This window comes from Podarcis bocagei (genome assembly GCF_964188305.1).
Source record: "Podarcis bocagei genome assembly, chromosome: 8".
Classification (NCBI taxonomy): domain Eukaryota; kingdom Metazoa; phylum Chordata; class Lepidosauria; order Squamata; family Lacertidae; genus Podarcis; species Podarcis bocagei.
The window spans coordinates 54,759,680-54,896,681 of record NC_138133.1 but is presented as its reverse complement, the minus strand read 5'-3'; the positions used below and the strand labels follow the sequence as shown (position 1 = coordinate 54,896,681).

At 42.0% G+C, this 137,002-nt stretch overlaps 1 protein-coding gene and 1 long non-coding RNA gene across 5 annotated transcripts in view; both read right to left on the bottom strand.

Moving 5' to 3' along the window:
• LOC308592637 overlaps positions 1 to 940 on the bottom strand; it is a 2,465-nt gene extending 1,525 nt beyond the window's left edge. The window contains exon 1 of the long non-coding RNA XR_014010591.1: positions 875 to 940. This is a non-coding gene — a long non-coding RNA (uncharacterized lncRNA). The remainder of the gene's footprint in view (positions 1 to 874) is intronic.
• A 15,810-nt stretch (positions 941 to 16,750) lies between these two features.
• On the bottom strand, positions 16,751 to 97,260 carry FAM110B (family with sequence similarity 110 member B). Of its 4 annotated transcripts, none has more exons than XM_081204929.1 (2): positions 96,581 to 97,260; positions 16,751 to 19,927 (listed from the first exon to the last, which is right to left on the bottom strand). In XM_081204929.1, exon 2 carries the CDS (start codon positions 19,588 to 19,590, stop codon positions 18,478 to 18,480), a length of 1,113 nt encoding a protein of 370 aa, XP_081061055.1. In that variant the 5' UTR covers positions 19,591 to 19,927; positions 96,581 to 97,260; the 3' UTR covers positions 16,751 to 18,477. The 4 variants fall into 4 exon arrangements, with proteins under 4 accessions (XP_081061055.1, XP_081061058.1, XP_081061056.1 ...); XM_081204932.1 differs by lacking the exon at positions 96,581 to 97,260 and adding an exon at positions 63,894 to 63,999; XM_081204930.1 differs by lacking the exon at positions 96,581 to 97,260 and adding an exon at positions 47,190 to 47,345.
• Between the last annotated feature and the right edge of the window lie 39,742 nt (positions 97,261 to 137,002).

Genomic DNA, 137,002 nt, shown 5'->3' with positions numbered 1-137,002 from the left:
TGCCACTGGGGCTGGGGGCGAGCGAAGGAGCCAAGGACCCCCCCAAAGGCTCAGCAGGAATTTATTAAATTTATTATTTGCGGAGCCCCCACGGGCTGAGGCAGCCGAAGCCCCCTCCCCTCGGGCGCCTCCCTGCCCCCTCCTCTCCTTGGGCTGTAGGTGGAGCTCCAGATCCGGGCTTGGCGAGCGCCTCTCCTCCTCCCGGCCGGGTCCGGGGGCTTCCAGCTGTGCTCCGTCCTCGCCCCCCCCTGCGGCTGAGACTTGCGCTGAGAGCCGGAGCCAGCGGCGCCCCCTTCTGCCGGGAGACCTTCGCCCACCCGCGGGCTTCCTCTCGGGGGGTTTTGGGGAGCGTAGGGCGCGGCGAGGCCCCTCGGAGCTCTCCTCCCTCCCAGTCGGCAGAAGCAGCCGCCGCCTGTGGCTGGGCTGAGGGGATGGCGTCAGCATCGGGGTGCGGAGGCTGCCCGTGCCCGGCCAGGCGTCAGTGGCGGCGTTGGTGCTGCTGCAGCGGCTCCTCCTCCTGCGAGCAGTGAGTGGAGCGCAGCCGCAGCGGCGGCGGGGGGCGCGCGCCCTAGGGCGCAATGCTGGCGGTGGCGGCGGGGAGCCCGGCGGAGGAAGGAACTTGTCCCTTCCCTCTGGACTCGCGCCCCCCAGATGTTGCGCCCAGTGCGGCCGGCACCCCTGGCACCCCCCACGCTACGCCACTGGTTGCCATAGCATCATGCTACACTTCTCCCTATATTTTGTGCCCCACTCTTCTTCTAGCACATTCAATGCAAGTCGTCCTATTTAGTCTTACAGCAACGATTCTGTGGCAAAATTAGGTTGACCAATAGGGCCAGCAATAGTTAAGTCATGCCAGTTTTCTTTTTCTTACCTTTTCCTTGGTCAGTCTCTTCTCAGGGAGCCAAACCTCTCTGTTCCCTGTTTGTCAGCTACTGAATACATAGCGACATTCCAGCTACATTCAAACCATGAACCAGAGATACTCAGAAACTATGTATGTGCTGCAGTTCCTTTCCTACAATGAGAAACAAAGTGTCTATACATTTTGTTTTGAAATAAGAAGCATTTGTCAGGCCTCTTATTTTGAAAGGAAAAGAAGGTCATTTGTAATGCCTCCGATGCCAGATTTAAGAAACTGAGTTGCTGTTATACCTAACAATCAACTTTTTTTTTTGTTTACTAACCAACACGTCTATATAAAAAGCTAAAAATAAAAACCTAGGAATGAAAACATCTTGTCCAGACTATATATTTTGTAACACCCTGGGACGTGGATTCCTTACTGTGCTGTGGCCCTCATAATGAGAAGATAAGTTTTATTATTTATAGCACAGCCAAAATTTTATTCTGCATCTGCTCTGATAAGATTTTTGGAAGCAAAACAAAGAGCTCGGAGTGTCCTATTTTATTTCCGATTTTTAAAAAAGTTTTTTCCCCTCCCAGCGAGAGTTCCCCATTTTCTCCTTGAGCAACCAATTCCTTTCTTTCTCACTGGTGAAAGATAACTGCAAGTCCCATGATTAATGGCTCATGCCCAACCTTTATCTTTTGAAAAACGTTCTTGGTCTGTGTAAGGGAGTGCTAACTGTTATATGGGGATTGTCATACTAAGCAGCTGGAGTAATCCCCTGGCATTTAAAGGAGGCCTGGACTCCTTTGAATCTTCCTTTTCATTCCTGTTGGCAGCGCCAGAAAAAGATGCAGGAAAAAGATCTGTGCATAAGGAAGATGCTGTTGCACCTTGCATTGCAAATCCTGCACTGAGCGGGAGGGTGGGGTGGATTAGATGTTTTCCAATACACTTTCCAACTCAGCAACTCTATGATTTTAAGCTATAAACAGTTGAAAGAGACAGAGCAATATGAGTTATCTGAGGTAAAGAGTCTGAGACCTGGTTCACACACAGTGTTAAGCCACGCTTTGTTTAGGCCATGGTGCATTTAACCAATTTCGGGTTAACCCCAAGTTGTTCCCCGCAGCTGATCAAACAAACTATGGTTCATTTCTCCAAAGCTTGTTTCATTTTCCAGCTGCTCTTGCCTCAGGCCTTTGTAGCTTGGTGAGAACCTAGGGTGTTGGGTTCATATGTAACACCAAGCAGTAGTTAAAACAAACTGAAGTTCTTAAGCCAACAACAAACCATGGCTTCAGATAATGGTTTATTGGCATAAAGCAAACAATAGTTAAGCTGCAGGGCTGCGTTCACATATTGTCAGTTTGCATTTCTTAGTGCATAAAGTATTTATATAATGTGTAGAGATCTTTCCTATTCTAATTAATTCAAGAGGGTTCTGGAAGCTTCTGGAAGCTTCTCTGTGTGAAAGAAACAAGCAGAAGGTTCATGATGTTTGGGTTATTCCTTCAGAGAAGCTGAGTACACTCGGCTTAAACTGGTTCTGTTATCTTTTCTGTCAAGGTCATGCTGACTACAAAAGTAAGGCTGGAAGGTTTCACTTTCTCTTTCTATCTCTCTTCCTTCTGGTGTGGTGTTCTGTACATAGCATGCTTAGTGTTAAGATTTAGACTTATAAGTTATTGTAAGTTTAAGTCTGCCGCAACTCGATTTCTTATGGTCAGTGCCAATCCTGAATGTATTGGATTTGTAACCATTATGCTCATTTGCCTTCAGTAGCAGTAAAGCTCTGCTGGATGAAATACAATTGCCTCTGGTCTATTTTTTTGGGAATTCTGCAACGTGTTTAATTTTTTACTCCGCTAACTATACATTGGAATCTACTCTGGATCAATATTGAGTAGCATTCCATGACACATATAACACTTGACCATGGTTTCATAAACCATAGTCTGATGACTCATGGTTTGGCATTATGTGTGAGCCAAATCTGAATGTGTGGGCCACAGCCAAAAAGGCTGTGTCCCATGTATCCACCATCTACATTACATCATAAGCTACTGTTGAAATCTCTTGGTGGTATAGCACGTGGGAAGGTTATTCAAGAAATGCCCCTGAAGATACAAAATCTATAACATGCCAAGCGTTGGTAGTTAAACCTACCACTGAAGAAGTACAGTGGTACCTCGGATTAAGAACTTCGTTCTTGAGGTCCGTTCTTAACCTGAAACTGTTCTTAACCTGAGGTACCACTTTAGCTAATGGGGCTTCCCACCACTGCCGTGCCGCCACCGTGCAATTTCTGTTCTCATCCTGAAGCGAAGTTTTTAACCCAAGGTGCTATTTCTGGGTTAGCGGAGTCTGTAACCTGAAGCATCTGTAACCCAAGGTACCACTGTACACTCCAAGTCCAGTCTTACGAGACCAAAGCAGAGCTGCTATTACTAGACAGGGAATATATTATAACATTGATTACTGCCTGGCTGTTTGCTTCCTGTTCACACTGGCTGCAAACTCTGAATAATGAGGAAACTCATTAAATGTGATTTATATCAACCCATGTAATGTTAGGTGCACCATGGCTTGAAACAACTTAATTTGTTTGTAATAAGGATTGTCTGAAAGACTAGCAATTACTGTGCTGGAACACTTATTGGGAAGAGAGCATCATAAATACAGAAGCAAAAGACTGTGCTAAAGTTTACATGGTACATTAAAAGAAGCCCCAGTGCGGTGTTGCAAACTGGCAACAATTTATCCCATGTCTAATGATGTACAGTACTGCTAGTAACACACAATAAACTTTTAGAGTGATCCTTGTAGTCTCACACAAAGCAAACTCTGGCCTCTATTGTTCACTGGTTTGCACCCCTCAGATACCAAAAACAGTTATGAAAACTAGACAGTGCATCCATTAAAGTCAGTCCTGCATGAAGACTTTCTCAAGCAACTGTATACAGTAGCAAATTTGCGCAAAGCACATATTTGGAAATCTCCCATGCAACCATTTAAAAACTGCATTGAATTGATAAAATATGGGAGACTTTGTTTACATTTGCTTACATTTACATTTGCTTACTAAGGTGCATTGTATTTTGATCTCAGCACATTACTTAGTCAAATATATGCCAATACAAGTATTATTTGAAGGTTAATACTGTGGAGTTTTATTTCTGCTATGGGCTTTTGTAGGAGTTGCATTTACCCTCTTAAGAATATTGCTGCTAGAGATTTTGGCTCCTCTCATTTTTTAATTTTCCCAGTCTTTAAGGTCATTTCATCATATTTCCACATTCATTTGTGATTCTGTTAAAAAATGTTAGAAGTCCACATAAAATTGCACCTGCATGTTAGTACAAATTTCTCCCTATATACACATATTTGCAAAGGACTTTACCCTAATATACTGCAGTTGTATGTTATTTGCATTAATATATGCTCTTTTACGCATACTTAAAAATGGAAGCAATCTTCCCTTGCTGTTAGGCATCAACTTCTACAGAGGCAAAGGATACAACAGAATGGGGGGGAAGGAGATGGGCTGAGAAGCTGGATGTATGAAAAACAAGCCCAGGAACCCTTCACAATAGCAAGAATTGATGGTGATACAAAATTCATATACTAAAGTGTCTAGAGAACAGCATTACAAAATTTGGGAAAGTGTGATTTTTGAAAGATGGTTAAGTTTCAGTTCATGTATTGCTTCACAAAGCATGAATTAGGTGGGTTTACCTTTCAATGTGAACTGAATTGAATATAGTGGAACTATATTGGAATATAATGCAAGTTTAATTGTCATTTTCATATTATTTGCATATGTTTTCCCCCCCAGAAGCAAATAAAATGGGAATGAGCGCTAAACTTGCACTATATTCCACTATGTTTCCAGAAGTAGCTTTTAAGTCACATGAAAACACAAATATAATTCAGAATTTAAGTTAAGGGAAAGTCGTGAAAACAGAATTGCCATGTGAATACAGCCCAAGTGAGGAAGAGCAAAGTTAAAGGAACAGAGAAGAAATGATTTCAAAAAAAGAAACGAGGATTGTACAGGAGAGGATAACCTGATCAGCAAGCAAATTAAAATAGCGGAGCACTCAAATGCTTTCTTGAAAGAGTATTGTTGATCAACATGGCAGAAAGGAGTGGATTTATCATCAGCACCATTCGCTTGCTGGATCCCAAATGTCTTCCCATTCAAATACTAGCTAGGCATGACTTCTTAATCTAAGTGGTATGACAAGCTCACAGCCCAGCAGAATAAGTAACCTGACAGCTCTGTCAATCAGTTCCATTTTAATTTGGTTGCTTACGTTACTATCACTAGCAGTAACAGGGTGCCACAAAACCAGCCCAAAGCAAACACTAACTTTTTTAAAAAAACAAACCTATTTCACTTTGAGAGTTGGGACGTGGAAGATATTTACACAAATTTAATTCCTTTTCATGTTTGCTCATATTTATTGACCAAAAAGGTATCAACAAAGAACTGTATCAACTTCCAAACATATGTTTTAAGTAAAAGAATGGACCCCACAAGCGTAAGAAACATAGGAAGTTGCCTTATACTGAGTCAGTTGAAACAGAAGGCACCAGCTGAGTATTCCACAATACCGGACCAAAGACACTAAAGACTGCATTTGTTGTTGTTGTCAAATGAGCTTCTGCAACTCAATGAATGAAGCTCTTGCAGAAGATCTGAGCGATTGAGCTAGGATATAAGGATTCAGGCAATCCCAAAGGTACCTAAGTTGTTCTAAGCTTTGCAAATTAATACAAGGACCTTAAACCTGGCTCAGTAGTACATGGGCAGCCAGTGCAGCTGTTTTAACAATGGTGCCATGTGTTCCTGGCCAGATGCCCCCATCAGCAGTCTGGCTGTTGCATTCTGCCCCAGCTGGAGCTTCTGAACCAGACCCAAGAGCAGACCCACATAGGGTGCATTGTACAATTCCCTCTTCATGAAAGGATTATGTGCACATTCTCTAAGAGGCCTGGTGAATGTGCACAATGGCCAGTTATTATGCACATTAACCACTCAAACTACACCCCCCTAAACATATGTTCAAGCTCCCCTTGGTTCTCAAGGGGGAGGAAATAGCCCTGTTATCTGCCCTCAGCCTTAAATTATGCTCTTACCTGCTTAAAGGGGCAATCTACCCTGGGCAATGGAGAATAGTAAATCACCTTTGTGAGCAGAGAATTTTTCTGACTTACTGGGAACACTTAACATTAGAATATCTAAAGGCCCTAATGTTCTCATTTTATGAAGTTATAGTCTACCCGTTTCTGCATATAATAAGCTTGTCATAAATAGTCTCTTTTATAGAAGATGAAAAAGAGAGCCTACAAGAATCTGGAATATGTTCCTGTAAAAGTCTTAGGCATACAGTTTTCTCAATGTTTGGCCTCCCAAATTGAAGCCTGCAGAGTTTAATGCAGCTGATCCCATTTCATCTGGCCATGATGGGAACAGGATGCTGGACTAGATGGGCTATTGGCCTGATCCTCTTATGGCTGAGATGATCACTGTGAAATACTCTGTACTTTTTCTATGAAACAAAAACCCCCAAACCTCTAGAGCAATATACAAATGTTAAAACTTTTGAGATGAGGTGGGGAACCAAATACATTAAAGAATAAGTCTCACTCATTAATGGATGTTTTCATGACTAAGTACTGATATATTATATTAGTTCTTCTGGAAACCACTGTAGGCAGAGATCAGTAAGGTGGTTGTATTGCAGAAATTCAGTTAATTTAGTCAATTAAGGGCTTAGCTGCAAGTCAGACAAACACAACCGTTTTATGATTAAGGTGTTCTGTGCAAACCACCTCAAATACCTTCCCGAATTGTAGGCCATCACCCTTTCTATCTTGTCATGCAGACTTATGTTCCACCGAGGATGTGTTGTTCATTAAGCAGGTTTGGTCAGTACTGAACATCATAACGTTCTATTTGCAGAAACACAACAAAAAATAGGGAGACACAGCTCTGTCAGTTTCTACATGTTTATTCTAGATATGGAACATAGGAGATAAATAGAAATGTGTTTTAGGAAAATCCATGACTCTACTTATCAGAGTTGATTGGAGCTTTCTTCTTTGCCTTGCACAGCCATTGCTATTTCCTCTTCAGATTAATTTTTTTTTTGGGGGGGTATAAACCTTAGCTTCCCATTAGAAGCTGTTATTTGGAAATGATGTTCTTTTAGTCTAGGTTAATATACCTTTAGTGCTTTTGACAAACCTCTGTCAAGGTTTGGTGCTTTGATCACAGACATGCTTCTAAGCTATTCCACTAGATCTGATGGAGGAATGGATTTAACCCCCTCTCCCCCAGCAAACTGGGTTCCTTTAAAAAAGAAAAAGAAATGCAAGTAGGAGTTGTGGCTTGCAGTTTCTATGTATTATTTTTATGGATTATCTGGTATTTTCAAAACAGAAAATCAATCACAGACCAGTCCAATAGCAGGATGACTTTATGCCATGAGTTTTTATTAGCAATGCAAAAATTGTATGGCCTTCATTCACCTCACTTGTTTTTGCATCCCAGGATCTGAGATGTGCCTCCCAGACTCTCTCACAATGTGACAGAGGATGCAATATGGCACCTTTCAATAATAATAATAATAATAAATTTTATTTATATCCCGCCCTCCCCAGCCGAAGCCGGGCTCAGGGCGGCTAACAACAATCAAATAATCAGTCAAATAATCACACAATCTAAAAATATTTCATTATAAAAATTAATTAAATCAAATTGATGGCAACCAATTAAGCAAAATTCTGAGCAGGTTGCCAGAGGAGGGAGTCAGGCTGCACCCTGACCAAAAGCCTGGCGGAACAACTCTGTCTTGCAGGCCCTGCGGAAAGATGTCAGGTCCCGCAGGGCCCTAGTCTCTTGTGACAGAGCATTCCACCAGTTTGGAGCCGCAGCCGAGAAGACCCTGGCTCTAGTTGAGGCCAGCCTAACCTCTCTGAGGCCTGGGACCTTGAGGATGTTATTATTTGCAGACCGTAGGTTTCTCTGTGGGGCATACCAGGAGAGGCGGTCCCGTAGGTACGAGGGTCCTAGGCCGTATAGGGCTTTAAAGGTTAAAACCAGCACCTTAAACCTGATCCTGTACTCCACCGGGAGCCAGTGCAGCTGGTATAATACCGGATGAATGTGCTCTCGCAGCGAAGACCCCATAAGGAGTCTCGCCGCGGCATTATGCACCCGCTGGAGTTTCTGGGTCAGTCTCAAGGGCAGCCCCACGTAGAGCGAGTTACAATAATCCAGTCTGGAGGTGACCGTCGCATGGATCACAGTGGCTAGGTCAGGACGAGAGAGATAAGGGGCCAACTGCTTAGCTTGGCGGAGATGAAAAAATGCCGCCTTTGTTATAGCTGTAATCTGCGCCTCCATAGAGAGGGAGGTATCGAAGATTACACCCAAACTCTTAACGGCCGGTGCTGGCACTAATTGCACCCCCGCAAGAGATGGGAGTTGCCCCCTCGATCCCATATCGTCCCTCCCCAGCCAGAGGACCTCTGTCTTCGAAGGATTTAACTTCAACCGGCTCCCACGTAACCATCCAGCCACAGCTTCCAGACATCTGGTCAGTGTGTCTGGAGCCGGCTCCCCATTTAACTTCAACCGGCTCCCACGTAACCATCCAGCCACAGCTTCCAGACATCTGGTCAGTGTGTCTGGGGCCGAGTCAGGATGGCCATCCATCAACAGATAGAGTTGGGTGTCATCAGCATACTGATGGCAACCCAGCCCAAAACTCCGGACAAGCTGGGTGAGGGGGGCGCATAAAGATGTTAAAAAGCATCGGGGAGAGAATTGCACCCTGAGGCACTCCACACACCAAGGAGTGGCGTGATGACAATTCCCCCCCAAGCGCCACCCTCTGTCCCCGACAAGTTCATACACTGTTCACTAGTGTGCCTAACAATACTGCATACTAAGCCACAGCTGTTTCTTGCACCAGCCTGGGAGCTGGCATGGCAAATATACAAAGCATTTCTCTTCCTCCTTTCCCAGTTCTTCCTCCCTGGCTCTATAATGCAATGCAATGGTGACTCAGCTGCTTTATGTCCTGCTGCTGCCTAGGCAAGTTTATGATTGCAGCTGTAATGTTTCTGTTTTACTTTATCACAGTTTCAACTTTGGAAGGTTCTCTTGGAAAATTTGTTTTAAAAAGTCAAATTTGTTTTTAAAAGTACCAACTACTTACTATACAATGTGAGAACCTCATCAGTCCTCTATAACTCACAGGTGATATCTGTTAAGCTAGAATGATCTGGTGAAACAAGTATTTGTGCCTTGTGTGTGGCAAAGCCTTCTGTGTTTCATCTTTCCTCATATAACATATAACAACCCATCTGGGAAAAAGACCCTTCCAAGTGCCAGGAAATCGGAAAGAGGTTCGGTCAGAATCATAGAGTTGGAAGGGACACCTGAGGGTCACCGAGTCTAACCCCTGGCAGTGCAGGAATCTCAACTAAAAGGTCCATGACCGATGGCCATCCAACCTCTGCTTAAAAACCTTCAACCACTATTCCAGTGCCGAAGCCCATTCTCAGCATACAGCAGAGGATCTACCTGAGCAAGAATGCTCTAAGGCTATTCTTAGCTGACATCAAAAACAAAGCACCAAATTTTGCCAAAAGTACATTTTATAATGAAAATTAGAGAGAGTTATTCCAATCTCTTCCCAACACATGAAGGTTATAAACTCATCAGGCTTGCCTGTATAACTCCACTCTGCTTGTATAGGAATCTTACAATTTAGATAACAGTGCTTTTTTGTTTTTTTATTTGATTGCTTGCCATATTCTTCAGAATATGCACATGTTAACATACAGGACACAGACAATTCATCTGAATTGCCATTTAGCGTTTAACAGCTGGAGAAAGTGCAAAAATTGAGAACCTTGGGAAAACGGGAAGTGTTATGACTGCTTTCTTTCTTCACAAATGCTTTATACAACAGACACATCAGCAGATGGAAGTCCAAATCCATAAGCTCACAGGAAGGGTTTTCAGGAGAAGTTCATTTTGTGCCAGATAATGGTAAGCTGATCTGCTTGCCGATATGCATAACATGGATAGAGCAAATTAAGCATTTATTGAGATTTAATACTATAATTTTCATGCAGCGAGGCACATTAGCAAAGCACACATTCCCAAGTCATTTGCAGGTCAGAGTTAATGGAGAAGATATGTGGAAATTGGTCTACACTGAAACACTGCAGATAAAGCAGTGTTATATCCCATAATTTAAAATGGGGGGGTGGGGGTGGAGGACGAAAACTCTCTTTTGTACTCTGGAATATTATCTGCAGATGCGAGAGAGAGAGAGAGAGAGAGAGAGAGAGAGAGAGAGAGAGAGAGAGAGAGAGAAACCCTAGCACTATTCAATCGCCTCACAAAAGCAAGATTAACTCTATAAAATAATATGCTTGAAAAGCAGGTCACACATTTTAGCACACTTTTAAAAGCTATTCTCTTCTAACCTATATTTATATAAGCAATTCCTTCCCCCATCCCGATTTTCCTCCTGTCATGATTCGGAATTACCCAAAATGCCCTCATACAATCTTTTCTGCTCTCATGCCAAAATTTTGTTCATTTTAAGATGCAAGTTATCCTGTTAGCATAAAGCCACAGGGAAGTATCAGGAACTGTCGTTTTTTTCTGCTTCTGAATATTTTGGAAGCTGTTAACACTTTCTTAATGACTTTACCTGCTCACCGCTGACAGAGTAGATGTGTCAACAGTCAAATTTGGTCTTTCACACACTAGAGGCAATTGGCCATTACTATCTCAATAACAGACCAGAACATGTACCCACAAGAAGAGTGCCAGCTTCTAATCAGGCTAAATCATTTTTTAAAGGCAGCTGAATCCATTTTGTTTTGGTTCACTAGCAGTGCTATCCTAGATATGTATTCTCAGATGTTAGTTTAATGGGGCTTACTCCCAGGTGTGGATCAGGGGTGTGGGACCTGTGCCCCCCATGTTATTGACTACAACTCCCATAATCCCTAATCATTGGCTTTTCTGTTTTGAGCTGATGAGAACTGTAGTCTAACAGCATCCAGAGAACTACACATTCTCCACCTTTGGTGTAGTGTAATAACAGCCCTATAACTCTTCTTATACACCATGGGTAGGCAAACTAAGGCCCAGGGGCTGGATGCGGCCCAATCACCTTCTAAATCCGGCCCGCGGACAGTCCAGGAATCAGCATGTTTTTCATGAGTAGAATGTGTGCTTTTGTTTAAAATGTATCTCTGGGTTATTTGTGGGGCATAGGAATTCGTTCACCCCCCAAAAAATATACAGTCCGGCCCCCCACAAGGTCTGAGGGACAGTGGACTGGCCCCCTGCTGAAAAAGTTTGCTGAACCCTGTTATACACTCTGAAAATGGAAGTGCTCAGTTTCAATTCTGTACCTCCTACCTGAGAGGAGGGATTAAGAAGCCTTGTTTTCCATTGTGTTCTGTATTTCTTGCATGCAGCAGTGTTAGTGTTCTGCTGCAGTTCGTCGTCTTCCAAAAATCACATTATTCGTCTCACTATCTGTTGAGATGAAATTGCGTAACTTACACTATTAATTGCATAAATTACATTGCCATTATGTTGTTCCACCACAACCCCACTAATGCAAAGCAAACACAATGCAAGGGTGTGTGTGTGTAATAAACTATGTATCATTTGAAATCAACAGCAAATACCAAACATATTTACTGGATTGTTTTCTCTCTGAACATTGGATGAATAAGTGAACACTGGTAATTTCCACTGCTGTTTCTGTTTTCATTGGAATTCTCCAACATCTCTAACTGAAACTAAGTCCCACTAATATTGATTGGAATCACTCATGTGTAGGTTAAACCACCTTCTCCCCCATGGTCCTGGTATATCTTTTATTATTTTTTAAGTAGCATTGGTGTTGTTTCATGTGTTTGTGTGTAATGTGTGCTTGGCCTCTTATTTTCCCTCCCTGCTTCATTCTATTTTTGGCCCATTTGTGAGATGACCTTCCCTCCCATTGACCTTTCATATTAAATCAGCTCAACTGATTATAGAAGATGCCATGGTCAGGTATGAACTGCTCCTGAAAGGGCTTAAGAGAACTGTTGAGACACCTCTTTACTCACATTCTCTGAGGCGACTTAAGATCTGCAGGCCATGAGGGAAGGCAGAAGAGGGAGAAGCCCAACCAGTGACTGAGACTCTAGTTCACCATTTCATTCCTGAGAAGTTGGAATGTTCATGCAAACTCCAAGATGCCTCACTCTCAGTGGATTAATTGCCCCTAAGAAAACTCTCTAATAAACTGCAGTATAGGCTCCTGAGCTGTAATCGTCAAAGCCTCTGTCACCGATCAATTCCATTTATTGAGGCATTGTCCCCTTTTAATCTCTTTCATGTTGACGTTTATGCTACCTGTGAACTTGAAAAAAATAGAAAGAAAATAAATAAGTTATTTTGTCTGAAGCCAAGAATTATAGCATTACATGCAGGCAAGGGAAAAGTCTGCTCCAGCTGCTGATATTTGGCACTTTCCGGGTGATAGACTTCTGCGGGGAGTTTATTCAACTCCCTTTCCCAGAGCTCCATTAAGCACTTTGTTTCTCACTGAATGAGCAGAGAGACTTTGAATCAAATATGTGCAGCCTCCATGGATGGATGAAGCTGCAGCAGAAAAAAAGAAAGAGAAAGTCAGCAGTGCTGATTGGCTGCATTTTCTAAACGTCTTTTGACTGTTGAATTCCTGCCAAACACATTATTCCTTCTGTGTTTGCCCTTCAAAAGCCCTTGATCATCAGATGTTAGATTTCTTTTGCAAACAAACACAACATTCTATAGCACAAGACTGAAATACATAATTTCTATCTAAAACTTTTCATCATCATTTGTCCCTATTTTCCTACCAGAATATAATTGCAAAACATTAAGTAGTAGCAGAACAGCTGCATTTTAACTTTCTCGTGACTCTCCCTTTTGGGCATATGCAGGAAGTTATTAATTCATTCTTCTACATTTTTGAAACAGAGTTGAGAATGACACATACATACCCTTGAAAGTACAACGCTTTATGACAAATCTGAATTCCTGCTAATGGGAGTACACCGGCATGCAACTCCTATTTGTATTAACAATGAAGAAGTAGCAAATGCTTGTACTATAGTTGCTAACACAAGTGTGCAGAGAAAAAGAATTCATTTCGGAACCTGCTTCAGTGCTTCCAATAGGGGACAGCTTTGCTTCAGATAATATTTGCTTTGCTTTGGAGGTGGGCCAAATATATCCAACAAAGTCCACAGGAGTTCAGCCTTGGCTCTCTCCAAAACAGATACACAATCCAAGTACTGTAGCTAACTCCTTTGGAGAGTTACAATGCCTGCGGTGGGGTAGAGACCAATACAGGAGCTACATGTTTTATTGTAGCTAGGGTACATAAAAGACAGACCACTGCAGGAGCATTTGGCTTTCCAACTCTAAAAATATATTATGACCCATTTAAATTCAAACAACTGATCCATGTTATCGAGAATGAGTCTTCCCTGGGAACTTGTGCTTCATTCGCTATCGTTAAGGGCAGTCCTCTCTTAACCATGATAGAAATACACAGTATCTTTTTAAGGGCAATGTGGAAATCCTGGGCTAAATGCTAACATTACATATATTTGTCTTATTCTTGGATCACCTGTTTCACAGACATGGGAATATATACCGTATTTTTCGCTCCATAAGACACACTTTTTTCCTCTTAAAAACTAAGGGGAAATGTCTGCGTGTCTTATGGAGCGAATGTGTGGTCCCTGGGGCTGGGGGGGGGGAATCCGGGCTTCCCCCGCCAGCCCTGGGAGCAGCGGGCAGGCTGCACGCAGATGCCCTACGCTCCTGAGCAGCTCTGGGGTAGCCCGCGAAGCCTCTGCAGTGCTCCTTCTAGCAGTTCTAGCTTCTGCCTTAGCGAAGCCTCATCCCACTGCCCTGCGGAGGCTTTACACGGCTATCCCTGGCTTTTGCGGGAGGTGGGGAAAGGGACAGAGTGAGGCTCTCTCACTTCCCCCACCTCCCACAAACGCCCCCAAGAACCGCGCTCCCTTTAAAGAGCCGTGTGGAGTGTGTGTGTGTGTGGCACTTGGGGGCTTTTCCACGAGGAGGGAGAAGGGCGGCCCATCAGTGGCGGGCTGCCCTTCTCCCTCCTCGGGGAAAAGCCTGCAAGCGCCGCACACACACTCCGCGCAGCTTGTGAAAGGGAGCGCTGAGCAGAGCCTGGGATACACACAGGCTCTGCTCAGAGCTCCCTTTAAATAATATTTTTTTTCTTGCATTTCCCCCTCTAAAAACTAGGTGCACCTTATGGCCAGGTGCATCTTATGGAGCAAAAAATACGGTAAGAAATGCACTGGTTGTGGAAAATGCAGACTGAACAGAATACCAGACTTCTTTTTTAAGGGTAGATGGCAAAGCAAAGCACAACTTGCTGAAAAGCTTCAAGGTATCAATTTAACTGGCTGCTACACCATCAAATAAGCTCATTTGCATCTAAGCTTCTAAATATTCAGCAGGCAGCGCTCTTACAGTTTGAAAAGGCACGTGTTACCTCAGTTCCTGAACATGTAGTATCCACCATTTGCAATGAATTCATTTTCAGTCTTCTGATAGTTTTAAGAACTATGAGGAATGTATGCAGGAACCTTTATTCTAGAGCTTCGCTTGTCATTCATGCAGACCAAAGTGCTCCACAAAGTCCATCTCAGCTTCAGTATGTGTGGTTTCCTTGAAACTCATGCATAGGTGCTATCTTACCCCCAACCATTTTTGCAACATCGATGGAACAATGTCTCTCATGTGTGTTGATGCAAGGAAAGGGGGGGTGAATGATCTGCATGGGGTGGGCCTGGTCAAGTGGTTAAGACATTCTGGGAACAGGGTTTAAGGAATATATCAGACATTGTATGTCTAAACATACTGCATTGCCTCAAGTTACCATTTTGCATGTATGTGTGTGTATATGAGGAGTATCAATAACAGCTTCTCCAGAAGGACCTCATCGTATTCTTCCTTATAACAGCCAGAATGGAGGCAGATATAACTGGAAATGCTTCTCTAGATATTCAGTTCAGAATTGGTCCAGAATTATGTTTTTTGGGCATTGCCTGAAAGATAATATGTCAAAGTAGACTGGCAAGTGATGCAGCTAAATAAGACTTCTATGAAATGTGATTTCCCTTCATCACATCAACAAAGGGGTGTCAAGTACTCATCCCCCGCCTATTTCATCCTTTTTGAAAGATTCACTTATTTGACATTATGGTTATCATGTTGTAATCTAATTTATTAGTCCTTTGGGCTATGACTTCATTCATATTCGTTATATGCCCTTATTCACATTTGTGTTTTTCTGTGTGGCAATATATGCACTTGTACTCCAGTAAAATAAAATACAAATAATAATTCTAGCTTTAATAATTCTACCAATTTACCTAGGACAAAGAGTAACTAGCTAATTGTTGTGACTCTCCCTTAGATCCCTTTTTAAAAACTGGTATTGCATTGGCTGTTTTTCAGGATGGATTTTGGTGACAAGTTGCATATTTTTTTGTCAAAGGTATAACAAATTTATATCTGCATTATTTAAAAACTATTGAGCACATGCTACTGAGCCCCAGTGATCTGTTAAAATTCTGGTACTAATTGATAAAAGTTACCTTCTTCACCTCCTTTCATCTCTGCTCTTGTGGACACATACTTATACCTGAACCACTTTTTTTCCAGGAATGGCCTCTAAAGAAGAGACAGTGTGTGAGGAGTTTTAATCCTTCCGCCCAGATGTGGCGCTCGTGAAAATCACCCCCTCTTCTTTTAGCCTTGGAAGGCAAGTTTGCATCTCCAAGTGGGGCTGGGAGAGCCACTGCCAGTCAAAATAGACAATGGTGTAATAGCTGAACCAACAGTCTGACTCTGGTATAACACAGCTCCCTACATTTGTAACACCTAGCCTTAAGGATATCGAATGGCTGCCTGTTTACTACTGGGCCCAATTTATGATACTGACTTTGGCCTATGGCATCTATATAGCCTAAACCAAAGTATTTAAAACAATGCCTTCCCTATTACCTGGTATCCCATGCCTTAAGATTTCCAAGAGAGGCCTTGTTCTTAGTTCTATTGATATCTCGTGATGTAATGATGTGGATTAGGATCTTTGTTGTAGCATTCTGGTTGTGGAATTCTCTCCCCATCGAGATCCACCTGTTGCCTACATTGTTTTTAGGTGTCAGATTCAGATGCATTAATTTCTACATGCCTATTATTATTATTATTATTATTATTATTATTATTATTATTATTATTTTATTCAAATTTGTATACTGCCCTTCATCTGAAGATCTCAGGATAGTTCGCAACAGAAAAATACCAAATAAGAGTACAAAATACATAATTCTACAAAAACAAAAGAATATGGTCTGGGCTGATGTAACAGATAGATTGCTGCTGGGTTGTTTGAATTTCTGATTTCTTGATATATTGATATATTGGTTTGATATTTGCTTTATGACTTTTGTGTTGATTTGTGCATGTTAACATATTGTTATGAACCGTTATGGCCTTTGGTTAGCACAATAAACTTAATGAACAAACATATTGTTATGCACTGCCCTGGGAACCTTGGGGTTGAAGGCTAAGACTACAAATTTTAACAAAAACAGCAACCCTGATTATGCCTAGTCTAGCAGTAAAATGGTTGAGGCAGGGGATGGGGACTGTTTCCATTATACATTTAACCAGGAGTTGCTTTCACACCCCTTACATTCAATCTTTTTCCTGTGCCCACTTTAGCATAATGAGTACAAACAGAGAAACTCATGACCAGTAGCTGCACCAAGAGCTATTTATTAGCATAACACTTTTTTTTAAAGATCTCGTAAGAACTGAAATATGTACAAAGTCTTACAGCATTTACACAAGAAAAAGTTTCCTATTAGCTGATGAAGTATCAGAGTGCTGCAAAGTACTTCAAAGCATGAATAATAATAATAATAATAATGATAATAATAATAATAATGAAGCAGACCACTGCACTTTCAACTCTCCGCTATGCACCACAACTGCCACTTTGACATGACAGTTAAACCATTGGGAAGACACAAGATTGTCAAAAGAAAAATGTGTAACAGATTGACGTGCAGCACTAAACATCGTACGGTGCAAGGAGGAAGAGAAGGGTACAAAAAAGAAGCTACATACTGTCATGTTTCTACAGTTTCCTAGAGCTGTAACAAACTTCCACAGCCTTAAGATATAACATATTTAAGACAACATAATCACAATTTCTCAGATATAGTTCAGCTATATTGAGTGTGTTTAAACTTCTGGGTAAGAGGCTCTTATTATACTGATATGGCTGTGTACTTCCATTTTCTGTTCATGAACTGCTCAAACAGGTCTACAAAAAAGTAGTCAGCAGCAGGAGCTTGTAATCATGATGTGCTTTGTCTAGTGTAAAGGCATTCAAAGATCAGCAAACAGGATCTAACCATTCCTGTCAAAAGTTTAAGACAAGGAAGTTTCCTTTAAAATGTCACCCATCCTTTTCATTTTCCCAGCCTCTTTTCAAAATACCCCTTGATTGGTGAAACCAAACCATTACCGTTCTTGCTACATCAAAAAAATAGTTTATAGCTTTCCAGACCACTGCTTGTAAAAAGGCTGTATATGGGGGCACCAGGCATCTGGGTGGGTGTGGAGGGGGGATTCAGTTAGAAGATTACGACAGAAAACCTGTGTATCCTTTCTTTGAAAGGTAAACAACCTTTTTTTAAAAAAAGAAAGAAAAATAATTGCATTATACAATGTAGTTCATGGACAGGCCAGCCCCCACCCTCCCCGCAAGCTCAGCCCTATACTACTGCCTTTTACTGCTGTTCACAGATGAAGACATCTGAAGGCAGCCCTGTATAGGGAAGTTTGTAATGTTTGACTTTTTTATATTTTTATATGTGCTGGAAGCTGCTCAGAGTAGCTGGGGAAATCCAGCCAGATGGGCGGGGTATAAATAATAAAAATTATTATTATTATTATTATTATTATTATTATTATTATTATTATTATTATTATTATTACAGGTAATCTGACCCATTCATTCCACAGACTACTATGCCGTTCAAATGCACGGTGCTATAACAATCTTAGGTTGGCAATTTCTGTCCTGTGTCTCAACTATACCTGTGCTCAAGACACACACAAAAATGTACAAAACAAAACCAAACCCCAAAACAACCACAAGGGACCTACAGATCTAGAAAAAAGAAGCCATATAACCATTTAATGTAAACAATTTGTTCATAAACAAAGCCCTATTTAGATTCTGGTCTTAAACTTTTGGCAGATAATGTGTGTATGCTTAGCCAGGCTCTGTAGCTAGTTATTGTTCAAGTGGAAGCCAGGTCAGTTCACATGTTGACAGGCATGCAACTTGAAAACATTGCACAACAAGCAACACAAAAAGAGATCTGAGAAGTGTATTAAGACTTCAAGTAGACTTCACAACCCTTCACAATATTCACAAAGATACAGTCCCTCTTTGCCCCCCTGCGGATCCAACTCACACATGGGACACTTTCTGTGACTCTCTAGCTTGCTTGATGCTGTATAACCACTTGATGATTCTGGCATTTCTTTCGATTGCAGAAATGCCATATGGCACGCGGTCATTGGCACTATCATCGTTTCTAAGGTCACTGTTGCTGTCCTGAGACTGTTCACAGTCTGAACTGATCATACTTGCACTGCGAAAATTGAGAGAGATAATATCAGAGTTAGCCCTTGCAAAATTTTCCATCCCAAGATTTTCAAGTTCTTCAGGATCCAGTCCACAGTAGTTAAAGAATCTTTCAACATCTGCATCAACTCGAAAGTATCTGTCGCTTAAGTCTGACTTCGATCGCTGTAGAGAAGGTCGTCTACTGACTCCACAGCTGGATTCTACTGTGTCCATCTCTGGCGATTTCAGCGTGGTGATGGCAGCAATTTTGGGTTTGGGAGGGAGAGGTGGAGCTGAACTACTGCACGGTATTGCTTTTAAGGTTTTGCCACTAGATACTTTCCTAATGTCTGATGAGCTATGGGAAACGTGCAAGAATGACTCTGGCGACTGTCCCAATAGCCTTCTACCCACATTGGAGTTGCTTTCTTGAGGACTGCTACGGCCTTGGGTGGGGTAAACCTTTAGGGATTCTGCAAACGAATGCCGGTTAAGGTCTCCTGAATCGGATTTGTGGGGAGGCCAGTTTCGTGAACTATGTTTGTGACCCGAACCTGAACTAGAGCCCTCTGAGCTATTGATTATGTTTTTCAAAATCTCTAGCTTCAGATTCTCCCTTTGGACACCACTCTCTGTCTTTGCTTTGTTGCTAAACACTTTCAAGGTAGGGCTGCCCAAAGCCCGCTTGGCTGCAGGACACACTGGCGGCTTGGGAAGCACTGCTGGCTTCACAGGCTCTTGTTTGGCATTGATGACCTCTTGGCTCTTAACGTATTTTGCCTTGTCAGCTTCCAGCCTCTCCACGGCACTAAGTCTTTTTGGGTTAGGCTCTGCTTGCCTGCGAAAATAGTCAGGTCCTTTGTTTAGAATGCGGAGTGGAACGGCTGAAGTGAAAGTGATGGCGGGGCTGACAGGTTTCACCATGCTACCTGTCTGTAGTGTTTCTGTAGGCATGTTTGGTGGTCTTTCCCCGGCAGCCGTTTTGAATTCCTTTCTGGGATCTTCTAAATGCACAGTGCAGAAACATGTATATTAAGCACAATGAATAGCAGATGAATCTAGGAATTGGGAGGTTAGCAGCAGCAGTAGCAGCAGCAGCGCTTCATTTCACAGCTCATTAAATAAGCACGGTGTTTCTTTCTTCCTTCTTCCCCCACCCTCGAAGGCAGCCTTTGTATAAGAAGACCACCAGAAACAAGCCTGTATTAATCCTGCTCTGCTGGCTTCTTTCTTCTCAATGAAGGACGTGGAAGTCTCTGCGGTTCCTTTGTGCTCCACTACAAGCAGTGATCTGAAACGCAAAATAACCAACCACATGTTAGTAACAGTGTATGATATCACAGATATAGCAACAGAGATCTCTCTCCACACCCCTTCATTTGTTGGCTGAGCTACAGCTGTGGACTGTTCAAGCTAAAACATTCCACCATACTTTCGACTAATGGCATGCGCCTTATTAATATGGGATTAACAAACTGGGATTGATGCACTTCTATGTAGGTATATTTATGCATCTTTTAAAGATGTTAGTTATTTGTAATCTAAGCCTGGGGTTCAAATGTTGTTGTTTTTTTAAAAAATAAGTTACAGCGACAAAGCTGCAGGCTTATACGGTAAATCATATTCTTGCTTAGACATTTTATATGGTCTCTTGAATTTTCAAGGCTGTCCCTATATTTCTGCCTGTCATTTGAAACATGGTAAAGAGGCTGAATGAAAAGGACCAACCGGGAGGGAAAATTTAATAATCCCTCCTGCTATATCTATTGTCACAAAAGAAAACCAGAACTGCAGCTGTTGGCGTTTTGCCTAGATGATCTTAATTCATGTATTTTATACTGAACAGTTTATGCAGAGTTAAAAACAGCAATAGCTTCTTTCTCTCTTAATGTTTGTCTCTGCTGTGAATGTTTAAACAAGGAGTTTTGGGGCACCTTTAAAAGACTAACACATTTTGTTGTTGCTGCTGCAACAGACTATCATGGCTCCCCCTCTGAAATGTTTAAGACAAATGCTACAAATGTCTAAGACAAACATCTCCTTCTGGTCTTAGGGTTACAGTACTTCGTCATTTGTCTCTGTACTTGCTATACCTTTAAAGCACATTCAGAGCACATTTTTCTTAAAGAATTCTGGGTGCTGCAGTTTGTTCCGGAGTGATGGAATTGAAACCCTGTGAGGGATAAACTAGAGTGCCCAGAATTCTTTGAGGGAAGCAATGTGTTCCAAATGCTGTGTACAGAACCCTTTTGATCTCGTATGATCACACGCCAAAATCAGTTACAAAAATAAATCAGTCTTGCAAACCTTACCTCTCAAAGGGGGACTCCTGTCTCCTCTGCCTACTCATGCCCCAGTCCTTCCGCCCTATTGTTGTTACTCTTGCTCACTCACTACTTCTTTACCTAATACTCTTTCCCTTCAGCTATGCTTATTGCCTTTCCTCTGCTATAGTTACTACTGCTGATGTTATGGTATTTCTTCAAGTAGAAGCACCAGCAAAAAAAAGGGGAAGGAAACAGAATGTGGTGGCAGCACCTGGTGGGCAGAGAATGAATTAATCTATCTGCCATCAACACAGCTGCTACTTACTGGTGGTAAATGATGAATTGAATGGCTGATAATGCAGGGTGAAAATCATAACGACCTAATTGAATTGCAAGCAAATTAATCTACCATCAGAGAGTACTTAGTGCCTACAAGCCATGAAGCACCATTCCTATACCCATACCTATGATTATCTAATGCTGGGGCGCAACAGACCAAGATATGACTATCATGCCTTGCACAAGAATCACACAATAGTATCTGACTGGTCACAGTCAGCAGGCAAAATAATGAGTTAGACAGAAAACTAGTTTAATCCAATATGGCAGCTTGTATGAAAACATCTCATTTTGAAGTGGGCATAAATCAAATGAATAGAGGGTAGCTCTGCACCAGGGGTGTGAAAGTGCTCCCCATGCCCTTGCACTGGGACTGAGTGGGGGATCCAAAAGCTTTTTTATATGTCTTCCTTTTAATAAGCAAATTATGTTACCAGCATGGGCATTAAATAAAAACACAATTTGGTAACATTTTATTAACACACTCCAAACAGAACATTTATCTTCTTTCTTTTTCAGAGATGTTACATGGGTATAAAAATATTTTTTATTATTTCTTGCTATGAAATTATGACACCAGTAATTCACATATATTATTAATTCTTAAGATCTCTTAATCTACTTATTAGTATCCAACTCAATAAAAGTTCTTTAAAGCTTCATAGAGCAGGAAAGGTTTGTCATACTTCCTCAGTAACTGCTGAAATAAACATAGCAATAAGGACAGAATTATACATCATTTAGTGACATTAAGAATACGGAATGAGTTCTTTAATAGGCATTACCAGGCAAACTATGGAACACTAAGGCTACAAAAAAGGCAGCAAATTATGCAACAAAGCTATATTGAATATCCAACCAGAAAGTATATGCAATACTGCAAAACCTAAGATTTTTAAAGAGTGTGGTAAGCAAGTGTTCCAGCCATACAAACACTGGCTGGTAATTAACCTCCATTGCCCCCTCCACTGATGCAAAGTATCCACTTGAGAAAGAGGGGAAATTTTCTCTCTCCCTATTTCTCTATAGCACCCTGTCCTCCCTATAGCGCCCTGTCATACACATATCCCCCAAAAGTCTGAGGTGGTGGTGGAAGGGAAAAGGAAGAACAGCATAGCAAGTAAATTGTTGTTGCATTTATTTACAGCACAGACAATGCAGGACTATCCTGTGCCCTTTCTGTATCAGAAGTCTAAGCTCAATGTCAATGGATGCCATTTATCGATCAAAGCTCAAGCTCCGCTTTCACAATAGATGTTCCCCTCACAAAACCTGTTAGTTTCATATTTTAAGTTAGATTTCCCCCACCCTTGACTCACAAGTTTGTTGTTGTTGTTGTTATTGTTCTTTATTGTTCCATATAATCAGCAGATACTAGTAATAAAATAAGCACCAAGGAATGTCCTGATTCCTGTTACTATATTCTTGACCTTTTTATTGCTTTTGTGACTCCATACTAAATCTGCAGTGAATTCTAAGTTTCTTACACAAGGTGCTAATCAGTTCCTGGAAGCTGCTGCAATTGACAATCACTGACTTGATACACTGACACCATAAACATATCAGCTGTGATATGGCATGCCTTGCATCTCTATATCTCTCTTTATACTGTAGAACTGCAGTGTTATTTCAGTAAATGAGGATCTAAATTCAGTTTCTAAAATGTAAATTCAGTAGCATGTAAAAAAAACTGGGTTAAAACCTGGCACATGTGTAACTCATATGCTCTCAGATGCAAATTATTCTCTTTAAAAGGTTGCCAAACACAAAAAGCCTTGCATCGCCTTGCATCTGGATTACGAATAGACTTACTGGTTTCTCACTAGGTGGACGTGTCCTTCAAAGGGGTGTTGTAAGTTTTTAGCAACACTGTGTGCCAAATTTTATCCCTTAGCTATGTATTGTGGAAAGGGAGATTTGTTTACAGTGGTACCTCAGGTTAAGTACTTAATTCGTTCCGGAGGTCCGTTCTTAACCTGAAACTGTTCTTAACCTGAAGCACCATTTTAGCTAATGGGGCCTCCTCCTGCCACGCCGCCGGAGCACGATTTCTGTTCTCACCCTGAAGCAAAGTTCTTAACCTGAAGCACTATTTGTGGGTTAGCGGAGTCTGTAACCTGAAGCGTATGTAACCTGAAGCGTATGTAACCTAAGGTACCACTGTATTTCAAGGAGACACATAACTCAGAACTTAATTTTAGAAAGCAAACTTAAACCAGACAATTGTTGTGCTGCACACATGCTGGCCATAAAAAAAAGATCTCTTAAATGGCATGTAGATGTTGAATTGAATATCTCTAGAAAGTAGAGCTAAAATATGCACTTCAAAATTTGACTTTATATAGTCTCTAATGTTAACAAATCAGTTAAGAGTTCAGAATACCCTGCTGAACCATCATCTTGTTTTCTGGATAGTGATTCATAAAACTTTATAGCACTATACCCTATTACCTTTTGACTGCTACTTAAAAACAGCCTTCTCTGCAATAACGGCACTGTAAAGGTTACTATTTATTGGCTTCCATCCTTCCCCTCTCTTATACATCATTAATAATGGAAACTCTTTGGAACTCTCTATTTAAGCGATCCCTTTGTGTTCTGCTATTAGCCTTTTATCTTAGTGCTACTATGCTAGCTTTCAAAGCACCCTGGAAAAAAACCATGATTACTCTTGTTGCAATCTAAGGCAGTGTGCACATTACTGGCTTAAAACACAGCTAGGTCATTCTTTTTCTCAATTCGGATCGAAGCAGGTTTGTGGGGGAAATGGATCAAAATGCAGTATTTCTTAAGAAATCACAGGATAGGTGTAGATTGTGGTTAACCTCTTGTGTACATGGCTTTCCAAACCACCCATGGGAGCACATTGGATAAAGAGCAAAACAGAGAGTGTCCACAGCCTATTTCGACATTACAAGCAAATACAGTGGTACCTCAGGTTAAGTACTTAATTCATTCCAGAGGTCCGTTCTTAACCTGAAACTGTTCTTAACCTGAAGCACCACTTTAGCTAATGGGGCCTCCTGCTGCTGCCACGCCGCTGGAGCCCGATTTCTGTTCTCATCCTGAAGCACTATTTCTGGGTTAGCTGAGTGTGTAACCTGAAGCGTATGTAACCCGAGGTACCACTGTATAAACAGAGCAAACAAAAACGTAGTGCTACATATAAAATGTGTGCTTAGAAACTAGCTTACTGTTTTCTTCCTTGCCCTTTTGCTCAGGCCTGACAAGGAGAAAATGGCAGATTTTGGATATTTTTAGAAGTCCATAAAACAAGCAGTCTTAGTACTGGATGTGAGAGAGAATCATTCTCTGCGCAACATACATTCAGAGCATATTTCTCCACTCACAAGAAGCCAGGGAACTGTAGTTTGTAAAAGGTGCTGCGAAATGTAGTTCGATGGCGGGGTAAAAGCTACAGTTCCCAGGATTCTTGGTCCAGATGTGCCTTAAGAGAGCTTTAAATATATGTTGTGTATGCAGCCTCAAATAAAGAAAGGTTGGTGAGATTTAATGACTGTTCTGTGGTGAATACCAGAAATCTTAAGAGATGAGAGTTCAAGAACCTTTGTTCAGGATTTTTTTTGTGCAAGAAGAAAAGGGATTAGGCAAGCTGGCTACTAGGCATGAGGGCTACGCTCTACCTTCCAAGGTCACCAATATGCCTCTGAATGCCAGTGGCTGGGTTACATGAGTGCCGAGTATACTGATGAACTCATGTCCTGCTTCTGAGCTTCTCAAGTATCTGCCTGGCTATGAAGAACAAAATGTTGGATTAGATGAACCTTTGGTATATGATCCATCAAAGCAAAGATGCACTTAAGTCTCCGGTAGTCAGGTATTAGTTAAAGGAAGTTATTGCACTTCTTGTGCATCTTAGGGTTTTTATTTTGGTTTTAATCTAGCCAGATGAAAGGCAAATTTTCCACTGCCTTAGGAGCTGTGAAACAGAAAAAAATGAAGCAGGTACAAAATGTTGTTTTCTATGGTACAGTTGCACTGGATGTAGGCAAAGGCGGTGGTGGAGAGGTTATCTCTCTGAAAATGAGGCTCCAGTGACCCTAGTTGAAAAGCAATTGGTTAAATAAGAAAGTAAGAAGAGCCGGCTGGATCAGGCCAATGGCCCATCTAGGAAAGCATCCTGTTCTCACAGTGGCCAACCAGATGCCTGTGGGAAACCTGCAAGGAAGACACGAATGCAACAAGACCCCATCACCTGTGATCCCCAGCACGCTGCCTCTGACAGAGGAGCTGCAACATAGCCATCGTGGCTACCCTGTGATCCTACAGGGTGCTGCTGGACTCAAACTTAGCGGTCTGATTTTGTATTTAAAATCCAGTCTTATATCTAAGGTAGAATGCCGAGTAATATTAGTGTGAATTATACGTACAGCGGAAGCAAAGCTGGAAAACTGTGGGCACAGCTTTTCTCTCCTCTGTGTTGGGGAGCATGTCAGTGGGGAAGAATGGCTTCTATGCTAGCATTTGTGAAGTGTGATATGCTGGATGCCAGAAAAGTCAAAGTGAAAGTGTTCTGAGGAAATTGGTCATTTAACTCTTAAGAAGAAAACATCAGATATCTTCCCAAATAGACACCATGGCTCATGCAAAGGGGGTTGGGGAGAGAGAGGTCTTTTAGAAGCAGATTAGGGCAGTGAGCCAGATTTCTTGCAAGCTGACTATGGACTCAGATAAAAGGTAAAGGTAAAGGACCCCTGACAGTTAAGTCCAGTCGTGAATGACTCTGGGGTTGCGGTGCTCATCTCGCTTTACTGGCCAAGGGAGCCGACATTTGCCCTCAGACAGTTTTTCCGGGTCATGTGGCCAGCATGACTAAGCCACTTCTGGTGAAACCAGAACAGCACATGGAAATGCTGTTTACCTTCCCGCTGGAGCAGTACCTATTTATCTAATTGCACTTTAACGTGCTTTTGAAGTACTAGGTTGGCAGGAGCTGGGACAGAGCAATGGGAGCTCACTGCATCGCAGGCATTCAAACTGCCGGCCTTCTGATCGGCATGGACCACAGCACCACCCACGTCCCTAATATGGACTCAGCTACACAGCCGCAAATAAAATGTTTTAGATGTGCAATATACAGATGTGACACCAGATGGCGCCAGTGAGCTATGCAAAATTCAATGTATTTTTCAAAACATTTCTTAAAAAAGCATTTTCACAGAGTTTTTTTTAATATGTGTGTAGATTCCACCTATATGGCTTGGAATTCCAAGTGTTCTTAGAATATTGCAAAAATTTCACGGTCTGTGCAGAGTCTGGATTCAGCTACAGTGCTGAGATGAAGGACAACCTCACTTTAAGATAGTAAGAGAAATTTAGATAATTTGGATCCAATATTGATCTTTTTAGTGCTCTAGATCAAGACAGCAGCTTCGGATATGTAGAAAAACATTCCAGAAAAGACACATTTGTGATCCATGGATATAAAAGTTTGAATAACAGAGGCAACTATGAAATAAAGGAAAACAAATGGGATAGGGGCGTTATGGATTAGTACAGCTTAGGCAGTGTCTCTTAAAGTACTGTGATTTACTTAGATGTTCCTTTCATTGATAATTGCATTGATTGATTGATTGATTGATTGCAGGTAGAATCAATGGCATTTTAGGAGAAACCTGAAGATGAGTTTTAGAGTGAGAGTAGGGACTAAAATGGTAGGACAGAGTTCTCAAAGCTACAAACATGAATCTGACCAAACTGCGAGAGGCAGTGGAAGACAGGAGTGCCTGGCGTGCTCTGGTCCATGGGGTCACAAAGAGTCGGACACGACTAAACAACTAAACAACAACAGGGACTAAAATGTAAAGGAAATCCAGTAACAGATTCAGGTACCAAGTTAGGAAGACTAAGCAGGCAAAACAGAGGTACTGAGCAAGATATCAGCATGCTTCAGGGAGCCCCATTTCAAAAGTTTAGGCAAGCCCCAATTGGTATGATGGCTGCGTTCCAGGTTATTGCACAAGTCGGTGAAGAGTGCATAAGTCCATTACAACCCTACACCACTCCATCTTCTTCTGGGTCCAAAAATGGCCTGTGCGTGGATGGTTGCGCATTCTTTGAATGTGCACAAAGCGCAGATTGCCTGTATAAACCACCATTTAGGAAACAATTCTAAGGGAGCAGCTGTGTACCTACCAAACAGTTCAATGATGACCAAGCATTCTCAGTCACCACAATATGGTGAGTATAAATTGGGCATGAGAAAACTGACTGTGGTGGAAGGGAGTGCCCTGAAAGAAGACATGGCTGGCTGGCACACTGAACAAGAGTACTGCACACAGCAAGATTTTGCTGCAGGTCCATGTTTAACATTTTATTGTCAAATTTGGTATCCCTCCATAACTTCCATCACCCAACTTACCAAAGATGTCTGCTACTGAATTTCAATAAAAGCAAACTTCCCATTCTCTTTCTATTAAGGACATACCTACAAAATTAACACAATACAACCAAGATACATATTCAGGGTGTGTTGTTGTTGTTCTTGTTAAGAGCAGAGGCATCTCCAATTCTGTTCTTCCTCCAAATACATGTCCCTGCGCTGCCTCTTCCCCATAAGAACCCTCTCTATAGCAGGGGTGGGGGAAAACTTTTGGGAGATGAGAGCCACATGACCCCTATAATATGTCCTCACTCGCTAGATCATCACCTTGTCGTGGTGAGTGGGCTTGCACATTCCTATGACCCTTGTGAGCAAAGCAGTCAGGAATCTCGTACGCCCAGCAGGGTCACCCAAGGCGGTATGGTCAAAGGGAAGGAACTAGACAAAGAATGTTCCAAGAAGTCCTCTACGGCAGAACAGGCTGATGATAACAAGCAGTATGTTACAACAGCTGTGAAGGCAGATGAAGGCTGCAGCAGATAAGAATCTACTGGTTGTCGTGACTACTCATGCCATCGGAACAGAGCCTTACCGCGAAGACTGTGTGTTGGTCAGCGTGCACTGACCTACACACATAAAACAAATTCACACACAGGCGTCTTCCAAAAACCCCCTGTGTTTATGGAAGACAATCTTACTCGGCTATGAGTAATCGCCAAAGAAGAAGAAGATAATATGTCAGGGAGCACATTCCAGGAGTAGTGCGTGGGGCGAGACCCCCACACAGTCACACAACCTTCCCTCAATCTGTCTCATGAACATAGCTATTCCCTAAGAAAACAGCAATTCTCAGTAATTCCACTCATTTCACCTACCATTTTCTCCAAAAACCTTTATTCACAACACCCGTAAAAAAACAAACAAACCAAAAATGCTCACCAACAACCTTTATTTGTCTAAATGTGCAAAAAGAACTCCGTAATTACAGCAGGCTACAAATAAGGTGAATGCACATCAGAAAGCCCTGCCTTGCACCTATCTAAAGACTCAAACCTCCAAATGCAATTGCATCCTGCAAAACTGCATGTATGCAGCTGCAAAATGCATGGACTACTTTTTACATATTTGCAATGAACACAAGTCTGGAGAGACATTTTCTCTTCTGCTTTGATTTAAAGTGCTAACTTAAAAAAAGAAACCCACAGCAGGATATATCTGGTGCATGGATCTGTAAAGGTAAAGGGAAAGATAAAGGATCCCTGACAGATAAGTCCACTTGCAGACAACTCTGGGGTCTCTGCTCATCTCGCTTTACAAGCCGAGGGATCTGTACTGCATTTCAAATAGGGACACTTTGAGTTGTGGGAATTCCCTTGATTAACTCTGCAAGGCAAAATAGTTTTTCAAGGTGTCAATGAGAAGAGAAAATCAAGTGTCTCAAATAACAATAGGGAAGATATGTATCCAACTATTTTCACCACATTTGAAGTCCTGTAGCACAACTCCTGCAGAATAATATATTTTTGCAAAGCAAAGTAGTAACTTCTAAGCACTTATATATTTTAGCATTCAGTCAGTCTTTGAGAGCAAATCTGGCAGAACAGCAGCAAGGGAGTATCAAATTTACTTGCAAAACTCTGAATTTATCAAAAATCCATCTGTAGTAGCTCAAGCAGTCATCTTTGGGTTTGTTTGTTTTTTAATTGGTTTCAATAAACTGCTTTCCATGGGGCAATTTGTTTCCTCTCTATGGACACAAATTCAGTGTTTGGCATGACTCAGATCCAGGCACATTCCAAGAAAACTGCTTTCATGCAAGGTAGTGTTTACAATTTACAGGGAGTGATTCTGAATATAATACAACAGTGATTAAGTGTAAACTAATGTGTAGCTCTTAGTCAAATGCAGATGAAATGCAAATCCTTTCTGCTGAAGGTGAACAAAGAGTTCCACCCTCTCCAGCAATTCTAGCTCACAACGCATTAAGCCTCACATAATCATCAGCACATTAAGTTTTTTCACAGCTGCATGCACTTCACTGATGTCAGGGGATGGGTAGGTGTTTGTGCCTGGACAGGTGGGGGAGAGAGAGGTGGTGGCAAGAGGAGGGGTGCATGCTACCTGAAACAATGGGTTGCAATGGGGCGCTAAAGCCCAGCATAATTGATAAACATTGATATTTGCTTTTTAAAAAGAAAACAAAATGCTATGCACTGTTCAACAAATTTTATCACAATAAAAAAAATTCCTTCCAGTAGCACCTTAAAGACCAACTAAGTTAGTTCTTGGTATGAGCTTTTGTGTGCATGCACACTTCTTCAGATACACTGAAACAGAAGTTGCCAGATCCTTCTATATAGTGAGAAGGTGGGGAGGGGTATTACTCAGAAGGGTGGTGGGAATGGGAGATTGGCAGATAGCTGAGATGAGCCTGTTGATGACTCTTAACGACTGTAATAGGTCTTACAGGAAAAGGCAAGGGGTGAGAAGGTGAGAAATGGCTTAGTCATGTATAATGAGATAAGAATCCAATGTCTTTGTTCAGACAAGGTCTCTCCATGGTTTTAAGTTTGGTAATGAGTTGCAATTCAGCAGCTTCTCTTTCTGAAATTCCTTTGTAGTAAAACAGCTACTTTGAGATCTTGTATAGAATGTCCTGGGAGATTGAAGTGTTCTCCTACTGGTTTCTCTGTTTTGTGATTCTTGATGTCAGATTTATGTCCTTTTATTCTTTGGCGTAAGGTTTGGCCTGTTTGTCCAATATAGAGAGCTGAAGGACACTGTTGGCATTTGTTGGCATTTATTTTGACTATGACAGACCAACACGGCTACCTATCTGTAACTGAAATTTTATCACAGTTATCCTTAAGGAAACTCAAAGTCCAAACCTTGATTTCACTACTGTTTCTGTTTCTTCAGTGAATTTCCAATAAATAAAGTAAAATGACCTCAAGTACAAGTTATTAAACTTTATATTTAGATGTAGCCTGATGGAGGAAAGAATTACTGAAGACATCAGGAAAACAATCAAATTAGTAAACTGATATCTAAGTTACAATAATTATGTTTTAAGGCGAAGTGGGTTACAGCATCAGATGCTGGAAACACTTAAGATAATTCTTTGAAACATCCCCTCATTTTTATTTTTTGCCTTAGATATTCCAAGACAAATTTGCACAAAAATATTTACAAGGCCTATGCAATAAATATATATCAGTAATTGTATTCTGGGAAGAGTATGCTGGGTTTCTATATTTAGATGCTCCATCATGCTTTTATATGGAGAATAACAATCACAATAGCTTGTTCTCCTGATCTGAGTAAATTTGGCACAGCACAGCTAGTGATACTAAATGCCCAATCCTCAGCTGAATTGCTCTTTCAAACTTTTATCTCATTCCTTGTGCTTGAAAACACTGAGCAAGTAGCAAATTGCATAACCTCTGTCAAATGCAATCATAGTTTATAAGCTCAGTTTTAGTACTAGAGATGTATAGGATACAGAAGCATAGACCAATCAATCAAAATGTAATAGAGCCAATTAGAATACACAGTGCTATCTCACAATTGAATTCAACTGTCTTATCTATACAGCTTGTTTGATAATTGCTGGTGTAACCCTTGATACTTCATTTTTTGCAATGAACTGGATCCAGGCACTTCTACAGCAGTAGAACAGCCCTGGAACCCTGAGGCTGGGGGCAGAGATCCTTTCCCTGAATTATCTTGGACATCACACACAGAGGCAACCTATCTGCCAGAGATATCTATCAATGTTGCAGAGAAAGTACTCCAAGGCCAACACATTTATTTAACTAGACCTGTACAGTTTATAGAGTACCACCATCTTGTTTTGCTGCTTATGGCAGCCACTCTGTGTTGGCACCCAAGGCAGTTTTATCAAGATATGAGCACTGGCACTTCATTTTTTACACCCCCCGGGTCCTCCCAAAGCACTGCAATTATATCTCAACTTTTCTCCAAGGAGCTCAATGTGATATACAGTGCATTGTTTTGTCCTCCCCATTTTGTCTTCCATACAACCTTGTGAGGTAGGTTAGGCTGAGTGATGGTGACTGGCCCAAGGTCACCCAGTGAATCAGAGCTGAATGTTCTCTGAGACCTAGTCCAACAATGTAGCACTATAGTAAAACAGATCTGTGAATCATTTCAGAGACCCAATACAAATAATTCACTATATCAGAGAAACATATATATGACTACCCTAATTCATGCCATTTTGACTAGTGAGATGTCACCATTTCAGTGACCCACTGAACAGTTTAGACAGAAGAGAGTGCAAAACTTGTCATTGTTCCTCACAAATCCAATCCATTAATACAATTCCTTACTTCCATTCAATTGCTTTCTTTCCAGTTGCCTGGCTGATGTGACAACATTCCTGTTCTTAAGACAGACCCTATTCTTGTTATAAAATCTGTACAACAATTGTGGGAATACCAATTATCTTGACACCCACCCTCTCTGTGTCCACTTGGCTTACAAACAAAAATGAATTTGAAACCCAGATCATCATAGATGTGCTTGTTGGTTTGATTTATTACAGAGACACAACAAAATCAAAGTAAGTGAGCAGGCTCTGATTAAACGCTTGCAATTAATAGAGATGGGGATAAAATTAGAAGAATAAATAATAGTTAAGTACAGATGTGGTCACAGCAGGAGGGGAAGACACCCTGGCTTCATCACCAGCTTGACTCATATCCCTGCTTCCTGATCCCCCTCCTCGTTGGCCTCTGCTTCTGGACTGCTCTCTTCCTGCTCACCAAACCCTGTTACCTCTTCAGCTTCCGACATCTCCTCCTCCCAGTCTTCTCCCTCTGACCATTCATCATCATCATCCCACCACCAATCCTCAGGCCCTGAGTCTTATCCCCTTGGGGGTTCCTCAGCTGGCGCCTCCCATCACTCCTTGGCATCCAGCCAGTCTATGACACAATCCGTGGAGGGGATAAGACTTATTGTACCTTAAGAGTTTTTGCTTAAAACTGAGAAATAGGCACAATACCACCTTTAACATTCTGCTTTATGTTAGTACATAGAAAGGCACACTTGAGAGTGAATCTAACAATTTTCTATGTATTTCTTCTGCACAGGATCTTTGGAGGACAGTCATCTGTAATGGGAAAGGGTTGGGAAGTTCAATCCTGTTGCTACTACTTGATATCTCAGCAGCTTTTGATACTATTGACAATGGTATCCTTCTAAACTGGCTGTGTAGGGTGGATATCAGAGGCACTGTACTATAGGGGTTCCATTCCTACCTACATCATCAAGTCCAAAGAGTAGCATTGGGGGAGTGTTCTTAAGACTACCTGGCACCTGTGCTATGGGGTTCCCTGGGGCACTATTTTCTTTCCAATGCTATTTAACATCTATATGCTATGGCTTTGGCTAATTAAACAATCTATGGCCTTTTAAACAATGTGTGTGTGTGTGATTATTGTTTTAGTTTGTTATGCATCTTTGTGTTTTTATATTGTAATCCTTGTGATCCTTGGGTGAAGGTGCTGTAGAAATTTAATAAATAAATACTATTAATAATAGTAGTAATAATAATAATAATAATATATGAAGCCACTGGGAGTGGTTATTGGGAGTGTTGGAACATAGTGGCATCAGTATGCTGGTGACCTGCAGCTATTCTTCTCCATTAACATCTGGATCAGGAGAGAGATAAATCAAAGAAAATAAATAAACAGGACAAGAACAAATAAAAATAAATATCACCCCCTAATGTTCATCCTTGCACATCCTTGACTATTTATCTCTTTTGTTCAATTTCAATGGAAGCTTAGTCACTAGCTTCAATGCAGTGGAAATTAAACCCAGTTGAAGTACTTCAAATTCTATCATGCAGCCTCTTCCAAAAACAAGTTGCTGTTTATATAGCACATTAAAATTAAAAACATTGTTGGGGGGAAAAATATTGTTTCCAACAAAACGTTAGTTCAGTAAATAAGGAACTTGCTAAGCTTGTGCTTAAATTAAACCATTTCTACTTCTTCTTCTGCAGCACATTATTTTTGTGTTGCAGAAGTGTAAGTAGCATTTGTTCTTGGCACAGATAACCTAGGATGAAAATTACAAGTCAATGTTGCAGTAATTTCAGTCCTACCAAAAAAGAAAAAAAAATACTCTAAGAGAGTAGAAATAAATCAACACATTTTTCAAGTGACTGAATAGTTATCAGACAAGAGGCCAGTTATATTCTGTGATTACTCTTGAAGCACAGCATCATTAGCATTCCACAGGCTAAATATGAAAACTCTGAAAAAGTTTAAACTGATATTATGAGGTGCTATCTAACTCTCATTTGTCATCACAAGCGCAGCACTAGCACACAACAGTACACATGCGTATCATGAAGGGGGTGGGGTTGATATGCACTCTCTGGACTGTACGTTTGATGCAGCTGACGCCTGCTGTAGCTGCATCCTATATTCAGCATAAAATTTGGTTGGCCTAATGAAGGTAATCCCCTAATGCAGATTTTGCCATTTTTCTTATGGGCCAGCACGTCTACCTTCAAACGACTCCCTAATAATACAATGTATCTCTTGGAATTTACACCTAAAAGATCAAGTAACACAAATTTGAAAGCAACACCATTGCATATTATCTATGCATTATTATGTAGAAATAATTGCTTCAATATACCAGCAAACTGTCGTGCTAGACTACATTTTTAGTTCTCCTGGAAGGAGAGATATGAATTCCAAAAAAAGGTCAGAAGAGCCAAGCCAAGTTACCAAAAAAACCAGCAGTTTGAGGTAATGAATCAGTGCCTTGATTTAGTTTTGAGGTGTGAACTTGTATGAGGGAAGGAAAAGAATATTCCTCCACCCAGAAAATTAGTAAGTTGGGGGCATGGGAGAAACCTGGCTAGAAAAATGGCATTTGATTATGTATTCCTATACGTAATTCATTCATGCCTACCATGGCAGTTTGCAGTGATAGCCAGACACAGGCATACCACCTTATCTAATGCTTGGGACAATGAGGCTTGCAACTCCAGTCTAAAGAGCTCTTCAAATTCTTTTAGAATAAAACTTTTATGAAGCGCAGAGGGAAGAAGAGCACAGAACCAAGTTAGAATATCAGCTGCTATAAATCCCAAGTGTTGTTTATTCCTTTTGTATGCCATAGACATCATGCTTAAGACGGCCAGGGTTCTATCTTGGGGACACTACAGGGGGTCTACAGAGTTAACTGAATAGGCACATCAAGCAATTAATATGTCAGCCATTGGTTATACAAATATTCACATGCATTTTTTTTGCACAAAAGGCAGCATTTTCAATGGACAAAACTGCCTCCCACCTGTCTGCTAATACCTTTCTCTGCTCTTCAAAGGCTGCTAAGTACCTGATAAGCAACTGCATCCTTTTACAACAGTAAGAACATTATCCTAATCACTCAGGCATCATGTAATAAGTGTGATGATGGCATTAAACATTTTAGCCCGAGTAATCTACAAAGTGATATCATGTGACCATTCAATGCAAGCGCCATTGTTTTTGGTGTCTTTGCACAGGCAAACATTTTCAAGCCAGTAACAGACTCCTTCCAAAATTTGCCCTATTCTGCCTGAGCCTCACTTATTATAGAGACACAGAACACAAGACACACAGAAATAGTTAAATTTGGGGTGTATCAGTAGAATACCTCCTATGGCATACCATAGTACCACCACCAAACAATTCCTTCACTCCTGGCCTCAAAAGCTCTTGCTGATCATACATAAGTTTCTTTTGGCTAATTTATCTCTGTTTGGGATAGCATTGTTTCTAATAAGCCTTCAGAATCACAATATTTGTTTTAATGTGAGAAGGTAAAAAATATATGTGAGCATGTGTGTGTCAGCAGGGGGTTGGCTGCAAAAGAAATCACATCTACAGACAGGTGATCTGTGTTTCAGCAGATTTATAGGAAATAAAAAGAAAAAATAAGGCTACACAGCAGAGTCTACAACCATATTCACCAAAATATGACTCACTCTGCTTAAACTTTCCTGCCACCAAATGTAATTATATTTGTGTGGGTTGATGCTGCCAAGCAGTCTTGTACTGAACACTGCTATGCTTAAAAAATGTAGGTGGCAAAAAGTTGAAAGTGAAAATACGGATAAACTTTTTGGAAAATGTAGACAAATAGTTAAAAGTTTCAAAAGCCCATGAATGGGCAAGTGATAGCTGGTCAGCCAGCTTGAGATATAGCCAGCTGAACAAGATAACAGAAGATAGAAGGCTCCCTTTTGCGCTTTACAAAAGTAATTTAGTGTATACAATGGGAGGTGTAGGCTGTTTTATATACCTTCAACATGCAAACAGTCTGGCCACCTAATTCAAATCATGGATACTTAAACCAAAATTGTACACAGATAACAAACAGTATGATCATATGGATTAACATCAAGTTAGTATATTGCAGAACAAGTTCAATTAGTATATAATATGATATCATATGAAAAATAAATTAGTTTGTACACTAATGCCAAGATGCATAAACTTCTAACCAAGTTGAATTCCTGTTGCTTATGTAATGGATCCATGATATAATTGAAAATTTTGAACACAGCATATTGCACATATTGACTGTGCATACTACCTTCAGTGCTAAATAAACTGATGACCTGCAAACACTTTAGTGATTAGATTTTAAGTAAACATAGCATCTGGAGAAGAAAAGAGGTTAAAACAACTCTTTCATTTACACTTCACTTGTTTCAAGAAATGAAAAACTAAGATAGAAATAGCAACTTCTCTCCTCAGAAAGTCTAATAAAATAGAATCAGCTTATGTAGGTAAAATAAACAGTGTAGCAACACTTCTAGCAGATTCTTCAGTGGTGATTTGCTTTAGACAAATACTTGTCAGCATTTCAAGAACCTGATGAATCTTGGTAGTTGGAAACCCCTTCCCTACCTCCCAAAATTCTAGGAGATCTGTTGATTAAAGTACAATAAAGATCATGGAACCTATTACTATTTATAAATATAAGGAAAATTATAAGAATGCTGAACAATATGATCAATTAGGCGTGGAGAACAGGAACACGATTGACCTGGTAAAAGTTTCCAGATGCAGATTCCAGGTGCATTCAGACATGGAGATTATTGCTCTAGTTTTTCTGGTCATTATGCTAGTACTTCTGTCTTGATTTCTAATATTCATTTTACACTGCATTAGTTGTTGCATTATGGAATTGTGGCTTTCTGATTGATATACTGCCATGTCATGCTAAATTTGATTCATGCCAGTGAACACTGTGTAGCACAACACTGGATGTCACTGGACATGTCATCACCCTTTATGTTCATGTGCGCTTCTGTTTCCTCATTATTCACCCATGAAAATGGTGGGAAAGAACTGCCCCACATTTTGTCATGTGAGCAGAGATGGTATTATCCATGAAAACCACAAGAAAAATTCAGGTTTTCTAACAGGGCTGCAAAGGAGTTCATTTCTTGATGCAATTATCAAGGAAGCCTAGAATTGTAGAGTTGGAAGGGACCCCAAGGGTCATCTAGCACAACCTCCTGCAATGCAGGAATCTTGCCCAACGTGGGGCTTAAGCTCACAACCCTGAGATTAAGAGTCTCATGCTCTCCTGGTTGAGCTATCGCAGATATGCCTAAGCTTCCAAGCTGATTATGGTAAATATCCAGAAGTGGCTTTCATATGTGAAAGGTTACATAAAATGTGAAAATTATCAGCTACATAAATGTCAGGACAAAAGGACAAAATTGCTGTCTGACTGTGGCCTTAAAATACATCAGCTGTTGTGATTTAAGTGTATCGATTTTGATTGAAGTTTTCTGACATCTCAATGTGGAAAACTGTTGGGATATTTCAAAAGGTACATCTCTTGTGATGTAGGAATATACAGTCGCCATGTCAGATCTTGAAACGTTAGTTTAATGGAAAAGAGTTTCTTTGAAAATAAGGACAAATCCTGATTTTGCCATTATCACCATTGGTAGCAAAGTCATATCCGCATCAGCCTACTCTAACAATAAGTTTATTGTATATGCTATGTGTCAGGGAACTGCCATCAGTGCCGGAGGGAGAGAGCAAAAGCCAGAGGGATTCCAGAGAGCGTCCAGGGATCGGGAGAAGCAGCCCATCTTCTGGGGAAGAGAATCAGCGTAGCACCAGTGGAGAAGGGGGGCAGATGGGGGAAGCGGCGAGGCGGTCCCATGACTCCTTGTCTGGGACCAGCGGGGAGAGTAGGGGTCCTCCGTTGCCCACGCCCTCCTTGCGCAGAAGGCTTTCACGCAGAGAGAGTAGGAGGAGACTAGGCGTCAAAGAGCTTCTTTGCTGGAAGAAGTTTAAGAAACACCCACTGATGGATTCTGCCAGCGATTGAGTCAGCCACGGGTGAGTGGCTGTCCGGACAGAAAAGGTTCACTTTGGCAACCCAGCCAGGTGTTTGCACCCAGCCGGGGAGATAAGCACCGGCTTACACACGAGCAACCCCTAGAACCATTACACTATGGATATTGCAGCAGGCTGCAGAGTGGTCCATTCCTAAAATATGTTTTTTGAAACTGGAATATAGAGAACCAAAAAAAGAAAAAAAGAAAAAAGTGGATGGTTTCATACCAGGCAGCTACATGATGTTGCAAATAGAAGCATGATGTCAGAATCCCTGAGAAAACAACCTTGAATTATCAGATCAGATTTTTTTTTTTTAAAAAAGTGGATTTGTCCAAGACTTAAGCAACGTGTGTAGGATTTGACCTACAGCATTGAGAAAACAACTATAAGTTAGGCAGTAGACAATAGTTGGAGAAATCAGCATTACAGAATATGAACCTGAGATTATGATCTGATAAGCCTGCTCAATGTCTCTTAATACACTTGATTACTCATTAGCTGGCCTTTAAATTCCCTACTGTCATCAAAAGTTGGTAAGCCCTGCTGTATTCAGCCCGTACACCAGCTCAAAAACTTGTAGGCTATGTGAAAGAAATATACTAAGAAGAGGTTTAGTCGTATAGGGCAAAGTACAGGTAACTCACAACTTACACACATTTAACTTGCATGGTTTCAGCTTTACATGCTTGTTGGCCAGCCAGCTTAAATCACACAAATTAAACGTGCACGAGGAGGAGAGGTTAAAAGCTCTTTCTACCTTGGAAAAAGCTTTTAAACTCTCCACCTTGCTTAGCAAGCTCTGGGAAGCCCTTGCAAGAACTTGGATGGCTTAAAAGCTCCCCACCTTGCTTGGTGGTGGTTGGGCGACGGCAAAAATGCCTCCTCAATGCACCAGCTTTGGAAAGGTAGGGATGCTCACATGGAGGTGGTTTCAGGGCTGCCTTGACAATACACAATACACAATATTGGCTTTACGTGAGTTACCTGTTACGTGAGTTAGCTGCCAGGCAGAACCGTAACTAGGTGATCTTGCGCCCCTTGCAGAATTGTTCAGAGTGCATTCCCTAGCCACTGACAAATTAGTTCTTCTTTCCGCCTCTCCTCCAACCCCCCCCATTCAATTCACCCTCTATTTAAAACATTTTATCATGAGGCAATAATCAGTACAGTGGTACCTCGGGTTACAGACACTTCAGGTTACAGACGCTTCAGGTTACAGACTCTGCTAACCCAGAAATAGTACCTCTGGTTAAGAACTTTGCTTCAGGATGATAACAGAAATCGTGGTGCGGCAGCAGCAGGAGGCCCCATTAGCTAAAGTGGTGCTTCAGGTTAAGAACAGTTTCAGGTTAAGAACAGACTTCCAGAACAAATTAAGTTCTTAACCCGAGGTACCACTGTATTTTTATTCATAGACATATTTATGGACATATTTTTAGCCCCCCCCCATGCCTGCACCCCTGATGGGGGTCCACCTCACCACCCCCTAGCTACAGCCCTGCTACCAGGCTCCACTGCCTTACTTCTTGTACCATCATCAGTCTGCTTATTTGCAAGTCCAGCAAACTGAGCTCCCTGCCCAAGGTCTACTAATCATGTTAAACTTTAGAGCTCAATTCGAGCAACTCTGTCCTAGTGTAATCAAGTTTTCAACAACAAATTTCAGCTTGCCTTATTAGGCAAAACCATTGCTTGTGTTGCTAATCACCCTTTCCTCCCAAAATGCTTGCTGTGTGCAGGGAACTCCGGGAGGAAACGTACTTGCCCTTAGAAGATATATTCTGCAGCAGGTGCAAGCAGGACTTTGCTGACGTTGTCTCCAGCAAAAATTCAAGAGCTTGGAGGATCCCCCAAAATTCACCCCCCCAAAAAAAATCCAAAAAGAACCATCCTGCAACTACTCAAGCACACTTTTTAGCCATAAGGTTTTTATGGTGAACTTTGATGTGTACATATTTCTGTAGTCAAACATTTAACAGTTATTTAAGACACTGGATCTATAATATCTTCTTTGTATACATGCATAGCAATAATGTTTGTAAAGAAGCCTGGAGGGTTTCCATGGTAACACATTTGTTAACAAAGAACAATTATTTCACACATTTGCAAAGGAAGCAAACCTAGCAACTTGTAGAAAAAATATTTAATTTCTGTATCACTACGATAAAATCAGGTGGGTAACAGTTCTGCAAGAGCAACTGCCATAGGCAGCAGAAGTTCATTTGTGATTTTCACTTGGTTTAAAATTACTGCTATTTGCAGATAGCAAACATTATTTTGAGTGAAAGAGGCATTTTGAAAAAAATTGTTTTTGAATGAAACATTATTGCTGAAATCAGGAGAAAGAGGCACACAGAATACCATTTTTAACTGACCCAAACTGTTACCACCTCATCTTCTCTTGTCTCGGTTCAATTTAAGCTTTTTCATTATCATCTAGTCTATGCTTGAACTCAGGCAGATCATTCAGGGAAGGCATCACAATAGCACAATGTTATGAAAAGGAGAAATGGGGCAGTGTGTCATCAGCAGACCAGTGAAATTTCACCCTATAAATGATTTGGCACAATGCGTCATGGATAATAACAACACATTTATGTTAATTTTTATTTGATTATTTGATTATTTGATTTGATAAATTGTTGATTTAACTGGATTAATATATTGCTTAAGAATCAAAAACTCTAGGTGGTTTATGTAAAATACACATGAAAATTACCGGTACAAATAACATCAGATGCTAAAAACATGTTCGCCCAATTTTTTTCACGTAGTTATCTCACATCACAAACTTTGCCAGTGTGCAGACAGCACTAGAAGTTGGATGTCTTGTTATTCACTAAGTATAATATTTCTTATTAGAGTCAGGATTATGCTAGAATAATCCTATATTATTCTAGGATAATATAGAATAATATTATCCTATAGCTTTAATTAGACCACCTGATATAGCTATGGAAAAGGTTTCATTTCTGTCAAGACATCTGAAAATGAGTTTTACAGGGCACCTATTTCATTAAAAAGAAAAGAAAAGAAAAAATCCAAATAGCTTGCATTGTTTTTGAAAGATAAAGGTCTTTAAAGGTCTTCCTTTTTAGAGTCTGGCTATAGAAAAACTACTTCCACAATCAATGAAAAATGCTGCTCCAGTCATCTCTTCCCAACAGAAATCTCTCTTTACAGCACATACCTTCAAAACAAACTTATCCATTGAAAGCCCAAAGGAAAGAATGTAGGTTATATGCCTTGCTAAGTTACCCATGTCCTCATTATGTTCCTAATTAATGTTGGTAAACTATATCAAAACTATAGCACTTGGAAAACAGACCACTTTCACTCCTTTTCTTTTTACACATCTTCTAAACCTTTCACATTACCATGCCACTATACAACATTTTCCTGCTGTAATAAAAAGGGAGGGGGAAGAACCAGAAACAAAACCTTCAGGATTTCAAAGAAGAGCTTACAAGCAATTTGTTGCCTCTGTAGCTATGTACTATGCACCCAAGTTCAGTATCACCAACTGGCAAAGTCCCAATCAGAGATGCTAAGGAAAAGGAAACAGATTTGAAGCAGAAGGCTGGCGCTGGCAGGGGAAAACAGCATGAAAGAGTGTCATGTTCTACTAAATCCGCTATTGCTGTGGATGATGCAGGGGGCTCCGGAATGACTTCCCATTCTCCAGTGGAGCAAATAAAATCCCACCAGCACTGAACTTGCTTCAAAGAAGATCAGGGCTAGTAGGTCCAAAAGGAGCCAAAGAAAGAATCAGCTGTAGTCTATCCCATTCCTCTTTACTGTCATTTCACCCCCTTTACACTGCTGGAAGTAGTGTGCATGCACACAGAAAGGGGACTGAGGAGGTGGTGACATTGGAAAGGGATGCTGGTAGTTAAGACACTGGAGATGTCACTAGCCCACCCCACTCCCCAAAAGAAGCGGGCGGGGGGGGGGAACCCCAACCATGGACATATCTTTGATGTCAGAGAACTTGGGTTTATGGCAAGCGGACACAGTGTAAACAACTTTGCTTTCAGTGAGAATGACAATATATCAGAACCATTTTAAATGCAAATTAATGTCTTTGAAAGATAACATGTCCCTGCACTTTTATGAGATAATAATACTGTTGGCTAGTGTATCATATTTTCATATTGAGAGATAATGATACAAGCACCATTTCAACAACAAAAATTAACGGAGCTGTAACAGGCAGACCAAGATAGTTGGAAAATAAGAGTTGAGTGCTGCATTTTCTCATATCTGCTGGATTAATAGCTTAATAGGGGGCTTGTCAATTGGTGAAACAGAGCAGAAATCAAGCAGTTTTAGCTATGGGTGAATGTTTTGTCTGCTAAAACAAAGTGTGAGCAAATTATTTCATATCATGCATTCCCTTAAAAATCCAACTTCTTCCTGAGTGAAACTAGCCATGTGTGGAAGTTTTTACTGTAGCCTCTTTGCAACTGGTTTGATTGCCCACCTTGAAATATTAAAGTTTTACAGCACATTTTCACTGCCTGTCAGGAGGACATTCTCTTGTCAAAGGCAATATTTATGTATCCAAGGAAAATCAGATTTCTCTGACAAAGTAGGAGTTATGAATTTTTTATGAGAGTGTATTATGAAGTTGAAGTGCATTTCTATCAGCTGGGAAAACTGATGTTTAACCAGGTAAAAGAAAAAAAAATACTTCTTTATAACTCTTGGTCAAAATATTGTTTCACCTTGCTGTATTTACTTATTTAAAGCATACACACTGCCCTCCCAAGGTGGCTTGCCAAATTTTTTTAACATATGTAAACATATATTTTACACCAAGCTACAAGAAGTACAATGTTAAAATTAAAAGCCAGCAGCAGTCAAAATTTCCAAAATTAGTTAAACAGTCTGGAAATAAAAAAAAGATATTCCAAAGTTGTTAATAATAATAATAATAATATAAATAATAATAATAATAATAATAATAATAATAATAATAATAATAATAATAAATAATTTATTATTTATACCCCGCCCATCTGGCTGGGCTTCCCCAGCCACTCTGGGCGGCTTCTAACAAAATATAAAAATACAGTAATGCATCAAACATTAAAAGCTTCCCTAAAGAGGGCTGCCTTCAGATGTCTTCTAAAAGTCTGGTAGTTGTTGTTCTCTTTGGCATCTGGTGGGAGGGCGTTCCACAGGGCGGGTGCCACTACCGAGAAGGCCCTCTGCCTGGTTCCTGGTAACTTGGCTTCTCACAGTGAGGGAACTGCCAGAAGGCCCTCAGCGCTGGACCTCAGTGTCCGAGTAGAACGATGGGGGTGGAGACGCTCCTTTGGATATGCTGGACCGAGGCCATTTAGGGCTTTAAAGGTCAGCACCAACACTTTGAATTGTGCTCAGAAACGTACTGGGAGCCAATGTAGGTCTTTCAAGGCCGGTGTTATGTGGTCTTGGCAGCTGCTCCCAATCACCAGTCTAGCTGCCGCATTCTGGATTAGTTGTAGCTTCCAGGTCACCTTCAAAAGTAGCCCCACATAGAGTGCATTGCAGTAGTCCAAGTGAGAGATAACCAGAGCATGCACCACTCTGGCAAGGCAGTCCATGGGCAGATAGGGTCTCAGCCTGCGTACCAGATGGAGTGGGTAAACAGCTGCCCTGGACACAGAATTGACCTGTGCCTCCATGGACAGCTGCGAGTCCAAAATGACTCCCAGGCTGCGCACCTGGTCCTTCAGGGGCACAGTTACCCCATTCAGGACCAGGGAGTCCTCCACACCTGCCCACCTCCTGTCCCCCCAAAACAGTACTTCTGTCTTGTCAGGATTCAACCTCAATCTGTTAGCCTCCATCCATCCTCTAACTGCCTCCAGACACTCACACAGGACCTTCACTGGTTCTGATTTGAAAGAGAGGTAGAGCTGGCTATCATCCGCATATTGATGGACACCCAAACCCCCTGATGATCTCTCCCAGCGGCTGCATGTAGATGTTGAAAAGCATGAGGGAGAGGACAGAACCCTGAGGCACCCCACAAGTGAGAGCCCAGGGGTCTGAACACTCATCGCCCACCACCACTTTCTGAACATGGCCCAGGAGGAAGGAGCGGAACCACCGTATAACAGTGCCCCCAGCTCCCAGCCCCTCTAGATGGTCCAGGAGGATGTTATGGTCAATGGTATCAAAAGCCGCTGAGAGATCCCGCAGAACTAGGAAACAGCTCTCACCTTTGTCCCTAGCCCGCCGGAGATCATCGACCAGTGTGACCAAGGCAGTTTTAGTCTCATGATGAGGCCTGAATCCCAAGTGGAAGGGATCCAAATGGTCCACTTCTTCCAGGTGTGCCTGGAGTTGTTCAGCAACCACTCACTCAATCACCTTGCCCAAGAATGGAAGATTTGAGACTGGGTGATAGTTGGCCATATTGGCCACATCTAAAGATGGTTTTTTAAGAAGCGGTTTGATAACTGCCTCTTTCAGTGGGTCTGGGAAGGCTCCCTCACAGAGAGAAGCATTCACCACCCCGTGAAGCCCATTGCCCAGCCCTTCCTGGCTAGCTTTTATAAGCCAGGATGGGCAAGGATCAAGGAGACAGGTGGTTGGTTTCACTCGTCCAAGCAGCCTGTCCACATCCTCAGAGGTAACAGATTGGAATTAATCCCACACAACTTGACTAGACAGGACTCTAGTACTCTCCCGGCCCGGCCCTGCTCCCACGGTGAAGTCTATCTCTTCCCGAATCTGAGCGACTTTATCTGCAAAAAACTTTGCAAAATCATTGCAGGAGATCATGTGGCCTGTACTGGGCCCTGATGCAGCAGGTTGTTCCGCTATATTGTGAACCACCTGAAAGAGTCTCCTGCTGCTGCTTTCCACAGATGCAATACAGGTGGGTGAAGAAGGTGTTCTTCGTTGTTGTTGTTGTTTTTGTAGCCCAATAATATCTTCTGGAGGGCACCAGGTTGGGAAAGGCTGACAAGGTTACTGTGTCAGAAACAGCTTTCAGTATGGAAGTTACCACATGCATGAAATGGTTATTAAGAGATGCATATAAAACCTGCCACAAATTAAGGAGTTACATCCATGTTTTCAGAAAACTAGAGCTTGTCCTATATACCGGTAGTTGCTGGCACAGAAAAGACAGGTAGTTCTCATTTTGAATTAAAACTGTCTAGAACTGTCACATGAGCTGCTGTCAACATCTGCAAGGCACTGGCAGCATCAAGTGCCATGCCATAAAAAGACTGCAACATTTTATTTTCCACCCACATAGATAATTATAAGAGGCAGTAGGTCTATTGAAAAAGAAAACACAGGACAATTATAATTGGCAATATAGCACAGAGAGGGGCTAGCAGACAGTAACACACAGGTTGTATGTGCACACCCACTCTCTCTATTCATCATTGTCCTAGACTTAACTGTTGCTATGCAAAAAGGCTATTCTATAATTTCTGGGAATACAGAGTTCAGAAAACACTGGTACTGAAGTTTCTTTAAGGCAATAGACAAGTAAATTAAATAAAAATAAAAATCCACAGTTCCACCCCCACATTCATGTTCAAAGTTCTTTGCATATATTATCAATTTAATCCTGTAATATGATGAGTATTATTAATATTTTAAAGCTGGGAGAGGAAGGTTGAGGTTGAGAGGCTTGCCAAAAGCCACCAACCAGTTCATAGCTGGGCTCAGATTCAAAAGTGTGATGAACCAAATTTGGGATGTCAGTCATAACCACTAGTTTAACTCTTGTTCTACAAATAGAACAAAACAAACTATCAACATTATGCACCATATTAAAACAATCTAGGCTGAAGGTTAAACTCAGTAAAATATTTAATGAACGACTACTTTCTTGTGTTTGCTTTCCATCCTCTCTGTGTTCAAATGTAAAATGCACAAAGCTGACAACAAATGACAAAAAAAATCTGCTTTTATGGGCAAAAGACCGATAGCTATGACTCACCTAGTTTTGCTTTGCAATGCAGTGCAAAACTTCACTGGGGGGGAGGAGGGAGCCAGAGATTAGTGGGAGAGATAAGAAGTCAAAGCAAAGTAGTAGTGAAAGTCCATAGCTTGTGCTCACTTGAGGCAAATCTCCTGTTACCCAGACGCATGGTGGCGAAGTGCCAGCTGGACAACTGGTGACCTAATGCACATTTATGGGCTATCAGCAGTCAAAACAAACCAAGGGAACATCCTCAAAGAACCTCTCCTGCACAAACCCACTAAAACCATCGTCATCATGTGCAAGGTCCCATGCATTTGAACACTGTAAGTCACAGTGCACTCTGAGACTACATCGAGAAAGAGCTCTCTTTGACTGCTCTTTTAATAAACCTTCGCAATCGGCATAGTTTTGAATAAGTTTGGATTGGTCACCACACAAATCCCAAATGAAAAAACAGGACAATACAAGATGAATCAAATTTCGGAAATGGTTTTTTCCTGAACAGCTCCCCCGCCCCACCAAAAAAACAAAAACCAAAAAAACCCACCCAAGCTTGTCAGATATATCACTGCAGCAATATATACCTCTTTCACTACATTCAGGGCAAGGTCCTTAAACAAACACACACACACACACACACACACACACACACAAGCTTGATCTCACTGTTTGGCCTTTGGGAACAATGAGTATGCAGAGATGGATTCACTGCACTATAGTGGATGTTTTCGAAAGGCTACTTAAAAAATTCAAAGGATCACACAAAGAATTCACCCAAACAATGTAAGGTGACAGACAGACAATGGAGCATATTAATCTGAATTCCTTTCCCTATGCATAAATAGGCAGGCAGTTATTGCACCGATCACATTAAAGCATACATCCTGACATTATTCCTTGTTATCTGATCATTACATAGAAATATCTCCGTCTCCATGAAAGGCAAAAGTCATATATGCTCTAATTCAAATATTCAGCCACCCCCTTCAAATAAACACCAACACTGCTCTTAGAATAACAAAAAAGGTACATGCCACGCTCCAGATTTCATATGAGAGCTATTTCTTCATGCAGTACACATTATACTTCTCTGCTAAATTCTTAGTATAATGATGTGTTTTATAATGTGATGACCATCTCGCTGGAGTACACACAATATTAATGAAAGCAAGATCAAATTAAACAGATGACATGATTAACTGTATTCATTTCATGCATGGATGTGTTTTATGGGGGGGAGATAAAGACCTGAAAGTAATTACCATTAACTGAAACTCCTTCACTGACCTCTGCTTGCAGCCAGCAGTTGTTAAATGCTGATGGGTTTATAACAAAGAGCAATGCCTCTATCGTCTGTAGGCTTTTCTTTTATTCTACACAGAAGAGGCAGACTTCCTCCACCGTTGCATGAACATTGTACCTCTGTATCTATGTCTCTAATGCAGCATAAAGATTACTGTGGAAACCTATCAAATTGGCAAGCAGCAAACGCCAGCAGCCAATCGGAGAAAGGCGCATGAAGAATCTAGCACATGCTCTCTGAGACTTGGATACTGTCACTGCTGTTTAGCAGGCTGTTAATCTAATTATAGCAGTTTGCTAGCACAGTACTATGAAAAACGGCACATGATCAAGAAAATACCCCCCCCCCCAAAGGCAGGTATTCTAGGAATGTCTAATTGTATGTGTATGTGTGTGTACATGTGCTATTTCTTTAAATGCAAAAAATCAAATCCACACATTCAGCTTATTTCAATACTCCCTCATGAGATCTGAAACCACGAAGCAGCATTCATCAATTTCAAAGCCAGTTTCCTTCATAAGTTATGCTACAATATAGTGTTTCATTTTTTATATGCAAAATTGTTGCACTTGCATGAAATACGATCATTTTCCTTGACACATCACAGACTGGCAGTAGAGAAGGATGAGTAATTCCAATTCTGGTTTATTGTGCTAGTGTAATGAGGATGCATATAAACGTTTGGCACATGGCTTCTCAAAGCAAAGTTATAGTGGAGCTGCTGAAACTTGTAAAGAATATGCTTGAGTATTTTGCTGAATTGTGACTCTATATCTGTGTTTCCAAAAACAATTCAGGGGTCTACATACCCTCACTAGTTCCCCAGAAGCAAATGTTCCTCTCTATCAGTGAGCATCCCTACCCAGTACAAAGATTCCTTTCCATGCATTATCTGCACTTGGCAGGGACCTCTGGAAGAAAGAAGCATTCTGTGTTGGGCACAACAGACCAGCTCTGTCCTCTTCCAAGTTTTTTTGTTGCATGCAAAGAACCTTATTTTGTGTGCATTAGGTACGTACAGGATACTAGGATCGGCAGAGGATGCCCATTCATCATTTTCTTGATGGCATATTGAGAGGAACAAGTGTAAGATGTGCAACAATATCAAGTCTCAGCAGCCAGGAGAACCAGGAAAGTTGGCAGTGGATCTGAGCCACTGCTCCTCTTGTTCCTCCACACCAGGCCTGTTAACCACTTACATTCAGGTGGTGTCATGTAGTGAGAAAGGAGTGGGGTAGTTAGCCTGGCAGGCAGGTATGTGGCTGGGGTTTAGGTTACTTGATTTGGGGAGCATGACAAGACAAGTCACACCCCATTACAACAATGTGAAATGACATGAATTATCTGCCCCATCCTCTACAGTAATTGCATACGCCAAGCAACCTATAGAGTAAAGTGGGCAATAGCTATGATGGCGAGCACAAATAATGACTAGCCAAGATAAAATTTATAGAATCCTGATTTAGGGTGGTCAACTAGCTAAAGCAGGGCAAAATAATAATGCTTATTTCAACGACCTACAATTTAAGGGAAAGCCAGCAAAACAAATCAATGCTAGAGGCAGGGCTTGAAGCTAGCCTCCCAGTTCTCATTTTCTTTCCCTCTCTTGACCCAATCTGGTTGGTAGTGAAAATTACCATCTGAATTATGAATACACTAATTCAACCCAGGAAGAAAAACTTTAAACTGTTTACACAGCTATATATTATATATTGCGAAGTATTTTTAAACTTTGCTAAAAATGCATGTGCTTAAACTCTCTGAATGAAACATAGACATCAACCGTATCTGTCCCAATTAGTACTTAAGCACACTTAAAAAAACCAACAACAACCAGATTGAACTTGTTAGGTCCATAACTGTATTTTATTTGACACCCACATTCTCTAATGATTCTCAAATTATGAAGATGCTAGCATAGAGCATCTATGCTATTTAGGCTAGTCCTTCCTTCTGTAAATGAAACACAATCAAGCCCTTCCCAACAAATCTTTTTGTATACATACCGTATTTTTCGCTCTATAGGACGCACTTTTCCCCCTTCAAAAATGAAGGGGAAATGTGTGTGCGTCCTATGGAGCGAAGACGCCATAGCCCCGCGACCCTCTCCCGACTGGAGAGGTGACACGCGGCTATGGCAGGAACCTCTACAGCCCCGTGTTACCTCTCCAGCCGGGAGAGCACGCGCACGGGGCTAAAGCAGCCCCCCGCGACCCTCTCCTGGCTGGAGAGGTGACGTGCGGCTATGGCAGGAGCCTCTATAGCCGCGGGTCACCTCCCCAGCCGGAAGAGCGCGTGCGGGGAGTCTGCAAGCCTCGCGCACCCGGCAGGAGGTCCCACCGGGTGCGCGAGGCTTGGGGCGGCAGCCTGTCGCCCGAAGCACGGGGAGCCCTCAGGAGGGCTCCCCCTGCTTCGGGCGAGTGTCTGCAAGCCTCGCGCACCCGGCAGGAGGTCCCACCGGGTGCGCGAGGCTTGGGGCGGCAGCGGACTGCTTGTGCGCACCTAGAAGCTTGGGGCGCGCTGAGCTCAGCACGCCCCAAGCTCCTGGTATAGCGCAGCGATCCGCTAGCCCTGGGAGAGCCCCGCGGCTCTCCCAGGGCTAGCGGACTGCTTGCCGGCACGCAGAAGCTTGGGGCGCGCTGACCTCAGCCTGCCCCAAGCTTCTGGATTAGCGCAGGGGTCCGCTAGCCCTGGGAGAGGCGCCCAGCTCTCCCACGCTAGCGGAGACCTTGCCGGCACGCAGAAGCTTGGGGCGCGCTGAGCTCCGCACGCCCCAAGCTCCTGGTGTAGCGCAGCGCACCTGGGGGGGAAATACAATTTTTTCCCTTTATTTCCCCCCCAAAAATCTAGGTGCGTCTTATGGGCCGGTGCGTCTTATGGTGCGAAAAATACAGTAATCAGTGGAAACCACCAGTAATTGTTAGGGTGAAAGCAGACCTTTGTGGACTTTTGTTTTTACACAAAAACATTTCTGAATTCCTTGAATATGGCAATAAATGTGAAGTTAAATTACCGGTCGTCCACTGACAAGCCACTATTTGACAAGCTCTAGTATCCTGCCATCAACGTGTACATCCATCGTTGCACATTATATGAATTGAGGAAAGGCCCTTTATCCCGCTCTGAAGATTTAGCATAATGGCCCAGATTTATTTAATAAGTACAGTGGTACCTCGGGTTACATACGCTTCAGGTTACATACGCTTCAGGTTACAGACTCTGCTAACCCAGAAATAGTGCTTCAGGTTAAGAACTTTGCTTCAGGATAAGAACAGAAATCGTGCTCCGGCGGTGTGGCGGCAGCAGGAGGCCCCATTAGCTAAAGTGGTGCTTCAGGTTAAGAACAGTTTCAGGTTAAGAACAGACCTCCTGAACGAATTAAGTACTTAACCCGAGGTACCACTGTAGCCATGAATTTAACATCCAGATGTTATGTGTGCTAAATTCATGTCAACCTGAAATTCATGTCAACCTATGGACACTTACTGTGGGAGTAAATTCCACTGAACTCAAATGAGTATACTTGTCAAAAGACATCTGTGGGACTGTACTGCATATTTTTTCCCCTAATTTCTTATTATTAATAATGCAAGTTATGAGATACTTTCCTTCTGTATTGGATTATGACTTTTATCTTTCTGTTGCATCAGACATACCATGTCAGCATAAATTAAGCTTGCAATTCCTGTGCAATAACCAACATAATTAAAGCTTTTCCAACATTAATCCAAATTAGTTGATAAAAAGTGTTATTGATATATCTGCAAATTATTTTACTCAACTGGTGAAGAAGAAGAAAATTTAACATGCAAGGCTTACATGCTGCTCAAACATTCAAATTCAATAAACAAATCTCCCAAACTGAGCATGCCTAGGAATTTAATTGGAATGTAAAAAGATGGAATGTCTCACTGCCCACGTTCACATTTTGCAGAAAACTTTAACAAGTTTAAAATGAAAGGAGAGCAAAAATGTGCATCTTGATTGCCTTGAGAAAATGCCAGTAATGAAAACACTGCCAAAATATCTAGTCTCCATTCATAAATTTATTCCCCATTCTATAAATTAATGAAAACTCTTATTGTATTTTTCTAGACTAAAAAATGGCTTGTAATACCTTAAAACTAAGGTGCTGCAAACTTTTGTTGCTTTTTCTAGCACAGATTAATACAATTACTCTTCCAGAATTTAAGATTCCCAGACTGTTCCTACAAAGATTTACTCAGAGGTAAGAGCCAATAAGTTCAGCAAAGCTGACTCCCAACTAAGCATCCATAGGATTGCAGCCTAAGAGAGTTTCACTTCCTAAAAAAATATGAGAAGAGCATTTGCAGTCCCCTTCTATCTCTGAGACAAGCAGGAAGCTGCATAAGAAATGTGGACAAGATATTAAGGGCTTGCTTGCAAACAAAAAAGAAACAAGTGGGATTAACTGCTGAAGTTATATTATGTGCTGGGGCGGCGGTTGTTCATTGGGACTGCTAGGGTGGAAGGCAGGGAGGAAAGGAGCAGGCGGAGCCAGAGACAATGACATGCAGAGCCACCCACAATTGCTTGGAAGATTGCAGACTGACTGAAAATGACAGAGGTTGGTCATCCTCAGTAAGTGCCCCAGTTATCCAAGGAACCAGCCTCTCCTGCTTTATTTAGAATATCGGTGTTGCACAACTAGAACAGTAAGCATTAAGCTCTTCTGGGTTTCAGAATGCTACTTTGCATTAAGAGAGAAGTACTACTTATGGATTTTATCCCTTATGTTAAATAACACCCTGCAGCCCTTTCTAAGATATCTAAACATATGCCACAAGGGCATTTTGGAATCTTGTTAGCGCTCTCAGCAGCAACTTTTGCAATTTCTACCTCCGGCAAATCTTTGGATTGCTATGCCATAGCAAGTCAAGCTAGGATGAGTATTCCTAGTGCAGAATGAGCTCTTGGTTCTGACACACCTACATCACAATAAACAGAAGGGTGAAAGCTTCCAGGAAGTAGAAGCAAGAGCAGCACTCCCATAAGCCTGTAGTGAAGGCAAGGGAACAGAATGCCATTTTCAAAAGCACAAATAATCTCCTTCCTTTCTCATTAGACACTCATATACACTGTTAGAATATACTTGTTAGAAGGCCATGGAATTCACTTGGTAGAATCTTTTGTGTATAAAAGGAAAAAAGTTGCATGTTTTGTCTCTTTTGCCACACACTACAAAGAAACACAACCTGGTAGAGCTACACAGACAAGGGTTCTCTTTGGGCCTCTCTGGGATTATGCCAATGGAACAAAACCAGCCTCCCCTGCCGCAGTAGTTGTGGCTAGCAGTAATAGGCATGTGACAGATTTATTTCCCAGCTGCAGTCCACCGACCGAGTTAATCTCTCCATACCCAAACCCTTAATTCTACTTCATTTTACCTTTTTTCTTCATGTTTAACAAGTTTCCCTTTTTGAAAGTGTGTTGGACTATGAAAGACTTTTGGGGCAATGTTACGCTCATATGCATGCTGAATTTCACCGCACAGTGGCAATTGTTCCAGACTATCATACAAGTTCCTGGGCAATATGGAGGATAGTCATATCCTGCTACCTGCAATAGTTTAAAACATGTTCCATCCATTCTTGCAAATCAGTACAATCACAGCATGGTACCTTTACATATGTGAGTTGTCTGAAACTATTTGGAGGAACATGCAGCAGGTTAGCAATCTGGAGCTACCTGAATACAAACTGGGACTGAGCAAACAAAATGTACTGGTTTAAGTATTTTATTATAAGCAGTAAACATCTCAGTTCATCCTATTTCCCTTAAATCCAATTAGCCCATTTAAACAATGCAACCTATTTAGTTCTTTTCAAACTCATGCACATAATAATAACATCACCATCATTATTGAAATGCACTCCATACAATTCTGGAAAGCAGCCCTTATGTGCCTTTCAGTCAAGTCTTCAATCATCTGGAAATCAAAGTAGCTGAAACCTGGAGCATTTTTCTTGCTATTTAAATTTATGATAAATACGGTCATATACATGTTAAGGTATTTGCTCTCATACTTTAGAATGCCAGCCTAACAAAGATGCAAAATGGGAAGATAATTGGCCCTCTGATTTATTTCATAAGGAATAAAACCTTATTAGTTCAAGTTACATATTTATTAGAAAGTCACTATGAGAAATTCCAAGGAACCCTAGCTATGACTGTTTTCAAATATATAAATCGATCCATTTCCCAAAATGGAGTTGGTGGTAGTTTGTAACTGCCAACTGTACCTCTAGCAATGTAGATAGGTTTTATGGTTAAGTACATTTAATTTACATAGTCTTCAAGGCAGTCAGATGGAAAAAGAGCATTGATTTCTTGACTGAACCCTTTGCAGCCTGTGGCTACATTTGCCAATGAGCTGCTTTAAAAACAAAACAAAAAACAAAAAACAAAACAAAAAACAAAACAAAAAAACACCCCACTCATAAGTGCATTCACTCATAACTGCAACAAAGACATAGTAATCTAGGTCACAAATACTAAGCTTGTTATTTTCACATCAGAAAAAATTCTGCAAATCTTTCAGCATTACATAAAATTGCCCATGATGCTGCTTCCTCCCCAAAACCAGCAAACTGCTGGGCATTTCTCTACTTTAAAACTGCATTGTTGTTTTTCTTTATAAGAAGAGCGAGAAAGCAACAGAATACCAGGCCCTAAATGTAGATGGTGGTTGGTACTGAATTCAGATTTCATTTTTATAAAGTTTTTTCTCCTTTAATACCATATGTTTAAATCAGTTTTTAAGCTTTTAAATTATGAGATCTGATTCTGAAGCAATTATATCCAGCTTGTTGTTCCAAACAGAATATTATGACTTGATGTGGCCAGTTCCTTGTTTATTATGTACCCAAATCCAGCTTTTAATGGGCTGGATCCAACGAGCCCATTCTTCCACGAGAGGAAGACTCCTTCTTTTGGGAGGAACAGAACCTTCGGCTACAACCCGACATTTTATAAGTTTTAAATCAAAACAGAATATTGATTTTAACAGCAGTCCATGACATGGTATGTCAGTGTTTGTAAAAAGCAAAAAAAGAAGGAAAGGGTTCTGACCTCCCTTTGTCTCCTCAGCCTGGTCCTCGGACCCTTGGCGGCATAAGAGTCCACGAGAAACGTCCTTGCAGAGTTTTATTCTTAAAAGTCTTTGTGCAAAAGCGACTGAACAACTATACACACCAACACTAACCAACCAACCAACCCAAACACCAGCAACCAAACTAACATTTCTCACTCTATATATACAACTTGGTGCAGGCTGCTGAGTCATGCTGACCCAGCTTTATTCGCATTAAAGAAACAGCGGCCATTTTAGCCATGACACCCCTTCTGTTTCTTAAATGCGAAAAACCCCAACAGAAACAATACATACATACAATACATACATACACTATATACATAAACCCAGTTTTGTCATCAATTCATTATGGCATGTTGCTGGCAAAGGCTTGGTAAACAAATCAGCAATATTATCTTGTGATTGACAATACTCCAGTTTGATTACCCCATTCTGTACACAATCTCTCACATTCACATGACGGATAGCAATATGTTTTGATGTGGATTTCATTATTTCCGAGCCTGCGAATGCAATGCACGATTGGCTATCTTCATACACTTGGATAGGCAAATCAACTTTACAATCTAGATCTTTTAGTATCTGTATAAACCACATGATTTCATTGCATGCTAGCGACAGGCTCCCATATTCTGCCTCACAGGATTAGGTCGCAACAAATCCTTGTTTCTTTGACCTCCATCCAATTATGGAGTTGGCAAGCATCATAACCATTCCACTTGTAGATTTCCTGGTAGCTACACAGCTTCCCCAGTCCGCATCAACAAATACTTCTAGTTTTTCGTCTTGTGTACTAGATATCTTTAAACATACATTTAATGACCCTTTTAGATATCTGATAAGCCTTTTCAAAGTACACCAATCAGCAGTACTGGGTTTAGATACACGTTGGCTCAGAACATTTGTAGCACATGCAATGTCTGGCCTTGACCACTGGCTTAAATACAACAGTGATCCTATCTTTGAGTGATACAACTCAGGCTGATCAAATTCATCATCACACACTGTCTTTGGGAAATCTGGTGTCATGGGAGTCTGAACTGGCTTGCAGTTTTCCATGCCAATCTGCTCTATCAAATGAAGAATTTTCTCTTTCTGGCTCAATAGGAAGCTTCCATCTGCTTCCTGCCTTACTTCTACTCCCAAGTAATTGCTTACAGGCCCTAAGGCTTTAAGCTTAAACCTCTTTTCCAGTTGACTTGTGAGCTTCTGGATCTCATCTGTGGAACTCCCTGCCACAACAAATCATCAACAAAGACTAAGAGCATTAGATATTTGTTGCCTGTCCCCTTGGTGTACAGGCATGGATCAGCCATACTCCTTTTAAAACCAAGTTTTACAAGGGCTTCATTTAAACACTGGTTCCAACACCTTCCACTTTGTTTGAGACCATAAACAGCCTTTTTCAAATGCCAGACTGCACCATTCTCCTCTTCAAACCCAGGGGGTTGTCTCATTAACACTTCATGGTCTAAATTTGCATGCAGATATGCAGCATCAACATCAAAATGGTGCACTGCTAGTTGTCTTACAGCAGCAATGGAAAGCATTAAACGAAAAGTTTCACTCTTTACAGTGGGAGAAAACACTTCATCATAACTCTCCCCTTTAATCTGAGTGAACCCTCTGGCTATTAATCTGGTTTGAAAACGTGGTTCCCCAGATGCAAGGGTTTTTCTTTTGTAAACCCACTTGCATGACACCACTCTGCCACCAGGTGGCGGCATTATAACCTCAAACACTTTGGTACGTTTAAAAGAGTCCATTTCTTCTTTCATAGCTTGTTCCCACAAAGCACGTTCTCCAAGGGGCAAGTCTAAGACTTCATTATAACTTTGTGGTTCCACACAACTCACATTGCATGCTCTCACTCCTCCTAGGGTCAAACGCTGAGGAGGTACACCCTTGTTTGAACGCTGGGAGAGCCTAGGCACAACTACTTCTTCTTCCCCCCTTATCTCTGGCTCTTCTTCCTCTTCCTCTAGAAAAGTATTATCTTTTGCCACATCTTTTGGGGAAATCTGTGCCTCCTCCTCATCCTGTTCCTGCGTTGCCAATGGCTGAGAACATGCCTCTCCTCTTACTTGCAGGGGCAGTAGGCAATCTGGGTTGGCATGGATCGCAGTCCATCTGTCCTGGTCCGCGAAGTCTGCACTTCGTGACAGAACCACGCGTCCTGGGCGTAAATTGAAACGCCACCCTTTGCCATAGGACTGATATCCCACAAACCGCAGTTTCTGCGCTCTAGCGCCCCCTTTCTGGCACTGAGCTTTGGGGATATTTACATGTGCCCAAGTACCCCAGTTATGGAGCATTGTCCACTCTGGTTCTTTCCCAAACAACACACGATAACGAATATCTTTTATAGAGCTAGACCAGGTTCTATTAATCAAAAAGTTCGCTGTCAGAAAAGCCTTGCCCCACAGCCTATGGTTGTGACCCAATCCTGCATCCACTAGCAGGCAGTCCTTTACTGACTGTATTACAGCCCCACGTCTTTCACACAGACCATTTTCAGCAGGGCTATAAGGGTTAGTCAAGCGATGAGTGATCCCCTTACGTCGCAACCATGTCCCAAATTGTTTGTTCAGAAATTCTCCACCCCTATCTGTTTGCAACTGTACAACAGGGCGAGCGAAGAGCTTTTCAGCTTGGGCAACCCATTCTCTGAATGTGGGGAAACACTCAGATTTCTGCTTTAACAAAAACAACCAACTAAAACGTGATTTATCATCTATTACCAGAAAAGCATATCTGGTGCCCCTTTCAGTCTTCTGTGGGAAAGGGCCTATCACGTCACAATGGACAAGTTCTAAAACCTCTTTAGATACTCTGTCACTTTTAGAAGCCACAGGCTTCCTCTTAGATTTGGCCATTTTACATACATTGCAATCTAGGAAACAGTTACAGCTATTTACTTTTAGGTTCTTGCACACCTTTTGCATCTCTGAAAGCACACGGAAATTGGCGTGACCCAGTTTTCTGTGCAGTTCATGTACACACCCCTTATGAACTGGCAAATTATCCTGAACCACCTGAGCTGCTTTAACAGGCTTGTCCTGCATTACATATAACCCATTTTCCAACTTTGCATGGCCACATACCTGAGTTCCATTCTTTATCAGACAGCCATCCGGTGTGAAGTTAACACTATTCCCTGCATTAATCAAACAGCTTACAGACAGCAAACAATAGTCCAAACTGCTGACAAACAGAGTCTCTGGTAGAGTAGTGTTCAAGCACTGCAGGAAACATGTACCCTGGCCATCAATCTTGCTTCTACGACCATCAGCAAGATAGATTGAGTCTTTTCCATCAGCTGGCTTCTCCAGGGTCTTAAAGTCCTCCCGACGGTTGCCGATAATCCTGCTGCTCCCAGAGTCCATCAGCCATGTTCCTCGAGGTATCTTCCTCTCCTCCCGAGAAAATGCAGACACAAACTGAGCAGAACGCGTGTTCTTCTTCCCTGAAGAGAACCCCTTCTGCTTACGTTTCTGTGTCGATTGCTGTCTCTGCTCCATGTCATCTCCTGGAGGTTTTGCCCTGCATTGACATTGGAGATGCCCGGGTTGGTTGCATCTATAGCACCTCCTCACCGCCATGGCCAAGTCCAAGCCTTGGTGTTGCTCCATTGGCAGATTCTGCTGCTGGCCCCCTCAGCTGTAACTCCTCCGTTCTTGGAGTTCAGCCTGTCTATCTGACCTTCTTTCTGCTTCTTCGGTCAATCTTCCAACCACATACTCAAGGGTCAGATCTCGGGGACGCATACTCTCCATGCTGTTAATTACGGGCAACCAGCTTTCAGGCAAACTTGAAAGGATAATGTATGTTTGGTCAGTCTCATCATAACGCTTACCTCTCTGCTGTAGTTGAAGAAACAGAGATTTCAGCATTTGAAGATGAGTTGCCAAACTCTCACCTTCCTTCATAACAGTCCTGAACAGCCTTCTGGTCAGAGAAATGATAGTTCCAGCAGTTTCTCTGACATGCATTGTCCTTAATAAATTCCAGCACTCAAACGCTGTGCTGGCATTTGCTACATGCAATAAGTGAGAGTTGCTCAAACACAGCATAATTTGGGCACGAGCCCTTTCATCTAGCCGTTTTTTCTCAGCAGAGTCAGTTCTCAAAACCTCAGTTTCAACACAGTCCCATAGTCCATCTCTCCTTAACAACTGTTGCATTTTAATTGACCAACTCAGCCAGTTGCTCTCTGAGAGAAGTTCAAAAGGGATGCCTCTCCCAATATTTATAACTTGGGAAGACTGGAAATCTGCCATCTCTGCTGGTGCTAGCTGAGCCCCTTCTGTGGGGTCTCCAGCAAGCTCTCCTGACTCTCTCTTTAGAGTCCAACTGGATGGTCCTGGCTGGCACTCACCGGCTTCTAGCTGCTGCCTCTGTTGACCCTCAAGTCCCGCCTGGCTCTGCAACTGGTGTAGCCCCTCTGTGAGTCACCTACTGTGGTCCTCTAGTAGTTCAAACTGTTCCAGTAGCCGACACTGAGTGCCTTCCTGATCCTCAGATCCTAGCTGCTCCAGCGTCACTGCAGACAGTTACAGCTTGCCACCAACTGCTCCAACGCACAGCCACTGGCTCCATACACCACCAGGACTCACCAGCTCCCTGCTGAGATGCTGTCAGTCGTTTTGCACTCTGCACATGCTCAGAAACACTGGGCCCATAACCTGTCAGTGTTTGTAAAAAGCAAAAAAAGAAGGAAAGGGTTCTGACCTCCCTTTGTCTCCTCAGCCTGGTCCTCGGACCCTTGTCGGCATAAGAGTCCACGAGAAAAGTCCTTGCAGAGTTTTATTCTTAAAAGTCTTTGTGCAAAAGCGACTGAACAACTATACACACCAACACTAACCAACCAACCAACCCAAACACCAGCAACCAAACTAACATTTCTCACTCTATATATACAACTTGGTGCAGGCTGCTGAGTCATGCTGACCCAGCTTTATTCGCATTAAAGAAACAGCGGCCATTTTAGCCGTGACATGGTATACTTCTATATTCCATTCAAATAGGGGAAAAACAGGCTTGCCAAGTTGTGAGAAACATTGTTTTCAAAAGAAGATTTGCTTCAGGTTATTGTTGTACTTTTTGGTAATTCTAAAGCTGATACACTCTCTTATGTCATGAATGCTTTCCCAGGCCTCTACAAATTCTGTTCCAGCTCTTCAGTTTTCTCAGGGATAGCTAACATGGTGCTCTCCAGATGTTGCTGAACTCCAAATACCAAGAAACCCATACTGGCTGGAGCTGATGGGAGTTGTAGTCCAACAATAGCTGACTAAACCTGTCTTAAGACGACATTTCTTGGATGGCTCTTTCTATGACTGGATTTGGAGCATCTGTGAAATGAGGAGAGAAGGTGGTTGCTGCCGGGTATCCCTTTAAGTCTAGGTGGAATCTGTGGTGTAAACATCACCATTGTTGCTGTTAATAATAGCAACCATAACAATATATTTGATTTATTATATGTTCTTTACCCTAAGGTCCCAGGGTGGGTCACATCAATTTAAAACAAAAGAAAAATAGTTTCAAACAAATTATGGTTACAAAAATAGGACAAGCCCTAAAAGGACTCATTCCAAGTGTCAGAGGTCAGAGTAAAAAGGTATTTCTTCAGCATATGATGAAGGTGCCAAGTGCAACTCAGGGAAGACAATTCCCTCTCCCAAATCATCACCATCACCCTGAGCTTCTGAAGGCAATGGTACTATCAATTATATTTTAATAATTGAAAGATCGCAGTATTGCGACAAATATGATTTGAAAAATCCAGTTTCCAGCGGCATAAAATAGAACTTGCTGATGACATCAGCAAACATGTCCCTGATGTACTCAGTATGAAGAAGGCTGATCCCTACAATCAGTATGAAGAAATTGCTTTATCTGAGCCCTTGTTTACAGGCCAAGCAACTACAAAGCTTATAAAACTAGAGAGAGAAGTGGTTCCATCTCTTGCAGTATACAAATGCTACCTTGTCCCACAACACATTTCCAGGTCCTTACAAACCACAAAACACACAAGGGCAATAAGAATAGCAATGGCTTTTAGAACATCACATCAACTTGCTGAATTTGCTATAGCAAAGTTTCAATAACTTCCTAATGGAAACAAAGCAGTCAATTAAAGCTTACCCCATAATGTCTCAGAGCTAAAGTGCTGACTAAAAAACAAAAACCAAGAGTCATTACTTTGGGTTTGCGGTACAGAAGTTTATATTTGAACACAGCTGCATCTCAGTCAGCCAGTTCCCATGACAGCCCCTCCAAGCTGTATTGATTTCCAGAGGAAAAGGCACCATAAATCTACTTCAGCTGAATTGCATCATTTTCGAGGTTGGCTTTAGAAGGCAAATTAAATATCTTCTGCTAGAAACAGCAAAACAGATACACAGAGCTCTGTTTTCATTTCTTTTGGAGTCTCCCCTTACAAAATACTATGTGGCAAACCCCTCATGTTTAATATCCGTAAAGACAGCAAATCCAGACTTGTGAGGAAACATCTCTTCTAGGTCTGTGATTTTTTTGGAGTGGGGAGGAAAGGGGGGCAGGCAGATGTTTGTTTCAATACTAATGTTGATTTCTGAACGTTTTATTTAAATCATGGAGGGAATTGAAGCAAAAGCCAGCACTCACACTGGGGAATGAAACATCACAAACATCTAAGAAGCTCTGTGCCATAATAAAGAGTGAAGCACAGCTCTGAGCAGCAAGTGAGCAGAATATTACTTTGGGTAACGAGTGAGGTATCCTTGTTCAATTATTCATACAATCTGCAACAGTTAAACTTGCTTCAGTGAGGAGAAATAAAGTAGGACAAACATCACCTTGACAACTTTAAAGAGAACCTTCCATTTTCCTTGAACATATTGCAATGGTAGTATTTCAAATATTTCCTATTAGTACCTTCATTCCACCCACATTTTAGGGGGTGGAGAAGCAACACACCAATGTACTGCAAAGAAGAAGCGTGTCTAAGACAAGTGCTCCATCCTGTATCTCCTACTATTACACACACACACACACACACACACACACACACACACACACAGCCCTGCAAACCAATATATCTAGAAAAACAAAACCTAACTTCCAAAATGTGTTGACTAGCACTGAGATTAAACCACAGAGCCTAGGACTTGCTGATCGGAAGGTCAGCGGTTTGAATCCCCGCGACGGGGTGAGCTCCCATTGTTTGGTCCCAGCTCCTGTCAACCTAGCAGTTCGAAAGCACCTCACAGTGCAAGTAGATAAATAGGGACCGCTCTCCAGCGGGAAGGTAAACGGCGTTTCCGTGTGCTGCACTGGTTCGCCAGGAGCGGCTTAGTCACGCTGGCCACGTGACCCGGAAGCTGTCTGCAGACAAGCGCCGGCTCCCGGCCTCTTGAGCGAGATGAGCGGGCAACCCTAGAGTCGGTCACGACTGCACCTTGATGGTCAGGGGTACCTTTACCTTTAGCACTAATCAATAAAAAATAAAGCTAAATATTCAATCATGTATTAAGAAACAAAGAGAATAAGTATATATTCACTGCCTCCCTAAATACAATCATGGACACGGCTTGTCTCATCACTTCCTAGCAGGGAATTCCACAACATGGGTGCTGCTACAGAAAAGGCTCTGTCTCACATTGAGCTGCCATTAAATTTTCTACTTTCATAGCAGCCTAAAGCACCATCTTAAGTACATTGACTAAAGAGTTTAGTTCACTGAAATCAATGGAATTAATTTCTGAGTTGAGATGTAAATTGTGTTGGATATTAAATAATTTTAATTTTTCATAAGGAAAATGTACTTTCCATTTTCTACCAAGTTTGACAAAATCATTCCATTCTTATTTTATTTTAGGTTCTATTTAGATATCAGTACAATTAAAAAGAGAATCCAAGGTAACATTCCTCCAGCTTCTTGGTGCCAGAGGAAACTTACTTAGTGTAATCATGTATTGTGGACATTGTTTCTACTATGCCCTTCCAGTGATGCAGTTATTAAAATAGCTCCACCAATCTCTTGATGGTTCACACCTTTTCTTGTGCCCTGTTCAAGAGTGTTTAGCAGAAACCAACAAAACCTCAATGCAAACTTCTAAAGACGGCTGGCAGGGTAAAAACTAAACAACATCGGGAAAATATGATGAAGGGCTTCAGCACACTTCCAAAGCTGCTGTTTATTCTTTTGATCAAGAGAAGTGTCTAATATTACTTGCATTTCTCAGTATAAGAAATCTAGTCCTGATTACCTACTGCCTGAATGATAAACACCCCACAGTTTTAAGAACAGCTAAGCACAAAGCTGCCTTTCGCTATTCAAAGGATATTTTTAATTGATGACGCTTCTTTTGAAAGAGCTCCATTCAGAAGAGTGAAACTTATTTATTCAATTATTCATTTTCTAAGTGCTAAGTTGGCAACAGCCTTTTAAAATAGCCTGCATTTAACTTTGATGAACTGTGTTACTGTGGGTCACTCCAATTGTTCCTAGTGCCAGTCAAATAAATGTGTCAGGCTGCAAGCCAAAGTGTTACAAAATTGGCTTTGATACAAGCGCTTCCTCTCTGTATGTTGTTGGTAGACCAAGTCAGTCAGTGGACCAATATGTAGCTGAATGAACTGAACAGCTGTTTGAGACTCTTCTACCACCAAGAGCTCCCAGTTAGGTTCCACCAGAGTGAATGACTCCACGATGAAGGATGAGTTGAGCATTAGAAGCCCGTGAAAGCACACAGGTAGACAGGTTCCCATTCATGTTTCCACTTCCTCAAGACAAAGCAGAAATGATACACAAATGCATGGAGCAGTTGCTTTTACTGCCTATTTCACTACAGTGGTACCTTGGGTTACAAACACCTTGGGTTACAAACACTTCGGGTTACAGACTCCGCTAACCTGGAAGTAGTACCTCGGGTTAAGAACTTTACCTCGGGATGAGAACTGAAATAGCACCAGTGGCGCAGTGGCAGCGGGAAACCCCATTAGCTAAAGTGGTACCTCAGGTTAAGAACAGTTTCAGGTTAAGAACGGATCTCTGGAATGAATTACGGTAAGTTTGTAACCAGAAGTACCACTGTATTTCAGAGAACTATAAAGCCAGCTTGAAGCCTTTGGTTGTAATAAACTTTAAGGCAACGCGAATCAACTTTTGCAGTAGCTTTCTATTCTTGGGGACAATTAATAAGCTTCAGGAAACCCCAATGTGAAAACCACTACTTCAAGGGAATGATGAACTCCGCTCCCCCCATATAATTACTAAAGTCTGGGAGGAGGAGCAGAAAAGTAATTGCACAAAACCAGTCCTGTTCCTTCCACCCTTCACCTTTAACTGGTCCTATGAGCTGAATGCAGTTTAATCAGCCAAGATTCTCCACATATTTTGAAAGTCCTTCCAAGGTAAATAAACTCATACCATATTAGGATGAAAAATTAAGATAGCTGAAGCAAGCAAAGAGATGGTACACAGAAATTCCATACCAGGGGAAGAACTGAATGCTGCACTCTACCAATCATTTTGTCAGAATAAATGTATAAAAAGCATCTCACCAGCTAGTGTGTTTTCAGAATTTTTGTTATGCTCGTCTGGACCACAGATAGTTTTTTGATGTAAGGTGGTGTTTCAGATTTGATTTTTTTTTTTTTTGGTGGTGGAGGGGGGAAGGTTGTTAGTAGCTCTCCAAGGCCAAAGTCCTCTACAAGCACTTTCAGGATATTTTTTGCAGCGCCTAGAGCAAGTAACAGCGGAAGATAGTCAGGTTGGTGGGTCCACAGTCTCGGAAGCCACATTTTTGTAAAGGCATAACATTTATTCAAGCACTTGTCAAAGTAGCTGTCAAAACAACTTGCATTGACAAGAAAATATATGTTAAACACCCTACAAATTAATGAGTACAACTTGAGGTGTTAGGAAATTCTTTGGACTGATTTTCAATAGTAAATATTACCTCTGAGTGGAAGACTAAGGACAATGATGCTGATTATTTAATTTACCATAGTTTCTAAAAATTCACAACTCACTATGAATAGGTTTTTTTAAAAAAGTGGGCTGAATAAACATACCGTATTTTTCGCACTATAGGACGCACTTTTTCCCCTCCAAAAATGAAGGGGAAATGTGTGTGCGTCCTATGGTGCGAATGCAGGCTTTTGCTGAAGCCTGGAGAGCGAGAGGGGTCCGTGCGCACCGACCCCTCTCGCTCTCCAGGCTTCAGGAAGCTATCCCAAGTCTTGCAAGCCCGGCGGGATGTCCCGCGGGCTCGCAAGGCTTGCGGGCAGCAGCCTGCACCCAAAAGCTGGGGACAGCGGGGAGGCGCAGAGCCGCCACCCCGCTATTCCCCGACCTGATCTGGAGGCTGGCGGGGGGAGAAGCAAGCCTGCTTCTCCCCCCCACCATCCCCACAACCTCCAGATCAGGTCGTGGAAAAGCGGGATGGCGGCGCTCCGCTATCCCGCTTTTCCCCGACCTGATCGGGAGGCTGGCGGGGGGAGAAGCAAGCCTGCTTCTCCCCCCCACCAGCCCCACAACCTCCAGATCAGGTCGTGGAAAAGCGGGATGGCGGCGCTCCGCTATCCCGCTTTTCCCCGACCTGATCGGGAGGCTGGGGGAGGGAGAAGCAAGCCTGCTTCTCCCCCCCACCAGCCCCACAACCTCCAGATCAGGTCGGGGGAAAGCGGGATGGCGGCGCTCCGCTATCCCGCTTTTCCCCGACCTGATCGGGAGGCTGGGGGAGGGAGAAGCAAGCCTGCTTCTCCCCCCCACCAGCCCCACAACCTCCAGATCAGGTCGGGGGAAAGCGGGATGGCGGCGCTCCGCTATCCCGCTTTTCCCCGACCTGATCGGGAGGCTGGGGGAGGGAGAAGCAAGCCTGCTTCTCCCCCCCACCAGCCCCACAACCTCCAGATCAGGTCGGGGGAAAGCGGGATGGCGGCGCTCCGCTATCCCGCTTTTCCCCGACCTGATCGGGAGGCTGGGGGAGGGAGAAGCAAGCCTGCTTCTCCCCCCCACCAGCCCCACAACCTCCAGATCAGGTCGTGGAAAAGCGGGATGGCGGCGCTCCGCTATCCCGCTTTTCCCCGACCTGATCGGGAGGCTGGGGGAGGGAGAAGCAAGCCTGCTTCTCCCCCCCCCACATCCCCACAACCTCCAGATCAGGTCGGGGGAAAGCGGGATGGCGGCGCTCCGCTATCCCGCTTTTCCCCGACCTGATCGGGAGGCTGGGGGAGGGAGAAGCAAGCCTGCTTCTCCCCCCCACCAGCCCCACAACCTCCAGATCAGGTCGGGGGAAAGCGGGATGGCGGCGCTCCGCTATCCCGCTTTTCCCCGACCTGATCGGGAGGCTGGGGGAGGGAGAAGCAAGCCTGCTTCTCCCCCCCACCAGCCCCACAACCTCCAGATCAGGTCGGGGGAAAGCGGGATGGCGGCGCTCCGCTATCCCGCTTTTCCCCGACCTGATCGGGAGGCTGGGGGAGGGAGAAGCAAGCCTGCTTCTCCCCCCCACCAGCCCCACAACCTCCAGATCAGGTCGTGGAAAAGCGGGATGGCGGCGCTCCGCTATCCCGCTTTTCCCCGACCTGATCGGGAGGCTGGGGGAGGGAGAAGCAAGCCTGCTTCTCCCCCCCCCCCACATCCCCACAACCTCCAGATCAGGTCGGGGGAAAGCGGGATGGCGGCGCTCCGCTATCCCGCTTTTCCCCGACCTGATTGGGAGGCTGGGGGAGGGAGAAGCAAGCCTGCTTCTCCCCCCCACCAGCCCCACAACCTCCAGATCAGGTCGTGGAAAAGCGGGATGGCGGCGCTCCGCTATCCCGCTTTTCCCCGACCTGATCGGGAGGCTGGGGGAGGGAGAAGCAAGCCTGCTTCTCCCCCCCCACATCCCCACAACCTCCAGATCAGGTCGGGGGAAAGCGGGATGGCGGCGCTCCGCTATCCCGCTTTTCCCCGACCTGATCGGGAGGCTGGGGGAGGGAGAAGCAAGCCTGCTTCTCCCCCCCCCACCATCCCCACAACCTCCAGATCAGGTCGGGGGAAAGCGGGATGGCGGCGCTCCGCTATCCCGCTTTTCCCCGACCTGATCGGGAGGCTGGGGGAGGGAGAAGCAAGCCTGCTTCTCCCCCCCCACCATCCCCACAACCTCCAGATCAGGTCGGGGGAAAGCGGGATGGCGGCGCTCCGCTATCCCGCTTTTCCCCGACCTGATCGGGAGGCTGGGGGAGGGAGAAGCAAGCCTGCTTCTCCCCCCCCACCATCCCCACGACCTCCCGGCTTCAGGAGAGCCCCACCGCCAGCCCCACAAGCTCGGGGGACAGCGGGAGAGGCGCAGCGCGCCATCCCGCTGTCTCCCGACATGGTTTGGAGGTTGGCGGAAGGCTTCCTCCTCCCCCAGCCCCGCAAGTTCCCAGAGCGATGCCAAAGCATGGCTCTGGGTCCCGTTCTGGGGGAGGGGGAAGCTCGGGCTTCCCCGCCCCAGCCCCGCGCCTGGGGGGGGGATAAATTTTTTTTGCCTTTATTTCCCCCCCCCCAATCTAGGTGCGTCCTATGGACCGGTGCGTCCAATAGTCCGAAAAATACGGTATATTGATTCATTTTTATAGTATCATACAAATATCAGACACAAAGACCTAGTTTATCAGTGTAACTGGGTTATCATTTTCAAAAGAAGGAGGGATATAATGCTAAATAAATAAATAAATAAAAATCCAGAAGAGTGATACCTATTCAATAGGAAGAACAACCTACCCAGTATTATATCCCTTTAAGTCCAACTGATTAAATGGAAGTGTAAAGCAGATGCATCAACAACAGTCTTGTATACAAGCACATAATATTTAGCTAAAAATGCAATCAAGTTGTTTGTCTCAAGAACTACTAAAGTGTTACAGAATCTCTTTTCACAAGCAAGGGAACAAGTGCTGAATAAGCTATTGACAACTTCCTACAGCCTTGTGCCAAGAGAAAGGAGCTATTGATGGGTATGTGCCTTTACCACAAAATGCAGAATGCAGCTGCTGCGTGAGGGAAGTTACTAAGATACATGAACCACAGCAATTTCAAGCTAGAATAGCTTTTTTCAAAATTGTGGTTTGGTAATATTTGCAGTCAAAACTAAGCTCTCTTTTAAATAAACAGCTCTAGCCCTAAGGATTGCACCTCTACAGACTGTCAGAAAACCAAGTCACATTCACAGTGATAAGTGCTTACAGGCCATATTCTGTTCAGCTAAAACAGAAAAAGCAACAGCATCTCACCACTTACATAAAGATAAATGGCATTAGAAACTTCTCTGCACACTTGAAAGAGAGCATGCACCTTACTTCAGTATTCACAGCCCACCTGCAAACATGCTTGGAAGAAGTAGATTATCTAAACCCATTTCAATCTGATTTCAGGCCCAGATATGGAACCAAAACTACTTTGGCCACTCTGGTTGATGACCATTGTCAGTAGAGAGGGCATAAATCAGAGTTTCTCAAACTTGGGTCTCCAGCTCTTTTTTAGATGACAACTTTCATCATCCCTAGCCAGCAGGACCAGTGGTCATGGATGATTGGGACTGTAGCCCAAAAACAGCTTTTAAATGTCCATTTTAAACAAAGTCATTCACAGAATATGGAGTTGTTTATAGTGAAGAATTTGAACTCTCCTTGTGAAGTAATTTCAAGAATCAATGTTTTACTGGGTCACCTTGGACCAGTCACGGTCTCTTAACCCAACCTATTCTTAACCTAATCTACTCTCAACATAGTTGTGGGGATTAAATGAGGAGGGGGAAGAACTATATATGCCACCCTGAGCTCCTTGGAGGAAAGGTACAATATAAATGTACAAGTGAAAGTAAGCAGAGTAATTCACTTGTCCTCTTACTCCCATATAACCTCTGAAGACCTGGCATTTCAAACTGAAGACAAATGATAAACTAGTGCATGCTTAAGCAATAACACACAACTACTACTACTACTACTACTACTACACCTAAAAAGTGAGATCTTCCTTATGAGGTCCAAGGCAGATGTAACATTTTCTGATCTCCTGTTAAGACCCTGGGTGAAATAAACACATGGGTGCTGTTCTGTCCCTTCCAGGTGCCATCCCTGTATGAAACACACACACACACACACACACACACACACACACATTTTAAAAGTTATTTGCAGAAAATGTGTTTAAACTCGTAAGAGTTAGTGTTAACTGTGGTTCGCAAACCACTTTGAACTCTGTCTAAAGCTGAAGATGGTTAGCGTTATTCTCAATACTGGTATTTTAGAACTTCAGCAAACAAAATGACAAAATGTACTGCACTATGTACAGTGATGTGAGAACTGCCAGATCTGTCACATCCAGGGCACGTTGTGTCCCTTTGGGTTGCAGATTAGGCTCACTGCTCCCCAAAAGAAAGTGTGGGTAAGCCACATACTACCACAAACGAACACTCCCCAAACATACTATGTGTGTCACTATCCTGGGAATCTATGCAGCACAGGGCAGACTAAAGCCTGTTTGGCCATGCCAGGTAAGCTGCAATCCTGGGCTCAGAATATACATGGACCTTTTCTATCTGGGATTATCAGGGCGAGATCTTCCACACATACAAACATACATATTTTTTCAGCAAGAATGTGTAAATCCATACTTTTAGGTTGAATTTTAGCAGTTCTTATTTTTATCTGTATGCCACCTTGAGTCTTGCCATAGGTAAATCAAATTGATACCACAGAACTCTGCAAGATCCTCTTTACATGCCTATTAAATGTAACAGTCTCTTCTTTTTAGCTTCTAACACAAAAACTCCGATTTATTCTGAGTAGGCTAATCTGCCCCATGTTTCAGTCTGGATATTCAATAATCCACAACTGTTGAGCCTATTGCCCTAATCTTGTCATTTTAGGATATCAGTTCTGTTTATATTAGATACAGTTTGCTCATCTGACATCGCCTGACCTCTCTTTATTCTTGTTGATTACATTCCAGTGCCTGTGAAAGTATACAGTACTATGTTCTCAAAACAAGCCAAGGTTAGTTTGGGACAAATTTATGAAGCTGGGTTGACTAACATTCCCTGAAGAGCCACTACATGTATTCAAATCTATGAAACGATGTTTTAATCCATTGCTCAGTCTTAAAGATGATAAGCAATGCCAATTTTAATACTTAACAGGAACATACAGAAGCTACTGATATAGCACTTTAACACTATAAACAGAATTAACATACTAATGAAAGAGAAAGAATTATGCCAATTTTAACCGACTAGACAGCTACAGGGTTCTGTAACTCTTCAGTTGAAGCATGACAGTCTCTTCCAAAAGAGCACCTTCTGCTCTGCAACTGAACTAGGAAAGATAGTTCTATTCTTGGAACAAGAGAAGTGATTTGACAAAACAGAAAAGGTGTGGGAGATCCTGGCCTTGCATCTAATTGGAAACAGAAGATCTTTGCCAGTGGACATTATGACAAAGAGAATCAGTCTGTAAAAAGCATACTCTCAATTCAAGGAGACAGGCAGGCTGAGTCACTATTTTTAAAAACACACACACACACACACACACTTAACATGAATAACTGAAGCCCAAATGAGGTTGCAACAGGAAACCTAAAAAAGTTATCGTACCCCATATAATCTGAGAAGTGCATTTCTGTTTAAGGAACTAAATAGAATCAAACAAGTTCCACAGTGGCATTAAGACACCAAACAAACACTTTTGCCACTCCCACATCAAGCCACCTGCATAAAACCAATGATAACATTCAGAAATGAAAAATGCAGAAGACAAACTATGCAACATGTTCTACAGTGACTCAAGTCACCCATACTACATAAAATGAATTAGGTATAACATCTGTTTATACATAACATGTGCCTTAATAGACCTCTTCAGCATAGTGCTGGGGAACCTGTGGGCCCCTAAACATTGCTGGACTACAATGAGGGCCAGGCTAAGGCCTGAGGAGCCCCTAAGCTATGTCAAACTTTAAGAAGCCCCACAGCATTAACAAAAATGTGTATCACTTTAACCGAAAGGACAAATAAAATTGAAATCATCATACATAGGCAAGGATTCAGCTAAAAAATAATCATTTAACCAAAAGATACATCTTGCAATAAGCCTATCTGCATATGAAATATTTTAAAATTAAAATACCTTATGACTTCTTATATACAAACTTTTAATGTACACCAACACAAGAGTCATTACTCGTACAGTTTATTTCAAGTACAGTGGTACTTTGGGTTACATACGCTTCAGGTTACAGACACTTCAGGTTACAGACTCGGCTAACCCAGAAATAGTACCTAAGGTTAAGAACTTTGCTTCAGGATGAGAACAGAAATTGTGCTCCAGCGGCGCGGCAGCAGCAGGAGGCCCCATTAGCCTAAAGTGCTACCTCAGATTAAGAACAGTTTCAGGTTAAGAACGGACCTCCAGAACGAATTAAATTCTTAACCGGTTTTCGAGCATCTCGGAAGCCGAACATTTTAGAACCTAAACGCCAAAAACCCAGAAGTAATTGCTTCCATTTTCAAACGTTCCTCAGAAGTCGAACGGCTTCTGCTGCGTTTTCTTCAACCCCCCTCTGTGCCTTGGTTGTCGAATGTTTTGGAAGTTGAACTGTCTTCCGGAACGGATTACGTTCGACAACCGAGGTACCACTGTGTTTCTTTACCACTTAATATTCAACTGCTACTTATTTACGAGATCTGATTGCAAAGACAGAGCCTAAGGGCAGAGTGTTTGCATAGGCGTGCAATACAAATATCTTTCTGATATCACACTGAATACATGTAGGGCAGTTATGGAGTCAGCACACACAATCTTGCTCCCCTCTCCCTACACACTTTCAAATAAATGTCTGAACATGAACCAACCTTACACTAATGAGAAATCTATGTTTATGTATGGTGCAGACCCTGGACAATATCCAACTGTTTCTGCCAGCACAATGATCTTTGCTTGTGTAGTGCAACTTCCCTTCTCCTCTCTGTATGCATGCCCTGCACTCTCCTCAAATCTGCTCTGGGGAGTCAGGGGAAAACCCAGAGCATGTTTCAGGAGTACACATGGGGGAAGTGGTGAAGTTCTGTTGTGCAAGTGAAAGTCCTTTGTCATTCAACATCTCATAGTTTCCATGAATCTATGTGCCTGCAATATTTTTCGTGTCTGCATATATGAGCAGGATTGAATAGATGCTCACTAAAGCAAGCAAAATATATACTCAGAGTTAGAACAAGCATCTCCTAGAATATCTGATGCCCAATCCTCCCTCCCCCCCCCCAAAGTGGAAACCACAACACCATGGTCTCTCCATGCTGACTGCCATATCCTCATTCTGGAAGCCAAGAAGTTGTGACAAACCCCAAAATGAAAATGGGCTGCAGTACAGTGGGATTTAATTATTGGTACCTTGCCCTCTGCCTTCATTATTCAGCACTATTATTCCCCTAATGCAACAGAAATCCTGATGGGCACCTAGCTTTTTGAGTTCACCTTTCTGTAGCTTTCTGCTGAAAAGAAATTCTGTGTCAAAATGTTCACTCAAGCATTTGCAAGGGACAAAGTGGGCTTTCAAGAGATGCAGAAAGAAAGAAAACAACCCTCTTGGAAAAGTTTATTTTTTGCTGCAAGTTGTAGTCCTCAATTACTGCTGCTTCAACACCATTTTAGGGCTCATTTGGAGAGGAAGGAATGTGTTCATGTTGATGAGGCTCAGTTTCATTGCATGGCAGCATGGTGTAGCAAGGCTTTTGCCCTGAGAAAGCTCTAGTTTCACTTAGTTAAGAGTGACGAATTGCAGAACATGAATGGGGGAATGCACATTCCAATGCACATCCCATTTAAAGCAATATACTATGCATGGACAACCATACAGCCAAATAAATATGTCGATCCACCATCCCATACTGTATTACTGAATGAAAGCACATCCCTATCCATGTTATGCTGAAACTAATCAGCTACATGTTGTTATATCAGCACACAAGAATATCAGCCCAATTGCTTTGGCATTTCAGCTCACCACTATCACCCTTCAGTAGCCTTCTGACAACCTTGAAATATTAGAACAGAAGGAAATGACATGTATACAAAAGAAGTACACATCACATGTTTAGTCACCTTGTAGCCATTATTCTATGTTTAGTATTTTTGTACCTCTTACTTATGAGAGTGCATTTGACATCCAGCCCTCTTGGAAAGCTTGTGTCTTCTACAGTTTCATTTAATAGGAAACAGATTTTATACAAGAAGTTCTGAAACAGCAGATGGAGAAAGTTTTCCCATCATTCTTCCATAGAACACAGAAACTCCAAGGAAGCTATTTGGTGCTACTATACAAATGTGGCAAAGAGAAGAATTGAGAAAGTAGAGGGGTGATGTGTGAACACACAGTGCTCATGTGGTGCACACTATTAACCAGTACAAATGAAAGAGTTCCATCATAAGCAAAGGAAGGGAGGGTATTCATAGCAGAATCTGTGAATGAAAATAAAGAACACAAGTTCCCTTATAGACCTAGGCTCCAGTGAAACTCACCGCTCTGATTACTTTTAATGAAAATATTATTATTAACTATTTAATAACATTTTACACGTCTTTAGAGAGGCATCTAACACCAAAGCCTTTAATTTTTCCTTCCCTAGCCATAAATGGACTATCATGGTAAGTAACTGGTGATGTTCTATTTCCAATGCAAATATTTGTTGTTCTGATGGTGACTGAAATTTATGACCAGTTCTATCCAATTTATTTTCTTGTCTGAGAGGGAAGAGTTGGCTGTTGGATGTGCCAAGTCTTGGGTGGTATTCAACTAACCTTTACTCAGAGTAGACCCACTGAAATTACTAGGCCTAAACAAGTCATAGACATTAATCTCAATGGGTCTACTCTGAGTAAAAATTAACTGACTAAAACCCTTTAGTACAGAGTAAAATGGACGAAGGATTGCAGTGGGGATGAACATTCAAATGCAAATCCCCATCCCAAACCAGCTAAGATAAATACATCTCGCCTGCCACTATAAATGTGCATCAGTTTGTGCAACTGCTCTTTCAAAGGGTGGGGAGAACACTGGAAGAATTGCTTGGAAAAGCATCCAAGACACTTTGTAGACTTCCCATGGATATCTGAGGCCATGGCGAGACATAGTGCAAAACTCCATGAAAATCTCCAAATGTAACAAAATAGAACTGAATTAAGACAGCAATGTATGACCATACAAACACACAGAAATACAACTGAGAACTCTGGAAAGAAATGTATGCAATATGAGAATTCAAACAGTATGCCAAATGAGGGAGGGGATAGAAACCAAAGTTTCGAAACCTATGAAGTCATCCAAAAATGTTTTAAACAGAACACAGTCCTAGGCAATGAGACAGTTTTCTCAACTTTTTAAAGGCTTGCTGCAACTAGCTGCTAATTAAAATGATATTTTAAACAAAAGGGTTTCTTTATTTCCCTCCCTGCCCACATCTATGTTCTACAGCACTGCAGAAAATATGCAATTGGATAAAAGACAGAGATATTAGTTCTTTTTGTGTGGGTTAGAGAAGGACACACAATGCAATATTCATGAGTAAGTTAGATTTTAGGTTTCTTGGTGCCCTAATTTTCCCTTTTGATCCCAGTGCTTTCCATCCTTTATGCAGAAGATGTGGTGAAATCAGAAGCTAGAATAAACAGAATGACAGACAATGTATTTATTTTTTGTTTTATGGTAATGCCTCTGATATGCTAGTGACTTTAAGGACGTTCAAGATATTCAGCTTATGCCCAGGGAAATGCATAATTTAAAGGACACTCATGCAAGCAAAAATGATGTTCATGGAAAAGAATTCTGTTATTTCAGATACATCTAAATATGTTCTGTAGGCAACAAGCAAAGGTGTGTTTTTTAAACAAACAAACAAACAAACAAACAAACAAACAAACGGAAAGAAAATGGCATTTGATACCAATGCCAGGGACCTGTCACACTGGCAAACACTAGTTTATTAGCGATAGATGAGGATACTGGGGGAATGTGGAGTTTTTTGCAGTTTCCAATACAAACTGAATTATTCTGCATCTCCTAGATTAATGCACAGGTTGGAATGCAGCCATCCACTGGATTTCACACTGTGACATAGTGATTTGCTGGGGGGGGGGGTCAGAATGAAACTACACATTCTAAAATCCTTATTTTGATAGAAAATGCGTTTAGAAATGCCTATTTAAAAACACATTTAAATGGAAATTTTAATCCCGCTTGGTTTTCAAAATTCACTGATTAATACAGAAAAGGGATAGAACACACTTGAAAGTGGATGGAAGCAGAAACAGAATTGTCCATAACTATTTAGAAATACTTCCTGCAGTAAGGTAGAAATTTACAGGTGCAAGCAGGGGAGCTGGGGGGAAAAGTCAATCCAACATACAGAAAGAGACAGAATTTGGGTGACTAGGTCAGATTATATTCAGGTCATACTGATGCACCATGTCTGCACTATTACCACTAACAAATAAAATAAAATAAAATCTTAAAAGCTACATAATTCAGGGGAAGGGGCTTGTTGTGCAGTACAGTGCCATCCATCTTAGTGACTGTGCTATGAAGTTACCGTATTTTTCACTCCATAAGATGCACTTTTTTTCTCCTAAAAAGTAAGGGGAAATGTCTGTGCATCTTATGAAGTGAATGCTGCGCGGAGGAAGGACGGAATGGAGCCATGGTTCCTGTCCATCCCTCCTCCGTGGCTTGCTTTAAAGCAGCAAAGCAGGAAAGGAGCCACTTACACAGGTGTAAAGCAAGCATAGCGGGAGCCATGTAATTCCTCCGCCCCCGTGCTCGGCCGCCCCATTGGGATGGGTGGGCGCGCTCGTGCAACCCTCTTGGGACGATGCTTGCATGGGTGGAGGGATTCTACATACAAGACTAGCATATAAGATTCCTTTTAAACTAGAGGTTGTAAAATATGCTAAGGAGCATGGAAATAGAGCAGCGGAGAGACATTTTGGGCCACCTCCAACTGAAAAAGTGGTAAGAGAGTGGAGGAAACAGGAGGATCAGCTGCAAAAAGCAGATAAAAGCACACTTTTAATGGAAATGCTGCAAAGTGGCCACAGTTGGACGTGGCCATGAAAGAATGGATCACAAATCACTGGAATAATGGCTTCTCAGTCTCTACAAAAATGATAATATATGAAGCCAAACACATTGCTGTAGAGAAAGGCATTCACGATTTTACTGGATCACCATTGTGGTGCTACAGATTTATGAGGCGATGTGGCCTTGCTATGCACACCAAAACTAAAATTGCACAAAAAATGCCAGAAGAATATGAATCTAAGATTCTGTCTTTTCATAACTTTGTAAGTGATGCTAGGAAGAGAAATGGGTTTGAAATTGGCCAGATTGGGAATATGGATGAAGTCCCGCTAACCTTTGATGTGCCATCTAATAGGACTGTTGATCTGAAAGGTGCCAAAACTATCGTTGTGAAAACCTTCGGACATGAGAAAACCCGTTACACAGTTGTGTTGTCTTGCTGTGCAGACGGCACCAAATTGCAACCCATGTTAATTTTCAAAAGGAAAACATTTTCAAAAGAAGTGATTCCAAGAGGAGTTGTTGTACATGTTCATGAGAAAGGATGGATGGACGAAAACGGAATGAGAGTATGGGTTGAAAAGAGGGGCCACTAGGGGCGCATCGGAAGATGGCTGACAATAACATCTCTCCGACCCACACGAGGTAATTAGGAGGCTGTGATGGGAGTAAATAGCCTCCCTGCCCCCCCCAAGCGTGTGGGGGGGCTGCCCTTGCCTGCTGTGCCCTATACCACCCAATTTGTGGGGATGGGGGCACTAGGCAGAAAGCCCTCCTGTGGATCTCGGCGCTCCTGGACGCTGTCTCTGATCCGCACCCCTAGCTGCAGCAACTTCAAAAGAAACAATTAGGAGGAAGCGAATGCACATATTTCAAGGAAGAAGGGGGAGTAAAGACTGCTAACTGAAGAGATCTCTGATAAATAAGACGGGTCGGAGGAACAAGAATAAATCCTGAGAAGACACACCAAGGCTCAGTATGTTTGGCAACGGGACTGGATGGGGGAGGGGGGGAAACTTTCCTTTCTATTCTCTATGTGATTAACTAAGAATCCCCCCCCACAAGTCAGAAATGCCGTTTAAATGACTTAAGCTGTGGATTTAAGGCTGTGTGGAGATAATTTTCTAACCAAAGCATGTTTCAAGAAGATCGTGGAAAGTATAAGAGCTTTTGAATGACGCAGTAAAAAATACCGTCGCCATTTTGGCAAGTTCTGTCGGAAGACTTAAGTCTGGGAGGAGGAACAGAGCTGTTTTTATATTGTGGGTGAGCCTCCTCAATGGGACTAAAGAGCGACAGATTTGCGAGATTAATGATGGAAAGAGTGCTGTTATTTATGAAAGTGATGATATATGGAAACCATCTTGATATGATGATTGGACGAATGGAGAAATTCACACAGGATTACAATTGGTGTTTACCAGCTTAAGGAGATTATCAGAAGAGATCCAAAAGAAAAAAAAGAAAAATATACGAACAAGATGAGATGTGGAAACAGCAAGATAAGACTGGATAGAATTATGGACATTATTTGGACAGATCTGTGGATATTAACGTAGCAGCAAGATGATGATCGGAATCCCCCTTCGGAACTTGAAAAAAACCTGCCTTATTAGTACTTGACCAGTTTAGAGCACATATTAGCAAAACTACAAAAAAGTGCTTTAAAGAAGTGAAGACGCATCTAGCTGTAATTCCTGGAGGTCTTACCAGCCAGCTGCAACCTCTCGTTTCCATCAAAAAACCATTTAAGGTTTTTATGCGAGAAGAGTGGAACAAATGGATGGCTGCTGGTAATCATGATCTCACACCAATGAATGAAGAGGCCCACTATCACTCAAGTTTGTGAATGGGTGAAAACATCATGGCACTCGGTGAAGGAGGAAATTGTTGTACAGTCATTGAAAAAAATGTGGCATTAGCAATGCTTTGGATGGAAACAAAGATGGTATCTTGTATGAAGATAGCGAAGAAAGTGATGTCAGTGATTGTGAGCAACAGAGCTTCATAAATTCTGACTGTAGCAATGATGAGTTCTTGGGGTTCACAGAAGACTAGAAGAGTACTCGAACCTTAAAGTCTCTCTTCATTTGTTAATGACAGTGATGATCGTTCTTAATGCCACTGTTGACTGCTGTTCACTTTACATGGTTGAAATATTATTCTGATATACCGGTAGTTTATTAAATAGTTTAGTACAACATTTGATTCAGAATATTTTTTTTCTTGTTTCCCCCCTCTAAAAACTAGGTGCGTCTTATGGACACTTACTTTCCTGGACCAGAGTCCACGAAAGCTTATGACGTAATAAATGTGTTAACCTTGAAAGTTAACAACCCTACAGTACTGGGGGAGAGGGCCCCCATCCCAGGGGCCATTGGATGTGTCAAATCTCCCTCTCTGGTGGCAGAGAGAAAAGGCCACCACTGCAGAGAAATATACAATGTTGCAAGTCCCTTCTGTAAGGATGTGGGAAAGTCTATTATAGGTTCTTCTCCAACAAAGAGGATACATCAGGTGGTTCACCATGGTCATTCTGGGAGAATCCTCCTATTCCCCTGACACACTACTCCACCCACAATTTCCTCTGATGGCATAGGCCCAACAGGGCATTGGATTAGGCCATGGGTAGGCAAACTAAATGGACGCAGATGACGCTGTGGGTAAAACCTCAGTGCCTAGGACTTGCCAATCGCATGGTCGGCAGTTCGAATCCCCACGGCGGGGTGAGCTCCCGTCTTCGGTCCCAGCTCCTGCCCACCTAGCAGTTTGAAAGCACCCCTAAGTGCAAGTAGATAAATAGGGACCGCTCTCCAGCGGGAAGGTAAACGGCGTTCCGTGTGCTGCGCTGGCTCACCAGAGCAGCTTCGTCACGCTGGCCACGTGACCCGGAAGTGTCTCCGGACAGCGCTGGCCCCCGGCCTCTTAAGTGAGATGGGCGCACAATCCTAGAGTCGGACACGACTGGCCCGTACGGGCAGGGGTACCTTTACCTAGGCAAACTAAGGCCCAGGATCTGGCCCAATCGCCTTCTAAATCCGGCCCGCGGACAGTTCAGGAATCAGCATGTTTTTACATGAGCAGAACGTGTCCTTTTATTTAAAATGCATCTCTGGGTTATTTGTGGGGCGTAGGAATTTGTTCATCCCCCCCCCAAAGAACATAGTCCGCCCCACCCCCCACCAGGTCTGAGGGGACAGTGGATCGGACCCCTGCTGAAAACGTTTGCTGACCCCTGGATTAGGCCATTCATCCACCTTTGTTTCTTCCCTCCCTGTTAGATTGCACCCTTAGTTGTTTTAACATGCAAACACGATTTAGAAAGTGCATGTCCCGCCTCTGCTTATTAACCTCCTTTCCCTAAAAATTCACACACCTCTTTTAAGTTTGACTCTATCATAAAAGGCAACAAATGTTTTATTTTTGGAAATGATTTATTAACAAGGTGTAGGCTCAGCTGTTCTAGTAAACAAAATACTGAATGTTATAACAGTGCACCAATTCTTTGTACTTAGCACCTCCAAACTTATTATTTATTCAGCAACTTAAAAGAACATCATATTAAAGCCCGCAGTCCAACTAGTCACTATGACAGAGTTTGCAACTCAACAAGGCAATGCTACAAATCAAAACCAGAAAAAGACATTAATACAAGGAGGCCTCATTTCAAAGGGGGATGAATTTTGGGGCCAAATTAACTGCAGTAGTTCACACAGTGGGCCAAATACCGGTATCATTTCTTAATTTAGTATTGTCTATGCTGTTTGATGTGGGTGGGCCTTTTTTACATTTCAATGTAATTTTAGGTTTCTGGTGTATAAAATGAATTGTGTTTGACATTGTTTTATTATTTAGTGTGGTTTGACTTTCAGTATGAATTTTTTTCATTGTTACATTTTAAAGCTGTTTTCATTTAACTTATTGTACATAATCTAAACAATCTAATAAATGTTGATATATGAGTTTTGCATTTAACTCCTTATATGGTCATCTACTTGTAGAAGCAAGAAGCCATATTGGGTTGTGAGTGAAAGGCACCTCTTGCTCCAGATACAATCACAGAAGACCGCTTTCTTAGACCTGGAAAACAGGCCTTCCCCTATGATGATGGCCCTCCTGTGGAGAACCTTCTATTACTGTCTGGGTACCAACAATTGATGCTGCAGGTGAGCCACCTAGTAAGATTTTGGTTCACCTTGGAAGTAGTTGTGCTGGGAGTAATTCCTCTAGATGAACTTCTTCCTTTCACATCTCAGGCTCATGCAAACTCAAGCATTTACATCACGAAAAGATGCAACTTTTTTGTGTAGCCAAATTCTGCAAATGCCCCCCAGCCTCTTACAAAACATTAGTTAAATGTATAAGGATTTCTCTCCATCTAAGACGTAGTGATGGGCTTTCATGAGTTTTCTCTAAAACCTTCCCCTCATCCAGCAATAATCTCAACATATTAACTCTCATCATTGCAGAAAACTTCTCCTGGGATAGCCTTCCTAAATACTGACCAAAAACAATAGATAAAGTATACTTCCCAACAAGAAGTTCAGGGTTCCAATCCTAGGCATTATTACTGGGAAATATAGTACCCTTCAAAAACATGCCTCCTATTCTGAACTAGCAGCTAATTTGGAAAGCTACAGCTGTAAGGACATATATAGAGTGAGAACATGAGAACAATTTATTTAATATATATTTTATACCAGCCTTCATACAAATCCCAAAGTAGTCTACAACAGTAAAATACAGCTTAATAACACAATACAGAAAAACAAAGTAAAATCACAATAAACAAACACACTAAATTCATCATTACCAGTCAATGCCTTGCACCAGTGATCCATAAAAGGATTTGGCCCGTTCGGTTGTTCACAACATGCAGAAGAGCATTTGGCAGGAATCAGGATGAGGGCTCCCCCCCCCTTGTGGCACCTGGTCCATGGAAATAAGATGGACAGCAATTTTAGACCCGGCCAGTATGGCCAACTATCACCCAGTCTCAAATCTTCCATTCTTGGGCAAGGTGATTGAGCTCGTGGTTGCTGAACAACTCCGGGCACGCCTGGAGGATGTGGACCATTTGGATCCCTTCCAATCGGGATTCAGGCCTCATCATGGGACTGAAACTGCCTTGGTCGCGCTGGTTGATGATCTCCGGTGAGCTAGGGACAAAGGTGAGAGTTGTTTCCTAGTTCTGCTGGATCTGTCAGCGGCCTTTGATACCATCAACCATAACATCCTTCTGGACCGTCTAGAGGGGCTGGGAGCTGGGGGCACTGTTATACAGTGGTTTCGCTCCTTCCTCCTGGGCCGTGTTCAGAAAGTGGTGGTGGGGGATGAGTGTTCAGACCCCTGGGCCCTCACTTGTGGGGTGCCTCAGGGTTCCGTCCTCTCCCCCATGCTTTTTAACATCTATATGAAGCCACTGCGAGATATCATCAGGGGGTTTGGACTGGGTGTCCATCAATATGATACCCAGCTCTACCTCTCTTTCAAATCAGAACCAGTGAAGGCGGTGAAGGTCCTGTGTGAGTGCCTGGAGGCGGTTGGAGGATGGATGGTGGCTAATGGATTGAAGTTGAATCCTGACAAGACAGAAGTACTGTTTTTGGGGGACAGGGGGCGGGCTGGTGTGGAGGACTCCCTGGTCCTGAATAGGGTAACTGTGCCCCTGAAGGACGAGGTGCGCAGCCTGGGAGTCATTTTGGACTCACAGCTGTCCATGGAGGCGTAGGTCTATTCTGTATCCAGGGCAGCTGTCTACCAACTCCACCTGGTACGCAGGCTGAGACCCTACCTGCCTGTGGACTGTCTCGCCAGAGTGGTGCATACTCTAGTTATCTCCCGCTTGGACTACTGCAATGCGCTCTACGTGGGGCTACCTTTGAAGGTGACTCGGAAACTACAACTAATCCAGAATGCGGCAGCTAGACTGGTGACTTGGGGCGGCCGCCGAGACCACATAACACCGGTCTTGAAAGACCTACATTGGCTCCCAGTACGTTTCCGAGCACAATTCAAAGTGCTGGTGTTGACCTTTAAAGCCCTAAACGGCCTCGGCCCAGTATACCTGAAGGAGTGTCTCCACACCCATCATTCTGCCTGGACGCTGAGGTCCAGAGCCGAGGGCCTTCTGGCGGTTCCCTCATTGCGAGAAGCAAAGCTACAGGGAACCAGGCAGAGGGCCTTCTCGGTAGTGGCGCCTGCCCTGTGGAATGCCCTCCCATCAGATGTCAAAGCGATAAATAACTATCTGACATTCAGAAAACATCTTAAGGCAGGCCTGTTCAGGGAAGTTTTTAATGTGTGGTATTTTAGTGTATTTTTGGTTTCTATGGAAGCCGCCCAGAGTGGCTGGGGAAACCCAGCCAGATGGGTGGGGTACAAATAATAAATTATTCTTATATTATTATAATTCTGTTGTGTTTTCAGGAGGTGCCAAAAACTCAACAGAAGTGGTGTCCATCTTACTTCCATGGACCAGGTGCCACAAGAGGGGGGGAAGCCTTCACCCTGATTCCTGCCAAATGCTCTCCTGCATGTTGTGAACAACCGAAAGGGCCATATTCTAATATCTTAATAGCCAGTCTATATGGGTGAACATGTTCCTTCAGGTTCCAAACTGCTTAAGGCTTTGTAAGACAACAAAACCTTAAACTTGACCTGGTAGCAAACTGGCAGCAATTGCTGCTCTTTCAGCAATGGTGTTACATGACCATAGTAGGTTGCTCCAGCTAGCAGCTGGAGAAGCCTCATGGCATAAAGGGTTGGTGCATATGGCTGTTAACAAGGTTAATGGTTCAAGCCCACCCAGGGATGGTTGTGGGCAAGATTCCTGCATTGTGGGGCATTGGACAAGATGACCCTCAGGTTCCCTTCCAACCATACAGTTCTAGACCAATGTCAAGGGCAGCGCCACAGAGAGCACACTGCAGTAGTCTAATCATGAGGTTACCTGTGCATGGATCACTGTTGCCAACCTATCCTTGTCCAGATACAAAAGTAGATAGCACACCAAATGAAGCTGTAAAAAATGTTCGTAGCCAGGCACTTGGGGCTCCAGTGTTAAAGGTGAGTTCCCCCAGGGCACACACCTGCTCCCTAATAGGGAGAGCCACCCCAGTCCAAAGCAGGGAGACTAACTCCCAGAACTGGGGACCACTACTCACGGCCAGGGCCTCAGCTTTGTCAGCATTCAGCTTCAGCTTGTGGCCCTCATGCAGACCACCAATGTATCCAGGCACTGGGCTCAGAACTTGCACATCTGCACATTATTCAGTTGTGACAGAGCTGTGTGTCACTTGCATCTTGATGATACAATACGCCAAATCCCCTAAGCACTGAAAGAGGCGGTTATTAAACCGCTTCTTAAAAAACCATCTTTAGATGCGGCCACGATGGCCAACTATCGCCCAGTCTCAAATCTTCCATTCCTGGGCAAGGTGATTGAGCGAGTGGTTGCTGAACAACTCCAGGCACGCCTGGAAGAAGCGGACCATTTGGATCCCTTCCAGTCGGGATTCAGGCCTCATCATGGGACTGAAACTGCCTTGGTCGCACTGGTTGATGATCTCCGGCGGGCTAGGGACAAAGGTGAGAGCTGTTTCCTAGTTCTGCTGGATCTCTCAGCGGCGTTTGATACCATCGACCATAGCATCCTTCTGGACCGTCTTGAGGGGCTGGGAGCTGGGGGCACTGTTATACAGTGGTTCCGCTCCTTCCTCCTGGGCCGTGTTCAGAAAGTGGTGGTGGGGGATGAGTGTTCAGACCCTTGGGCCCTCACTTGTGGGGTGCCTCAGGGTTCTGTCCTCTCCCCCATGCTTTTTAACATCTATATGAAGCCGCTGGGAGAGATCATCAGGAGGTTTGGGCTGGGTGTTCATCAGTATGCGGATGACACCCAGCTCTACCTCTCTTTTAAATCAGAACCAGTGAAGGCGGTGAAGGTCCTGTGTGAGTGTCTGGAGGCGGTTGGAGGATGGATGGCGGCTAACAGATTGAGGTTGAATCCTGACAAGACAGAAGTACTGTTTTTGGGGGACAGGAGGCGGGCAGGTGTGGAGGATTCCCTGGTCCTGAATGGGGTAACTGTGCCCCTGAAGGACCAGGTGCGCAGCCTGGGAGTCATTTTGGACTCACAGCTGTCCATGGAGGTCAAATCTGTGTCCAGGGCAGCTGTTTACCAACTCCATCTGGTACGTAGGCTGAGACCCTATCTGCCTGCGGACTGTCTCGCCAGAGTGGTGCATGCTCTGGTTATCTCCCGCTTGGACTACTGCAATGCGCTTTACGTGGGGCTACCTTTGAAGGTGACGCGGAAACTACAACTAATCCAGAATGCGGCAGCTAGACTGGTGACTGGGAGCGGCCGCCGAGACCATATAACACCGGTCTTGAAAGACCTGCATTGGCTCCCAGTACGTTTCCGAGCACAATTCAAAGTGTTGGTGCTGACCTTTAAAGCCCTAAACGGCCTCGGTCCAGTATACCTGAAGGAGCGTCTCCACCCCCATCAGTCTGCCCGGACGCTGAGGTCCAGCGCCGAGGGCCTTCTGGCGGTTCCCTCACTGCGAGAAGCAAAGCTACAGGGAACCAGGCAGAGGGCCTTCTCGGTAGTGGCGCCCGCCCTGTGGAACGCCCTTCCAGCAGATGTCAAAGCGATAAACAACTACCTGACATTCAGGAGACATCTTAAGGCAGCCCTGTTCAGGGAAGTTTTTAACGTGTGACATTTTACTGTATTTCTGGTTTTTATGGAAGCCGCCCAGAGTGGCTGGGGAGGCCCAGCCAGATGGGCGGGGTATAAATAATAAATTATTATTATTATTATTATTAAACTGCTTCAGAGACAGAATGGTACCCCGTGGCACCCCACAGTGGAACAGTCACAGTGCCAACATATAGTAATGTGCATGTGAAGTAGACCTTATTCTCACTTAAATCAAAAGGACTTGCTTCTGAGTAAAATATGTTTAGCCACTGAGTCATGCTAGCAAATATTTCTGCTGGAGGAACAGCAATGTAAATGCAGAAACAAAAGCTGAAAAAAATCCAAAGAAATCAATCATAAACACACACAGTCACACAACCTTTGGCTGTATGAAACTTAGAAGGCTGTAGAGGACGAAAAGGTCAGAAGCAAGGGTCTCAGAACAATGGATATGAAACAGAGAAGCTAGGAAGCCACTGAAGATAATTTCTGTTGAACGGAGCCCTAAGTTATTAATAAGACAGCATCTCTTTGACCTAGATTTTTTCCCCTAGCTACAAGAAGGAAAGAGACTGCATTTTAAAAAGAAGAAGAAGCAACATATTATACCACATACTGAATTATATTAGACAGATATGAACAAGTAAAACTAAAATAATATCTACAGTCTGCTGCTGGATTGCATATAATTGAAAGAGTACTTGTACTTTGGATCAAAATCCGGTTTATTTGGACTAGGGTTAAAGATTTATTTTCAAACTTATTTGATTTCTTCTTTCTCTTACTGTTGTTTAATTAAATGTTTACATGTAGGCATCCCCAGCACAGTAGTATATCTAGATTTAACTTCCAACAGAGATGCTTGTTGGATTTTTGTTTTATTTATAACAGCTTTGATATTAATATATATTATCTGTGCAACAGATTAAACGTTGGGCTATCAAAAATAGTTTGCATTCTCATAATCTCATTTATTTTTATAATGATTTTTTTAAAAAACCCAGAAACAAAGCTAACACAAAAATTCGGGGCTTTTTAAAAAAACCACCCCAAAGTAATAGAATCTAAATTGAAAAGGCCTTCTAACGGAGATGTTGAACCTGTGGCTCTCCCTCAAAAAACCTTAAATGATCATATAATAAATCTCCTATTGTGTTATTCTGAAACATATTTTGAAAGCCAAATTCATCAGCATCAGAGAAACAGATCTATACTGGAATGCACTTTTGAATTAACAGTGTATCCAAAGTTCCTAATTTCCTTTTTTAGTATACAAAACCATATACATTTGGCTGTATGATTAATCAACGACAATTTCCTCCTGAACTTATTATGTGGATTGGAACCTAAAGTGAGACGCTGTGCACACATAGTCAGCCAGCCAGGTGGTGAAAGTGAGCTGCTTTTTTGGGAGAAATGGGCATTGATTCTTCATATGTTAACTCCTTATTATCAAGTGAACTCTCACAGATTGCAACAAAACTATATTCAATAACTAAATTCAATAAATAAATAAATAAATAATAAATAAATAAGCACGTAAAATTGCAAGGCAATGTTGTGCTGCATGGACAACAGCTGGAGAGATTCTGAACAGCTGTTGCAACTGAGATTCTGTTGCAGCATCTGTACTCTCCATAATAACAATAATACTTGGGAGTATCAACCCAAACTACACTTCAATGTGATAGAAATATGTATTAGGCACCATCAGTATGCATGGAATAACACTACAAGCCAGGAAGAACTGTCCAACAAAAAAGTTTTCTCCTAAAGCTTGCTGAGAACACTCCAATACATCAAGCTACTTCAAAATTGACCTGAAGGCAGCTTGTTCTCTAGATGCTGTAACCAATAATTTGTTGTTACTATGACCACACTACCTTAACCCCTTACCTCATGATACACCTCTGAAACACAACATGAAAACTCACGTTCTACCTAATGCAGACTCTGAGCTAGGAGTCCTTACTCCAGGGGACGTAGAACACACCAGGCAAGTGTAGGACCAAAACAAATCCCAAACTTCAGTGGAAATTTGAGGTTGAGGAGGCAACAGGCTTTATTCTTTCACCTCTGCAGCTCCAAGTTTCAGAGAAAGCTTTGAGCATACTCAGCCCCTGGGGTGAGCAACATTGTTGAACCCTGAGCATCACTTTTTAGAATTATGGTTTTAAAAATACAACTCACAAGAGAGTGCAAACATTAATGTGACACACACACTGTATACTTAAGAGGGGAGCACACAATTAAAAGTATTTCACTAGTATCATAGAATTATAGAGTTGGAAAGGACCCTGGGGATCATCTAGTCCAACCTTCTGTCATGCAGCTGTCCCATATGGGGATTGAACCTGAAACCTTGGTGTCATCAGCACCATGCTCTAGCCAACTGAGCTATCTAGGCAATCTAAGGCTCCAAAACTGAAAATCAGCTTCGGCCCTCCCAACTCCGTCTCTGTTCCCTTTGCCAGTTGAACAATACTACAGCTGGACCAACACATCTAAGACCTCCAAGTAAAGCAAAGGTGGGAAAGCTGTTTCCAAGCCCCATATGCAAGTGGTGGGTGGGACCAAAGGAAAAAGTGGCTGGAACAAGAGAAGAAACATTTACTGACAGTAGGCTAATTTCTACACACATCCACCTCTATTTTCCATCCAGATAAGAAAGAGTTGTTATTGGAGTTCTAGGACACATTCCAACCAGACAAGAGCACTCAACAAGGGTGGGAAGCAGAGTTGGCGAGTAGGTGTGGCCTGAGGAGAGTTCCAAGGCTAGACAGAAAGGCCCATTTGGCCTCTGGACCCAAGGTTCCCGACCCTAGCAGTGAAGATACAGTATCTTAACACAAGAACACGATATAGCAGTTTGGAGTGCTATCCTGTCATAGTTACTATAAGAGACTTTCATTAATGCTTCTCATCTCTGTTGTCCACTTTCCTCACTGACACTTCGCAAATACAAAATTTCATCAGCATTTGCCTTTTCCCACACTAGCTGCTCTTCCCGATTTCCCAGGAACTGACCAAAAACAGGCACAGAGCGGATGAACCTGGCTAAATCCCAAGCCTGAGAAAGAAAGAGCCTATTGGTAAGCACATCTGGAACGAGTTATGTCAATGTGGTTCCTTTTCCCCTTATGAGGATTACATTTTAATTGAACTGGTTTGATAACTTTAATGTTTAAAGCTGGAAAAGTGAGTCCATGGCAAAATATTCACCCAGTTGCTCAGCCATGAGAACCCAGGCTGCCACCCACCTCACTTCTTATGGAAACCCACTGGTAGAAAGTTTGTACTGGAGTTATCAGATTATTGGAAAAGAGAATGGGGTTAAATGAAAAGAGCAAACACAACACACAGCACCTTGAGCAGCAGCAAAACTACAGAAATATAGTTGATACTTTACTTTAGCATGTCCTCACATACTTGCGTTCTTATATCCCCCCCCCTTTTTTTCCTTTTTGCAATTACCTCCCATAGTTTAGGAAACTGCCTTAGGCTAAGTGACATTACTGGTGTATTTAGCTCAGCATGTACATGGACTTGGAAGCAAGGACTACCTGGAGATTTTTAGATAATGGGACTCAACCTGGGACTTTCTGCTTTGCATGTGCTCTACCACTACAACTACAGCTTGCTTGTGCGGGGCCCTGGGGGTGCAGAGAACAGTAATGTTCAGAGACTGTCACTTATGATTTAGGCAGGTATATATGATATATTGATGCATTGTAAGATGTTTCTAAGGTTCATTTGATAGAGCAAGCTCTTTTCCCACAAAAGCATGTTAAAATTAATAGATATTAACCAGCAAGTCTTTCTCTGCACAGTTAGCAAATTTTGCTATTCCAGTCACTAGGATAAGTATTATAAAAGAATTACTGTAGTTCATGGATAATTTGCAATAGATTGCATGTCAAAGGGATTCTGTGGGAAGGCTCCATGAGCCCTGAGGGTGTGGCAGGTAAGGCAGTTATCCAACTCATTGTCCTTGGGAATCCATAGATCTCCCAAACTAAAGTAGTTTTTACTCTAAAGAAGTCACATATTAGCTTCATAATGACATAAAACTGAAACCATCCTAATCAGAGCTACCAAAGGACTAGTAAGAGTACACTAAATTCCAAGAGATAAAAAACAAACAAACCCAGATGCATTTCCATAGCAGAAAAATATTTAGCTAGCACAGCAATTGATTCTATGCAACTTACTCAAAAGTAAACCCACTAGTTTATTTAGTTATTAAGTTTATACCCTGTCCTTCCTCCCAAAGGAGCCCAAGGAAGCAAACAAACAATAAAACAATGAAAATATCTTAAAAACTAGTTCAATTATATAAATCACAATGTGTTTGTAGGACTGCAGCCTTAAACACCAGTCCCATATATTAAGGATTTGGATTCATTGGTTCCTCAATGAAAAATAAAAGAAGTCAGAATTAGACAATCTTTTTTTTTGGAGGGGGGTGAGAGGAGAGTAAGGAACATTCATTGGCTCCAGAGAAATAAATATCCTATCTGAACTTGTAAATTATCATATCATATTAGTGATAGGAAATCCTTTATGATTCATCAAACAAGTCTCTTTCCTGAAAACACATGCCAAAAACACGGACATCAAAGGGATGAAGGAACCACACTAAATTCATGGCACGTTTTTTTTTATCACTACAAATATACATACATGAACATTCTTTTCAGTATACTAAGAACTCAGTGCCCAGTGATATTTAACAAGCAGCTGCAAACACATCTGTACACAATGTTACTCCTCACATGACTGCCCCTCCCCATATTGGCAGCAGCTTGTTATCAGTTCAAGCAGTGAGTATCATGGTAGGAGGTGGCCATTAAAAAAAAATAATCAGCAGGATTTCTTGCAAGTGGAAGAAGGTGCAGGGTTGCAACCCAATGGCATGCCCACGTTTAAAATTTGCTCAATATACTGTACTTTTCTGTGCATAAGACAAAGGTTTTTTACACTTATATAAAGTTAAAAATGGGGGTCTCTTATACATGGGTAGTGCAGAGGGGGGACGGGCAATTGGTGAATGGAGTCTGCTGCAAGGGCTGCTGCTTTGTCAAATGGGTGGGTTATTAGCGGATGCGGCAAGGGCTGCTTTGGATTGGCTTTGGCAATTTGGTGGGTGTCACGATTGTTAGCGTTCGTCAGTTGGGCGAGTGATTTTTGGCAATCTTTCCCCATTTTCTTTAATTTTAGTCCCCCAAAACAGGGAGCGTCTTATACATGGGGGCATATTATACACAAAAAAGTACAGTAAGTGCAAGGCATGGATCAAATGGATTTCTTTACTATTTGCACTTGCAAGGCTGCAACCAGGCATGTATAAATAACATTTCCATTATGTAGCCCCAAACCACATTACGGTGAGGGAAAATGTAAGAAGTTGTCAAGCTAGCAGTTCAGCTATACTTCTAAACTCAAAGGGGTAACTCCTTAAACGTAAGCCTTTTATCTTCTCCAATTTCATGCTAAATTTTACATTGATTAAAAGTGAGGAGGGGGAGCTTTGTTATATCTCATTTTTACAAAGCTTATGTTTTAATTCATGGAACTTGAGAGTGGGGTGTATTTTATTTTACTAACAGTGAGACTACAGAGTAAGCAAATGCTGTGTCACCAGTTCCTAATTTTGTCACTTTTGACCTAACGGAACAGTCTCTTCCTGAAAGGAAGGATTGCTCTTGGAGTTACACAATTTCATAGATTCATAAAAACAAAGACAGTTTTGTTGCAGTAGTATAGGTTGAGTTTTGCTGTGGGCAGGAAGAGAAAGAAATGGTATCTACTTGTCTTATAATTAAATTAAATAAAAAGGAGGCAACAATAGATTTGCAGTCTTATGACTATAAAAACAGCCATGAATAGACATTAAAAGACTACCTTAAATCAGTATTACTTTGAGGCTTTTGCAAATGCTTAATTTTGCTGCAATACAAATCTTTAATATCTCACACAGTTGATTTGATAGTAAGCAAACAAGAGGTAAGACTGTTTAGGATCAAAATGTCACGTGGCATCAAGAGTAAACACAAACAGAAGAAAGGAAAGTGTGTCTATACAGATGAATGTATGCAATTGCTGTCACCTGGAATACCAATGGCAATATAATATGAATATTGATAAGTGCGGGGCATTATTTGTAACTACACAGATTTCTCAACATTCACTATAGTTTTGGGAATCATGCCTAAAGCCAAAATTGCATATGGTCATGGGTTCAATGGCAGGTGGGATTGCCAAAGTCTCCCCCCCCCCAGACACTGACCCCTTTCCACCCCTTATTTGTTTGTTTTTTGCCAAGTACATAAAGTGGAATGTGCACAAGTTAAATGTGCATACATTGTGTGCTTATTATATTTCCTTCTAACTGAATGTACATTATTTCCGTTGACAGAACAGACCACAAAGCTGCATAGATGTCCACATGGAAAATCCTTTCTACGTAATGGGCTGTAGCCAAAAGAAATCAGGCATGCTTTAGTTGGCTCCTGCAGAGCAGTGGTTCCCAAACTTCCTTTCGCCATGAACCACTTGAAAAGTACTAAGGTTCCTGGCAGAACCTTGTTTTCTGCCTGTTGTAGCAACTGTAATGCACTTTGCTAGATACTGTATGATCTTTAATTGTATTTTTATTGATTCTTATTTTCTTATACAGTGGTACCTCGGTTTACGAACTTAATCTGTTCCGGAACTCCATTCTTAAACTGAAACTGTTCTTAAACCGAGACGTGCATTCCCTAATGAGGCCTCCTGCCGCTGGTGCCCTTGCACTGTTCAGTTTCTGTTTTAGACTGAGGTAAAGTACACAAACCAGGATACTATTTCCAGTTTTGCGGCATTCTTAAACAGGGCTGTTGTTAAACTGAGGTACCACTGTAATGCATTTTATTGTAACAGAATTTGAATGCCATCAAATTTTATCTAATTCAAATTGTAACTGTTCTTCACAGATATGCTGTGGACCACCTGAATGAAGCTCGTGGACAACTACAGTGGTACCTCGGGTTACAGACGCTTCAGGTTACAGATGCTTCAGGTTACAGACGCTTCAGGTTACAGACTCCACTAACCCAGAAATAATACCTTGGGTTAAGCACTTTGCTTCAGGATGAGAACAGAAATTGTGTGGCAGCCGCAGCAGGAGGCCCCATTAGCTAAAGTGGTACCTCAGGTTAAAAACAGTTTCAGGTTAAGAACAGACCTCCAGAACGAATTAAGTTCTTAACCAGGGGTACCACTGTAGTTGCCTGTGGAACACAGTTTGGGAGTTGCTACTCTAGAGAGTAAAACTAGCCCAGAAAACAACAAGAAGAGATCTGTGTAACAAAGAAACCAACAGAAACTAATGCAAAAATGTTTAGCCTGAATTTGCCCGTCCAGCTGAGTTGCAAATAGGGGTTTTGAAGGTTAGATTCAAAGCAATAACCATGGTCATTAATTTTCACATCAAGTATTTCCATAGAGTCCTAATCTCATGTTCCACTCATCTATGCAAAGCTTACTTCTGAATCTGCATGGAAGTACAAAAGCCAACATTCAGATATGAGAGTGAAAATAGACCTTGTTCCACGAAAGTCAGCCTAAAGGTTTTACATGATTTTTTGAAGTTTGAGGATTCAAGACTAAAGAAAATCCTTTGCTGCCATGATCTTGGAGTACTGACACTGCATGGCAAACACCTCAGCACAGACTTTCTTAATCTGGGATCTTGAATACATCACAATGCTCTAAAAACATAAATGGATATATATATGGCTGCAACTTGTTGTCTTGCAATCTATACATTTATTTATTTTACTGCACTTTTCTCCTGCCTTTTTGTCAAAGAAGCTTAAGCGGGGTGGCTTCTCAATGCCCCATTACCACATAAGAAACATTGTGTAGTGAACAGGATACAGTTTTCTCTGTGGTGGCAGCCGAACTATGGAATGCTCTCCAAGCATCAACAGTTCACTTTTCCGTGTCAGCTGAAATACATCTCTCTTTCGATAGGCTTTTACAGATATTTGATTCCATTTGACCAGCTACAAAATAATGGGTTACCTGTCTGCTCTGGTAATAATACAGTTTGTACTTGAAATGAAATTTTAATGGATGTATCTTATATTCAACCACTATGATTTATCAATTACTTCTCCACCTCAACATAGGGCAAATTATTATCATGCTTCTGAGAACATAACATTCTCAAATGAAATACAAGATTTCAGGCAACTCATTGGTAAAGGAATATTGCTCAATTGACTAGTCAAATATTATCAAAGAGTAGACAAGTATTTAAATAATCAACTTAATAGAAGTGTGCATGAGACACTGACATCCCTTAAAAAACAGAACCAAGTCCATCAACTGTTATTATGACATGATGAAATAAAATAGTTAACTATTTTAAGGAAAATTACCAATAACATTCTGTAAATACAAAGGTACATAATACTGAAGAGAATAAAGAGTTCTTAGTTTTCATCATGGATCCCCAGGAAGAGCCCAAAGAGTTATTTTAAAAAATGAAGTTAAACAAATAATATACAGAGTGCATATGAAACACACATGTTGAATGCACAGCAAAAGCCAGATTTTAAATGTGGTGAAGGTTACACTAAGCAGACATCAGGCCAACACAAGCATTTTTGCTTCATATTATCCAACTCAGATGCTTCAGTATCATCACCTTTCTCATCAGTATCCCCCACCCTCCTATTGTATACTCCTGCTCACTGACACAAGTCGTAATCAGGCATTCTTCACAACTTAAAACTGAGATATGCCAATAGCAGTCTTACGACAATGGAAGGCTTGAAACTGATTTCTGGCTCTTGGAAAGTTGATTCTGCAAGCTGACCAATTCCATTCCACACTAGCAGCAACACAATAATTTCTGCCACTATGGCTGATCTGTAAGGAAGTCTCCACCCTTTCCACTATCATGAAGGAGCAAGCTGCCTTGATTGATCTGCTGGAATTTCATGTCACATTGTTGTAGCAACCAAGAGATTCCCCCACCCCCATTTCATTATTTGCTACCTCCATCACAACTGTCTGATCATTTTACAAATGGTTAAGACTTAGGACCCTGGCATTCCTGAAGCTGACGGTGGCAGGGTGCAGCAAGGAGCTCTCGTTCGTGCATTTCCTATCAGGAGACATCATAATTCAAATAAAAAAGGTACATCGCCATTTCCATAAAAAGGATACATGACATATATTTGACTACTGTGAAACCAGTGCTCAGTTGACTGACATCCTACCAGTAACAAAACAATCTCTAAAGAGCTAGAGAATATATAAGGAAGTATAGTCTCTATGTACCTTTTTAGCATTTTGGCCCCACTAGGTTCGCCTCTCTGAAAAGAAAGAGCATCGCTTTGAAATCTGACCAGTTACCAACCTTTTATTTAAAAAGTTAGCCTCATAGGAGCCTAATTTCATGTAGTGTTGTGACAGATGTGTACCAGATTTGGAACAGGACAGAAGTCTGGGTGAGAGGAAGGAACCTTGTGTTTATTCATTCATCATAAAAGAATTACCATTGGACAACCCCAAAATCAAGTCATAAATATGTAATCTTTCTAGGCCAGTGTTGTTATAGTTTTAAATTTTATTAACAGCTTTTCAATGGTCCTGTAAGGAGCAGCTTACTCAGGACCATTTAAGTGAAGCAAAATTGCTCAATGAATTAAATAAAAATAGTATTTCAGACATACAACAGGCCCAAGACAAATTCTTGATGTAAGGAAGAACTAACCTGGATTTATATTTGCACTGGCTCAATAGTTTTTCCACTGAGTTTGCTGCTCATAACATATCCTGAAGTCAAATGCTTATTAATGCAATTTTTCTTGATACCAGTGAGATTTTTTAAAAAATGCAAAACATTTTTGCTTCCATGTTCCCAAAGCTACTAAAAAGTCCATTCAAATGTTGCAGCCCACATGTGAATAGCAGCGAAAAATGGTTTTGCAGGGGGCAAGAGATGCTCTACAAACAAGGCAGCACGTGGAATGGGCATGGAGAGTCTCTTATACCAGTGGTTTTAGAACTCTCTGCCTTCAGGAAACCTCTTCTGCATCAACTTATCTGCTGGGAATACATACAACTACATACTTGCTACAGAACATTAGCACATGACCAAAAAGTCCTTGTATACTTGCAAGGCTGGGGAACCTGTGACCCTCCAAATACTGCTGACCTAAAACTCCCATCAATTCCAGTCAGTTATGACCAATGGTCAGGAATAATGGGAGCTGTAGTTCATCAATACTTGGACAGACATAGGTCCACATCTCTGTTGTAGGAGATCATGTGCTGTAATCATCAGGCACTGGCCACAAATTTTGAGTTCCACTGTTATCTTATGTGAACCCATAAGCGTGCCTTAAATGCACCCAACATCTTCTGGCAAAACTGTTCAGGAAAAAAAGATCAATAATGGAGGACTAAATGTAATGAACTTTGTCTAGCATTACAGGTCTTCTCACTAAAGAATGCACTGATAAGTTCTCCAAAAACACCAGGATTCCCTAGAAGGGTTTTTAAGCCTACTATATAGAATGCCTCCACAAGCAAGAATTTTACATACCCTCTTCATGAGGCCCATTCATATCTAAGTAGTTCTAGTATATAACCTGTTGCCTAACTGATTGAATATTTCATGTTTTCTTAAAAGTTACTATAACAGCCCTATGCAGTAGGCCATTACTGTATTCTTATCCTCACACTACAAATGGGCTCAGTTAGCTCAGGTGGTTAGAGAATGGTGTTGATAATGCCAAGGTCATGAGTTTGAGCCCCATATGGGCCACCTGCCTATGAACTAGGTGACCCTCAGAGTCCCTTCCAACTCTACAATTATATGATTCTAAAAGGGGAGGGAGAAAGTCCCCCCCCCATAAATTAGATGAGATTTTAAGTAGAAACTTCCCACATCACAACTTATACTCCTAACCACTATATTGCATCTATAGATGAGACTGAGATCATAATGCTGCCATTAAAAGGACCTGCACTAAGATGAAACGACATTGATGAAAGAAGTTTGGTAGGCATGTATCATGGATGTTTTAGGTAAGGAAAGCCTGTGTGAAAAGTCCTCCTCTGGATCTGTGCCATTACTAGAAGTCTAGGATACTGCCTTAACACAATTTAGTTATTGCAACTGTAACTCCAGTTCCTAACAGGTGCACCTCAAATGTGAAAACACAGTTGTCCTCCAATAATGCAACCCTATGGATGTTTACTTGGAAGCAAGTCCCACTGTGCTCAGTTCCACTTACTCCCCAAGTAAATGTTCCTAGGACTGCAACCAAAAACACTGCTGAACTATTAGAGAGAGAGAGAGAGAGAGAGAGAGAGAGAGAGAGAATGACATTAAAGCTGAAACCCTAAAAATACTTACTAGGGAGTAAACTCCAATGAGTATGGCTTCTAAGTAAACATGTACAGGACTGCCACGCACAATGCCAAAAGCGAACTATTCACAACCTACATATTCCCAGGAGCCATACAGCCTATTCCTGTGCATGCTTACTCAAAAATAATCTCACCTAAGGTGAAGAGAGACTGATCATCACAAGTGTGGTGCTGGTGCTCTCAAGCAAACTGTAGCAATTATTTGGGGGCGGGGGCGGGGAGGATGTTCATTCAAAGCAGCTCCCCCCAACTTTGGCTGGCTTCAGTCCAAGTTCAGGCATCCCCCGAGTAAGTATGCACGTGATCCCAGCCTCGGGATGCAACGGTGATCCTAGCAAGACTTTGGAACCAGACCGGCTGCACCTGGATCTCAGCAACCAACAGCTCTTCCGCTTCCCAGGCAGAGCCAACAGAATCCTCTTGGCAGCTCTGGGTATCCAACCTTTTGCTATTCTCCTGGAATTACTTCCATCTCTGGAGATCTGCAAGGAAACAAGCCTCCCTCCCTCTACGCACACTCAGATAACCCACCCTCCTCTCTGCAGTACAAACCCCGTTTACACGAGCAACCTCCCCCCAAAACCTGCCCCCACTTCCTGCTTCTAACCCAAATATCTCCGAGAGACTGGAAGAACCGACCAAACAATGCCCTTTTGGAGAGGGGGTGGGGAGGGCTCAGTCCAGGTGGCTGGCGCATGCACAAAGCTAGCGGCCCCCCCCCCTTTCCCAAAGGACTCAGCTGCTGCTATTTCAACGGGCAGCAGCGTTGCTTGCTGGCTTGCTTGCCTGTGCTTATGGCCATTGCAACAAAACAAGGCACAGGCACTCCAGTCAGAGCAACCGAGATGTGAGGGGGTTGGGGAGGGCAGACGAGACGGGGCTGTAGCTGCGCCAGACAACGAGCGCGACAGTCAGCCAGCCACCCTTCTCCACACACCCCTCCGGGATTCTTCCGCCGCCGCCGGTCCCGAGGCGCCCGGCTTCCCTCTCCGTTTCTCTCAGAAGCACCCTTACCTGCCGCGCCTCTCCTCAGAGATACCAAGCCCAGCGCCAGGCGACGCCAGCTCCCGCGGAAAGGGGAGACGAGGCGGCGAACCGCTGAGGGGGCGCGGGAGCAGCGCAGCCCGCTAAGCCGTCCCGCCGGCGCGCGCGGGGCTCCCTCCACGCGCTGAATGAAACTCTCCCACGACCGAGCTGCTGCTGCTGCTGCCACAGCTAGAGCCGCTGGCTGCGGCGGCGGCGCCGAGCTCCGTCCTTCCCACTGCCTCGCCAACGCGGAGGGGGAGTCGAGGGAAAGAAGCTGCCTTGCTCCGGGGCTGCCTTTTCTCCATGGGCGGCCTCGCAGGTCTAGCCAAAAAGCAGCCAGAAGCCCCGGTTCGAGCTCCGGCCTTGAGCTCTCGGGAGAGCACGGCTGGGCCAAGGGGCTGGCATGCTCCTTTCCCCGCTGCCTCTCGGGGCCCCCTCGACTTCGGGATGGTTTGGTCCAGGCTGAAATGGGGAAGGGGGCGGGGCGGGGGATGCTGCTGCCCGCACACAATAGGCTTGAATCGGCCCCCTCCGTGTAACGGAGCAGACGCTGCCGAGAAAGCGGCGCTCTCGCCATCCCCTCCCTTTTCTTTCTTTTTAAAGGCAATGCTCTGGGTTTGGACCAAGACGTGTGAGGGGAGGAAGAGAGAGAAGGCAGCCAGCCATTGCAGGCGTCCAAATAAATGAATAGTAAGCCAGGAAAGGTCCCCCCCCCTTTCCCTTTAAACCAGTCATAATTTGGATTGCGAGAACTGTGACGATCTATTCTTCCGCATTCGGCTTTGTTGTTTTAGCAGCATGTGCGAAGCTGCGCAAAGTGATTTGCGCGCAAGCCCTCGCCCTCCCCTGAGAACTATCAGCCTAAAAGCCTCTGCACTTTTCCTCCGAAGTAACATCGGTTCAGTTGAAGTTTACTCTCAGGTTAAAAAAGAGTATAGGATTAAAGCTTGAGAAAGAGGGTGTGTTCTCACACTGGTTTTGTGTGGCCTGAACCAGTTCTTGGTTTGGCCTGGTGTTGCTTTAACCTCTCCCCCCCCCCCCCCGCTATGATGCCAATTTGAAACTCATTGCAGTACTGTATACAGTCAGTTTAAAGCTGGCCCTAGGAAACGGAATTCTTCACACTCTCTATGGATGGTTGGTATCCGTGATTTGTAAATAATGAGCCAATGGCCAAGGCATATGTCATTGGGGTCAGATATACTTACAGTGTACATAGACTGCAGTCTATGTCTACTTGGAAGCAGACACTATTGAATTTAATAGGACTTACTCCCTGATAAATGGAAGTAGGATTGCAACCTAAGTCCCATTAAAATTACAGTGGTACCTCGGGTTACAGACACTTCAGGTTACAGACGCTTCAGGTTACAGACTCTGCTAATTCAGAAACAGTACCTCGGGTTAAGAACTTTGCTTCAGGATGAGAACAGAAATTGTGCTCTGGCGGCGCAGCGGCAGCGAGATGCCCCATTAGCTAAAGTGGTGCTTCAGGTTAAGAACAGTTTCAGGTTAAGAACGGACCTCCAGAACGAATTAAGTTCTTAACCCGAGGTATCACTGTATATACTGACTTGTTACTACCATGCTTCATTTGCTGCTAAAGGCCAAACCACCTCAGAACAACTCCCTCATGCAAGTTATCCTGTAGGAAGCCAAACCATCTTCCCATAAAGGGAAGCCATGACCATCCCACCCTATGCTGTTCAGCGTTCCACAGGTGGCACCTATAGATATGTTTGTAGTGAAGGAGCTCTGTATGGAGTAGGGACACTCTGTTCATTTTCTAGTCTGCTTCTATGGCTCTCTAGACTTTTCCCAGAATGGAAGTATGCTGGGCACTAGAATGACGAAGTTCCCACTGCAGTGGTTAGAATGCAGAAGTGTCTTAATAACACATATTTAAGCATATGAGTGTTCTAATTCAACTTGCACTTTTTGAGAACATCATGTTTCATTTTGAAATAAATTGTCCAGTAGCACCTTAGAGACCAACTAAGTTTGTTCTGGGTATAAGCTTTCGTGTGCATGCACACTTATTCAGCTACTTACCTGAATCATGTTTCATTGTGTATGTTGCACCACAGAATTTTTTGGGGGGTTCAAATCCCTTTCACCCATGGACTTTCTAGTTGCCTAGACTGGACTTTCCCAACCTTGGGTCCCCTCTCCAGATGTTGTTGGACTATAACTCCCATCATCCCTAGCCTGCAGAACCAGTAGGGGAGGGGGAAAGCTGGTCTAGACAAGTCACTGGCTAAGCCTCATTTTCCTGTCCATAAAATGAGACCATTAATTATCTAATTAGGGGTGTTGTGGGTATAAAGCATTAGGTTGGGAGTCTTATAGAAGTGATAATCGCTTTCTTTATGTGTATTTATTTGTATTTCATCTACAGCATACTGCACAGATGTCTCGCAAAGCTGCTGTTAATATGACTGATTTTGAAGAACATGGCAAAGCTTTATTGCTAATCCTCCTAACTCTATGATAAATCTTCACTGTTTTGTTCAAATACACACAATGACACAATGTGGCTGTGCTTCTTGCCACATCTTATCATGTTTCATTTTGCAAATCTCAGGACCTCTAGATTAGGATAAACACTATAAAATTTAAATGCTGTGGCTTAGCCTTACTATATATATAAACTTTTACTCCATTTTTAATGTATGATTTATCTTGCAGGATTTAGTTGCAGGATTTCTGTATTATAATAGATTTACAAGCTTTGGGAACCAAACAGTTTTGGAATCTATAGGTGGATTCAAGAGCCAATGATGAATCCATAACCTGCTTTGGTACCAAAACCATGCTTCCAGCAGAAAAAACAAATCTAGTGAATTGCTTCCAGATTTGGGTGGTGGGATTGGGTACCACTCCTCCACGTGTCCCTTTGAGATGAATGAGGGGCTGACTATGGAAGATAGTCTAATGGCATGCTTGTTGTTGTGTATTGATTTTATTGCTCTTTCCATTTCTTGCTGCCGTTTAGTCATGTCCGACTCTTCGTGACCCCATAGACCAGAGCACGCCAGGCACTCCTGTCTTCCACCGGCTAGGGATTCATCCAGCCCAGCCTTTCGCATGATGAATTCTGCATATAAGTTAAATAAGCAGGGAAACAATATACAGCCTTGTCGTACTCCTTTCCCAATTTTGAACCAATCAGTTGTTCCATATCCAGTTCTAACTGTAGCTTCTTGTCCCACATACAGAAATCTCTTTAATTTATAATATATTCATCAGTGAAAGCTCCTGATTAGATGAATATATTTTAGCAGCATGAATTTTAATATTTGTATTTTCCCTTTGTTATTAAGTCTCACTTGATGGAACAGAATTTGCTCATTTTAGTGTAATGAAACTACCTAAAACTAGTAAGCTTTTGTCAACTTCAAATAAGAGAAGACTTAACAATCAAAGGATGTTTAGATCTGACATCTCTTCTATAGAGGAATGTCTCCTGTTGTAACCATAGGAAAATTGGGAAGCAGGCTCACTCCATCAGCTCTGGTGAAAGGCCAGCTCCACCCCTCATCTTTTCCCACTCTTGCTATTATAAGAGCTTTTACCTTTAATAATTGGTGCCTCCATTTGTTTGCTCTCCTCTTCACTCACTATATTTTCTTCCTTTTGTTTTGTATCTGCCCATAGGCAGAGACTGTTTTTGTTTCTATGGAGCTTATATGTAAGCTCTTCCAAGAGTCTCTTTGGCTTAACAGTGCAGGTAAAAATGCTCTGAATGAATAAATAATGCATTCTAAAGAAAATGGCTAAGATTAGCTTGTCTTAATGCAAGCCTTGAAGATTTTTTTTTAGAATATTGCTCTCTCATGCAGAATTCCTTCCGCATCACACTGACATATCCTTGCCTGGAAGAGCCTATAGCAAACCTTTCAGCAAAGCATCAGCGTGCATAGGATTGTGGCCTTTGTCATTATTAAAAGCTGCTGACCTCATAGGACACCTTTGCAAGACAGCCATAAAAATGAAGACTTGGAATCACTGCCATAAGTTGAGTAAGCAATTGTCTGAAAAGCTCCTCAAACAAAAGGAACAAGCACATGTACATCAGAGTGGAAAGAAGAAATCCAGGTTTATTTGAGGATGCTATTCCATGTGTTTTGTAATGACCTGATTGAAGGGGATGATACAGAGTTTTAAGGTTATCATTACAGTAGCAAGTCCTGCCTCTAAGAAGCCCTTTGCTTCTTATTCAGGCGCAGGCAGAGATCTGTTACTGTTGGGAGCTACATTGAAACATAGGTTGTATTATGAGTCCCAATGATACATCTTGGAGGGCCTGATCAAGATGAGGGATGGGAGGAGTTGGAGGAGTTGCTGCTCAACAATCTCAGGGAGGATCCCAGTGATGTGTTACCCCGACATGCTGCTTTGCCCATCCTCCTGTCACTCAGGCACTCCATGCCAGCATCACTGCTAGTTCCAGCACTGCCTTCCATGTTGCCAGAAAGCTTGCCTCTGTCCTTACTTTACCGATGAGGTGACCAAAGATGTACCTAGTGACACCACCATTGCCTAGGACTCGGAGATACCAGCACCAGTGTGAACAGACTGCTGAGACCCAACTTACCTGAAAGGGTTCTTGTTTACTTGTACAGTCCAAAGAAACATCCCATTTGCTGCAGTAAAACCATGCCTGCCCCTCTGAGGTCCAGATCTGAGGGCCTTCTGGCAGTTCCCTCACTGTGAGAAGTGAAGTCACAGGGAATCAGAGAAAGGGCCTTCTTGGCAGTGGCACCCTCCCTATGGAATGCCCTCCATCAGCTGTAAAGGAAGTAAATAACTACACAACTTTTAGAAGATATCTGAAGGCAACACTGTATGGGGAAGTTTTTAATGTTTGCCCGTGTGGCTGGGGCAACCAGTCAGATGGGTGGGGTACAAAAATATAAATGTTGTTGTTGTTATAAAGATGAAGATGAATTAACTTTTTATTGCATTAGCCATGTGGCCATAGCATGATATACATTAAAATAACAACATAAAATGGGGGTGGGGAGGTAAAGGTAGATATCGTCCTGGGCGATTACTTAAAGAAAGAAAGAAGAAGAAGAAGAAGAAAGGCCGGGGCTGGAGGAGTATTGTTAAAGGGTCCTTCAGCTCCTCAGATATGTCCTAACTCGATTGTCCTTGTACAATAAGGCTACTTGGAACTTCGTTCGGTTGCGCGGCGTATCGACTGTGGGAAAATGATTGCTTGTACATGAGAGCATGAGCAAAGTTCTTATTGTTGCAGGGTGATCTCATAGCTAGAAGCATCCTTGGAGCATGAACAGCGCGTGAACAGCTCGTGCTGTCCTATATGATTGGCTAACGTAGCATGGCCTGATCGCTCGCACGGTCTAGTACGAAGGTCTTTATCTACTGGCTAGAACAAATTGCTTGGCTTGTATTTTGTATCTTTCCTTGGCTTGTATCTTTCTGATTTCACACAATAAAAGCTGTGCTGCATTAGCCCTAGGAGCTGCCATATTAGCCCTAGGAGCAGCCATATTTCGGAACCTATCCTGGTGTGAGACTGATTTTTCTTTGGATGCCGAGCTGCAACTCGACATTTGGTGCCCCGTGTGACTGCCTTCGGACTTCACGTTGTTTTTCATTATTCAGCACTCACCAACACGTCGTTCATCCACGTAGTGGATCCCTGGTGAGTGCTCCCGTGTGACTGCCTTCGGATTATTCAGCACTCACCAACACGTCGTTCATCCACGTAGTGGATCCCTGGTGAGTGCTCCCGTGTGATTTCTTTCGGACTTCATGCTGTTTTACAACGTTCAGCTCTCACCTCGCCCCGCAAGGGCTGCAGACGCGTCGTTCATCCACGTAGTGGATCCCTGGTGAGAGCTCCCGTGTGAATGTGATTCTGGACTACGTTACGGACTTATCAGCACTTATCTCCGCCCGGACAGGGCAAAAAGGCGCCTCCCTCATCCTCCTAAGGATCCCTCGGTAAGTGCTCCCTGCCTTTTTTTGCAACTCTTGCAATCATGGGAAAATCTCTCTCTGCACCACAGAAAATTTTTTATAAAGACCTTAAATTCCTTTTGGCCAGTAACAACCTTGCTGTTCGGAAAGCTGACCTTAAGTCCCTTATAAAAGCCCTGGACACTCACTGTCCGTGGTTCCCCCAGGACGGAACTTGGGGGTTAGATGATTGGAAAAAAATTGGACACTTCTTTCAAAATCATCCACAAATTGATGTCAAGGTTTTGCATGCCTGGTGTAACGTCTACAAAGCTATGTCGTGTTTAACTCCTTCAAACATTCTTCTGGCTGCTGCGACAGCTTCTTCGCCCGCCCTTCAGGTACCTGTTTTGCCTGCCTCAAACCTACCTCCTAAACCGCCGGACATTTTCCCTTCGGCTCCTCCTGTCGTCCCTCCCCTGCATTCTCCGCATTCTTCACTTCCTGCACCTCCCGTTACTACTCCTCTCCAAGAATCTCTCCGTGCCGCTGCCCCATTGTTGGGTTTTGACTGTGCAACTCCTAATCTCTTCCCTGTGATTGCTCCTGCACCCCCAGCCCCCGTCATGCTGACCCCAACCGATGTTCTCGATGGGCTGACGGGAGGAGGCAATTTTCTTACTGCTGCCCAACAGCTAACTCTCCAACCTCAGTATTGGGAGGCCACTACAACTGCTGCCCAAGAGGCTTTGGCCTCTGTCCCTGATGACAAAACTGAGCGCGATGGCCGATTGGGAAGCGTCAGACAGGGCCCTGCAAAGCCCTATGGACAATTTGTTGATCGCTTGTATAATACCTTCAAGCGGCAAGTTCAGGACCTGGCAGCACAAGACCTGACTGTACACCAGCTTGCGTTCACTAATGTAAATGAGAACCATAAGCAAGCGCTGCGCCCTCTAATGGCAACATCAAATATAGCCATTGCTGATATGCTTAAAGCCTGCCAGTCAGTGGGCACTGCTAGCCACGGCCTGCTAGCCACGGCCTTGTCCTCCGCCGTGTCCCAAAATCCTGCAAAGGCTACAACCTGTTGGATTGACAGTGGCTAAAGAAAAAATCCAGCGGACTTTACCCATTACGTACCTGGGACACAAGCTGACAGCATCTGCAGCCATTCCAGTTACGCCTCAACTACAGTTTCCTGGTTATCTTAGATTGGTGGATTTACAACAAATCCTTGGACAGCTGAATCGGATAAAGAGTTATTTGGACTTGCCCACCTCTACTTTGTCTCCACTATTTTCTGCCCTTAAAGGACATAAGGATCCAGCAGACAAGATCACAGTCACCTCTGCAATGGATAAAGTCACCTTCCATAGCTGTTCCAGTGTTTCCTGGCACGTTGAAAGGCCATCTTCAACCCTATCGCGTTGGCCCCCCTTCCCCCTGGGAAGCCACCGTTTCTACCACTTATCGTTACAGTTTTGCCGCCTCTTGTTTGGGAAATGAACCTGGCTTTGAAGGATGCCCTCGCCAGACCGGCATCGCTTGGGTTTTGCCCCCCAATAGCGACCATCCCATCTGTGTCACCACGTTTCGTTGGGCTTGGATTTTTGGCTCAGCAGTGCACGGAGCAGTACATGAGGCCTATTTACAGCAAATGGGCTCCTGTATCTGCAGAAATGGTTGTGTGACTTCTTCTGGATTATGGTTTTTACATGCCAATAATCGAGCCACGAAATACCACGCAGGTTGCTCGGAAACAGCCATTGGACTAATTTACCATTCTCATCCTTATTGGCATCGCTTGGATTTTACCCCCCTAGATCTCTTCCTTTTTTCTCCTCCCTCAGGAGTCCTGCCTTATGATGTGTTCCCCTGAGCATGTACAGAGGGCTGTCTTGGAACTATTGTGGACTCTTGGCAAGGGAGGGGGTGAGGTTTCAGTGTGTTCCAGTTGTTTCATTTTTGTGCTTTGGCATGGTTCCCGGACAGAGAGCGGGTTGCAATGTGGTTCTTTAACAGGGCCTGGGAAGACAATGGGCTCTGTTCTCGACCTTGTTGCAGTCTTTTTAGTTACAGCAAGCGGGATATGCTTGGCTAGTGCCTTTAGCTGCTGAGAAAAATGATTTTAAAAAGCTTCTCGAAGCTTTCAGCCTTTTTTGGTGATGGTATTCTAGCATTCCAGTAAATGCTTCATATAAGATTAGCAATAATATGAAGGATAATCGCATAAGTTTATTCCCTGTGTTTTTATTGCTTCTTGAAATAGTGTCTTATTGTTTTCGTTTTAATCATAATAGCAAAAAAAAAATAAAAATTAGATTATCCATATTGTAATTGGACCTATGAGTATGTTAATGGATCTTGTTTTTTTTAATATTACCACTATGAGTGATAGGCCAAAAGTCTCAGTTAATAATGTCACAACTTACATGACTTATGAACAACAGGCTACGTGTAGAGATTTTTATGTTTGATTCAACTGGATGAGAAAGAGCAGCAGAACTACATGTTTGCTTCAATCTGATTTATGGTTACTATGTGGCACAAGGGCCTACAAAGAAATAACCTTTGCCTTTTCTGGAACCTACACTTTAGGAATATTGATACCCCTGATAGATAAGCTCCCAGAGGTTTGTTTGCGTAACAGAAGGGAAGTATAATCACCTATTTCTCATTATACAGGAACAGCCATTTCTAGATCCCTTTTCCCTCTTTAGGTGTAGGGATGAATTACCGTGATTTGCATAGATTGGCAAATTCGACTGAAGCCTTGTTTAATTCTACTATCTTGGCTTTAAAAATGATTAACACAGAAATGTCAGAAATAAGAGAAGTTGTCTTATAAACTTTTTATGCTTTAAATGTAATCTTTGCATCTAAAGGTGGAATTTATGTCTTAATTCATTCTCATTGCTGTATGTATATAACTGATCAATCAACCAATATCTCTGCTACTATTGATTATATGGAACAAATGATAGCTCATAATCCTTTGAATCCACCTGAAGGTTTTGATCCATGGGAGTGGTTGTCTTCTTGGTTGCCTAATGGATTATGGTTAAGAAAAATATTATTGATTGTAATTGCATGTATTGTTGGCTTCATTATGGTGTGTTGTTGCATTCAATGCATACCCTCTTTGATTTCCCAATGCACTGCATGGTGGTACCATGTCGAGTTGCAGCTCGGCATCCAAAGAAAAATCAGTCTCACACCAGGATAGGTTCCGAAATATGGCTGCTCCTAGGGCTAATATGGCAGCTCCTAGGGCTAATGCAGCACAGCTTTTATTGTGTGAAATCAGAAAGATACAAGCCAAGGAAAGATACAAAATACAAGCCAAGCAATTTGTTCTAGCCAGTAGATAAAGACCTTCGTACTAGACCGTGCGAGCGATCAGGCCATGCTACGTTAGCCAATCATATAGGACAGCACGAGCTGTTCACGCGCTGTTCATGCTCCAAGGATGCTTCTAGCTATGAGATCACCCTGCAACAATAAGAACTTTGCTCATGCTCTCATGTACAAGCAATCATTTTCCCACAATCGACTGCAGCTGTGGTGTTAAGGAAGAAGTTAGTGCCGCTTTCCTCTTCATCACACTAAGCAGGAAGTTAGCTGTCATCTCGGTAATCCAACAATCAGAATCCTGCAAAAAGAGGGACACTATCCAAGGCTGGATTGGATCGTGAAGCTTATTCACGAGGGGAGTTAAAAACCGAGATCTTTCATCTGTCCAGTTGGGACAGAAGAGCATTACATGTTCCATAGTCTCCAGGGTCGTGTCATTACAGGTGCATGTTCTATCTGCGATGGGAACTCTGGAATAACGACCCGACAGAACTGCTGTGGGAAAACAGTTGAGACGGGCACAGGTAAAGGCCCTACGCTTAGCCTCCGAAGAAATTGTGAAACAGTATAGAGGGATCCCTTCAGGAGGTGGAATAGCTAGGGCTAGGCCTGAACACGTTCCTCTTGCATAGGAAGCTGTGTTAGAGAAGTCAAGTTGCTGTAGTTTCTTTTTGATTAGAGGTAGGGCCGCCGGGCTAATACACTCTAAGTTAAGAACAGTTTTACAATTCAAATTGAGAAGAGAGCGGAATTTGAGGTTAATTGTAGTTTTCCAAGGCGAATTATGAATGTCTCTTAAGATCAGATTGGAAAAACCACCTCTAATTTGAGCATCCGATACTAATAGTTGGAAGCTGTAGGAAATGGCTCGACTCCATGCTCGTTTAACAGTTGAGGGCTGGGCGAACTCGAATCATAGGGCTGCACCTGAGACACATCTCGGGACGCCGGAAAGAGATCTCAGAAACATATGAAGTGGGCGATCCAAGTTACCTGATATTGCTGTAGTCCATACTTCGCATCCATATAATAATTTAGGGACAACTTTGGCATTAAATATTTGAATTGCTGCTGGAAGATGTTTGCCGCCCTTCTGGTGGTAAAATCGGACAATGGCGTTAGAGGTTGTGGTTGCAGCGAGAAAGGCAGATTGTAGATGGGTGGTCCAGGAGAGATTATAAGTGAATATTATGCCTAGATATTTAAAGGCTTTTACCTTTTCTAAGTAGCCACCTGTGATCTTAAGCGGCTCCAACTTGAGTTTGCGGGAACGAGTGAAATGAAGGACTTTCGATTTTTTATAATTAATGTTAAGAGCTTCCGCCTTACAATAGGCGATAAATGCATTAACTGCATTTGCTAGGTCCGCAGCTGTTCTGGATAAGATGATGGCATCATCAGCATAGAAAAGGGAAGCAACGGGGTGGCCTGCTAAGTGAGGAGGATACTTAGATGCTAGCTTCAAAGTGGAAATTGCATCGTGAAGATAGAGATTAAACAATAAAGGGGCCAAGAGACAACCTTGTCGGACGCCCTTGGCCGTTGGAAATGGAGTAGTGAGGGAGCCGTTGGGACCACTTCGGACGCGGGCTGTGGTGTTTGAGTAAAGGGAAATAATGTTGTTATAAATAATAATATAACTGTTGGATCAACAGAACAGCCTGTGTAGCCATGCCTTGAACCTGCTGCACCTTTGAACTTTGCCTTGCCTATGTACCACCATACTGACTGGTGGTACATAACATTTTTGGCAGAAAATGTAATCGTCCTTTGTCCAGCATGAGCCGGGACAGGTTGTGAGCCTCTTCTGGATCCCCAGTGCAGCCCTTTGCTGTTAGATAGTTCAGAAATGAACCTATAATGGACCGTGCTGACAGTAGGTCATTTGATTTTCTGGTGCAAAGATGCTAAATAATGGCAAGTTCAACTAGCACTGATACCGTGAAGGCACTTAAAGCAATGTTTATGAGCTTGATACAGGAAAACACTAGGACACATGTTTCATTTTGGGCATAAAGTCTGCTTCACTAAAACACGAACAAGGTGGAATTACACATTTACCTGGAAATAAGACCCAATGAACACAGTGGGGGTTATTTTTGCATAGACATCATGCTGCACAGCATAGATATAAATATCATCTAGCTTTCTAATTTGTGGGAAATGCTTAGTACATTTGGAACATTAAAAGAAAATTAAAACATGTTGAATTTTTCATGATGCCAAATGTAATAGCCTTTTGTTTCCACAAAAGCTCTCAGGCAATCAAGATTGTTATTACCAATAAACTTTCCCTAGTGAATGTGTCCTTATTTGCAGAAAAATATATATTTAATTCTTAACTGGTGCTATTTTCAACTGATCTTTTTCAAAAAAAATTATTTTATGCCATCATCTTACACTTCTCCTAGTAAATAAATAATGGACAAACCTTTCATTCACAAAAGGTGTGCATATTCTTTTTAAGCAATGCATAACCCATTCAATTGTTTGTTTCCTTGAATGCAAGACCCACTGACTTAACTGAGATGTATTTGAGTAAGGATACATAACATTGAAACAAGTGCTTCCAAGTATACATACATTGTCATATAATTCAGGAACTCATCAACCATTTACCTGCATGGATACACCAGCTGGAAATTATTAGGGTAAAAAAAAATCAAATCAACCTGACCTCTCTTCATTTACCATTTTGTAAGCATTTTATAATGTTTTACCCCAGAACCACCACCACTCCAACTTCCAAAACGGAAATGTATATGAACGCGGCAAATATTTATGCATTCAGTATTTTAAAATAGTAGATGAACTGTTTCCTTACAGTTCATAATGTACTTATTTCTACTGTGGGGTTCACGGCTTAATTCAAAGCTAAAGAGAGATTGTATTGATTAGTGTTAAAGTGAGCATATAAAGAGCCACTGTCTGTGCAAATTCTAAATCACACAGTTTTGATAGGGTCTCATGTGGGCTTCCTTTGTGCTGCAGCAAAAGAAGCAAACCCTGGTAAAGGGGAGACTGCATTGCTTAATTTAAGCATGGTCTCTTTCCTGGGAAGACTTGTGACTAGGTTTACATGCTAACTCTGAGTAATCCCCCAAATAATGTGGTCTGGTCATAAGGTCAGCAGGGTTTGGAGGAGATTGTTAAATTCATCCTCTCTACTGAGCTGTAATGCACATACCAAACCCCAAACACAAATGCACATACTCCTCAACCCTGAAGTAAATGAAGAAACTCTTGTTTGCACAAAGTTCTGTGTGCGCATTAGTGCCTCTGCAAATGTCCCTTGAGCAATGGCTATGGGAAACTGACTGCTTGATTGTGATTATGGTTTAATGACACAGTTAAGCATGTGGATGGGTTAATCAGTATATAAGAAGAACCCTGCTGAATCGGACCAAAAGTTTATTTCCTTGACTATTCTAGTTCCCTCAGTGGCTATATATACAGATGCTCTGGGAAGTCTATGTGCAGTGCATGTGGGCAATAGCCTTCTCTAGCTGTTGCCCCACAAGGCTGATACATGCAGATGCTGGACCTTCCTGAACAGCACCTCCTAAGCAGCATTGTGAGAATGTGTCAGTTGTGCATTTGCAATAAGAAGCCAAGTTAGAACTCTATGAAATGTCCTTTAAAAAGCAAAACACCCATTCACAGATGCCACTCATTGTTCCTGGCCCATTTATGATTTGCATCAAGAAAGCTTTGCCCCATCTTGACAGGTTCTGTGGGAAAGCGCTGAAACACACAACTGTCAGTCACATTTATAGTCCACGACACTTCACAGTATGTCCCCCCCAAAGTATTTCATTCCATACAATGAAAAAGTTGAAAAGTAGAAGAAAATCAATATATTTTTCATAATGAAAAAATTAAGCTAGATTAGGACAAAATTAAAACCAGTAACGACTCTGGAAAAGCTGCTTGTGCATCTTTATAGCTTGGAACATAAATTTGCAACAGATCAGTATTTACAATAGTTTTGTAAAGTTCTGTTTCTATGAGCAGGAAGGCCATATACCACTTTCTGGGAACCACTTAGAACCATACAGTCATAGAATGGTAGAGCTAGAAGGGGTCCCGGCGGTCATCTAGTCCAACCCCCTGCCATGCAGGAATCTTTTGCCCAACATGGGGCTTGAACCCATGACCCTAAGTTTAAGAGTCTCGTGCTTTGCCGACTGAGCTAGCCTCAGTGGGTACATCAGCCGGGCTATTCTGTCTCTCTAAAAATCACACAAGAGTAACACATAGGCCCCTGCCCTATACTGAGGAAGACCATTGGCCCATCTAGCTCACTATTGCCATGCACTGACTGGAAGTAGGTCTCCAGGATTTCAGACAGAAACAATTCCAAGCCTTACCTGGAGATGCTGGAGACTGAGCCAATAACCTTCTGCATGCAAAGTACTGTAGAAGTTATTTTTCTGCTGAGCTACAGCCCTTCCCCAAATGCATGCAATTTGCATATGGAATGCCATTAAAACCAGCTTCCAAAGCAGATGTGGGGAGAACATTTAAGTGAATTAGTATAAATGCTTTCCTATATTCTGGAAGACATAGCCTCAACAGGAATTCCATTATTTTTATTATAAACTTTGAAGTGAATTAGTGTAAATGCTTTCCACTATTTGGGGAGAAATAATGATCTCAACAGGAAATTCATTACGTGTATTGCTAAATCATTAACTGGCTGCTTAAAAGTAACATTTTGCAGTGTGTGTGTTTATAGAATGGATTGAAATTATTGGCTTAATTACTGAAAGAAGGTAAATCACTGAAAGAATTTTTTTATTCCATTTGCAAGAAAGTATTGATCTACCTTGTGACAGGTGAAGGCAGCCCTGAAATTGGGCTCTGTGTAAGATCTAAACTAGCATAACCTGGATGAAGCCAGTTGAAGTCTTGGACAAAGAAGTTCCTATCTGTTCATAAGATAGGTATGGACTGCAGAGAGTCAATACCGTGTAGTGGCTGCAGTGTTACACTAAGCCTGGGAGATCAGAGTTAAAATCCCAGTGTAGCCCTGAAACTCACTGGATGCCATGAAACCCACCCAGAGATAGTCACAGTTTCTCTCAGCCTAACCTACAGGATTGTTGTGAATAATTGGAGGGAGTGTCCTTGTATAGCAGCTTGAGCTCCTTGGCAGAAAGGTGGGATATACTGAGGTCCTCCTCCTCTGAAGGTCTTCTGCTGGTTCACTCACTGAAAGAAGCGAAGTTACAGGGAACCAGGCAGAGGGCCTTCTCAGTAGTGGCGCCCTCCCTGTGGAACATACTCCCTTCAGTTGTCAAGGAGATAAAGAATTACACAACTTTTAGAAGACATCTGAAGGTAGCCTTGTATCAGGAGGTTTTCCCCTCATGTTCCAATGCCTAAATTAATACCCACCTACAAAAGCAGAAATACAAATGGAAGAAATTGACACAAAACCGAATGCTAGATGCAGACGTGGCCAACCCCTTTTTTGTTTGGCCATATGACCTTCTAGGCAGCCCTGTATAGGGCACATGCCACTTGTGGATGGGTTCAGAGGCTAAAGTGAGTGGAACAATGAATCTAAATTTTACTTTTGTACAATTGTCCCTAACACACATTCACCACCCCCTTTATCGTCTATTCAGGCAACTGTGAAGCATTATCAGAGGTCCAGGATACATTCCAGCCAGAAAAAAAACAAAAAACATTCCAAGATGGTATGAAGCACAGCTAGTCAGAGGTGTGGCCTGAGGGGAGAAGGTATGGCCTGAGGAGGTGGTGTGGCCTGGAGAAAGTCCCAAGGGCCAGAAAGGCCTGGAAGGACACATTTGGCCTGCAGGCCTGAGGTTCCCCACCCCTGCACTAAGGGCTGCATGTCTGTGGTGAGTATGGCAAAATTGCATACTCTGCAACATTTCTCTAATGAAAATAGGGACGTTCTATTTCATCACCACCATCACCATCATCATTTTTTTATTTATACCCCGCACATCTAACTGGGTTGCCCCAACCACTATGGGTGGCTTTCAACATATATAAAAAAATAATAAAACATTAAACATCTGTCTTTAGATGTCTTCTAAAGCTAGTATAGTAAATTATCTGCTTGGCTCAGGGGTCGCATAACTCTGTACCCTCCACCATTTATCTGATGAAAATAGGGATGTCCTAAGGAAAAACAGGACATTTCAGGATCAAATCAAAACCTGGGACGATCTTGATCAAATCAAAATCCAGAACTTAGGGACACTTAGAGGGTCTGAAATTGGCCAGCACAAACTCCCTCTGTTTTACACACACACACACACACACACACACACACACACACACACACTGTACTTGCTAATTCAGAGAGAGAATGTCCATACACATTCAGACAAACATGTCCATGGACACACACATATTCAGTAACTAGAGACTTTGCCCCTGAGCTCTTTTTTTCCAGAAGGCTAGTTTGAGGAGGGATGGAAAGTTGGTCCCATTCCACAAAGAGAATTAATAGATAGTCACCTTGCCACAGCCAGTCCTGCTACATATTCTTCTTAACTCTGAGTGGGCACTGGGAACTATGCCCCCAAGGAAGCCACATTTGATTCTGGCCTTCCTAAGCCTTAAAATTGTCCTCCTCATACATTAACACTTAATATAAACCTTCGCACACAATGAAGGTTTGCAACCTTCACTTCCTTTGTGATCTGTGGCCACAACCATTCTAAATATAATGCAGCTTTTCATAATTTAAATGATGTAACATAACATGTAATTTCATCAGAAATTGGAGTTAATACAGTGTGAATTAATAGGCTACATCTATTTCCTGTTTATTTAAGACGTTCTAGGAGAGAACCACAGCGGACCCATTTGAACGAAAGCTCTGTGGCATTGGTTTACACAGTTATACGCAAAGCGGCAATAGAAAATTAGATTACATAGCACAGCCTTGATAAAATGTTTAGTTAAAGCATGTTTAATTTGACCTGTTGGTTTGAGGCCAAATTTTGCAGTCAGCCATGAAGCAGTTGGGCAGCATGTGTGAAATTGAGGTTAGAACTGCTGCTGCTGTACTTAAGTCTGCTGCAAGCTCATTAAATCACTGCTCTGTCCAAAACCCAAAAAAGGTCAATTAAAAGAAGAGGGGGGAAGTGCCACTTTTGGTGCACCCAGTGGATTTAGCAGGACCAGTGCTATGTTGTGACTTGTTTCCTTTTTTAGATTTTATAGTCTCTCATTCATTCATTCATTCGTTTATTTATTTATCTATTTAAAAAAGGCTTGTTGTGTGGCACAAGGAGAAGCTGTTTGAGACACATGAGACCAAATTCCCCTAAGACATGGCTTATCTAGTTGCACAGTTTTGGTTTTGGTTTGTTTTTTACTCCAAGCTGTTATATTTATCTGGCCTGCCTATTTTTGCTCCAGATTTGGACTTTAAACATAGCAATGTGGCACAATTCTATACTACTTAGAATTCAGTCCCACTGAATTTAAGGAGGCTCATAAGTGGGCATAATATTGCAGTCTTGTGTGCTAAGCAGCAAATTTACACTCACTTGCCATAAACTAAGTCCCCTTGAACACAATGGGATTCATTTGTGAGAACAACTACATTACACATTCAGTAGGGATGGGCGAATCCGTCAATTGTAGCTTCTCATTTTTCAAGTCTTCAGTTATCCACATTTCAACATCAGTTTGCTTTAACTTATGAAAACTCACCAGCATTTTAGTGCAAAATTCCCCAATATTTCTGTATGCAATTTTACCTAATACACACATTTTTCAAAGCAATTTTGCATAGTATAATGCATTTTTATATCTTATTTTCACTATGATATGCATTTGATGCAAATTTTATCCTAGCATATGCATTTTGTACACATAGGGTCCATATCATATGGTTTAACATGCAGCGTGGTAGCTGCCAACAAATGGACCTCAGTCAGCAACACTGCACTATATGGAAACCTGCCTGCATGAAGCAGCTCCTGCTGGCATCTTCCAACAGCTCACCACTTTCTCCTCATTCAAATTTTCCCCAGGATTGTACAGGTCAAAATTACTTGGTCTTGTTTCTGAAGTAGAACTGATGAATTTGAATCCATCATGATTTGATTGATTTTTATTTTTCAGCTTTGCTCAGAGCACTGTGAATGCACAGCTATTCAATTCATTTGTGACTCTTCTCCACCCCACTCTGTATTACCAAATGTGTGTGTGTGTATTTCTAAAGCACTGCCAAAAAGCTGCACTCTCAGTGCGATTATTATATGATTGCATCCAGATTTTTGTTAATGCGTAAGTGCATATGTATATATTAATAAAAAGCTGCACAAAAGGAATTGTTGTTGTTGTTGTTGTTGTTGTAATATTTTATTACCCACCCTTCAGCCTAAGATTCCATACTCATATTATTATCACACTAAGACTTCACTTATTTTGGCAGTGTGCTAGCTGTACACACATGCACATTTGATTATGTACAGATTTTAAAATATGGAAATTTTCTGAAGAAACTGAACTCCATGGCAAACTAGACAAGTTCCTATTCCATAAATAGTTTCAAAAATTTTCCTATTTTAGCAGCTAGAGAGACATGTTATTTATTGGCCTGTCAATTACAATTTAATCCATATGCTCACATTAAATTAACCATATGGGGTAATGCAGATCTGAAGACAGAGAAGTAGTCTTGGAAGAAATGGTTAGAATGTGGAATATATACATTATACCAGCTGAGAGGCTCAGACTGAGATTTGCCAATCAGAAGGTGGGCAGTTCAAATCGCCACGAAGGCGTGAGCTCCCATTGCTCGGTCGCTGCTCCTGCCCACCTAGCAGTTTGAAAGCACATCAAGTGCAAGTAGATAAATAGGTACCACTCTGGCGGGAAGGTAAACAATGTTTCTGTGCGCTGTTCTGGTTTGCCAGAATCGGTTTAGTCATGCTGGCCACATGACTCGGAAGCTGTCTGCAGACAACCCCGGCTCCCTCGGCCTATAGAGCGAGATGAGCACACAACCCCAGAGTCATCCGCAACTGGACCTAATGGTCAGGGGTACCTTTACCTTTAAACTGTTTGGTACTTACAGAAAACTAAACCCATGTTTAAGCCAAGTTAAATGGATTTTGGTAAGGTAGAAGTTTATAAATTTAGAGAAGAAGAGTTTGGATTTGATATCCCGCTTTATCACTACCCAAAGGAGTCTCAAAGCGGCTAACATTCTCCTTTCCCTTCCTCCCCCACAACAAACACTCTGTGAGGTGAGTGGGGCTGAGAGACTTCAAAGAAGTGTGACTAGCCCAAGGTCACCCAGCAGCTGCACATGGAGGAGCGGAGACGCGAACCCGGTTCCCCAGATTACGAGTCTACTGCTCTTAACCACTACACAGTGGCTCTCTGTGGAGAAGTGTGGAGCAGGGAATTAGAAGGTATTATACAATGTAAACAATGGAAAATTGGTATAGAGTCTATACAAAATGTTTCTTTAGACCTCAAACTGAGATTGGTGCAGGAAAAGGCAGTCTTTTGAGCATACTACAACATTTGCATAGGAAAGCATTTATAATACAGATGTGGAAGATGTAATGCTGAGAATGCCTCTTATGACGTCAGCTTCTCCAGTTATATCTACCCTTTGGTCTTAATTTGTTACAGCACTTTTGTATTGGTGAAATCCTTGATATTTACAGTTTTTCATGTACTTTTAAACTATATTCCTGTAGCATGGGGATTAATGGATGGACAGTGAAAGTTGAGTTTTTTATTCCTTATGGTGGCTAGGACACTTATACTTCAAGTCTGGAAAGAAAAATACCCAATGGCATTTATAGTGGTCTTAGGACCTCACTGCCCTAGCTACTTTTCATATAGGCATCCATTTCATATGCATGTTGTCTGTTAAATTAATATACTTTCTGATTTGCTGAGAGTAGGGTTGGAAGGATCTGCCAGTTTAGGTTCTCTCTTGTTTCTCATTTTTACAAATCAAATTAAGTTCTCCACATCTTACAGCAATTTGCAACAAAAATCCTCATTAAAATTCATTACCATTTTAGTGCAAAATTTTCCTAGTAAACACACTTTATATGCAGTTTTCACTAATGTGTGTAAGTCCCCCTAATATAATGCATTTTTGTATGTTCCTTTAATGAATATAATTGTTTTTATGCACACTTCCCCACAATATAAGCATCTTTGTAAACATTGTTTGGTTGGAGAACTGCGTCACAATGTGTATTCCGGTTCATATGTTGTTTTGGAAAGTGTGGGTTCAACAGTGTTAAATGAATCAAATTTCTCCTCCATTCCCCAGTTACAGTGGTACTTCAGGTTAAGTACTTAATTCGTTCCGGAGGTCCGTACTTAACCTGAAGCTGTTCTTAACCTGAAGCACCACTTTAGCTAATGGGGCCTCCTGCTGTTGCTGTGCTGCCGGAGCACGATTTCTGTTCTCAACCTGAAGCAAAGTTCTTAACCTGAAGCACTATTTCTTGGTTAGCGGAGTCTGTAACCTGAAGCGTATGTAACCTGAAGCATATGTAACCTGAGGTCCCACTGTAGTGGAAAGGTTAGATAATGTTGTATCCAAGCAAGTGTTGCCCACCCTTTCCAGTGCAGTTCCCTGTCACTTTCCTTGTTGCCAAACATTCGATACTTTGAAGAAGCAGGTCTGTTACACAAGACCTTCCAATCAAGTATAATTGTGCAACCTGCTGGTTTGTGATTGACTCTCACTAGTAAATAGCAACAGTCTAGAAGCATCCCATGTCCATTTTCTCTAAACTATATATAACTCTATACACTTTGATCATGTCACCACTTAATATATGGCACCATGCTTGTGTATTTTGTGACTGGCACATTATAAACTGCAGCTTCAGATATCTGGAAGGAGGCAGGTTATCTAACCACAAAAAAAGAATAGCAAAAGATAACTCTCCTTCACTTTTATAATTAACAGTGAATAATAATTTTTGCACAAATGTGTAGCCATCTTTTGTGACCTAGTGCCACTTGAAGAGAATGGGAAAGAAATCAGTTTAAAAGAGCCATTGGAGTCTGACCTTGGGGTAGACAACAGGAATGAATAAACAACTTGGATCAGATATAATAACAGTAATAGAAACTTGCCGTCATAGAAATGAAATGTCATTCTGCATACAAGCAGGACTCGGCTTTTTGAATCCATCACACTGATTCAGGCAAATATTCACAAGGCTATGAATGTGATTGAAAAGAGGGATGCCAAGGTTACCCTCTGCCTACGCAGTGTGATAAATACACTGACACATCTCCTGAAATGACAAACTTACATGTGAAAATGGAACTTAACTCATTGGCATAGGTGATGATGCAGCCACAGGGGTTGGGTGACGGATGGAGCTGACATTTGGAGGTTATTCTGAGTATGAGCTCACGCCTGAGCATTTCATATAGCTAAATGTGTGGCAAAATGAGGTTCTGATGTGCTATACTAGTATTCTATGAGACGTGTTTCCTCAAGATTCCATGCTAGTTATCAACAGATGTGTTAAATCTTTCTGTATGGCATTCCAGGATGATTTGCAAAGGGAGGGGATTGCTACGTTAGGGGAACATAATATAACAATATTTAAACAGGACAAGGTCTTCAACTTTGGTTGCTAACATGGTGACCTCCAGATGTTCATAGAATCATAGAGTTGGAATAGACCACAAGGGCCATTGAGTCCAACCCCCTGCCAAGCAGGAAACACCATCAGAGCACTCCTGACATATGGTTGTCAAGCCTCTGCTTAAGGGCCTCCAAAGAAGGAGACTCCACCACACTCCTTGGCAGCAAATTCCACTGTCGAACAGCTCCTACTGTCAGGAAGTCAGGAAGTCAGGACTACAACTCATTATTTAGGATTAGATTTTATTTGGCTACCCTTAACTTACTTAGTATAGATTATAAGAAGATGTACGCCTGGAGCAGAGTCATCATGACCACGAGAGTCTTAGGAAGATAAGAATTCTGACTGGGGTAGGAGTTTGGGAATGGTAGATAAGCTGTTAAATACATCTGTCTGCCCATTCCTTAGCTACCCTGCTGACCTGGGCTCTTTCTTTGTCTTGGTTGATCTTGGAGGGAGAGAACTGAAACCAACTGTGGGTAATGTGAAAGACCTGGCCCATAGACTTATTTAAAGGGTGCTGCTGTTTGAAAGGTCATAGTTCAGTGGCAGGGTGTCTGCCTTGCAAGCAGAAGTTTCCTGGTTCAATCCCTAACATCTCCAGTTAGGGTTGGGAGAGACTCCTCCCTGAAATCAAATCCTGGCAAGCTGCCGACAGTCTGTGTTGACAATACTGAGCTAGTTGGACTAATGGTCTGACCTGGTATAAGGCTGCTTCCTAAATGCCTAACTCTCAGTAGTAGATTATTATTATTTTTAAACTTCTCTTTCTCTTTCCTTCCCCTTTCTATTTTGGGTTCCCACCCTTTCTTCTTCCTTTCTTCTCTTCTTCCCTGCTCAGTTTTCTGTTTGTTTTGGAAGGTACGAAGGTTATAGTAGTTGGTCCGGTGGGTGATTGAGAGTGGGAGTTTATAGCTCAGGGAAAGAGCCTGAGCAGCTGGAATATTGGTGAGATAAAGTTGCTCATTGATGTTTGGAGCAAGAATTTTATCGACACAGAGCTGCCTTTGGGGATGAGGCAAGGAGACGACATTATTGATTTATCTTTACTTTAATTCCAAGGCTGTATGAGTTGTTATTTGGTCAGCTGTCTTTGCTTGACAAAGTGATTAGGATTTTCCAAGCATTACTGGTTTAAAAATGGTTTATGTGATTATTCATATTTCATACTCTTTGATTTTTCTTTTGTATTCTGTTTTGAGATGTATTTATTTATTGTCTTTGAGTTCTGCTTGGTATATTGTTTGATTTTTTGGTATTGTATTTTGACCTACACTTTGCATGCAGTTTTCAGATTCTTTTATAAATACTATATTTGATTTTCATATTCTGCATCAACTTGAGCTTTTGTTTATTCCATATTTTATCTATATTTTGTCCATGGCTTTGAGGTTCTTTCATATACTACAAGATCTCTACTTTGTATTATGCTTTGAAACACTGGTTTATTGTATTTGATTTTGATTTTCTGTACATCACTTTGAGATTCTAAAGCAATTGGGACATTTTCTAAATAGCTAGATAGAGCTATCCTATAAGGGGGTCATAACTGTTGGACAATGAGGCCACACAAGAATATCGATATACAATTTCTTTATTGTCATTGTCCCATACAGAACAATGAAATTGAAAATCTACATAAAACATTCAAAAACCCCTAACAACTCTGAAACCCCATTTTAAAATATAATATACTATAGAGACTCCTTATGCTGCATTTAGAACCAGAATTGCATTTGTGGAATATCACCAACTTTGTTGGTTGTTTTATATTGCTACTGTTTGTGGGGCCTGGAAGATGATTCATTTCAGTGAGAGTGAAGTCCCAGAGGAAGAGCTGTAGAGTTTATCCCAGTCTCTAGATGAGAGCTTGAGTTTAAGGGACAGCAGCTTGCCTGGGAGTAGGGCTGCTGCCCACGCCACGCATCTATATGATTTGGATGCTTGTTACACTACAGATCTCTTTGTAGGCATTTCTGTTGGATCATAGTCCTCTTGTATGCTGGCCATGTATTTTTATGAAGTGAGTAGAGAGAATAATTATTGGACTATTCTTGGTTGTAGTGGTGAGTATAATAATGCTTAGCTCACTTTTTAGATGCTGTATTTTTAAAATAGGTTAGAATTATTTATAGTTGTCTTATTAATGACCTGCTAATTATATAAGCTGTGCTGTAACTATGGTGTTTTTTGCTTTGTTGTTGTTTATTGCTTGCAGGCCCCTTCGGCTTATTTTGAATGGAAAGTGGCATAGAAATGCAATTAATCAAATCAATAAGCAAGAGGTTCAAATCAGGGAAAGCAGAATATCCAATTATGAAGACTGAATCCTGGCAGCAGAAGTGGAATGCAATAGGGAGAAATGTGCCAACAATGATGGTTCAAAAGGTGCATGAAGAAGTAGAGGAATGAGAAATGCAAATAATGCAGCGGCCCAACTCTGTATTAAAGGGACGTTCTCCCCAACACTGTTCTGATACTGGAAGCAACCCAGGATGGGGAGGAGGTGAAATGCATGAAACAAGGAGGGAGGAGAGTAAAAATGGGGGTGGCTTCAGCTCACTTTGGGCATGCATCCATTTGCAAATTGTTGTTGTTTAGTCGTGTCCAACTCTTTGTGACCCCATGGACCAGAGCATGCCAGGCATTCCTGTCTTCCAAATATTATTTATTTAATAATATTAGTTTTATAGGTGCAGAACAAAAGGAAAAACAAATCCCCAACTCTTCCTCCTAGTCCTCTCCTTGGTTGCACCAGTGAGCATTATCCATCCCATCCCCAAATGCTTTTCCACATGCATACCTGGTGGATGCAATCCATGATCTTTTGCTGTAGGATATGTCATAAAACTTGAAGGAGCTTGGTATAGAACTTGTCAGTTGAATGTTCATTTCTCATGAGTCAAGTTTCTCATTAATGCCCAGGTCCATATTTAGATAGTTTATTCCAGCAAGTCTCAGACCACAGTTCTCCAGTGCTTAGCAATTGTTAGTCCAGTTGCTACAATAAGATACTGTATATCACTAAGTCTTTACAGAACAATGTTTCAAATACGGGATCAAAAAGAGAATGGAGAGTGGACTTAGGGTCAGGCAAAATTTTCTTCTTAGTTATGTGTTTGATTTCCTGAAACCCTTTTCAGCAAAAATAAAACAACTTTAGGGTAAGATCACCACATGAAGTAAAAGGAGTTGGAGGCCCCTGCGCCCTCTTTGGTTCCTAGTATATTGATTCTAATCACCCAACGTCCACAGAGTGGTTTACATAAAAAAAGAAGATAAACCACATCATTACAACTAACAGAACACAATTAAAATAACAATAATAAAACCATGCATGCAAAACAATTGCTATAAAACCAAAGATGCTCAAGGTTCAAACACAGTCTAACTGTAGACACTGAAAGCTAGGGAAAAAACAACAACTAAATTTCCATCAAACAGTGAACGCCCAACAATGACTAATGTTTGATGTTTTATCGTCTTTTTAATATTTTGTTGGGAGCCACCTAGAGTGGCTGGGGAAACCCAGCCAGATGGGCAGGGTATAAATAATAAAATTGATAACAACAACAACAACAACAACAACATGTCCTTTAAGCGCTCTTCAGGTGTTCTCTAAATGTATTAACTAAGCATACAAGGGGGTTAGTAGAGATGAGTGTGACACCCACTGATATCATTTTCCCTGGCAAAGTTCTAAAAAGTGCTGGTTAGCTACATAAGTTCAGGCGTCTCCCGACTTCAGACTGTGGCCCTCCAACTTGTGAATAATGATGTGGGGCTGGAGCTAGTATGCTCCTCCCAACTACCCCCCTTGCATGTTCAGTTAACACATTTAGATGATGCTTGGAGAGGGCTACATATGCATCTGGAACCAGAGTAGGAGCCTAACTTCTGCGGGAAAGCGTGTGGTGTCCTTGCCATTTTGAAAACTCATAAATCACAATTTGCATAGAGTTTGCTACTCCCTAAATGCTGGTGATTGAGTTATAAAAAATTCTGTTGGACAAGGCAGTAGTGAGCACATTAGAAAGATCTGTAATGACTGCATTGCTGCAAAAGAAGTGTTAGAGATAATCCACTGCCATCTGTCTTTATTTTGCAAAGCCACTCAACTAGAGACCATATTTACAAAGGAAAAACAACAACACTTATTACAAGAAAGACTAGTGCAAAATTATCTTCACAGAGATACAGCTGCATTCCAAACAGGACTATGTTCATTCAGTTACCCAATTTTAATTTGAAGCCTCACAAGCAAAGCTTTTATTAAAAAACAAATAAATGTAAAAATGCAGATTTTTGTGTAATCAGAATACACAGGATACATAGGTGTGCACTGAGTGTTACTTCTGGGCATAATTTTCTTTTCTGTTCAGTGTGTTGCGTAGCGGTAAATTAATCATGCAGTCTTCTTCATAAACAGAATAAAACTTTACTGAAGAAAATAAACTTGTTCATAAACAGGATAGTTAAAGAGCATACACAGAGTGCTCATAGCTGCTATCTGACTCTTCACAGAGGCATAGTCTTAGTTAGTGATTTACTAGAGTCCTGGTGCCACTCTGTCTGCCTAGCTTTACACAGCAACACCACCACCACCATTCCACAGACTACTCCATACAGCTCTCTGACTGAGGCCCATAGCGAGACTGGCTACTTTTATAGGGAGAATGAGTCACGAGTCACAGTGACTTAGCAGTCTGCAGGCTTAGGCTTGAATGATTTTGTAGGCCTTGTAGGCCTTACTGCTTCTTCTGCTCTCAAGAACCTTTGTCTCATGACACAGTGGCCACAACATTATCACACAGGGTTGCTTTACTGAATATGAAATATGAACAGCATAAAATCAAAAAGAAAAATTGTTGAACATCCTACAAGGTGGAGCTAGATTGCCTAATGTGCAGAAATATAGTATATAATTTGCAAGAAAAGAAAAGGATTAACGGTGCTGAGAGTGCCATTCTAAATGCACCTACAAGCCCCATAATTCCAAGTATAGGATTACCATTGCAAATGAGTGACTTGTGGGGAAAACAGGCAGCAATCATTTTAGGCGCATCCAATTGACACATGAATGGCAACACGTGGGTGCTTTTGGACCTGGTAGAAGGCAGAATGGGGGGCTGCAGGGAATAGAACGGGGCATAGCAGGGCTGAAATACAATGCTTGGAGTACAATGTTTACTTTTTCTTTGGTTTTGATCTGAAACAGCAATATTGGCATTTTGTTGTGTTTTGTTTACTTCTTAATACATGAATTTAATATCAGTGTAGAATAGGTGATTATGCCTATTTTGCAAGACAGGTGAGATGTTATGATTTGTTTATTCGTTCATGGAAGATCCTTACATCCCACCATTCCTCCCATCTGGAGCATAGAGCATCTAACATCCAATAGATAAACAATTATACAAAATAACACATAACTGAAACCACAAAATTGTACTCTGTCTCAAGTGACAGCTGAGATTTCAGTGTGTAGCACTTAATAATCCAACAGCAATTCAACTAATAAGTGAGGCAATAAAAATATAACCATCAGCTAATAGTGGAACAGTAAAATAAATCCCAAATAATCAACTAATAACAGAAATAAAAGCACACATTATAATTTACCCTCTGCCTTTCCCTTCCTCAGTAGCAGCAACATTTTACACACACACACACACACACACACACACACACACACACACACACACACACACACACAGAGAGAGAGAGGGGGGGGGGCTTGTACAGGATTTAGCAGCTCAACCACTAGCATTTCCACAACTGATTTCAGTACTGGTGACTACAATCTTCTACCCAGTATCACATTTTTTCTCTTCCACTGACGTCAGGGGTTCTTCTCCCTACCTCCCCACTGGAAGCAGTCTACACCCCAATCTCCCATCCTGGGGTGCCTTTTCTTGACTCTCACTCAATGATCCCTTCAACCCATCAGTCATTTTTAGAGGGGTGCTCCATTCTTGTTGCTTCTGAAGCAGTCACTTCCCTACTTCCCAAAAGCAGTTCATGGGATGCAGCAGAGTCGCTACACTAGCTTCAGAGCAGGTGAGTCACTGCTGCTTACCAGGAGACACGAGGCAGAACAACACAAACACATCAACAGAGCCAATCTGCACCTCTGCCAATGTGTCTGCACCACACTGACCTCCCTGTCCCCTCCCACTATCCCTCCTGTTCTCTCTGTCTCCTGGAGACAAATGGAAACATCCACCCTCACATTCTAGTGTAGCCGTGATGTGCTATTTTGCTTCCATTAGAACAGATTAGAATTTTATTGTGCATTCCCTCTGTCCACACCTCATACTAAATATGCCTTCAGTCTCACACTGGTGCAGGCGCAGTAGCAGATACAGTCATAAACATTCTGTCAACGTATCAATGCTAGCATAGTAAGCAAATTATTCTTTTCATGCCCAGAGATGGCGTCATCCATTTAAAATGACTAAAACCCTTCTGCATTTGCCAGCTGTGCAGCATATGGTACTTATTCTTTGACCTGAAGCTTTGAGCATCTCGAGAGAAATTCTGCCAGGTACTATTAACACTGATCTCTTGTGCTGACTCCCCAAGCCATACCTTCATCCTTACACAAGGTTTATACCTAGAGCTATAATCGCATAATGAGCATAACCTACTAATTGGAGTGAAGAAGAGAGGAGAGAGAGGGAATAAATTTCCATATTTCTTTATGTAACTTTGTTGGGATAAACTACACAATTTTTATAACTTCTTCTTTTGAATTTTTGAACTCATTTGTTCACCCAGGGTTTCCCCGATGGATAAGCCAGCTATGTTGAATGTCCTAAGCTGATCTACTGATTTGTGACTAATTTTGTTGATTTTATGCTGTTTTATGCACTTTGGTATTTTTGCTTAATACTGATGGCATAGAAAAATCTGCAAATAAAATAAATAAATTATAGGTAACCCCCTCTCTACAGATACTGAGTTCCCAGTGCTAGGCCTAGCTATGGTAGGATTTGCATGTGCACTTTGTTACCTTATCCCCAAATTCCTGTGTCAAAGCAGCAACAGCCATCAACCAGTCTTCATAGATGAGGCCCTGCTTCCAGCTTAGAAGTAAGCTTTGCAGAGGTGTGGGCTAAGATACTTTGATCTACATTTTTGGGGTGCCTTCTGAAAGAAGTTCACCTGGCAGTACTCCTTTATGAGTTAAGGAGAATGAGAAAGCCACACTTTTGCTGCCGGGTGTTTTGCCAGTAATTGGTAGCTGGTGCTGGTTGGCTCTATAATCTTTTTTGATATAATTAGTAGCAGCTGCTTTAAACATTATTTTTTTAAAAAAAACTATGTCGGCTGTGATTATGGGTGTTGCAAGCATTTGATCAGAGTGCTTGTAAATGCAAACACCCCTGACTGAAAACTTGAGAGTCAGGGCCAGTCATACTATTAGGCAGAGTGAGGCAACAGATACTGGAGAGCAGCAGCTGTACTTTCTGAGCCCCAGTTCATTCCCTTCTGTTAACACACAGACTATTATGCCCCCCAATCTGTCCCACTGCTTTAGATTTGGTGCGGGATCCGATCCCATCACCATGGCCAAGGTAAGATTTAACTGCCAGGCCAGTTGGCTTCTGTACATGAGATAGGGAAGGGGTGCCACCCCAGAGGGTGGAAAGATCATTTTAAAAAGGAAATAGTTCTAGTACAACATGTCCAAACTAATTCCAGTTCACATTTGACCACTTACAAAACAAACTAATTTGGGTCACATTCAAATCAGAGTTCCAGTTCATCCAAATGATCCTCAGCAAACATTTTTTAAAATTAAGTATTTTAACAGTATTTTAGTATTTTAGAATGAAAAGTGAATATTGTCTCCTTTATATTTATTTCCTCTTCAGCCAAGCAACTTCTTGCTATATATTCAAAGGAAAAAATATGTTACTTCCTATCACTCATGCAACTACTTTCAAGAAGGAATAAATGCCACATGCCAATTATTTATTATTACTATTATTATTACTACTACTATTTATTATTTAGTTTAAAATGAAGCTCTTCAGCAAGCAATATGTCTATCATATTTTGGAATAATGTGGAAGGGAAAGCGGCATTTTGGTTCTATAAGTATTGCACTGATTTCCAATTTGATATTATTCATGAGGATAATGGGTTTTGATGGTTCAGCTTTTTAAATACAACTGAAGGTTTCACAGAATGAAGAATGGATCTATTGTGTGCTCTGACACTACTAGTCAAAATACATAACAAAACAAAAAAACTTTTAGTAGGGAGAAGCAATACTTTCAGTCTGTGTTCCTTTTTTTAAATGCACTCCTTCCTTTATGAATGATTATTATTTGAACTTACTAGTTATTTTCTACACAGCAAAGGTCTCCAAGTGACTTACAAAAATACAGCAATGAAAACATCAATAAAATAGTGATTTTATGTTGTGGTTTTTCCTACTTGAGGAAGGGGCTGAAATGAAACAATAATCTATACCAATCATGAAAGTAGTTAAGATGTGTGTGCTAATTCTAAAGTGATGTTCTTAAATGAAGAATTTGAAATTGTGCATCCTGTGTGGTTAGAAAATTTCAATGATCTGTCTATAAAGCTAGTTCAAATGAGCTTTATTTATCCCCCCCCCCATCATTTTTAATGGACCCATTGTGCATTGGCTTCATGCCTACAAACACAACTGCCATGAGCAATCTAAGGTGCAATTCATCTTTAAGATGGAGAATCCATATTGCAGGCTGACAGTGTTGAATTATGAAAGGCCAGGATGGTATTTGTTCTAGATGTCACAGTTCCCCTGGTGTTTGAGGTACCAATGAGTTATTCCTTCCACTTTTTCCTGAATGGCCTGGGAAGTAGGGATGAGTCCAAAGAAAAATTGGCATGCAGGACTATCCTAGGGAAAATATATGCAGTCAAGCCCAAGATGTCTACTTTGAAGACAATACAATTAACCTGTATCCGTTCAGGAGAGGCAGTTGAGGTGCTATCCTGGTTCTTGGAGGTGGTAATGGCTGGCTGTGTGCCAATAAACTGAATCCTAAAAAAAAGAGGCATTATGTGTTCCAAATTCTCCAGTATGAGAGGTGGGGAAGGCATTTGTTATGGGTGTCATTTGGGCCTTGTCCTTGAAAGCTACTGATATTTCAATATGATCGTACCAGAGAAAGAAAATATAGTACCGTAAATTGCTTTGGTTCTGCAGATATTGATTGAAGGTTCTGAACTTCTGAGTACTACTGTTTATGCCTGAAGCAACAATATGCAGTGGCGGACTTTCAAATTTCAGCAGCACCCTGTGCAATGCCCAAATTCAGAGTCCCCCACCTCTCACCTTCTGTTCTACATCATTGTTGTGGTGCCCCTCAGCACCCAGTATGGGCAAACTGGTTGCACTCCCAATAATCTACCTCTGCAGTCACAGAGAGAAAATTTACTTAATGTTGCCAGGCTGTGCAGAGTAAATGGGAAGCCATTTTACCTGATGGGTTTTTCCAGCTCATATTGCAATGGTAAGAAAATTTTGGTACCTACTGATGCGTCAAGTGTTTACATATGTGTTTTGCTGTATTATCCATAGTGCCATACCTTTTCTGGTGATCTTTGGGAGCTCTCCTTTATCTAGTTTGTAAGAGTGTATCATTGCGTGTTTGATAAAACTGGCTGATGTGCATGTTATTGTAATTTACAAGATGCAGAGCGCTGCACATTCTATATTTGAGGGTTCAGTTAATCCCTTAGCACAGCAGAATTCTCTCAGTACAGCAAGGGATTTGATAATTGGACAGATGAAGCATGAAGGAATAAGGCGAAAGTGCAGGAGCCAGATATTCTCATTTAAAGCAACCAATCCTAGCACAAAGTTTTTTAAAACTTTAGGCCTAGGCTATGTATTGGTGGAGAGGGAGGTCTTCCTTGCCACTAGTACATTCTTCAAGGTTGCATTCTTAAAATAACAATCACTCCACAGAGCAGAAACTAGTAATGTAGCTACACATTGTTGAAAATATTAATGTGTCATGTACATATAATTTAAAATAATATATTTCAACCTAAATCTGTTCAAATTCCACATGAAACTTGCTAAAATCTTATGAACTTTTTTTAAAAGTAAGAAGTATTGATTCATTAAGTGCTATGTGCTGAATTAAATCAGAATGCAGAAATTGTCATGGCCCATGATCTGGAGACTAGCGTGTGGTGGACTCTAAAGAGGATGCTTTTCAGGCTATTTCCTTGGGTGCAGAACTATCAGGACTGTATTTGGTGCCCCCTGTGACGACGCGACGGCACTTTTTCACCCTGGTGCTGTTGGGCCGGCCCTTACTTAAATATAGTGCCACCACCTCACAGTATACCAGTTACGTGAATTTCTACAAATTACCCCAGATTATCTAGTGGGGGACTTGTGTGAGGGAAAACTTAATGATCTGGAGTCTCAGGTAGGATTTGATCAAATAAACAAGAAAGATTGTATTAAACAAAGGACACTTCAGGTTATAATGTTATTTCAGGTAACCGTTCACCTAATAATATTTATACTAAATCTAACTGTTGTTATGGACTTCTAATCAAGCACAGCTTCTTTTAAATTTCAGTTGCTTATGTTAAGTTACTTAGCTTCAGGTAGATGTTACAGGTTTATAGACTAAAGGGTAAATGCTCAGCTTATTTCCAGTTATTTCACCTCAGTTCTTTCAGGTGGTATTTTCTGATGGTTACACACCCCTTTGACAACCTTACTCCTGAGGTCCTCCAAGTAACAGACCCAAGGGATCACCACACCCCTCTTAGCTGGTTTGGGAGTCTTCTCTTTTTGTAGCAGAATCTCTCCCCTCCTGACTGGAATGAGACCTAAGTAGACTGTATCTTTCCAGCTTCTACTTCTCCTGGCTCAGCCTCAGTCACCCAGTTAATTCCTGGCCTATTACTCTCACTGGACACCACGCACTGTCCTTCACACTAAGCTCAGAGACTCCTTTCTGTAGCTTTTGTTACACTCCTCAGAGTGGATGTTTCTACCCAGAACCAACTCTCTCTCCTCTTCCAACATGTCTCCCAACCTCTCCTTTTCAACTCCCTCTCCTGGAACCCCAGCCAATCAGAAGCTGAATTTCATTCACCGTTTGCTGGCAGGGAAAAAGAAAAAGAAAACACTTGGTGACCCAACCCACCCAGCACACCCCGTCACACCCCCTGGCCTGAAAACACAGCCTTCCACTATCCTCTGACCCATAGGATAATATCCCCACTATATCCCCAGCCATGCAGAAGCTCCAGATTGCAAAATAAGGCGAGGGCTTTTTAGCCTCTTAGCCAGTTCCTCTGGAGAGGTGGAGCGTCCTACACTGCAGGTCTAGACAGTTTCAGATGGCTCTAGGTCCCTGCAGAGATAACATCTTCTGTAGCTGTCTTAGGGGGGAAGAAAGTTTCTGAGCAGAGACCCTCTTAGAGCTGTCCAAGCTGCTGTTCTTATCTGACTTAATTCCTTCTTAAAATTTCTTTTTCAATTTAATGAAAAACATACAACAAACAATCCCCATCTCACTCCCACCCCACAAGAATCTTCCCATGCATATACAAAGTAAATGATACAGTCATGCAGGTTTGATTATAGCAGTTAAAGGTCTTCTACACTTTCTTCTTAACAGATTGTCCCAGAGTGAGCCATGGGTAGCTGGTGGTAAGGGGACAACATTGCCATTTCAGATGCACTGAATAAACACGAACAATACATTTTCAAAATATACTTTTGTCTTTGTGTTTGTCTGACTTCTTAACTGGACTCTGCCTCCTTTCTCCGTGAGCTTCAAGTCCAATGGAAATGAACAGAAAGATGAGAAAATACCCACTCCACATTGAACTTTTGAAGACTAACTTTATTTAATGGTGTGAAAGATATCATTTGTGCTCTATTTGTGTTCTATTTGTCCACATACTCACCATACTGGGTTGAATAGGTGGAACATGTCTAGCTAAAACACCCCTTCCCCTGGTCAAACCTGGCCTTCCTAGTTATTCATTTACACCACCCATCCCCTTCTAATGAGAGGGTAACATGTGCTCTGGTCCCCTGTGGTCCCCTATAAACCTATTTGTTAACCCCTGTCCTTGACACTAGAAATAGCATCAAGTCTGGAATCATATTAGTGATAGCCTTGCCCTCAGTGGAAAGGTCAGGCTCCTTTATTTTCCTCTGTTATCCTTATTTCTATTCAGCCCATGTCTACAGTGGCCCCGTGGCAATAAAAAAAAATAGTCAAGATAACTGATTTAAACCAAGCCCAAACCACAACAGACAGATTCACTAACCATCAACTCTAGGAGATCACCATCAACAAAATAAAAATACATCTACCGAGTTAGGCTTCATGATAGACAAGATAGTATCAGTATAAGAGAATTATAAAATCTGCTTCGACCCGAAAGATAGCTGAAGAAGCAAAAGATATAGCAACTGCTACTCAAGAGAAGATACCACCGGTATATAAGCAACTTGAGGACCACGGTTTGACATTGTCTATGATTGAATTGAAGGAGAAACAAAGAAATTTAAGAATCAGGGCTGTACCAGAACGTGAGAAAGACAATTTGGCTGATTTTCTTACGCAGGAATTTGCAGATTTCTGGCAACAAGATTTGGGGAAGGAAGGATTTATTGTAAAATTAATGAATTTTAGAATGATGTTGGATAGAAATTAAGTGGTTTTCAGCTGTAATACTATAAGGGAATATGAAAAATGGATTATTAATAGGTAAAAATTTAACGTTACAATATTTTAAGATTAAAGACTAGGATAACTAACAAACTGAACTAACAAACTGAACTGGAATACAAAAAAGGGAGGCGTGAGGAGGTCCGGGAAATAAGCTAATGAAAAATAAGTAATGGAAAGAATGAGTTGTTTTTAACCATTTTTATTTTGTATTTTCTTATTTTTTTATTTTCACTTTGTAATACTTTGAAAATCTTAATAAATATCTTATATAAAAAAAGAGAATTATAAAACAAATCGATAAATCTGCCAGAAAATAAAAACATTCCTTCCCATAATACAAAGTAAGAAGCTACGCCAATGAGGGCATGGATCCATAAGGATGTGTGTGTCTTGAACGGGGATTCCTGGCAATCAGGATCTAATGACTAAAACTCTACTACCTCCACATATAAGGGTGCCATCTAACCTACAGTACCTCTGCACTCCGGTGGTGCAAGGGTGTCATCTAGGCTGTGCTGGACTAGATGAGCCTTTGGTCTGATCAAGCAGGCTCTTTTTAATGTTCTTATTTTTGCAGTACTGCTAGCAGGTGCTATGTTCTAAATGAATACTTTTAGAGGTGTTCCTGGACACTCCAGGGTGTTTTTTTCTTTCTGTAACATAAAAGACTGCTCTGACTGCAAACTCTCAAACATGAAAGATACCCAGGAAAGCTAGTCTCTGACAATCTTAGTTTCTAGTAATGGGATTTGAGAAGTTTCTGAAAGCAGACTTTCTTTCATTTATCACCAATGGGCCAAGAGGGGAAAAGAAACTGAGTTTTTATGAACTGTCTTGTGAATTACTGACCTAGAAAGACAGTCCTGAAAATCTTTTCTGTGAAAAACATGTCCAGAAAGTGATTGCATTCATCTCCTTCCATCTCTCTGCTGGATTATTGGATTGGACAAGAAAGGCAGTGTCCAATTAAAGAACAGGGCATTCAAAGAAAGACTCCACATTGCAAGGACTAAACCCAGAATATTTTGCAGAAGACACAATAAAAAAGAGAAAAGAAATTCACATGGAAAAAATGTCTGTTAATATTACTGAGCTCTAAATTCCTGTTCAAGAAGAAAATATGTTATTATTTATTTTATTTTATCTATTTTGTATTGAACAAGTAACCAGTTCAATAAAGATAAAAATCAGTTAAAACTATAAAATTAGAATTCAATGCCTGCTGGAAAGGAAAAGTCCTCAGTAGGTGCCACACATTCAGCAGGAAGGGGGGCTATCTAACCTCAACTGGAAGGGATTTCCATAAAATGGGGCTCATAGTACTAGATGCTGGTGGATACAAACCATGCATCTAAGCCAAAGGAGATGATTAACAGTGATTCCCCGAAAGACCTCAGTTATCTTGGGCAGGGAATTGAGGAATCATGTGGTCCTTGAGGAATCCTGGACCCAAGTTCTTAAGGACCTTGTAAATTAACACAATAACTTCGAACCTCACCTGCTAGCATATGGTTGAAACAAATGACTGATCTGGATGTTAGGAATAAAATAATTACATCTGAAAACTTAGTTCTTTGAATCTTTATCAGTGTGTGTAGATCTGGTTATTCTGGAGCCATTGTTTAGTATACTGTTTGAAGTAACTAACAAAATTTACTGTATTTGAGTGAATTGTGTTCTCTTTAGAACTAGGGATGTTGGAGGAATTCATTCTTTGTGTATTCTGATATTGGTCTCGCGGGCACTTCCCACCAGTACCTGGTTGTCTGATGCTGCCAGAGGTGGTTGGCTCCAGCTGACTGTCCCCTCCTCCAGCTGCACTGAAGATGGTGGCCTCCCCAGACCCACCACAGTCACGGCAAAGACTGCCCACCCAGAGCTCCAGGTGAGTGGATATTCTCTTTGTATTCTGATATGAACCAACATTTATTTATTTATTTTTTAATGAATACTGATACAATCAAAGTGGTTTACAACAATTGTACATTCCTGAATGTTCCAACACCTTTCTTGGGTCAAAAACATATACAGTGGTACCTCGGGTTAAGAACTTAATTCGTTAGATCTGTTCTTAACCTGAAACTGTTCTTAACCTGATGTACCACTTTAGCTAATTGGGCCTCCTCCTCCTGCTGCTGCTGCTGCTGCACTGCCGCCCAATTTCTGTTCTCATCCTGAAGCAAAGTTCTTAACCCAAGGTACTATTTCTGGGTTAGCAGAGTCTGTAACCTGAAGCATCTGTAATCTGAAGCGTCTGTAACCCAAGGTACCACTCTACAAATGTCTTTTAAGATGTGTATTTTGAGGCGGGGGGGATGTATTTTAAATGCAGAAATGGGGTGGATTGGATTTAGGAATGAAAAATGTGAAAATGCTGTACCCTGGTCATCCATGCCTTTGTAATAGAAACACAGAAAGCTGGTTTATACCTGGTCAAACTATGTGCATCTAGTCAAGTTTTGTCTCCTCTGCCTGACAGCACCTCTCCAGCCCTGAAGGGAAGAGGAACAGATGGAGTTAAGTGGCAGTGAGGCCAAGCAAGGCCTGTCAGGCCTCATAGCAGCCCTACTGTCTCCACCTGAGCCCGAGCTCAGAGACAGAGATGGAATCCCCACCCTGCCCATTGGGCCAGTCACTATATCTCAATGTAACCTTCCTCACAAGGTTGCTGTGAGGATAAGCTAGGGAAGAACCACGTCTACCTCCTTGAGCTCCTTGGAGGAAAGACAGGATATTTACATGTGTGGGGGAGGACCCCAATTAATTTCAGCATCACTAAAAATATTCTCAAAAAGCATTATAATTATGGTATAACACCCCACAACAATGTTTCAACAATGATATGTTAGAAACAGTGCATTATCCTATCTCCCCATATTTCTTTTTAATTAGGGTGCGGAGGGTGGTGGGATCACTTTGCAATTCTTTGCCACTTTAAAAAAATAAATAGTGGCATGTATGAAATGGGCAGCACAATTCCAAACTATCTAACCTCCCCTGCATGCCCTAAAAAACTTTCATAAAATATTTTAAAATGGCATGACATCACACAGTTTCCAAACAATTAAGACTGTAATCCTATCCCCATTTACCCAGAAGAAAAATTCAGAGGGACTTCAAAATAAACAAGCATCGCATTAAACTATAGGTCTCAGTGAACACTGTGGAACACTTCTGGGTAAACAAGCATAGGGTTGTACTGGACAAAGTCTAAAAACAAAACAAAAAACCCCCATAATTTAAAATGGATTAAAAATAGATCAGTATGCTCGAGCTACTAATGTAATATTGTTGAAGGGGAGAGATTCTGTCACTGGAGACTAATTACAGAATAGGTGACATTCAGGCAACCGCATTCCATACCGCAATGGCAATGGGTACACAATGTGAAGGAAGTATTATGCTTTTCTAGGTAAAATATGCTTTGACTGCCTGGAAAATGCATTGACCTTGAGACAGAAATATCTATAGATTCTTTGAAGCCCATGGGGATCTCTTGATTTGGGATTTGCAGGCTCATGGGGAGTGCAATCCTTAGGCCCATCCCCTATTTCAGGACAGCTTCTAGCTCAAAGCTTGTTTTCATTGTAGTTTGACTGCTATCAACTGCTATCGTGCCAGGGTTGGGTGTTTTTTAATCATTGTCAACCCCCTTAGAGGCTCTTATTGGGGCTGAAAGGCACTATATAGCTGTTTCTACAAATACATCAAGCGACAGTGGAGCTGTGCTATTCCCCATGTTGCCTATGTCTTGGGAAAAGATCTGCTTCCTTGGTCTGGGGTTTGGAAAGCAGACAAACTGAATGACTCAACTCCCCCATACAAGCTTTTACAATGTGACAGCATTAAGACTCAACACATCCTATTTGCCCTTTCCTCAAGAGTTCTCTTAGGATTACTTGAAGTAGACTTGCATTTGGGAATAAGCAGCAGGGCTGTTCTATCATCAGCCCCCCCCCCCACTTTGGGAGACCCTGTCTTTATCCCCGCCAAACACACACACACACATGAAACAGGAAGTCAGATTCACAGAGAGAGAGAGACTGTGCAAAAGTCCAATAACCATTTCCTGTTCTTTTGTTGTGTAGAATTACTGTGTAATTCTAGATTAAAAATAAATAAATTCTGCCACCGGCAAGGCAGATATGATGAATGCTGTGTTTTATGAACATCTAGCTTGCTGCTCAAAGTATTAAGGTCACATTCCATACATTCTGGAAATAGCCTGATTCCACAAAACTTAAGTGAGATTCCAAAGCAGAAGGGAACTGGGACAAGGTATGTGCTGACAGTGCCCTAGAGATTTTCATTAGAATGAAATTGGCTTTCAGGGCAAACATACCTGTGATCCATCCTTTGGTCCCAGAGCCTTTGGCCTCCATGAAAGACAATTGCCTGGGACTTTGTTTTCAGTAATGTGAAGTCTGTCCTGTGCTAGCAATAGGGTCAAAGAATTGCAGTTTGCAAGAGTTTCCATCTAAGATATACCAGCTTTGTTTTCAAGTGGATCAGGAAAAGATGGCTATATGAGGAGCAACAACATTTTGTACAAAGCAACAGTGGTTGAGGTATACCTAGGTAAGTAGTATGCCTACCTATAGCTTGACTTGCAGTAAGTATGGTATATCTGAAATGTCTTATTTATTGGCCTGCTAATTGTGGGCAAATAATCTTAAATTTAGATGGATGAATTTCATCTGTTCTATGTGTATATTGAAAATAGAGACAGATTCACTTTCCCACTTCTGGATCCACGAAGATGCTTGTCATGATTAGAAGTATTTTCACTATAATGTGTCAAATTGGCAAAGCAAAAAGAATGCCCCATAGTGACAGAAACAGGAGCAAAATTTGCCTGTGTTGGTTTCTTCATCCCATGATCAAAACAGAAATCAATCCAATGAATATGGCTGGCATCCACTGTTTTTGTTGCTTTCAGCCTTCAAACCATGCATAATTGATCATACTTCCCCATTAGGTGGAATAACACAATGGCAGCATAATTTATGTAATTTATATAATTAATTACATAAATGACACAAGTTGCATAATTTTGCCACAGAGGACAGTGAGATGAATAAAGTCAATTTTGGTGGAAGGCAAACTGCAGCAGAACAGAAATGCCAATAAAAATAAACAGACACTTATTTTCCCTTCAAATCTTCCTTGTAATTTTGAAGGCTTCCTTAAAACAAACAAACAAACAAACAAACAAACAAACAAACAAACAAACAAACAGCAACAATGTGCCAAAATTCTTGAGTCATTCTGTGTGATGGGCCCATAATCCTTGTACCACTAGCAGGGTGAGAGCTTCCTGTAAGTACATTTCATAACACTTAGGAAGCGTGCAGTAGCATTTGAAGAAGTGAACTCTTACTTAAAGAGCTTACTATTGCTCATGCAGAGTTTGGAAATCTGAAACACGTCATGGAAGCTGCAGAATCATTGTCCCTGCCAGATATGCAGAGGGAGTATCAAGGTTGTTATTTCTCTAGGGTCCATTCAGTAGAGGCCTGTTAATTTATTTGGGAGTTAATCCGAAAAACCTCAGAGACAGGGTGGAACAAAGGAGGATTGATTTCCAAAAACCAAAAACAGACAGAGCAGTCATTTTCTTACTGAAGCGGCCTGAATTAAAGAATAGTAATGGGTTATTCCAACAAGCCTTGCTTTATTGTTTTACCAATAACAGGATTTCTCTTGTCATTTCAAAGGGGACGCATGCCAAGGGTTCAGCAAAGTTTCTTGCCCTGTAGCGATAGCTTTCACTATGCTCCTCCAGGCAAGAGTGTGCTGCTGACTAGTTAGAGAAGCATAATCCTGCTGCATGGACTCTTTCATTGTGAGTCAGATGTTTTCTTTCCCTTTTGTTTAGGAAAGGAAAATACGTTGTGGGCAAGGAATTATTACTTTTTCCTGACGACATACATAAATATGCCTCATGACTGTTCAGAAGAACGTCAAGATGAGGAATCAGTTCGTTCCTGTGCGTCAGCTCTTCTGAAAACAACCAGCCATCTCAGAGTCAAGAAATGCTTTCTCTTTACAGCAGGAGTGGGTGGGCAGATGTCAGGCTTGCGAGATTTGCTATGTTTTCTGCTAGGACCCCCAAGATCCACCAACCGCAGCCTGGCACAAAAGGTATGCACATAGAATTAAAGAATTCTTAGTCCAGGAATTTGTTTTGAGTTCCAGAATGAACAGAGCTCATCGTCTTTCCATAGAAAAACCCACTGCTGGTTATCCTACTTTAATTCTAGCAGTATACCTTAGGCTAAAACATTCAATGACATAAACATTCAACACCAGGGAAGCAGTCATTTTGTTGTTGCTTTTATTTAACAACTGGGAATAAGAAATACTTGCTGATCTATTGCAAATCAACCTTCTGCTCATTTGAGGTTAAGAGCACAATGCAACAAGAAACTACCCTGCACACCTTCCATTGACATGAATGGGAGAAGTACAAGGGATCAGAATGTGAGTTCTTGGACAGCCTCCCTTCATTTCACTGGTGCAGGTGTGTTGCCTATAGAGACTTCTAAAAAGAAATAACCTGGAAGATTGTGTTTACCATTGTTATCTTACAGAAGAAGACAGCTGTCACCAAAGGAAGTAATTATTGAGTTATCCTTTGGGCAGTCCTAGTCAGAATCTCAGAAACTGCTGGAGAAAGCAGGAGGAGAAAAAGAGAAGTCATGTTAGTAGTGTCTTGTTATTTCTGTTGTTTTCATTACAATCTACTTTCAGTATTA

Bases quoted from the DNA above. Each gene is read 5' to 3' on its own strand.
- FAM110B (XM_081204929.1), bottom strand. From the start codon at position 19,590: ATGCCTACAGAAACACTACAGACAGGTAGCATGGTGAAACCTGTCAGC.